At 43.5% G+C, this 144,179-nt stretch overlaps 6 protein-coding genes across 17 annotated transcripts in view; 3 read left to right on the forward strand and 3 right to left on the reverse strand.

The window, feature by feature from the left end:
• Window positions 1-4,675, reverse strand: part of LOC105005903 (glutamate dehydrogenase, mitochondrial) — a 13,027-nt gene extending 8,352 nt beyond the window's left edge. The window contains exons 1-3 of the mRNA XM_034292288.1: window positions 3,878-4,675; window positions 680-760; window positions 420-475 (exon numbers count right to left, since the gene is read on the reverse strand). Coding sequence (XP_034148179.1) covers window positions 420-475; window positions 680-760; window positions 3,878-4,265 — 525 coding nt within the window. The 5' untranslated portion in view covers window positions 4,266-4,675. The remainder of the gene's footprint in view (window positions 1-419; window positions 476-679; window positions 761-3,877) is intronic.
• A 10,577-nt stretch (window positions 4,676-15,252) lies between these two features.
• Window positions 15,253-58,607, forward strand: camk2g1 (calcium/calmodulin-dependent protein kinase (CaM kinase) II gamma 1). 7 transcript variants are annotated; one of them, XM_010864090.3, is made up of 23 exons: window positions 15,256-15,479; window positions 24,480-24,574; window positions 31,444-31,503; window positions 37,119-37,173; window positions 37,338-37,403; window positions 39,145-39,217; window positions 41,987-42,089; window positions 42,201-42,284; window positions 43,025-43,119; window positions 44,023-44,145; window positions 44,478-44,561; window positions 44,674-44,716; window positions 46,448-46,507; window positions 49,153-49,193; window positions 49,279-49,362; window positions 50,995-51,033; window positions 51,119-51,164; window positions 51,430-51,513; window positions 54,270-54,419; window positions 55,421-55,496; window positions 55,604-55,698; window positions 55,779-56,015; window positions 56,142-58,607. In XM_010864090.3, the coding sequence occupies exons 1-22, from the start codon at window positions 15,415-15,417 to the stop codon at window positions 56,009-56,011; spliced, it is 1,854 nt and encodes a 617-aa protein (XP_010862392.1). In that variant the 5' UTR covers window positions 15,256-15,414; the 3' UTR covers window positions 56,012-56,015; window positions 56,142-58,607. The 7 variants fall into 7 exon arrangements, with proteins under 7 accessions (XP_012989369.1, XP_010862392.1, XP_010862408.1 ...); XM_010864106.4 differs by lacking the exon at window positions 46,448-46,507; XM_010864111.3 differs by lacking the exon at window positions 54,270-54,419 and having other exon boundaries at window positions 15,257-15,479.
• A 5,794-nt stretch (window positions 58,608-64,401) lies between these two features.
• On the reverse strand, window positions 64,402-85,227 carry si:ch73-127m5.1 (neurotrypsin). Of its 2 annotated transcripts, none has more exons than XM_020046247.3 (15): window positions 85,121-85,227; window positions 84,776-84,873; window positions 79,515-79,557; window positions 70,965-71,207; window positions 70,662-70,800; window positions 70,312-70,490; window positions 70,077-70,224; window positions 69,791-69,969; window positions 69,536-69,677; window positions 68,790-69,013; window positions 68,427-68,568; window positions 68,077-68,337; window positions 67,751-67,873; window positions 67,337-67,608; window positions 64,402-67,218 (listed from the first exon to the last, which is right to left on the reverse strand). In XM_020046247.3, exons 2-15 carry the CDS (start codon window positions 84,845-84,847, stop codon window positions 66,629-66,631), a joined length of 2,757 nt encoding a protein of 918 aa, XP_019901806.1. In that variant the 5' UTR covers window positions 84,848-84,873; window positions 85,121-85,227; the 3' UTR covers window positions 64,402-66,628. The 2 variants fall into 2 exon arrangements, with proteins under 2 accessions (XP_019901806.1, XP_010862379.1); XM_010864077.5 differs by having other exon boundaries at window positions 85,082-85,186.
• Window positions 85,228-101,601: 16,374 nt separating this feature from the next.
• Window positions 101,602-106,029, forward strand: si:ch73-127m5.2 (uncharacterized protein LOC561202 homolog). 2 transcript variants are annotated; one of them, XM_010864058.3, is made up of 5 exons: window positions 101,602-101,842; window positions 102,519-103,047; window positions 103,925-104,125; window positions 104,372-104,501; window positions 104,702-106,029. In XM_010864058.3, exons 2-5 carry the CDS (start codon window positions 102,621-102,623, stop codon window positions 105,129-105,131), a joined length of 1,188 nt encoding a protein of 395 aa, XP_010862360.2. In that variant the 5' UTR covers window positions 101,602-101,842; window positions 102,519-102,620; the 3' UTR covers window positions 105,132-106,029. The 2 variants fall into 2 exon arrangements, with proteins under 2 accessions (XP_010862360.2, XP_010862353.2); XM_010864051.3 differs by having other exon boundaries at window positions 101,604-101,842; window positions 104,639-106,029.
• Window positions 106,030-107,310: 1,281 nt separating this feature from the next.
• Window positions 107,311-115,876, forward strand: si:dkey-21e13.3 (uncharacterized protein LOC100150043 homolog). The gene is made up of 5 exons (XM_034292433.1): window positions 107,311-107,699; window positions 108,412-108,516; window positions 111,146-111,268; window positions 112,050-112,175; window positions 114,873-115,876. The coding sequence occupies exons 1-5, from the start codon at window positions 107,642-107,644 to the stop codon at window positions 115,346-115,348; spliced, it is 888 nt and encodes a 295-aa protein (XP_034148324.1). The 5' UTR covers window positions 107,311-107,641; the 3' UTR covers window positions 115,349-115,876.
• A 24,100-nt stretch (window positions 115,877-139,976) lies between these two features.
• LOC105005835 (NACHT, LRR and PYD domains-containing protein 3-like) overlaps window positions 139,977-144,179 on the reverse strand; it is a 15,695-nt gene continuing 11,492 nt past the window's right edge. For all 4 annotated transcript variants that reach the window (XM_034292207.1, XM_034292208.1, XM_013133886.4 and 1 more), the window contains 5 exons: window positions 141,661-141,834; window positions 141,401-141,574; window positions 141,045-141,215; window positions 140,844-140,890; window positions 139,977-140,720 (listed from right to left, as the gene is read on the reverse strand). In XM_034292207.1, the coding sequence (XP_034148098.1) occupies window positions 140,149-140,720; window positions 140,844-140,890; window positions 141,045-141,215; window positions 141,401-141,574; window positions 141,661-141,834 (1,138 nt within the window). In that variant the 3' untranslated portion in view covers window positions 139,977-140,148. The remainder of the gene's footprint in view (window positions 140,721-140,843; window positions 140,891-141,044; window positions 141,216-141,400; window positions 141,575-141,660; window positions 141,835-144,179) is intronic.

Genomic DNA, 144,179 nt, shown 5'->3' on the forward strand with positions numbered 1-144,179 from the left:
TCTTTCAAACACACACATGCACTGACTCACTCACACTATTTGTAAATCAGAATATCTATATTTGACTAGAGGTATTACAACAGGTACTACAATACAGTTACAAAAAGTTAATGACACATATTTTTTATTTATGGGAGAATTGAGCAGTTTTGAAGCCGATCGTCTTGCAATTGTGTTATATGTGACAATACTATATAAAGAAATCTATTGGGATTCTCTGTCCATTTTGATAATGTTTTGGGTCTATATCCGCCCTGCAGTCCGCTTATTGAGTATAGCTGGGGTGGGGTGTCTTTTCAGAGCAGGGGAAAAGATGGGGCAAAGGAGGCTGAAAGAAAATACAGAATCCTGTCCATTCCCCTCCAGCATAAAATAAATCAGCGCTTGTGAGTGACTAGATTGCGTGGGAGGGGACTTACAGAGTAATTCTTGACATTGATCTTGACACCAGCTTTAGCCCCCCCGAATGGTACATCTGGAAATAGAGAATGCGGCTTAAAAACTGGAGATTAAGAACACACTCTCACAAGTGATTGCTTTACAAACAGCTCTCTGAAAATCCTACTGAAAGATCTCTCAGGTCATTGTGTTCAAATTCAGGCCAGGAATTCAGGAGCTTTGACGCATAAATGAGATGTGAGCGAAGACGTGTGGAGCAAGACGAGGAAGTGGTACTCACCAACAACGGCACACTTGTATGTCATCAGAGAGGCCAGAGCCTTCACTTCGTCAACAGACACCTCTTCACTGTACCGGATACCTATAAACAAACAGGGAGTTAACACATGATGGCCGATAGTAACACACACACACAGTAAAGTTGACAGAGAGACATGATCTACTTGACCAGTCACCAAATACTTCTGCTGTTACATTGTGGGGGAGGGGTTATACGCTACCCTGGAGCAGGTGGAACCTTTAGGCCAATAACTCACTAGGGAAACGTGGGTAAGTAAGTGTAAGTGAATGAATGTGTGTGCTAACTTTGGCTGAGCTATTTTAAGCAGTGTCGCTGTGACGAAGACCTACAGCGAACCAAGGGCACTGAGCACTGACAGGAGATTGTAGCCCTAATCCACAGTGTGATGTGGCATCATCTCAAAGCGACAAGGCGCATGCTGGGTACCAGTCCAAAAATCACCACTAGCTAGCCAATAGTCTCTGCGGTGTTAGAAACAGACCTTAGCTAGCCACTAGCCTCTGCGGTGTTAGTAACAGACCCTTAGCTAGCCACTAGCCTCTGCGGTGTTAGTAACAGACCCTTAGCTAGCCACTGGCTTCTGTTGCGTTAGCAGGCTGGTGTTCAGGAGGATATCAGATCTTTGTAAAACAGTTCCCCTGTTCCATCTTCTAAGCTGCAGACAACATTGACTGAGCTGGCGGTAATTTAATTCTCTCCACAAAAACAGCTTTTTTCATACCCCCTCCTTTCTCTCATTACCCCTCCCCTTTGATTCCATCCTCTCTCCCTTCTCCCATCCCCCACTACTGCAGCAGAGGAAAGAAAACATGTAATAAACTTTCCAATGAAATTAGTCTGGCTTGGCTGGCCATTGCATGCACACACACACACAAAGACCAACAAAAGGAAACACTGAAACAGGCAAACCCAATAGCCAGAGAACACACAAAGATTTCTATTCATGTCAAAGGAAGACCATAGCGGGTTAGTCATACAGCGGAAAATGACTCTTAAGATGAAAACTGTCTGGTCAGGCCTTGTCTGACTCATTTATCGCCTCTTTCACTTCTGCCAGCACAGACGTTTCAACAGACTGAACATATTTTGAGGAAGACACTCCCTAAACACTGCACGTGAACACACAGTTCTGCAGTGTTTCATCTAGGGAATGCAAGGATCTAGAGTTCCATCTAGGGAATCCAAGGTTCTGCATTGTTCTAGGGGGGCAAGGTATTCTATACTATAGTCTAATCAGCAGAAGCACCCGTCTCTCTACTTCGTTAACCCTGACCATCATAAAGTCCATCAGTCAGCAGGACCAAGGGTCTCTCCACCTGACTATCAATAATTCCATTTGTCAGGGAATATCATCCATTGGGCCTGTACAGTCAACTAGTACATCGGCCAACACAGCCAGTATCAGGCCTTCGGTACTTAGATCACCCCTACACACGATCCCTTTACCCCACCAAGGCTGGATCAGGAAGAAATATCAGGCTGGATCAGGAAGAAATATCAGGCTGGATCAGGAAGAAATAGGAAAGTGTGGAAATTAAGAGAAGTGCAGCTGAAGTCAGTGCAGTTGGGTGGATGGAATGTATGACTGTGCCTCAGAAAGAGAAAAGAGGGATTTGTTCACTTCTCTAAAATGAGCGAGAAGGGAAGCTCCATCGGCTCTCATGGTGTGTGACTCTAGATCATAACTTCAACCACCAACAAAAACAAGTCATAATAAACATGATTTTCGTCAATAAGCATGTAGACTTCACAATGCACCAATCAGAGAGTCTATAAAGAAGTAATATCAAACATTTCAGTGATCGCATACAATAAATCCATATATCCTAACTTTGAATACCATTGCTCTAATGTATTAACACACAACCAATGTCCCTACAGTGTTCAGATACATTTGTCTGTTAGTCGGTGTTCTTGGTACTTGACTAGCACCGTGGTATAGATTGTATTTTTGCAGACCAGTTAGGACCAGTTCATTCAAAAAGAAAACTCACTGGATGAGCTGAATCCAGCAAGCCATGCTTAGTGAACACTCCTCTCTTCCTGTCATGATCCTGACAAATAGGAGCGTCTGGTACATAACCACCCCTTCACCCTCCTCCACTCTTCCCTTCAAACAATTCTCTGCCTTGAACTATGAACCCCCAAACACATAGGCCCAGTTGTTGTTTTTTCATGTGAAACTCGTGGCCCTCCCCTACACAAATCCTTCCTCATCTGATCTCCTGAGCAGTGAGCCTATATTGTATGCTGCCACTCTCTGTGCTCCCTGTCATTTTACATACACACATCTACTATAGGGGAGGGCAACCACCACACTGTACTTACTTTTATTTGTGCGGGTGCGGGTGTGTGTGTGTGTGTGTGTGTGTGTGTGTGTGTGCACAGTGTCTTCTATTACTGATGCATGAATGAACGTGTATCTTCTCTTAACAGTTTATGAAAAATAGTAGCAGGCAGCAAGTATGAGGTGGGTAGATATGTTTCAGTGCATGGCTTGCCCAGTGAAATTACACATGGTGTCACCACAAATGCCACATTTTCACCATCTAAGTTCACAATCCCGCTCAATACAAACATTTAAATGTTGGTGTGTTTCCCATGTATTTTATTTTCGTATTGCAAAAAGATTGAATGCTAATTTAATTAGCTGGCTAACTTACACACTATAGCAAAAAGGTGCTTAACTATTCTACCCCAAGTAACTGCAGAATGTAGTTCAATTAATGGCTGACTACAAGTAGGTCCAACTGCGCCTATGTCGGCTAGCTCCTGTTACTGGATGACAGATACAGTACGCTAGTTTCACACATGTGTGGGAAGGTCATTGATCCAATGCAGTGTTAAAACACTTCCCTTAAGGCATTATACCATGACAACGAGCGAGAACAGTTGAGCTAACGTCAGCTAGCTTGCTACACTTTCAAAAGAGACCCATACAGTACTCCATATCAGACAACTGTTGTTGTTTTTAAGATGTGTAACTAGTAATTACATGCTTATCCAAATGTAACGAGCGAAGCAATGTTAGCTCTGTTAGACAACTAAAGAGTCAGACAATGCAGCTGTTCTCAGCTTAGAAATGTGTTATAGCCAAATCATATTGCTAGCTGAGTAACAAGCTACTGTAGCAGTCAAATAGCACAATCACTCAGTTAATCACTGTCAGTTAATTACCCCCTTTGCACGGGGTCCTGTGCTGGCTGTGCTGGGCTCGGTAGCCCTCCACTACCTCCCACTCTCCGTTGTCTCTCTTGATGGGGAAAGACACGCTGAGGACGTGGTTGCAGGGCTTGATAATGCGGAGAATCCCCTTTACTCGTTTTGCTTTCTGCTCGGGGGTCTCCCTGCTCTTCAAATCTTCCACAAGCTTGTCCTCAACTATGGCGGCTCCGCGGTCGAAGAAACCCTCCACCATACGAAAGAAGTTGGGGTCGTCTGGCTGTTCGCTGTATTGTCGGACACGCATCAGAGCTGCGGAGGCTGGGAGAGCAGAGTCCACGCACCCCGAGGCCAGTACACTGCCCGCCCCGCGGGATAACAGCTCCCCGAAGTACCGGTACATGACTGGGCTAACTGACTGACCGTAAAACGAAATAAACAGCACCTGGGATAACCAGCTATCTATCAATAGAGTTAAGGGAAAGAGATAGGAGGATAAAAAAACAACAGCAATACTCCTCTTTGTCCGGTCCTTTGACAAAATACAGTATGACTGTGTATGTGAGCCCGTTTCCTTTAAAAGGCAGCGCAAACGACCGAGGCGAGGACTCCTCCGGGATGCACGCGGAAGAGGAGGGCACTGCGCTATGAAGGAGGTGGTCGTTGTCAATGCAATTTTTATACGTCAGACACTATAGCTTCTATAGCCACAAAATCATACAACCCTCCTATTTCTAAAATGTATCTTCAAAGCTGTGGTTTTAAACCTAGACTCTACCATAATTGCCTAATATTTACTTTGCATAAATGGCATTTGTCTTCTCTATTTTTGGGGGCTGTGGAATCAGACTTCCTGGTATTGAAATCTGACTGTCCCTATCTAATGTAAACCGAATAGTACATTTCGGGGTGCGCGTACACGAATGCGGGTAAACAACATTGAAGCGCTCTCCCGTGCGTCCATTTGAATGACGTAATTTAGGCGCTTGCCTATACTTTCATGTTATTTTGTCTAACGTTTATTGTGTACATGTTATACAGAATTTATCCTACATATTCAAAGCCTGACAAGCTTCTGAATCTTCGGTTGAAAATGGTGCTGGCGCTTTGATGGGATGCTGAGTATATATTTTCCAGATATTCTGACCTCTGGCAAGTCAGATAATGAGAACATGTTCGGTTCGATTGCACGTGAAGAGTCCCACTACTTTGAAGATTTGAATAACATGCAAGGTGCCTTGAAGATATGGCCCTGTCTTTCATCGTATGTGATATTTGCACATCACTCTTTAAAGCTAATCTGTGCGTGTATCTTCCTCCCTGACTGAATCATAAGTATAGTGAGTATGACCACAAGCATCTGCATCCAGTAGAGACTGGCTGAGACTAGAATGAACTGAGACAATGCCCTCCTTGTATGTGGTTCTGAGGTGCAGATAAAGATGCCCATTAGACTTCAGGATCTGCACTTCGTCTCCTTCTCCTCTTCTCCTGCCAAAAGCCCACTTCTGTTTTAATCAGCACTTCACAGATCAGCTGATATAGGTTAAGGGAGGGAGACAGAAAGAAAAAGAGAGAGTGGAAAGACATGAAAGACTGAAAATTGTTTGTATATCATTTATTATAGTAGGAGTTTAATGATTGTATTATTTATGGCTGTCCTCAATTGCTGTTTGTCACTAATTTACTGTGTGGTCTGGCATCTGAGCCAATCATAAACCCAAGATAAGAAAGCAACCAATCAGGTTACAGCATTGTGACCAACCATTTTTTTTCTGCATTGGTCCAGGGTGCACTCTCTATTGTACCACTGCAAATGTACAAACTACAGGAGTGGGGGCAGGATCTAAGAGGAGTGGTGGTTGATGTGTAATTAAGTTACTCTACCTAGATACCCTCTCCAGAGGTCCATTTTGAGATGTGCCTCCTATCCTGTCTGTCCATTAATGGCCGGCTGACCTTGTTTAATAAGACACATGACACAGGCTTCTGGTTGAAACTGATGCCCTCTCACTTGCAGCTCACTGTCTCTCAATGCTGTGTGTGTGTCTTCAAATACAGTATATTGTACCCACCCACAAAGCTGTCCCTATGGCAGATACTCTTGTCCATTGTACACAGTACCTGTCTTCCTGGACATTCTGTGACATTATCCATTTGGGAATCAGCCAAGAACCTTCACCTGATATCACGACGGCTCCTGTCCTCCACCTGCTCTTTGAGTAGGTGGTATTAAGAAGCTACTAAACTACCAATGACTCCTAAAGTCAACAACTGGACTCCAAAAATACAAAATGGTGCATACCATGTGGTCTAATGGTGACGCTCTTGTCTTAGACACATATAGCCCCTCTTTATTTTCAGAACTGTCTAAGTAGAATGCCAAAATTATAATAATAAAATAAAATGTTACTAAGAATGTAGATTGAAACATATTGGAAAATGGAGCGCATAGCACATATCTAATCTCTGAAAGTAGACAGCCAGGTTAAGTAGATTCAACAGATTCAAGTTCATTCAGTATCAGAACTCACAGCGTACTGATTTGGGGAGTTTGGTTAATTATCTGTGGAAATCATACTGGAATCCTTCTTGCATGCATTTTGCAAATTTGTGAAAACCTTCATATAGTATTCATATTTCCAGGATGTGTAAAATTGAGTGTTTGATATCCACGGATAATGAATCAAGCTCCCCATTTGGTTGTCTCTAGTATTACGTCTAATGTATGTCCAAAAAGTCTATAGCCAATTCTGTTGAGTCTGTCTAAACAGAGGCCCTGACCCCAGCTTGCACCTGTGGACTCTGAACACAAGATAAGATTAGATCTAGTCCCCATGGTCCTGGTACAAACACATACACGCACAAATGTTGCAAAAAAACATTATTTGAGTTATGATTTGACTTAAGGTTACAGAAAAGGCCATCTGGGATCAAACACAAATGTTGCACCAACAAAGCCACGCACAAACACATTTCAACAAACACACACACAAAGAAAAAAAAAATCGTAATTATTTGATTTAAGGTGATGGAAGAGGCCACCTGGAATCACACAAAAACCAATGGGTTTATACTGGGTTTGACCCAGGTTGTCGTCATACCACAAGGTTGGGTGATCTTACAGGTTGCAAAGTGATATATTACTTAGTCTTCCGTAGCCATTCCTTTAAAATCACAGTGTCATGCCTCCCTTTAGTTCTATAAGAATGTGTCCTTGCCCCAGCCAAGAGATGCCCAAGAAAGACATTTGATGTGTTTCGGAAAGCCCCAGATTTACTGTGATTCCCATCCCTATTTAGCTATAAACTGCAGTCTTCCCCAGGGATCCCATTTTGTTTCAAGAACTCTGATTCATCAGTCATGGAGCTGTGTTTCTCATGAGTTTAACACGGTTGTTCTATTAACAGATATTATATGGTTCAGAGATGGATGTACTCTCTCTCTCTCTCTCTCTCTCTCTCTCTCTCTGTTGCTTTCTCTTTCCACAGATGCCAGGAAAGGGATTAGTGGAAGATCATTAGGCTGTTAAAAGTAATAGTAAAAATTTTTTTTTCTGATATAGTTTAGATAGTGACCTTTGCTTATGTGGCTTGTCTTTTCTCTCTTTCCTTTCATTTCTGGTATGAAAATCTTTCCTAATTTGGTCTCCACCACTTTTTTTTGTATTCTCTCCATTTTTAATCTGTCATTTCTTTCTTGTCTTCCTTCCCCTTCTTCCCTCGCCTTCTGCCCCCTCATTCCTCCACCCCCTCTAACCTCGGCCTTCCTCTTGTTGTTTGCTATATACAGACGTTATGTGATTTATCATGGTCATGTTTCAAAGGGTGATCGCTGGCCTGCCATTGGCTGATGGCCCGACAACGCCCATCGACCACTGAATGGGGCGGAGGGGTTGACGAGGAATCTCTGCTCAAGAGGGCAACAAAGTTACCAAACATTCAAATAATAACGTGAAATAGGAACAGTTGTGTCAGATCTATATGTTTCTAAAGACAATACTTGGGCTAGGAACAGAAGAGAGTAGAGGAGCCCGAGCACTGAGATGATAGGGAAACTATTGCCATTAAATGTCCATTACTAAGAAAATTATTCCATTGTTATAGCTGTAGTTCTCCTTCTTTCTTACGAGAATGTGTCACTATACAAGATCAAAATGATATCTCTTCTCTCTCTGGATTTTGAATGTGCTCTTATTAGTTTGTCTTTAATTATTAAATCCCTACCTTTAGTAAAGTCACATAGGTAAACCCCTCAGTGACTGAATTTTTTAAAATGAAATGTCCTTGTTACGACCCTGTTGACAGTCAAGGTGACCCAGTGGAGTGTTAGTGGCCTTAGGCCTAGTAGAGCACCATGACCATAGACTTCACGTGAGTAGCCTAGTCTAGCGTAGCCACAGCCACCTTCCCAGAGTCGGCTGGAAGGAGACTACAGGAATCTGGGTTATGTGTGTGTGTGTGTGTATACAGGCGGTTGTCGGAATTTGGCTTAGGTTTTCCTCAGAAGATCACAAAGGTTACTATGCTGCCACTCTCTGACGGCTATGGTGTATTAAACTGCCCTCTTTTAAAAAAAACACCATAGTAACTGCATATCTGAGGAGCATTAACACCTATTTGCCCCTAGATGGTGCCAGCAGCCTTCCAAAACATGCTGTTGCCATTTTTTTTCTTTCTACGTAACTTCAATAGGAACACATTTGTTGGACACATTCACTTTGAGCAACAACCTGGCGAGCAATTAGAGTTACCCCACTGTTAAGTGAAGAGACATTACCGTGCTGGCTAAGGAATTTGATCTAGCAACCTTTCAGCCACTGGTCTGGTCAGATGCTCTAGAAGCTCTACTGCAACACTTCTATTATTGAAATATTGGCCCAAGTAGCTAAATATTCTACAGTTCCACCCAGCCCCTTGTATTGTTACACATAGATGATTTGCAGTCTGCAGTGTGGAGATGCTGGTTGAAAAACACGAGTGAACAGTTTCTACATTTCTTCTAGGAGAGTGGACATGCAGTAACTCATTTCGGGTGTCTGTGTTTTAAAAAAATCTATGAGATATTTGGAAGACAGTGAAAGTAAACCATTGGTCAGAGTTTCAAATACGTTTGTAATGCACTGTACATGTCAAACATTTTATTTAAATGAAATATTTGGTTACACTATGTGGATAATCAAGATAAGCCTCTGTAGAAGCACTACAGGTATTCATGCTATCAACAAACTGTCACAATAAAACCAAATGCTCGCTAAGGTTAAGTTTAGGGTTACATTTAGAATAAGTGTTAGGGTTAAAGTTGGGAATTGGCTGGGATTCAAGACAGGATTCGATTTAAGATTAGGATTAGTGTTAGCAGATAGTTAATTGAATTGTTTTTGATCTGTGGAAAAGTCTGTAGAAAGTCTATAAATTAACTACAGATTGACAGTCCAAAAGAAAAAAGTACCAGTCAATTTTTTGCCAGGTAGGTAGGGGAAGAATCCCTGTTTACAAACTACTCAAACAAGGAGCAAGGTTAAGGCTTGTGTTTGGACTGGGCTGGCATAGGCTCCACGTTTTACTTACATTGATGAGGTGAAAATCTGTGGCAGTGAATAATCAAACCACTTAAGGCAGATAGTAATGGCTGTATGTTATCTTCCAACAGACATATTGCAGCTTCCTTTCATCTATTCATCACCATCTCTCATGAGGTGATCAGATCTTTCTACATGCTCACTCCCTAATATTCCTTTACCCAGCACTCCTCTCTGGAGGGCACTAAAGACACTTGCATGCACACACACACAAACACGCACACATTTGTTTTTCTATCCTTGTGCGGACCTGAAACATAATCCAGAATGTTCTCTATTCTTACATTCTTTCCTAACCCTAACCTCAATAACCTAAAAGTTATGCGTACATTTTAATGTGGGAACCTAAAAGTTACCCCAGTTCCAATAATTGCACCCTTAACTGAATCAATTTCTTCCTTCTGGGGACCTATTTTTAAGGTTTTAAACATGCACATAGATCTGGGTCTCAAACCCACACAGTGTGGGCAGATAGGTCAAAGTATTCAGGGCAGAGTGAAGAGGTATAGTAATATATAGACACAAAGTACAGTCCTGTCACTCCTCACAATCATTCACACACACACGCGCGCGCCCGCGCATACATGCACAAACACTTGCATTCACTTATACACATATTCATATGTGTTTCTGTGTGTGTGTGTGCGTGCGTGCGTGCAGGCACATGTTGGGAGTGGGATACTGCACTCCCTGAGCCCCTAGGCTCATTGATCAGCATGTCGAAAGACAAAGGCAAGAGGGACCAAGACAGGAGAGAGGACGATAGTGAACATTGTGCACACACACGCTCTGAACATTGTGTGTGTGCTCATAGAAATAGTAGGAATCTGCAGCTCTAGCACCGGCAACAGTCCTGAGGCTTAGCCCCAAACCTAGGCCAGTTGCCCCAGCTCCAGCCCCAGCCCAGCAGGTCAAGCCCCAGCCCAGAAGCCTCAGTCCTGTTCAGCAGCTGCAGCCTGTGAGGTACAGTTGCAAGTTTCATGGACAGGATTCGTAGTGACATACTGTAGCATACCATAAAGCAGGACAAGTGACACACAGTAAGAATCCCATTTGATGCATTATTGATGTGATGTTTAGCAACTGAGGTTGCATGAACTAAATCTGTAGGACACACATTCCCTCTCTCTATGTATCTCCCTTTAAGTCCCTCCCTCCCTGTATCTCCCTCTATATTACTCCCCTGTATCTCCCTCCCTCTATATTACTCCCCTGTATCTCCCTCCCTCTATATTACTCCCCTGTATCTCCCTCCCTCTATATTACTCCCCTGTATCTCCCTCCCTCTATATCACTCCCCTGTATCTCCCTCCCTCTATATTACTCCCCTGTACCTCCCTCCCTCTATATTACTCCCCTGTATCTCCCTCCCTCTATATTACTCCCCTGTATCTCCCTCCCTCTATATTACTCCCCTGTATCTCCCTCCCTCTATATTACTCCCCTGTATCTCCCTCCCTCTATATTACTCCCCTGTATCTCCTTCCCTCTATAATACTCCCCTGTATCTCCCTCCCTCTATATTACTCCCCTGTATCTCCCTCCCTCTATATTACTCCCCTGTATCTCCCTCCCTCTATATTACTCCCCTGTATCTCCCTCCCTCTATATTACTCCCCTCTATCTCCCTCCCTCTATATTACTCCCCTGTATCTCCCTCCCTCTATATTACTCCCCTGTATCTCCTTCCCTCTATATTACTCCCCTGTATCTCCCTCCCTCTATATTACTCCCCTGTATCTCCCTCCCTCTATATTACTCCCCTCTATCTCCCTCCATGTATCTTCCACCTGTATCTCCCTCCCTGTATCTCCTCCCTGTATCTCCTTCTATGTATCTCCCTCTATGTTCCTCCGTGTATCTCCCTCCCTCTATATTATTCCCCTGTATCTCCTTCCCTCTATCTAACACCTGTAACTCCCTCCCTGGATCTCCCTCCCTGTATCTCCCCCTGTATCTCCCTCTATGTTCCTCCCTCCCTGTATCTCCTTCTATGTTCCTCCCCGTTTCTCCTCCTATGGTCCTCCCTCGTATCTCCCTCTATGTTCCTCCCTACCTGTCACTCTGCGTATCTTCCTCCTTATATCGTCGCTCCATGTACCTCCCCCCCTTGACTCTCTCCCTGATGAACCCAACAAAATACAAACCTTGTACTTTTCCAGCCACTCTCTCTCTTTGTGTCTCTCTCAGAGTGTGTAGGGAGGCTGAGGTAAAGGAGTTACTATTATATAAACATTGTAGGAGGAAGAGGAGGAGGAGGAAGAGGAGGAGAGTGCAGGGTCGGAAAGTGGTTGAAGGTGGGGGAGGAAATTACCAAACGTTCAAGCTGATAAGTGCCAAAAATAAAGCCTCATGAGCTACTGGTGAACACGTAACACACTTGTGGATGCGCCAACATATTTTTTCCCCCTCTAAAGACAGAATACATTTGTTTTACATATTTTTGTTGCATATCTCTTTTACATTCGTGATTCCTTAATGTACCACAGTTATTCCCTATTCTTTTGTGGTTTGAGCATTGTTTGTGAGGAAGCATTATTTGTGAGGTAGCATTGCTTGTGAGGTAACATTTTTTGTGAGGTAGCATCGTTTGTGAGGTAGCATTCACGCAAGTAACGAGAAGGTTGCTGGTTTTAATTCCCAAACTGAAAAGTTTATATTGTTGTGCCACTGAGCAATGGGTACTTAACACTGAGTACTGTTGTAAATTGTTGAGAGCATCTTCTGAAGTCTTTCATTATTTTACAAATAACTTAACAGTTATTTTGACACATTCACACACAAACTTAACACGTTCAGTGCACGTAACATGTTCAGCACAAGCTGAGAGGCACAAGAATCGCTTAGTGGCCTGAGTAGCATGGTGAGTCTTATTCTTGGCACTTATCACCCATCTCTCTCTCTCTCTCTCACACACACACACACACACACACACAGTGTTGGCCACAGCTCTATATGATAACTGCACAACTTGTGTGGGCTTCTGAGGGAAACTGGGTCACTGTTTCAGTTTCTCTCTCTGCTTTCATTCTGTATTTTTCTGTAACCCCCAATCCTTCACAGATGAGCTCTACATTGCTGTAACTGAACTGTGACTTGTCTACTCATGGTACTGTGGTGTTTATGGTCCCTCCACAGAGACTGCTGAGAGTGCAATGCTATTCAGGAAGCACTCAACACACACTCTCACACACACCATTTCTGATGGTCTCCTGCGAATGCCACATTAAACATTAAGCAAAGCACTCTGGGCCTCTGTGACATCATCTCTTAGCGCCACTCAGCTTTAACATTACGGTAACAGTAAGAAAACCTGATAATGTTTTTCTCGCTTGCACACGTTCTCCCTCGCTCTTTGTGATTCACTGGGCCAGAATGGTCTGTCTGAGAGCAGGCCCATTGATCTATATTGATCGCTGGTTAATGTGTGTATGTCTGTCTCTCTGTCTAGATGTGTGCACATATGAATGAGGAGAAGATTGCCTGTTGCTTATTGAGCAGGTTTTGAGAACCTAATGCCATACAGCCATTGAATCTTACATTAGCATTTTAATCATTTTACCGTCGTACTTATCCAGAGCGACTTACATACCTTAGTGGATTGCATACATTTAGTAACAAGAATAACTTTTTTGGGATTAGGCTTTTGGATGAACTGTAGGAGGCAATTAAAAGGACGGGATTATTATGTTGTTGTGATGATATAAGGGGCTAGTTTGGAAATGTTGCCAGATTATCACTGCTAGCCTGACGATAACTTCCATGGGATCTTCAGTGACCACATAGACAGGACACCCATATAACCCTACAAAAGCAAATGTCCACTTTACTACCCTGAGGCACGGGTATTCGATCTATAAAACAACACCCCGTCCAGCAGAATCTGATATCCCATTCAGGGACCAACCAGAACCGACCCTGCTTAACTTCAGAGACGAACCAGCAGTGGGATGCAAGGCGCTTGTGCTGCTGGCGTTGTCATCCAAATCATTGACCAATGACTCTCGGGACACTCTGTGCAAATGTTATTGACAAGAAATAAGAAATATACACTTTATTATGCATATATAATGTTATTATGCATAATATTCACTTTCAATTAAGGAGTTTCCTCATTTTTGTATTAATTATGGTGATGAGGAGATAATGAATGAACTTCTTATTTATCAGGGGATACTCTCATCCAAAAATAAGATATGAGTGCAAAGAGAATTGGTTCCCAGTCAAATATTTTGTCCTATTTTCAGAATCATAATTCACTGACATCAAGAATAATATAATGAAAATTGAATAGTTTTTTTGTTATGAAAATTGGCCTAAATCTGTCACACTGGCCCTTAAATGCTCCACTGGTAAAGACACTGCTTTACTGTCAGCTGTGTCATTGCAAGACCAGGGTTCAAATCCTGCTCACTGATTAGACCAGAGGCCCCCCATGGAGGGTGGTGCTGGTAAAGATTTGGGGGGTTATTAATAAAAAAAAATTGCCATGTGTGATTTTGCTTCAGGGACTACTTGTGGCAGCTTGGATGCCTGTGAGCTCAATCGAGGTATAAGCCTGGAGAATGCATACCTTCCTGTGTGTAAGGATTTCATTGTAGAATCTGGCACTAATTCAAAAATGTATCTGACATGTTTAAGAATTAAGCATTGTCTCAAAGAAGATGTTGATGGCTTATTATGTCACATTCATGTGCATTTAAATGACAGACGGAATATCATTATCTACCATTATAGTATGACAAAGACTGAGCTGGAATGTGAGGCTTAATTTAATATAGTAAATTAAAGAAATACTGGGTTGATACTGTAGCATGTATACAGCTCAGATGTCATCATACAAATTCCACTGTAAATCCTTTTAAACCTAAGGAATGCACCCTCAAACTTTTCCTTGTCTCCTGCTTCATTTAAACTTAGGAGGACATGAGGGATAGGCCCACACCTCCCAAGTACTCTAAAGTCTAAAAACTCATTGCTGCCCCTGTCCAAAGTCGTCCTGGTTGTGTTGCAGATCAAGACAATACCTGACGATTCCAGCTGCCACTCTGTTGATGCACCAACATTTTCCTAGCCACTGTGCTTCAACACTGTTGTTGCTTGCTGCTTGGGGTTTCAGGCTGGGTGTTTTGTAAAATCACTCTGTGACAACTGCTGTTGTAAAAAGGGCTTTATAAATATATTTGATTGATTGACATCAACTATTATGGCACACTATTTAGCACAAACGTCCTCTCAGACATGCACAAACACACATACATACATCAAAAGATTTGATAAGATATCTAAGTCTGTCACATTATTAACTCTCATGAATATAGTATTAATATTACTTGTACTTCATAACAATGTCCCACAGCAATGAGTTACTATTTGAAATTAAGTCTCAATATCTCATATCTTCAATTAAGACTTGTAGTCAGATTTTTGTGGCTTCCATACGAATTTGATTTTACAAAGGTTTCCTCGCTAAACCTACGTCGTCACATGATATATCGCTCGTGTGCTCTCAAAATAAGCCAGTTTCCAACAGCTGGACCAGATTGTTTTATTACACAACAGAATAAAATAAAACGATATTAACTTATTGGGAAAACCTCGACGAACGAACCCTAGGCTGTGGTAAAGGCTACTATTGCAAATGTCAACTTTTGAGCAAGTAAGACCAAGACCAGAGCTTTCATCTATAAACCACTGTTTTTGCTAATTCTGCCACCCAACCCAGCTCACGACACAACTCTTGTCAAAAACCCTGCTCAAATCTCGCGTGGCTCTCTCTTCCCCCCTCTCTTTCCACCTCCTCCCTCTTCCGCTAACCCCTCCCTTCTCGCTCTGGTTCTCCCTTGTCCCTGTCTCTTTCTCCCATCCTGTCAGTGCTGTAGCTTGTATTGGAGGTTAACAATCCTCCCATAGACCGAGAGAGACCCGGCCCGCCGTACCCCTTACCGAGGCTTGGAGCTCCCTCTCAGCCATGGCTACTATCGTTACCTCCACCCGATTTACAGATGAATACCAACTCTACGAGGAGCTCGGGAAGTAAGCGACTGTCGTCGTTAGCTTGCTTAGCTACTGCACTGTGCCTTGCTGTCTGTCTTTCCTTCTCCCCACCCCCGTATATGTTAGTTACTAGCTAATTTAGCCAGCTAACGTTAGCCAGCTGGGATAGCCTGATCCTATTGTCTTTAGCTGGATGTTGACATTAGGCAAGTTACCTTGTCTGTCGTAGTTGCTTAGGGCCAGAGCTTAGAGGGTATTTATTTAGTGCACCATGTCTATATGTATTTGCGATAGCACCGCATGTTATTAGCAGTGTGTAGTGTTAACGCCTTGTCTTTTGGTCTGCTGAATGTGCCAGGCAGGAAGCGTTTGAGCGAAAGTACTCTTGACATTTGCTGGCATGGCACGTTGGCAGGCTGTTTGACAGCGCTGAATGTTAGCATGCATGCTAGCTAGCTGTCTGTTGTTAGTTTAGGCTATGTCTCTCGATTGAGGTTTTGTTAACTGTGCATCGTCCGCATCTGTTGTGTCAAACGTAGACCGACAGGCAGCCCACACCTCCCTCCAAAAGCAAAATCACGTTTGCACATTATGTAAAACCCTGCACGCTTTCATGCTGCAGCTCGTCATAAATTCCGTATGTACTGTAGCTAGCAAGCGTAATAAGCTTCCCCGCAAAGGCTGCCTACAAGTATGCTGCTGTGGCTTAAAGGTGCAGGGGTGAGCGTGATGCGGTTTATTGGAATCTAAGTAGCCTTTTTTCCCCCCCTGATGGAACTTGATCCATGTATTATTACGGGCATATGTTGGTTGCTCCATTCGTTCAATTCTAGTTCAGCAGGTAGGCAAACTTGAAATTAGCCAGTCACAACTAATCAGGCTAGTTTAGTTGGTCAGATGGCGTGCCCAGTTGGAATAAAATCCTGCAGTACCTGCGACATCCCAAGAACAGGGTTGGCTACCCCTAGTGTGTAAATGGTGGTCTTGTATTCCTAAACCCCGGTTATTCTGACTGTGTCCACTGAGCTTTCATCTGGCATTTCAGTGATCAGTTGATTGGTTGATGAGAGTTCACTCACCTGGGGCATGTTCAGTGGGGCACAACGTTGTGGAACGTTCAGAGAGTATTTTATTATATAGAACAAAGATGCTCCTCTGATCATGCTGATTATTGGACAGATTTGCTTTGCATGGCCCCTTGCTATAGGTGGATGAATGATTCACTTAAGGCCCAATGAAATGGTCTAAAATGTCCAAACTGCCTATCCGGGGCACCAGCCATGCAAAACAAACTTGCATATTATCAACATCAGGCCCAGTAACAAGAGCCACTTAGTATTAAAAGTAAGAGGGAGGCTTAAATCAGTAACCCAGGTGTTACAGGGCAAAGCACACTATCCTCTGCCAAAAAGTCCACTCCTTCTCACACAGTGTTTAGGTTGAAAACCTCAAAATACCAGAATTCCTGTCTCTATGTATAATAATGTACCTACAATATAATAATGTATCAACAAAGTAACGAGTGATTCCTCACAACAAAGAGGAAAAAACAACTACGGATTTTGTGGATTTTCATAAAATATAATCCATAGAAAATTATACTTTGGAAGCATTGTTTAAATATTTGTATCCAAAAGCATCATTGCGATATAATGTATTGAAGTTGGCATATTTATAAAATGTTAGCCTCTTCCAGGGCTTCTTTAGACACCATGTTTCATCAGTATTTGCTATAGGGCTAAGGAAACAATTGAGTCATAAATATTAGCCATTAATGTTTTTAATGTTCATATGTAAATATGTCTAAAAAGAATAGGTACTCTGCTTGTTTTATGATCAATACTATTTTATAGAACTTCTAGGCTGTAAAACAAATTAAACATTTGCAAAACCCTAGTCACTGTATCTGGTTCATTGCAAAACCAGGGTTCAAATCCTGCTTGCAGTTTACCCAGGAGTCCTACAGGGGGCAATACAATTGGCCAGCACTGTTTTGTGTTGGGAGTTGATCATCAAATATGGTCGCCCACCTGTTCTTCGCCCATATTGCGGCGGCTTGGGCATCTGTGAGCTTAATTGAGGTAAACAGCCAGACGGTGTGCTCTTTCCAGCACACAAGGATTCTGTCTAGACTATCTGCCTAAGCAAGAAGTGTGATAAAAACCAGAATGACTCTGAAGACATTATATCTTTTTCTGATGTGCTTCAGAAGACATGATATCTTGACATTGAAGGCTCAGCATGGTTAATGATTTCTCAACATTCACAATACCATCAATTTTGACCAAATTCCCTGTGCAGTTGGCAAAATTAAAAGTTGATGCCACTGCTTGTTGCTCCTTGCTTTTTGGTCTTTTGCATGGGTTCTTTACTGCAATACACCCTGCAAGACCCTTTCTTTTAAGAATTCTCTGAGTTGAAGTGTGTACTTTGGTGCCAGATGACTCTGACTGTCATTATGCAAGCATTTCACTGGATTTCCTCTTGTCACTTCAGTTCCGTTTAGTTTCGGTTCATCAGATGCAGACAGCATTTTCTTCCCTGTATTTTTTCCCCCCAGGTGATGGTTTGCATGGTGCATCCAAATTATTCTATGGATTCACTTGTGTAATATCCAACAAATTGTGTGTTTTCATTGGGCAGGGCTTCTTGAGGTGTCTCTAACTTGGCATTTGTCAGGCATGTTTCATTTTTCTTTCGTGCAGACTATGACTCACTTCTGATTCGCTGTGATAGATCAGGAGAGGTTTGGCCATCCCTGGTGTATGCTACAGTACACACACAAGTAGGCCTAACAATAGCTAGCCTTCAGTGTACAGCACAGCAAGTCTGATCCTGGCCAGGGATTAGTGGTTGTCTTTAATGAGCCTAACTTGGTGTTAATATATATATATATTTTTACTAATGTTATCACTGAACATTCTGCTTGATCACCAGGAAAGAGTACAGCAAGCAACAACATAGCACAATATTTAACATTGAGGAACAACAATTTACTGTGCTGTGGAAAAGTATTTCCCCTGTTTCACATTTTCTCATTTAATGTTTTCAGATCCTCATTCAAAACCTGACATTAAATGATTAAACCTTTATTTCAGTAAGGAACACAGACTGCCCCCAAGGTCTTTTTTACTGCTGGGCCCTGCATATACATGTTTACATATAAAGTTTAAGTTCAATGATTAAAAAGACAGACAAAACAAGACATATGATGATTAAGAAATTACATAAAACAGACAAAACAAAACAATTGCAGATGGCACAAAACAAGTAAAATATAAAGAATAAAAAGATGTATATAAAAAATACAGCAGCAGATTGTTACAATTTACACAGAAGTTATTCCCCTGATGGCCAAAGATTACAAGCAGCCTCCTGCATGACTCTACCACCCCAGTATCTCAATCATTGCACACCCAGCGCTTGGATAAACTCGTCAGTCCTTTCATGAGATAATACTGCCTTGCATCGATGTCTTAAGCAGATAGTTCAGCAGATTGTTACATCCATACAGGTTATTCCCCTGATAGCACAAACACTAGCATTACTCGAAGCCGTTTAGCAGATTGTTACATTTACAGGTTATTCCCCTGAGCATAAGAACATGCATTAAAAATATGTTTTGGTAAAAGACAGAAATAAAAATCAGTTAAGGTAAAGCAATCGGCGTTAACACAAAAATAGGAGCAGATTGTTACATTTACAGAGGTTATTCCCCTGATAGCACTGAACTTGCCTCACCCAAAGCAGTTACCAGCAACACAGAAACAAAAATCCTCCAATAAATGTTTAAAATGGGCAAGTTGGACAAGTGTCTCAAGTTTAAGTTTGGTTTTCAGACTATTCCATAAGCAAGGAGCGCACCAGGATAAGGCAGTCAAACCCACTTTTGTGGAGATTGCAGGGGCTTTAAGTGTAATCCAGGCTTGAGATATGGTTTTATGAGTTTTCTAATGTTGATAAATTATGATAAATAAGAAGGTAGTTCATTTAGAATTGCTGTATAGACAAACACAAAAGCATGTTGTTCTCGTCTCAAGGAGAGCGAAGTCCAGCCCACACACAAACTACAGTGTTGAGTTCTGTAGCTAGCAATCTTAATAAACCTAAGTGCGCAATGGTAAGTGGCCTCCCGCGGTTTATGTGTGGATGCATGTAGATAATATCCCCATAGTCTATAACTGACATAAAAGTAGCTTGCATCATTTGTTTTCTATATGTGTCGGACAAACAGTTTCTGTAGAGGAAGCCTAGCTTGACCTTTAGCCTTTTACAGAGTTCATCAACAGGTATTTTAAAAGACAGTTTCTCATCCAGCCAAATCTAAATAAGTATTTATATGCATAGAATTAATTAATTTGAGAGCCATCTAAGCATGCGAGTGCAAGTGTATTTTCAGTCAGCTTTTTGGACCTATTCCAAAATCATAACATTTATTTTCTTTGCATTTAAAACCGGTTTAAGTTGTAAAAAAGACCCTTGTAAGTATCTTAATCTGTCTCCAGCTGCAGTAATGCTTGGTCAGCCATCAAAGCAGTAGAGGGCATGACAGTGTCATCGGCGTATGCTGTAGATGAATTTTACTGTCTTATCTCATCACCAATATTGTTTTATGTAGAGTAGGGATGCAACAGTACACTGTATGTTATCGTACCTTTCGGTACGGCCCCTACGGTTCAATACTGTACGCGCACGTGAGTTACGATATGCCGGTCATTTTCCTATAATTTCCAAAACAGGCTTAGTATGCTGCTGACTTCACATGTTGTAAATTCAGATCCATAGGACTAGATGCTTAGCTTCTGAACAGACAGATCAGGCAACTGCTTGGAGCTCCAGGCCGTTAGGGGCTCCTGAGGGCGACCAACTTTACTCCACAGCAATTTCTCTATTTGGCAATCGCTGTGACCGCAACCCCTTCCCCCTTAAACCACCAATGGATGATTTGCAATGACATCTCATAGGAAACCTCCCTAATGGCACCCATGAAGAGAGGGTTAACTCGCCAATATTCTCTCCAGTGGCGAGAGAAGTAAATTTGAAGAGGCACCACCGTCTTTCAGATCCACTGTGTGGGAACATTTTGGATTCTACGTTCAGTAGTGTTAATTTTGGCAAACTTTTATTTAGTCTAGTCTTAGTCATTCTTACAAAAATATCTCAAAGTTTTTGTCCCATTTTTATCATTTGAGTAATGATTGAGTATAGTTATTGTCAAAAAGACTAAAACAGTAAGCCATTTTAGTCAACAAAATGCTCATATGTAAAATCAAAAATATTGCCTCATTAACCTATAGTAAACATGAGTTAATGCAAAAACATTCACAGTTTCTGTGAGGTGAAATGTATTTTAACAACTCTAAAACACAAACGTATGAAATCATTTACAACAGCGTTGACTGGTAATCAGAATATAACAACCCTCACAACATATTGTAGCCAGCTAGCATCATTATTAATGTTGTAGTGTGCTATACACTTTTTTAAGTAGGCATGTATATACTCTTTTTAACTCTGTCAAAATAGTTTATGGGAGCTATACACTATAAAGTAAGGCTGATGGAACATATCAGAATGTTTAGTTTACAATGTAGATATAGCCTGCCATTGTTTATTAACATTTTAAGCACAGGGTTGTGCATTGTATGGATACACATGAAATTTCGACTTTGATGGAATGCAACTGTGTCGTCTGTCGAAAGTTCCCGGCTAGAGCGGACAAATGTGGTTCTTTTTACAAAGGCACTGACAACTTTCGCAAACAGTCCCTGACCAGCCATGCAAATAGCAAACATCACCTGGTCTACATGACAGTGAAGTGGATGCCTGACAATCTATCTTCAGGGACTTGACCGTGCTGGTCAGGAATTTAAATGCAGATGCCCATAGGGTGATTGCACGACTTATAACAACCGTATACCTAGTAACTACGAAGGACCAGCCAATCGCCTTGTTCCCCCGGGGATGAATGAGTTAATGTTTTGTTGTCTTATGTTTTTATGCATTTTTGTAATTAGAAATGTGATGAAATAAAAAAAAAAGGTGTTTTGTTTTATACAGCTCTCGAAAAAATGAAGAGACCACTGCACCTTTTACTTTCCTTTCCAAAACATGTCGAAAAGGAAGGTTTAGAGTGAGGAACAGAAAGGTTAAAATTAAGATACCACTGCAAATTGAAAGCTTCAAACCCTCTGGCCCCACTGGGCCAGTGGCAAAACATTTTTATGTTGAGCCCTGTCTCATTGTTGAGTTATTGTTTTTTCTGGATCTATTTAGTCAGTTATAGTCTTGTTGACTGCAATTGAAAATTAGGTGTTTAACAAATATTTCTGTCACATTTGGTTGAGGAAATTAACACCAATTCAATACGATGATGAGAGTAAGATGACTGTAAAGAAAATTCAGTCTGCAAGCATTGCTTTGCCACTGTCGGCTTCTCTAGTGGAAACACTTCTAACATGATGATGTCATTCGTACCGAAACCTTAACATTACCATGTCCCACAAACCGCAATATGTTCTGGACTGTGGGCCCATCTATACCCTAATGTAGAGCGTGAACAATAATGGACCAAGTATAGAACCTTGTGGGACCCCTTTAACCGACTGGATGCTGTCTACTCTAACAGCCTGACTTCTATCCTTAAGATAGGCATCAAATGAATGACAGGGATCCAGTCTTAGTCCTATTGATGACAGCTTACTCAAAAGTATTACATGGTCTGCAGTGTCAAAGGCTTTAGACAAATCTTTGAACACAGCATTTGCAAATGCGGCACAGCATTTGCTATTGTCTAAGGCATTAGCAATATCATTTACAACACATACTGTGGCCGTAGTGATGCTGTGTTTTGGTCTGAAACTAGTTTGAATGCAGGAGTGAGTATTGTTAATTGTAAAAAATTATTGTAATTCCATGTTAACCAATGATTCTAGCATTTTTGCCAAACAGGCAAGCTTAGAGATGGGCCGATAATTATCCACTTCACTACAATCACCTCCATTGTGGAGTGGTAAATAGAAAGCTGTTTTCCAAGCTTTATGAATCTTTCCTAGAACTAGAGTTTGATTGGAAATGTGTGTCTCTGTACTAGCAATGACAGAAGCGGCACACTGCAGTAAATATGGATCCAGATTTTCAGCACCTACTGATTTCTTAGAATCTATTGCGGGTAATGATAATGCATGTGATTTTGGGAAATAAAAAAATTGGTAATTGTTTTCCTATATCCCAGAGGACTGAAGAGTTGAGGGAATGTACCGGTCAGGATTAAATTGGCTGTTTGTTTTTTGCCCAAAAGAAAACCAGCAGAGAGAAAGTGCTTATTAATGGCATCACATATTTCAGTTCGGTCACTGATGATCCCAGCATCCAAAATAATTTTCTTCTGTTGGGTTGTCGGGAAGTTGCTAGGTTTAAGTGAGTTAACGCTTTCCAGAATTCAGGGGGATCACCGACAGACTCCGTCATAGCATTAAGAAAGCATCTAGATTTTGCCTTTTTTATTAATCCAGGCCTTTTATTTCTCAGTTGCCTAAAATCAACCAATCAGCTGTTTTCTTCGCCAAGGCCCATTCTTGATTCTTTTATAGGAAGAGGCTTTTCAAGTCAGAGGAGAACCAAGGATTAGTTAGAATTTTTTATTTTTTTCCTAAGTGTCCTTAGCGGGGCATGTTCATCAGCCATGGAGGTAAAAATTGCATAGAATGAGAACTATAACACTGGGTCCTCTGTACAATTTCTGGATCGAATCTCTGAGTGACAAAGGATGAAGTCTTGCTCTGAGGAGTGTTAATGGTTTCTCTTTAAAATTATACAGGGGTCAGTTTTTTTTGCCTAGTTTCTATGATTTACTGTATGTGGCAGTGGTCAATGATGTCATTCGCAAATAACCCAATAACTATATATTTGTGAGGTGTATTTGTTAGAATAAGGTGTGTTCGTTGAACAAATAAGTTTGTTACAAATGTCTTTTAGTTTAAGTGATGCTGGCATCAGCCAGGCCAGATTGAGATCTCTGATAATCAGTAATTCAGAGTTTGCATAATTAGACATTACCTCAAACAATTTGCGTAGAGCCGATACCGGCGCTGAGGGTGGCCGATAAACTCCCACTAGTGTTAACAGTGCATTATGACCAAGGGCAACATTCAGAACTAAGCGTTCATACTGTTTCGGGACAGAGGTTGAGATGGACACAGTGACATCTACAGTAGGTTGCATTTAACATACAACTCTTGAAAAAATTAAGAGACCACTGCCCCTTTTTCTTTCCTTTCCAAAGAAGTTGGAAAGGAAGGTTTTGAGTGAGGAACAGAAAGGTTAAAATTAAGAGACCACTGCAAATTGAATGCTTCTGTTCCTCACTCAAAACCTTCCTTTTCAACTTTTTTGAAAGAAAAAGGTGCAGTGGTCTCTTATTTTATTCAGAGCTGTATAAGGCAAATCCTCCACCTCTACCCACTCTGTCTGCTCTGTAAATAAAGTAAACCTGGTTAAACAGTCTCAACATTTTTATACTTTATAATTGTTTAATGAACATGGCATTGGTTGTTGAAAGTTATTCAACACCCAATGCCCCTCTTGTTTTTATTTGTTCACACTGGTTCTCCTTAAAGGTTTTGTTAGGAGATGTAGTGTGAAATTATACCAGAAAATCAAAGGGGGTGCAAATTCCTTGTTTATTGAAAGTTGTCATTGGGAAGTTCACATAGTATCTAATGAGTTCAATTTGTTTCAAAACATGTTTTTGTGTGATTACTGATCTTAACCAGAGTGTTCCAGATCAACACCTGATTAGAAGGTTAGGAAGTGGACCAGCTGTGCTTTTGGATTGTATTTGAGGAAGGGACTTCTGCAATCTCTATGTCTTCCTTCAACAGTCTGTCATTGTTTTATTTCTATGGCTGAGGCTCCATGCTCTGTAACAGTGCTGTTGGCCAACGTTTGTATGCTTTCTGTGTTTGTGTGTGTTAATGTCAGTTTACTAAATGTCAAACCTGCCAACCCAGAACTGATTTTTGCTTGCCGTGTTTGCAGGGGAGCGTTTTCAGTGGTGCGGAGATGTGTGAAGAAGTCGTCAGGTCAGGAGTTCGCTGCCAAAATCATCAACACCAAGAAACTGTCTGCCAGAGGTAAATACACACATACAAATTCACAACTAAATTCAAAGAGAGACTGGTCCGGTATAGATAGGTTTGTTGTGGTGTTAATCCTCTGGCGCTGACAGTGTGCTGTTGTACAGGAACTGTATGTGTGAAGTATCAGCAGTTTTGGGTTCTGTTGAGTTGACCATAACTTTCTGAGTAGCCTCTTTGTCTATAGTCTCTTGTGATAAGTGTTATTATATGTTTTCTAATTTCAACAAAATGTGGCTAAATGCAACAGTTTCACTAGTGTCTTTATTTCTGGAAGCTTATTTGAACCTTTTTATTTTGTAATCGTAGGCATTCAGGACTACGACTCTTTTTAGCACACAGGTCTCTGAGAGGCCCACACACACACACACACACGCACACACACACACACACACACACACACACACACACACACACACACACACACACACACACACACACAGTGTCTGGGGACTGTTTTCCGCCTCTCAGCTCAGAGCTCCCCTCTGCAGTCTACACTAATTCTCTTGCTCACTCTCCCTCTTCTTCCCTTTTCTTTTCTGTTCCTTCGCTTTCTGTTGTCTTGGCTCCTCGTTGTAAACCCGTTCTCTCTCTCACTGACTCCCTCCCACTGCCAGTAGCTGGGGGGTTGGTCAGTATCCAGGCTAATCCAGTTAAACTAAATGTATCTCATCAGGGGATAAGACCCCATGGATCACACACACACCCTGCGTCTGGTTGTTAGCCCCTTTGTTATGCAAGAAACGTGACAACAATAGTATCACAGGACAGGTATTCTGGACAGAAATCTAGATTCATATGCTGTATCTGAGCTCCTCATGTTAACATTCAATGTTGAGTACAGCTTTGAAGTGTTTAACAGACTTTGTGTGCTTAACGAACTCTCCCTTTCTCTCTGTTTGCGTGCATGCGTGCGCGTGTGTGGGCAGGCGGGCGGGCAGGTCTGGAGGGGAGGGTCTGAGCCTTGCAGTGATGTTTGTCTAGAGACAGGAAAGAAAGAGAGAAGGGGGGCAGGGAGACACTGAGATGGGGAGGAGAGAGGATTTGGAGAGAGGAGGCGCAATAGGATGCCTATACATAGTGTCCTATGGGTGCAGACCTTTAAACCGAGTTGGAATAGCAAATATTAACCCATACCAACCAAGAGGTTCGTTTTGGAGAATGCGCATTGTTCTGCCTTCTCAAGTGTGTTCAGCCTTAGGTCTGTTTCGTTTAGAATATCCTTGTCTATTCACTGATAATAGGTTCTGGTGTAGTGTTGTTAAGACAAGGCAATTGCACTGTCAAGTGTTTCTATAGAGAGCTATAGCTTTAGATTACCGGTAGACGGGCCAATAGTGCAACACGCTGACTCAGTATACCTGGTGGCTGTTGGGTCTGGCCCCTCCCCTCTCCCTCTAGCTAGTTGGGTCTGGCCCCTCCCCTCTCCCTCTAGCTAGTTGGCTGTGAACGATGCGAGTATTAATGTCCTCTGAAGTGCAGCGACATATCGGTCTGGTCCTGGAACAGTGGAGACTGCTGCAGAGTCCTGTTTGGGTGGGAATACTTGGAGGGGTTCAATGGAATCTGGTGAAATGCGTGTTCAGTGGCTCTCAAATGTATTCACCCCCTTTGGCTTTTCCACTTGTTATTGTATTATACCATCAAATCGAAGCTGATTTAATTATTTTTTTTGTATAAGCATTCACCTCTTTTTTTGTCAATATTTGGTAGAGGAAATATTGGCAGCAATTACAGCTATGAGTCCATTTGGATGGATACGTTACCAGCTTGGCAAATCTGGACCTTTAGTAAACAGCAATTGTTAACTCCTTCCACTATTTCAATTGGTTTGAGGTCCAGCTTTGACTGGTCCACTCCAGGACATAGACCTTTTTGTTTTTAACCACTCCAGTGTGGCTTTGGATGTATGTTTGGGGTCATGGTCATGCTGGAAGATACGTTTTCTCCCAAGTCCTAGGTATATTCCAGACTTAAGCAGGTTTTCTTACAAGATTTCTCAGTACTTTGCTGGCTCTGTCTTCACAAGCTTTCTTAGGTAATGACACAGAGAAGCATCCCCATAGCTTAATGCTGCCACCTCCATGCTATACAGTATGGTTGGTGTTATCAGGATGATGTGCGATGTTAGATTTTAACATTGCTGAGATCTAAAAGCTAAATTCTGGTCTCATCACACCATAACATTTTTCACTTGGTTTGTGAGTCTCCCACGTGCCTTCTGGCAGACTTTAGCCGAGATGTAATGTGAGTTGTTTTCATTTTGCCACTCTCCCGAAAAGGTCACTTTTCTGAAGCACCTGGGCTATTGTTGCAGTATGAACAGTGTCTTCCTGCTTAGCTGTGGAAAACTGTAACTCCTTCAGCGTTGCCGTAGCCCTCTTGGTAGCCTCCCTGACCTATGCCCTTCTCTTCCCGGTACAGCAGTTTTGAGGATGGCCTATTCTAAACAGGCTCACTAGTGCCAGTTCTTAATAATGGTCTTTACTGTGCTTCGGGAATAGTCATTACCTTTGAAATATTCTTATCTTACCCATGATTGGTGCTTCTGAAGAACATTATTCCAGATTTGCTTTGTCTTCAAGATGCAGGCCCTTTCTCGATTCACATACTGCCCATAATATATAGTACATCAGATTAAAATGAGTGTGTCACAAACTATAGGGCGTTGGAATCCATATACAAATATTTCCTGGATGGCCTACAATTTCTAGTGAATTTTTGTAGTATGCAACCGGGCAGGTACTAAGGTACTAAGCAAAAGTTGCTACTAGCTAATGGCACTTGTTAGGTTGTTCATTAAGGTTAACATTGTATACCGTGTATTGCTCCCCTAATATAATCAACACTGTAGACAATTGCCATGAGAACTATTTCTTCTCATCCCTGAAATAAACCATTAGAAGCAAACTCATGAGGTCATTGGTACTGTCGCATGTCAAAACTATCTCTGTAGCTCGGTTCGTTGTTTAAAGTAAGCCAGTCCCAGTACTGGCTTACTTTATACCTAACAATATTTATTTTACCATCAGTGGCGCGTTACATACTATGCATGTGAATCAAGTATGTAGTAAAAGTATGTGACCCAAGACAGGGAATCTAGTTAAATAGTACAAACCAATGGTGGGATGTACCAGAGACAGGTTTATTTAACTTGAAATCACTGCACACAGGTGGACTCCATTCAACTAATTACATGACTTCTAAAGACAACTGGTTGCCTCGCAACTCATTCGGGTATAATGGCAACGGGGGTGAATACTTATGCAGGCAATTATTTTCTGATTTGTAGTTATAAGTAACTTAGATAACACTTTAGATTTGACTCTGCCGTTAGGGAATTTTCAGTTTTTTTGTTCTGTTTCAGAAACTGTAATTAAATCTCTTTTAATTTCATGTTGTAACAAAATGAAAAGTGTAGTAATCCGATGGGTTAAATACTTGTGAAATTCCACTGTGGAATCAGTGCGATGTTAGGGGTAACACAGGCGCTGAAAGAAACAAGCTGTTAATGGCGACAGGAGCATGTGGTACTATACTACAGACAGCTTCTCAGGAAAGCCTACTAGCCTGCCTGTGGCAGCAATAGAGCATTATGGTACCTGTTTTGTTTTTTGTTTTGTTTAAATGTTGTAACAAACAAAATAAATTTAGCTTCACCACCATTTGTGAGTGCATGCATATGAGTGCGTGAGAGTTGCTTAGCGCTTCTGTCTGTGTCTGTGTGTTCGTACGTTTTTCTAAACTGTTAGGACCTCTTGGGGTCAAATGTGATCCCAGGAATAAAGTATTTCCTAATGTTCCTAACCTTAAATCCAAGCCTAAAATAGCCCAGTTTCTTATTTGCCTATGGTCCTTACTTTTCCTTGTTTGCCATAGGTTAGTAAACTGATCCAGACTTCTGGTCTGTGCTTGTACTTGGTCCTAACATGTGAAGTAATATGTCTGTGTACACACACACACACACACACACGCACACACACACCCAGGTGTGTGTGGAGGCGGTGTGCCTTGTTGGATTTGAGGATTTGAGTGTCGTTTTTAGCACCATTTGGCCTGTGTGACCTAGCGCACTGTCCCATGGGTAATACGTCTCTGAAAGCTTCACTAAACAGCGTCATAATCAGTTGCATGAAGTGTCTGTGCGTACGTGTGTTTGTGGAGGTGCGTTTGTCATTCCTCTCCGCTACCTGATGTAAGATAGCTGTTGGCCCGCCCCCCGGTGAAGCAGATGGCCAATTAGAGAACAGTAGGAAGTACCAGTCGTTTATAACCCAGCAGCATTATCTGTCATCTACTTCCGCTATGCATATGCCCCACACATACGCATTGTACACGCCCAACACAAGCATGTCCCAGCCACCAGATAATTGAATGAGTCAACAAGAGTTGCAGTAAACCATGTCTCACACACTGCGCCCACAATGGGAGGAGTTGCTATCCGTTTTCTGCAAGGTGACATTTCATGTAGCTCACCCATCCCATCTCTCTAGACTGAGGTTGCTGGAGTTGGGCCATGCAGAGGTAGAGAATCTATAGTTTGCATGGGAAGGAGAAAGGAGTATGTAGGTGGATAAGATGGCAAGACAGTGGGATGGAAGAGGACCGAGGGATGTAGGGAATAGTGCGATGGAAGGAAGGAGAGCGAGAGAGCGAAGGAAGTTAGTTGGCCAGGGTTTTCAGTTTTTGATATTGTTCAGAAGATGTTTAACTTATTCAGTTATGCAATATGAAATTGAAATTGTTGTTTGTGAAGTAATATATATATTTATTTTACCTTAAATAACTGATGCTGTGATTTACTGAATGCGTATCAATACTTTGTCAGTGGGCATTCTCCCTTCCTCTGTTTTAGAGCCCTGAAGCAGTTATTCATTAGATTAATAGGAGTGATCACAGTTACACACACACACACACACACACACACACACAGGTTGACTTATTTTCTCTGCCATCGCCAGGGCTGCCCCCGATTACCTCTGACCTATGTCAGGTGTGTATGTGTGCAGGCACTAGCATGTATGTGTTTCAAGTTCATGTGTCCCCTGCTAGACAAGTGTTTGTACGTGTTCCTCAACTGAATAATAGCGTCTACTTCTACAAATGTCTCTTCCAGGTTATCTAGTAACAATGTTTCTTTAGCCTGTTATAAGTCAATAATAATGTCATTAGCTTGTTAAAACGGAATAATAAACCTGTTATGTAAACACTGTGACACTACATATTACCTTGGAAATAATGGCTGTGGAGCTAAATTAACTGTAGGAATCACAGTATATTTTCCAAGTTAAACACCTTCATTCTATACATTATCTTGCTTATACCTCTGTTGTCAACAAAGAAAATGTGCATACAATTATGTAAATAATCGCATTTGTCATCTGTCAGCCAGGGACTCCACCTAGTCGTTAAGTCTGTTTGTTCTGTATCAGTGGATGCTACCGGTTTTGTTTTCAATATATAGACGATAAACGGTATCTTCGGAAAGTATTCAGACCCCTTGACTTACTCCACATTTTTATTGTTCTGAATGTAATATTTTGGAAAAACATTCTACAAAGAACACCCCAAAATGATCATTAAAAAAGTGTTTAGATGATTAAGTAGTAGTAGCGGCAGTAGTAGTAGCGGCAGTAGTAGTAGCGGTGGTAGTAGCAGTAGCAGTAGTAGCGGTGGAAGTAGTAGTAGCAGCAGTAGTGGTGGTGATGGTGGAAGTAGTTGTAGCAGTGGTGGTAGTAGCGGCAGTAGTAGCGGCGGGAGTAGTAGTAGCGGTAGTGGTGGTGGTGATGGTGGTAGTAGTAGCAGTGGTGGTAGTAGCGGCAGCAGTTGTAGCCGTAATAGTAGCGGTGGTGGTAGCGGTGGTGGTAGCGGTAGCGGTAGTGGTGGTGATGGTGGTAGTAGCGGCAGCAGTTGTAGCGGTAGTAGTAGCGGTGGTGGTAGCGGTAGTGGTAGCGGTGGTGGTGGTACTGGCAGTAGTAATGGTAGCAGCAGTAGTAGTAGTGGCAGTAGCAGTACTAGTAGTAGTAGCAGTAGTCATCTGCAAATATGACTCTCACAGTATTAGTATTGGTCATCTCAAAGCACTGACCTCAACATAATTGAAGTTCTGAAAATGTACGTGGACTGGGAAAAAGAACAAATAGCTGCTCAAGTCAAAAGAAGAGTTATACTTTCTGCTTATTAAAAAAACTAGTAAGATTTGGAAGGGTTTGACATAACATCAGCTGAGTTATTACTAAATCAACATGGACAGGATGCTTAAATGTATCTCTTACTTATTTAGCTTGTCAGTTTACCCTTACTTGTCATGAGAGGCTTCAAAATTGCTCTGCAAAAACAAATCGGTGCAAGCCAGCTAATATCTTCACTATTGAACGTGCATTTAGATTTGTTGGTATATGATTTTTGCTTTTGTTACTTTGTAGCTGTCTATATAATGTTATAATTAGATTTCCAACTCTGTTATAGGAGAGTTTAAAACCCATTCAGTCATTCACTTCTAGCCAATCACAAACAAGTATTGTACAATTGTGTGGTGTAAAATGTATTTATGCACTGGTTGTTCTAAGCTCAACATTTTTATTGGTTGAAAGCTGCTAGCTAATAGCAACAAGGCACCTCTGGAGTTTGTAGTATATTACCAATACACCATGGCTAAGGGATATGTCCAGGCACGCTGTGTTGTTGTGAACAGCCATTGCTATTGTATTTTGGATATAAACCATACACCCTCATGCCTTATTGCTATAAGATATCTCAGCATCTTAAACCTGTGTGTAACAGATAGGGCCATAGGGTATTATTAGCCTGTTATAAGCCTGCTTATAACTGTTATATGCTTTCCTAAAATGTTTCTCTCTTTACAGATCACCAGAAGCTGGAACGAGAGGCTCGCATTTGCCGTCTTCTCAAGCACCCTAACATAGGTTGGTTTGTCTGTCTGTATGTCCATAATGAGGATTAGGAAAAGGCAACGTCTGTTTGAAGACAATGGAAATTCAGGGATTGGGGCTTCAATTTGAATAATTTTTTTAACCTTTTTTTTTTTTTTTTAAACAATGCCCAGGAGGTCCGAGCGTAGGGGAGGTAGATGGGATCTAAAATCAGACGGGAGGCTTCTGTAAACAGCCTCAGCGGCATGAAATTTTGTGCAAACGTCAATACCCAATGAATGAATTGTCATGAGAATCCATACTCATTTATGTTCTTGGTGTAGCCATTCCTCAGTGTTTAGGAACTTTCTTTTGGTCTTGTCTTTGTACCAGCTTTTAACATTTTAGCTTGCTGATTTGAGTATAAACGCAACCTGTTTAAGAACAATGTTTTGTTCATTCTAACCACATAATTCCAGACAACTGGAGTAGTCTCTTAAAATCGTAGTTAAAAAAAATTATAATTAAGTATCGATAAACTATATGCCATTGTCAAAATCATCATTGCTAGGCTGTGGTTGAGCCTATTCTGACCAATAAAAAATGTAAGTTATTTTGCTTTGGTAATTTATAAAGTTTAAATCAAGAAACTATCAATTTGGTGAAAGACTATATTCTCAGTGAGTGAAATTATAATTGTCACATTTCTGTGTTTTCGCTTAATTAACTGGAAGCCGAATCGCTATTTTAATCACTTGTAATACAGAACACCATATCAGTAGATGGTATGGGCATGCATACTAACTAGTAAAACTATTTTCTCTTTAAACACTAGTGCATAATGTTAAAGACATTGTGCTTTATTGTAAGGTAAAGAAAAGCAAGTTCTTTATCAGAATATTTAGATATTTAGTAAATTATGTTCACTGTAATTTAATCTTCAAATTAGTCGTGTTTGATCACAAGCACAATTGCACTCTTCTAACAATTTTTAAAATGTATTTTTGTTTGGGTCATTATCCAATGTCTGGTTGTATTGGTGACAGTCAGTATATGGTCATTAGCTTTGTACCTAAGACATGTTCAGTACCGTTAGTAACGGTTTAGTAATTGATGTGACAAGCTGCCAAAGAAGTTTCAGTTGATCTATTCAGCAGCCAGATGCCCTTCACTTCTGTATTGCAATTAGGGATGGGACGATAGACGATGTTAGTACTAATCGTGATGGAAAATACACACGATTATGACATTGGGGAGAAATTCCATAATGGAGATAATGGTAAATCAGGATAATCCTCACATGAGTGACTTGATAAAGCTCTGCCAGTCGCTGAAGTATCGCTGACTGCTTGTTCTGTTTTACAAGTGGAGTGCACATCTCATCTCACGTTGTACTATGCCGCTAAACTTCCTCTGCAATGTATTGTCAATGAATCTGAATGGCTCTGCTAGCCAGCACCCATATACATGTAGAGTTTTACATGTTTTTGTATTATTGCTAGAAAACCCCTTTGTAATGGATTTTTGAATGCACTGGAACAAGATTTATGACGAATGGAAGAATATCAGTAGAGATGAAAATATGTGGGGTAAGAGAATAGAAGAATTTTGTCAGTTACAATGAAAATGGAAATTTGATTCTTAAATGCAGTCATGAGTTTGGTTTGGATTGTATAGATTTTACAAAACACTTTCCCCAAACTCCATTGCAAGAATGCAATCTTAAATTATGAAAAGGCCCATTATTTCCATCAGCCTATTATCAGTCTCTCCCTGGAGGAAGCGCCAGAATAAACGGCTTTGAATAACTTGAATGTGCTTCACAGTCAGCCATAAAAGTCGCAAGGTCTTCATTGGATAAGGAAATATATATTCCAGCCGAAATATCTTTCAGACACCTAAAATATCTCCTCGATTTGATGTAAAATCAATTCCCAGTCCAACTGGGATCCTAAGTCCCCCATATCTGATCCGAAATATGCTAGAGATAACAGATAATCAGATCTTATTTTTGTCGGATAGGCCTAATTAGTCCGAAAGACAAAAAAGGCTGTATTAAGTCTGTTAAATTGTTTTTACCTTTCTGGCACATACGCATGCATTTTATATTATAGCTTGGCCAGTCTCAGATTTCTTACGATCTGCAGTTTAGTATATTCATGATGACATCCCTATTTTAAAATGTGATGCGAAGAGTCTGTGTATTGTAAACGCATCTCTCTCCCGCTAATTTGTGCTATTTAAATTAATTCAACACAAATTAGCGAACAGATCCATTTATTTATTGAATAGGATATTGCTTGGGCACAAATTACCTGACCTGTGTACATCTGTAGGGCTATAAAGGCGTGTGTGGGGTGTCTGACAGTAGGCTGGTAATTAAAATGAACTTACCTCAAGAGTTAAGGTGCTTCTAAAAGTGTTTTCATCACCACACACATGTAAAGTCAACAGTGTTGTAGGCTATTTATTGCCATTGAAAACGGTGTAATGAATAACAAAATGATTTCCAATTCCTTTACAACAGTGCTAGTCTAACCACTACACTTAGTAGCCTACAGAAAAAGCTTCTGATCACGTCTCCACTTCCCACTTGTGCAAATACCTGTCCATTCCATTACTGTGGAAAATAGCCAGTTGAAACAATGTTGAGCTCAAACTGATATGGCCATCCTATGCCTCGGTGACTGATTTGCGCACTCTTTGCTTTCGACTGCTATACAAGGACAGCGTGGATAAAGACAGCTGAGAGACACTACCTGAACATTTGGAGGGGGTTATTGAATTGGGATCTAAATGTTAGCTTTGCGTTTCAAAGTTGAGTGTTACTACTACACCGCAAGATCTGTTGGTGTCATCCATTTTTGTGAAACGTGCAAATGCAATTTTTACACTCCATAAAATGTTTGCCAAAACGCTACGTGGACAACAGATCTTTGATTTATTGAACTAACATGGATTCCCTTGAATTACAAAGAAGGCCCGTAGCCCTATGCACTATATTCGAGAGCCACCCGTTGTCATTTTTATGCTTAAGAAAGCTCTGATGGCACAGCTACGTGTTGATTTGGGATTAAATTACATTCATTTGACGAAGTGTTGGAACGTGATTAGAGATCCATCATTGGTTTTATAACGCAGAAGACAGTCCAGCAAAACACAGACAGCGACCCCCTGTGACTGATCTTCATGGACCGCTGCTGGTGATTTGAATAATTATGACGTATCTCAAAAATGTTCACTTGTTTCCCTCACCAGGGCCGCAAAGCTCATCGTATTGCTGCCTATTTGCCTTGTCAAGGCTTTTCTGTATTTGAAAATGAATGGAGCTGGCACATCTACAGCGCATCAATGCGCTAAATATGTTTTGGGCATCGTGCTGTGGCACGGTTCAGTATTTGCACTACAATTGGTTCTAAGGCTCGGGAAAAGAAAACATGCTAACTGCGATGAAATAACATACACCTTCAAATACACCGTACAGCAGCATTCCACAGAATATTGTGCATGCCTGATCTGGTTATGTGTTTGATATTAATTTACGGTTCGATCTCCTCAGCACCATCAATGCGCTTTGGTCCACCGGGAGTTAGTTAATTTCCTGTGGAATGCTGGGCTGGGCTTGCAGCGGCAGTTGCACAGCATTTGGTGTGATGCCATGCCTTGGATTTATGCAACAAATGTGTCAGCCTGTATGTGGAATCAGCGAGAAATTTGAATTTCTTTCGCACAGTTAACCAGTTGATGCATTCATAAAACTTTGTGGATTGGCGCTGTAGATGTGATTGAGGCGTACATTTTTGGTCTAGCATTGACTGTTAGTGTTATCGAAGCATTAAGCAGTAAGTACTTAAAATGTATCACATTTGTTAAATTGGTCAGCCCTATATTTTTAACTAGATATTTCACATTTCTTTCTAATTTGAGACGTACTTTCTAATTTGATACCATTGATGGCCACAATTCTGTTCTTTCCCGATGACACCCATACAATCCCACTGCAGCATGAGAGTGTGCATTATGAAAAAATAGTGCTGTCTGTTTTGGGTTAAAGTGGGTGGAAGGCGTAGAGGGGGAGGGAGTGTAGTAACGGGGCATTCACACAGTAGGTGCTATGCTCTACTCAAGCTGGAATGCAAATGCTCCAAGTCTAGGCATAACATTAAACATATGTTTATTGACATTAGCAGGCAGCTAAACTAGCCGTCATTCAATAGCTAGCGTAGCTAGGTAGAAATTATCCACAAATGGACATTGGATTGCTGCTATACACTAATACACTAGAGGCGTAGAACTCTTTATTGCATTCCGTGTAGAGGCGTAGCACTCTTTATTGCATTCCGTGTAGAGGCGTAGCACTCTTTATTGCATTCCGTGTAGAGGCGTAGCACTCTTTATTGCATTCCGTGTAGAGGCGTAGCACTCTTTATTGCATTCCGTGTAGAGGCGTAGCACTCTTTATTGCATTCCGTGTAGAGGCGTAGCACTCTTTATTGCATTCCGTGTAGAGGCGTAGCACTCTTTATTGCATTCCGTGTAGAGGCGTAGATCTCTTTATTGCATTCCGTGTAGTGGCGTAGCACTCTTTATTGCATTCCGTGTAGAGGCGTAGCACTCTTTATTGCATTCCGTGTAGAGGCGTAGCACTCTTTATTGCATTCCGTGTAGAGGCGTAGCACTCTTTATTGCATTCCGTGTAGAGGCGTAGCACTCTTTATTGCATTCCGTGTAGAGGCGTAGCACTCTTTATTGCATTCCGTGTAGAGGCGTAGATCTCTTTATTGCATTCCGTGTAGTGGCGTAGCACTCTTTATTGCATTCCGTGTAGAGGCGTAGCACTCTTTATTGCATTCCGTGTAGAGGCGTAGCACTCTTTATTGCATTCCGTGTAGAGGCGTAGCACTCTTTATTGCATTCCGTGTAGAGGCGTAGCACTCTTTATTGCATTCCGTGTAGAGGCGTAGCACTCTTTATTGCATTCCGTGTAGTGGCGTAGCACTCTTTATTGCATTCCGTGTAGAGGCGTAGCACTCTTTATTGCATTCCGTGTAGAGGCGTAGCACTCTATTGCATCCCTCTCTCACTCCCTCTACTTTCTTCCTTTTTTTTTTTTGTCCCAGATTGTTCTGACCCGCAGGCACGGTCTTCTCTTTTCCCTCTGTCATTCCCTTTCATTTTGGCCTGGACTTCCTTTAAACTTCGGACAAGGAGTGGGACAGATGGAGGGAGACAGGGAGACAGATGGACAAGAGAGTGCGCGGGTAGTGATGAGCACATGCGTACTGTACTTGCTTCAGGGCCGACCTGCTTCTTCTTTATTTATACACCAAATGGACCTTTTCCATAACTTTTAAACTCCTACCTTTAAACAGCCCATTCAGTGGGTCACATTTGCCGTGTCAAACTCCAGACAGGTGGGGTTAGGGGATGTTATCGAGGACAGGCAGGTGGGCTCCCATCCATGTTTTGGTTTATTTGTCCTTATTCCATGATGGTCTTTGCCTGGTTTTGTTTGTCCGTTTTTGTAATGGTCTTTTAGAGAACTGAATAGAAGTTTTACATTTCTTCTACAGTTATGTATTGTTGCTACGAAACAGATGTTAAACAATCATATACTGAGCCCTATGGTATGTAATACTCTATTTTTCAATTTTCACTTTTCTCTCTAGTGAGACTACATGACAGCATCTCGGAGGAAGGCTTTCACTACCTTGTCTTTGACCTGTGAGTACCCCTCATCTCAGGCTTGTTCATCTGCCTCCACGTATGAGCTTTTCCTATGCATGATAACGATCTTGTATCACTCTGTCTTTTTCTTTCTCTCCCTCTGTTCTTCTCTCTCCCTTTCTCTGTCTCTCTCTCTCTCCCTGTCTTTCTGTCTCTCCCAGGGTGACAGGAGGAGAGTTGTTTGAAGACATCGTTGCTAGGGAGTACTACAGCGAGGCGGATGCCAGGTGGGCACTCCCATTTACAGTTACCATGGTAACACCACCGCGCTGCACAGTGTGGGTCAGAACCGTGGGAGAGTGGCGTGTTTTAGCACACCCACTGGGTGATTGTGGGTTCCCTGCATTGCCATGTTAGCTCTTCCTTTCTTCTTCCTATATCCCTAGATGTTCTTAGACTCAAAAACCCATTGACTACTGTTTGCTTTCATAGATGGACTTTTAAGCATTGGGGAAATGTCACTACTATATCCACATGAATAAGACAAAATAGTAGTTTGTTTGTGGGTTCCACAAGTGGTTGTGTTTTTACATTTTGCAATGGTGCAAAAAATTGGTTTTAAATCGATGATTCAATTCAACTCAAAAGCCTGTTTTGTTTAAGGGTGTCTGTCCCTTATTAAAGTTGCCAAAGCCTCTGTCACTGAAATCACTAATTTCCACATCTACGTTGAAATACAAAGTGTGTGTCTATTGTCGATTAAAAACATCTACAAATAATTACATCACATGTTAAAATCAAATTTATTTAATGACTGTCTGTATCCTCTGCGCAACTTCAGTGTCTGTAGAACGTCTACACCCATTTCATTTTTTGCATTTTTTTCCCTTGTCAGTGTCTTGACTGTGTGGTGTTTTCCAGAAATGTCAAAATGAAAATAGTCTTATTTTGCAACACGGCTTTTTCCAATCATACAGTAAACCTGGGTCAATTGAAACCTGACTTATGTTCTGGGGTCAGATTTTCAATACTCCTCTCACTCTCACCCACTCGCTATCATTAGCGGTTGTGTCTGTCATAATTAGATCCGTGCTCTGTTTCACCATGGCTCTATTCTCTCACACACAGGGTCGACCACATAGGGTCAGCCTCATAAGGTCGACCACACAGGGTCGACCACACAGGGTCGACCACATAGGGTCGGCCTCATAAGGTCGACCACACAGGGTCGACCACACAGGGTCGGCCTCATAAGGTCGACCACACAGGGTCAGCCGCACCTCTTTCCCGCGACTGATTTGACATTTTGGAATACATAGAATGGAAGGAAGGGTTGCCATGTGTTAGACGTTTGTATGTAAAGTAATGGTTGACAAATAATAACCGATGTATGAATTATATGTGCTGAGTACCGTTGTTTAAAAGATCTTATTGAAGGGTGAAAAACAATCCGACATTATTTGTCTTGATTTCAGCTTAAGCTGCATGTTCAGTATGTGTTTAGCCTGAAAAATAAATTGTCTTATTTTGTTGATCAATAATGCTGGCTAACTATGCAATTCCGACTTGATTGCTGCCTACCCAACCTGTCCTCCTCCATTAAGCGAAACGGGGGGGGTATAGATTTCTTTGTTAAGCAAGCAGGCTGATAACAAGCAGCATGGTATTGTAGGGCGCTTTCTCCATTCATTGACTCTACTCAGCTTGTAGGTGTAGCCATGATGAGACAGGTTTGTAACTTCAGATTGGGTACCTTGAAAGTCAGATGGAAAAATGTGTGTTGTCCAATCATTAGCAGTGGAGTTTTTTTTAGTAATAGTATCAAAGCCAGTGGCACATTTTCAAAATGCCATGTGTTTTCTGGATCTAGACCAACCCATTGGTTTCTGAGACCAGTTGGAATGGGTTTGCATTTAAAATTTAGTCTGGGAGGTACTCCAAGAAGGTTTGGGTAACCTTTTGTGTTTTCAGTACATGTAGTGATGAAAGAATGACAGAGTTTTCGTTATTATTATTTTTTCTCTCCAGTCAGTGTATCAACCAGATCCTGGAGAGTGTTCAGCATATCCACCAGCATGACATCGTCCACAGGGACCTCAAGGTGAGTGGCATATGCATTTGTGTGGTCCCCTGTTGCTATGACTACCACAAACACACCTCTGCTTGTGGCCATGACAACGCACTGCTCTCTGTTGCTTTCCCTCTCTTTCCCTCCCACTACCCCTCTTTTCAGTCACTTCCCTCCCTCCTTGTCACACTCTGTTTCCCTCTCTAGCCCTCATCTTTTCTAACTGCCTCACTCTCCTTTTTACTCTGTCACTCCTAACCCTTTCCATCCCGCCCTCCCTAGTTGCACAGTCAGGTGGTGCGGCCGTCCTTGACCAGGGTTGTGTGTGTGTGTGTGTGTGTGTGTGCGTGTGTGCGATTTCTGCACTTGAGTGGGTAGGGGGAAACGTTGTCGCACTCTAATGGCAAGGAAACAAGGAGGAACTGACCACACGCAAAAGTAATGGAGATGGAGAAGGGGAGATGAACCCTGAGGTTACCATGACAACTGCCATGACATCAGAGCCGCTTGGATCTGCTGTGATGTCATCACAGCAACCTGGCTTCTCACAGCTCATTGGCTGGGTTGAAATAAGTGAATTCTTATCTAGTGTCTTCCAACGAAACACCATAAAGGCACATAATTGAATCTAACTTAGCTTTTTTGTCTGTGAATAAATAGTACAGAGTGTGAATGGCTTTGAAAGGCTCTGAAAGGCAAAGATAACGTGTGTGTTTGTTCGCTCTTCTGAGGATAGCTGTATTACCTCTTCTGCTGTCTGATTTGTTGGCCTTTTATCCTGATTGGGCTTTTACTGCAGTCCTTTATACACACACACGCGCACACACACACACACACACACTCGCACACAAACTAGCGCACAAACTTAGCATGCAGTCTGCAGTGCTGTCTAAATGACTCCCAAGTGGTTTCCATGACTACAACCCTATGTCCATATAAGGCCGCTGAGAGAATTGTAGGAGTGATGGAGACCCACACACAGTTGAAAATGTGGACAAAATCGGCATAAATGCAACAATATAGATTATTAATTTGGACTTAATAATTCAAATCTTATGACATTAACCAGTCATTGTGAAGCTGAGAATGCACACCCCAGGCTTATATTTGTAGAGTAGCCATTTACACTAGCTTATATAGGGGTTTACCATTGCATATTTAGATAAGGATAAGCGCCTACAATAAAATGCAATGTGCAGCAACATTTTCTGACATTAGGGCTCTGGGTCTGTGCTTTACAGTGCTATGTGGAGTTCTTTTCTCGGACATTCTATGTGGGTGCACCACTCACAACAAGTAACTGCCCCTGTGGGTTCTAGTAAACAGTGCTTTGATGTATTTAAAACCAACTAAACACCCACCTGTCCAAATGTACACTTCACCTTGCCTTATTATGAAATGTGTAATTCACTATCACTGTGTATGATCAACGATAACATCTCAAACCATAGGTTGTTCAGGAGATAATGAGCTTATGATAGTTGTCTTGGGAGCTAAATTATTTACAGCTATCTGAGCATATTTCATGATGTCATTGGATTGTCATGATGTACAACATTGCCAGCTTATATGGCTCAATGCACATTTGTAGTAACCTAGTTTTCCCAAGCCTTTTTCTAACAGCTCTTGATGTCGTTGATGTCGTCTTATCAGGCTTCTCTGTTCAACGCCCAGCGTTCATATCAAAACATGAGATGACTTGGTTGAACGTTTTAAAGATTGTATATACTGTTAATTCAAAACAAGTTTACAGAAAATCTAATCAAAACCAGAATACAAACCTAACTTCTTTGCTGGCATGCTTTGTAAAGAAGAGCATAATGAAAGCATTTGAGTGTTGTTGATCAGCTTGATCATACACAAAATAAAATAGGAATCAAAAATACCCATCCTCTTTTACTCCGCAAGCGGTAGGCTAACTATAACTATACTGAAGCTTGTAGCCAGCAAAGTTTTTGTCTATCCAGGACAAATCCTAAATGCATACTTTGTCCGGCAAAAACCAAGAAGATTTTTCCTAGAATGGGCTGTCCAGCCTAACCAATTCACCTGGCTAGAGTGGTCTTGGTCAGGGAGGTGATCAAAGACCCAATGGTCACTCTGACTGAACTCCAGAGGTTTTGTTTGGAGATGGGAGAATGATTAGATTCGATGAATGTGCCAGAAGGCAGCACTCCACCAATCAGGCCTTTTATGGTAGAGTGGAGAGTGATCAATAAACATAAATAGGCAAATGACAGACCTATTTGGGTTTGCCAAAAGGCACCTGACTCTCAGGCCATGAGAAACAAGATTATTTGGAATGATGAAACCACGATTGAACTCTTTGGGCTTAATGCCTAACATCATGTCTGGAGAAAACTAGTCAATGCTTGTTACCTGACCTATACCATCGCTACGGTAAGGCATGGTGGGGGCAGCGTAGTGGTGTGGGGATGTTTTTCAGGGGCAAGGACTAGAAGACTAATCACGGGTTAGCTGATGATGGACTGAGAAAAGTAGACTGGTCCTTGATTAAAACCTGCACCAGAGCACTCAAGACCTCTGACTTGGGTGGAGGTTCACTTTCAAACAGGACAACTAAGCACCATTAAGCACTCAACGCAGGAGTAGCTTTGGGATGAGGCTGAATGTTCTTGAGTGGCCCAGCCAGAGCCCGGACTTCAACTCGCTCTAACATCTCTAACATGTCATTGAAAGGAGAGACCTTTGAATGACATGCATGCTGGCGGAATATTTTGACTCACATGAGGAATTTAACAGTAACAAGCATCACTGTCCCTCTGTTTCCCCAACCCTCAGCCTGAGAACCTGCTGCTGGCCAGTAAGATGAAGGGAGCAGCAGTGAAACTGGCAGACTTTGGCCTTGCCATTGAGGTGCAGGGAGACCAACAGGCATGGTTTGGTAAGAAAACTTAGACAACAAATGCACTCTGACTTGCACACAAGAAAACATTGTTGTTAATAAAACATACATTTGGGTCTATAACCATCTTTTCATTTTATTTCCGTGTAGGTTTTGCAGGCACTCCTGGCTACCTGTCTCCTGAGGTCCTTAGGAAGGACCCCTACGGCAAGCCTGTGGACATATGGGCCTGTGGTGAGTATTTAACCTCTAACCGTACTGTAGTTGGAGATACATTATCCTCTACAAAACTATCTGGTGGTTACTGGGTTACAAGATTCACCATCACATTCCTTTAAAGGGAATGATGTCTCGTTTCAAATATCAAAGTGCATTTTTCTTGCTGAGGAAGAGTGAGGTAGAGCAAGAACTACGTCTAAAGGTTGTGCGGCTTCCCTGCCCTCACCCTCACTGCCGCACATAATAGAATACAAGCCATTGTTTCCATTTATAGTGCAGAGATCATAGCAAATTTAAACTGTCTTTCTGTCATTGTTTCTATCATTCTCTTTCTGTATTTTCTCTATCTCTAACATTGACTCTGTCTTTCTCTCTGTCTCTGTCTTTCTCTCTGTCTCTGTCTTTCTCTCTGTCTCTGTCTTTCTCTCTGTCTGTCTCTGTCTTTCTCTCTGTCTGTCTCTGTCTTTCTCTCTGTCTGTCTCTGTCTTTCTCTCTGTCTTTCTCTGTCTTTCTCTCTGTCTCCGTCTCTTTTACTCTAACTCTCTTTATCTTTGTCCCTGTCTCTCTTTGTCCCTGTCTCTCTTTGTCCCTGTCTCCCCCATTCAATGTTCCTGTCTCTCTTTCTCTCTATTTGTCCCTTTCTCTCTCTCTTTGTCCCCCCCCCTCTCTCTCTCTCATTGTCTGCATCTCACTCGTTGTCTGTCCCTGTCTCTCTCTGTGTCTTTGTCTCTCTCTTTCTCTCAATCTCTCTGTAGGTGTAATACTGTATATCTTGTTGGTTGGCTATCCTCCATTCTGGGATGAAGACCAACACAAACTCTACCAGCAGATCAAGGCTGGGGCCTATGACGTGAGTGTCTGTGGGTGTGTCTGTGTGTGTTTGGTGTGTCTGTGTGTGTTGGGTGTGTCTGTGTGTGTTGGGTGTGTCTGTGTGTGTGGGTGTCTGTTTGTGGCGCTTCCTTTTTCGTTGGCTTGTGAGTGCTCGTGCGTGCATGCGTGCCTTTCAGCACAGGGTGCAGTGCAGAGGTTGACTGGGCAGCTGGTGAATGTTTAATGGTGTCCGATTGAGAGCTGCACCCCAGCTATTGATCCTATCAGCCTCCTGACGCATTGCAGAGGGGTGTTGTGTCCGTGCACTTGGGGGGGGGGGGGGGGGGGTGTTGTGTCTGTGCACTTGGGGGGGGGGGGGGGGGGGTGTTGTGTCTGTGCGCTCGGAGGGAGTGTGTGCAGGTGAGGGGGGGTATCTGCTCCTTGTCTCTGGTATTCAGGTTACACAGTCAATGGAGACGGGTACCGAGACTTGACATGGGAGTCATTCAAATAGGCGTCGCTCACTGAGTGTCTGTAGGTTGCCGTGACGCTCCGCATTGTGTTCTGTATGAAAGATTACTGTTTCCGCTCAGTTTTCAACTAAACCTGAAGAAGGCTTGTTAGTGTGAAACATGAAGGAACGTGTTGTGTTTAACACGTTAAGCCTCTGGATGAACTCCCTGTCTGTTGGCTGTTACCAGAGCCACTGTACCAGTATATGGCCATCAAGGCTGCCTTGTATTGTACATCAGAGGCAGGGAATACTATACTATTTGTTTTGTATTTTGTCCTTTTAACTGATGTTGTACCGCCTCCACTGCTTCTTCACGTTGGCCGGGTCTTCCTTGCAAAAGAGGGTCTGTCCTGGATTAAATAAAGGTCCAATATAAATTATGCAAATTAAGTTCTCTCTCCCTCTCCCTCCATCTCCTGCGCTGACCAGTTTCCTTCACCTGAGTGGGACACAGTTACGCCAGAGGCTAAAAACCTTATTAACCAGATGTTGACTATTAACCCCTCCAAGAGAATCACTGCTGATCAGGCTCTCAAGCACCCATGGATTTGCGTAAGTCTCAAGAAAACACACACAGCAGGCATGCTGTAGTTCAGTATATTTAGTTTAAATATGAATGGTAACTTTTGAAGTGTGTGAACTACACAATTTTTTTCTAACTGTTAAGGATGTTGTTTAATTTCAACATGCCATCTAGTGGCGTCTTTGTGTGCTTCACATCATTGTCATTATCTCAGATCTTTTTAAATGACAGCTGTAAGACATGAGTCGATACAAAGCCACTACTTTAGTTATCAGTTATTGATTTGCTGTCGATAAACGTTTGTCAAGTTACCGTTTTTCCACCCTAATTGGCTAATACTGTTCTTCCTACCGTCTTCCAGCAACGCTCCACTGTGGCTTCCATGATCCACAGGCAGGAGACGGTGGAATGTCTGCGCAAGTTCAACGCTCGGAGGAAACTCAAGGTTAGATACTTCTTGTACCTCTACATGTCTCCCCCCTCATTCCTTACCCCCCCTTTCTGCCTCAATCCTGTCATTTATATATTTTCTCTCTTCACTCCTCTTTCTCTACTAGGGAGCGATCCTCACCACAATGCTGGTGTCAAGGAACTTCTCAGGTGGGTGTGTCTTCCCCCCTCGCTCCAGTTACAGAGTGGGGGGAGGAGCGAACTCTACTCCATCCTTGGCTCTCCATCTATTGTAAACACTATACTGAGAGAAGTGTTCCTAAGTACTTAAGAGACGTGTGTGAAAGGACCTTCTCTAACCAGTTATCTGTGTCATCAGATTTTTTTCATTTTAAGAGTTACTATAAGCAGGTGTCATTCTAGAATTATAGTTTCGTGTTCAAATGCAAATAGCAGTACTGTATTCTGACTCTGTGTTTTAAATGTCTCTAACGCCTTTCTTCTCTCCTGGCTGACACCATGGTCTGAGGGACGGACAGGGTGGTGGATGTCTGTGTGGTCTGAGGGACAGACAGGGTGCTGGATGTCTGTGGTCTGAGGGACGGACAGGGTGCTGGATGTCTGTGGTCTGAGGGACGGACAGGGTGCTGGATGTCTGTGGTCTGAGGGACGGACAGGGTGGTGGATGTCTGTGGTCTGAGGGACGGACAGGGTGGTGGATGTCTGTGGTCTGAGGGACGGACAGGGTGCTGGATGTCTGTGTTGTCTGAGGGACGGACAGGGTGCTGGATGTCTGTGGTCTGAGGGACGGACAGGGTGCTGGATGTCTGTGTTGTCTGAGGGACGGACAGGGTGCTGGATGTCTGTGGTCTGAGGGACGGACAGGGTGCTGGATGTCTGTGGTCTGAGGGACGGACAGGGTGCTGGATGTCTGTGGTCTGAGGGACAGACAGGGTGGTGGATGTCTGTGGTCTGAGGGACAGACAGGGTGGTGGATGTCTGTGGTCTGAGGGACAGACAGGGTGCTGGATGTCTGTGGTCTGAGGGACGGACAGGGTGCTGGATGTCTGTGGTCTGAGGGACAGACAGGGTGCTGGATGTCTGTGTTGTCTGAGGGACGGACAGGGTGCTGGATGTCTGTGTTGTCTGAGGGACGGACAGGGTGCTGGATGTCTGTGGTCTGAGGGACGGACAGGGTGCTGGATGTCTGTGTTGTCTGAGGGACGGACAGGGTGCTGGATGTCTGTGGTCTGAGGGACGGACAGGGTGCTGGATGTCTGTGGTCTGAGGGACAGACAGGGTGGTGGATGTCTGTGGTCTGAGGGACAGACAGGGTGGTGGATGTCTGTGGTCTGAGGGACAGACAGGGTGCTGGATGTCTGTGGTCTGAGGGACGGACAGGGTGCTGGATGTCTGTGGTCTGAGGGACGGACAGGGTGCTGGATGTCTGTGTTGTCTGAGGGACGGACAGGGTGCTGGATGTCTGTGTTGTCTGAGGGACGGACAGGGTGCTGGATGTCTGTGTTGTCTGAGGGACAGACAGGGTGCTGGATGTCTGTGTTGTCTGAGGGACGGACAGGGTGCTGGATGTCTGTGGTCTGAGGGACGGACAGGGTGCTGGATGTCTGTGGTCTGAGGGACGGACAGGGTGCTGGATGTCTGTGGTCTGAGGGACGGACAGTGTGCTTGAGGTCTGAGGGACAGACAGTGTGCTGGATGTCTGAGGTCTTAGGGACATTCCCCTGTCAGTAAACAGGGGTGAGGACCTGGCCTTAAAGAATTGGGTTTCTGCATCCTAAATGGCATCCTACTCTTCATATACTGCACCCATTTTGGCTACTATGTGGAGAATAGGGTGTCATTTGAGATTGACCAATGTATTGGTTTAGCCCAGCCTGGTTCTGCATAGCTCCTCCCAACTTTAGTTTTTCTGTCCAATAGTGGGCCGGCAGCATACCAACCCTGCTGCTGTGTCCTCCACTGCCGCGCTGGCACAGGAAGGTATGTCACAGAGACACGCCCTCTTACTTACTCTCCACAAAGACTTCCTGCTTCCTGCCTAAGCCCCTTCTACTCCATACTAGAAGGGTGCACCTTGGGGTTTGTTAACTTTTAAAGCCGAGCCCCAGATTATCCAGCCCGTTCCTATCCTGCATGCAGCTCACGATAGCCTCACATCCCAACACACACCATACTAATACCATGCATACACACAGTCTAAACACATAAAAAAACAACACACTCTGAACTACCACTCAGACTCATTACATCATCAGATATCATCAAATTCACCAGCATATCAACCCCCCTCCCCACTCTCCTCTTTTGGTTCCGACCACGAGAGGGGGTTGAGGCGGGGGGGTGGGCGTGTGTCTGTGGCGACTGACCGACTGGGGGATGTACAGGAGCGGGGGAGGCACGCTGCCATCGTCTGACCTGGGGACAGTGGGTGGATTAAGGTCGGCGATCCCAATGTGGACTAAGACATGGTTGCGTGGCTTCTGAAAGGATCTGGAGAAGCTGGGTAGGTGCAAACAATATGGCAAAACAATCCACCAAACTGTTTACAGGGCAAAGTGGAGCTCCCACCATATTATCTACACCTACCTAGTCTTCTCAGATCTCCAGAAGTGTCTCTAAGATTTAGCCCATTAGTAATGATGAAGCAATGACGAAGGGGGACTAATGTCTGCCCTCGGCATACGATTGGTGCTCTGTGGCTTCGCATGATGATGATTGACGGAGCTTTATGCTAGGAGCCCTCCAGTTGCAGGGCTCTCCTCTGAGAATGGACCAATCGCCTGCCAGTAAGTCCTGAAGACTGATGACAACCGTCATATAAGCCACCTGCAGCTTAGCCTCCCTGCAATGGTGCAGGTGGACTTTACTTTCTGCTTGTGGTGCTTTGTCTTACCCAGTCACATCATCTCACCGTAGCACAGAAACCTCTGGCCAACTAGTTAGTACAAGGCGGCGTGTGAACAGTCTGGATGCGTCGCCTTGCTGCATGCAGACTTTTATTCCCTATAGTTCATTTCCCCAGTGTGCCTGCAGTCACCTCCCCTCCCCCTAGATGGAAAAGGAACAGATTGAGAAAAGTTCTAAAGGAAGAAGATGGACTAAACAGGATGTCCCTCTTCTTCCTTAAGTGTCTTCTTGGAAATGGTGACTGAACAGGTTAAAATAAAAGTGCTTAGATGGCCACCTTTCAGGCTTATTGTTCTGCAGCCGCCTGCCAGATTTTGGCTTTTTGAACCAAACACATCAAGGTCCATGCTTGCCTGGCCCACAGACAGCTGAACAGAAGACATAGCAGAGGTGAAAGGGAAGCCAATCAGGGCCAAGCTGTGTCCTACTTACTTCCTGAATGAAAGCTACGCAACCTGGGGACTGTAGTTGATGTGGAGGCTTCATGCATGGCGTGTCCGTGGTGTGTTCCAGTCATTCCTCTGCATGATGTAAAGCGCATGGCGTGGAACGGCTCTGGTTCCAACCCTGAGCCGGGGCACGCTCAGTCTGCTTCGCCCGCTGCTCCACTAGGGAGCAACACTGTCCCTGTCACAGCCAGTCGCACCCCCCGCACAGTAAGACACCCCTTTCCGACACACACACACACACACACACACACACACACACACTAGAAGGGCACGAAACATCCCATGCAACGGAATGAGGCCTGCTGTCTAAAACATGGGGCCGTCACCATCCCTCTCTCTCCCTTTTTCTTTTTTCGGATTATGCACCTCTGAGACATCTCTTTCCATCTGTTTTGTTCCTTCTCTATCCCACTTGTTAATGGAAGGTAAGGAACCCTGTGAGAATGCATGCATTGTGTTTGTGTGTGTTTGTGTGTCTGCGTGTGCATATTCATGTTTTACTTTGTGAGGGCCAAGTAGATGTCCACTTCAGAAGCCCTCACCAGTATACTATCCCATTGCTAATTAGGGAAAGTCAAGCCCATTTACCAGTACTTTATATATTTTGTGCTTGGTGTAGGTTGGATTTAGGGGTTTGGAGGGAGTTAGGTTTAGGTCAAATAAGATTTGGAATGGGAATCCCTATAATCATTGTAATTTGTGTATTTCTAAATGTTATACTCTCTGGGTGGGGATCAGCACATTACATGTGGGTTAAGTTTGGAGTATTGGGTTTAGGTTTACAATTAGGGTCAGTTTTAAGATTAAAATGTATTGCGTCTGTGTGTGTGTGTGTGTCTGTGTGTGTCAGCATTACATTAAGAACAGTTGTGACAGCAGCAGTGTCAACAGCTTTAGTCTAGACCAGAGGGAGAGGAGTGACAGACTACAGCCTCCTAAAGCCAATCGATAGTTTACATGAACCTGGCTTAACATCCGCCTTTCTCTTCTATTGCACTCATGTTGTCTTCAGTTCTCTCTGACTCCGGCTTCAGTTCACTCGCTTTTGTAGATTAAGGAAAAAGATACAATACTTGGAATTTAATGGGAAATGCCCATATGTCTGTCTTGATGCCAATTCACTGCTTCAGTCCCAAGAAAGTTTGAGTGTCTGTTTTTCTTGATTTGTATATTGTAGCATGTGGGGGCCAGGATGCATGGACTGGAGATATGTTGGAAGTCCAGTGTGCCTCTATTCTTCTGCTTTATCCCTCTCCTCTCCTTTTACAGCATGCAAAAGTTTACTTAACAAGAAGCTGGATGCTGCTAAGGTAGGACCTTAAATATCTCTCTATCCCCTCTTCTCTCTCCCTCTCAAGAAAGTTTGTAATTTGTTTTTGTGTATTTGTGTCTCAGCCCACGACCAACAACAACAGTAAGAACAGCATAGTGAGTGCCATCAACGCACTGAAGGACAACAGCATGGCTGCCTCACAGATGGTACAGAACCTTAACCTCCCTTCCTCCTTCCCATTTCTGTCATCATCACCCTTTCTGAAACCCTATTATCATAGTACACCAGTCTTCCCTTAATGTCCTTCTCATATCCTAACTTCCTAGTGCTCTAAACTCCTAGTATTCTAACCTACTAGTATCCAAACCTCCTAGAACCCGAGTATCCTAACCTCCTAGAACCTTTTATCTCCTGGAACGTTAACATTGTTGCACCCAAATCCCTAGTCCCCCGACCTCCTAGAACCATCCACTTGTTGTGCCTTTGCCCTTAGTACCCTAATCTCCACTTTTCCCTGTTCCCCTCATTCCGTCTACGTTAGTGAAACCTGTTACCTCCCGGCGCCCTAACCTCAGCCAGTGTGTTACCTCCCGGCGCCCTAACCTCAGCCAGTGTGTTACCTCCCGGCGCCCTAACCTCAGCCAGTGTGTTACCTCCCGGCGCCCTAACCTCAGCCAGTGTGTTACCTCCCGGCGCCCTAACCTCAGCCAGTGTGTTACCTCCCGGCGCCCTAACCTCAGCCAGTGTGTTACCTCCCGGCGCCCTAACCTCAGCCAGTGTGTTACCTCCCGGCGCCCTAACCTCAGCCAGTGTGTTACCTCCCGGCGCCCTAACCTCAGCCAGTGTGTTACCTCCCGGCGCCCTAACCTCAGCCAGTGTGTTACCTCCCGGCGCCCTAACCTCAGCCAGTGTGTTACCTTCCGGCGCCCTAACCTCAGCCAGTGTGTTACCTCCCGGCGCCCTAACCTCAGCCAGTGTGTTACCTCCCGGCGCCCTAACCTCAGCCAGTGTGTTACCTCCCGGCGCCCTAACCTCAGCCAGTGTGTTACCTCCCGGCGCCCTAACCTCAGCCAGTGTGTTACCTCCCGGCGCCCTAACCTCAGCCAGTGTGTTACCTCCCGGCGCCCTAACCTCAGCCAGTGTGTTACCTCCCGGCGCCCTAACCTCAGCCAGTGTGTTACCTCCCGGCGCCCTAACCTCAGCCAGTGTGTTACCTCCCGGCGCCCTAACCTCAGCCAGTGTGTTACCTCCCGGCGCCCTAACCTCAGCCAGTGTGTTACCTCCCGGCGCCCTAACCTCAGCCAGTGTGTTACCTCCCGGCGCCCTAACCTCAGCCAGTGGGTTACCTCCCGGCGCCCTAACCTCAGCCAGTGGGTTACCACCCGGCGCCCTAACCTCAGCCAGTGGGTTACCTCCCGGCGCCCTAACCTCAGCCAGTGGGTTACCTCCCGGCGCCCTAACCTCAGCCAGTGGGTTACCTCCCGGCGCCCTAACCTCAGCCAGTGTGTTCGTGCCAGGATGTCTGTGTTTTTCTGTTTGACACTTCAAACGTCTAAACCACTGAGTCACCCTTGTTCCCATCAACATCCTGTCCCAACCCAAAATCCCTAGCACCTGTGCCAACGTGCATGTATGACCACAGGCTGTGTTCATTTGTTTGTGTGTAGTAGGCTTAGGATTTTAGAAATACACCCGTTAACCAGCCCCCACAAGCAGCAGCTACTTACTAATGCCTGCTGACAATGTAATAGAGAACGTGGCAAGACAAAACAGTAGGGAACACACAGGGGGACAGGTTATAACCTCTCTCCATGTACTCTATGCTCCCCTTCTCCCAGGAATCTCAAAACACAGTGGTTGCTGCTGATGGGATCAAGGTGAGGGATTGTTGTGTGGTGTGAATGTGAGTGAGTCATCTGTTCTTGGGCTGTGAGTTGATGGTCTGTCTCCGTCTCTCTCCAGGGCTCCACGGAGAGTTGCAACACAACTGAGGATGAGGATATGAAAGGTATGGACCTGTCTCCGTGAGCCTCCCCCTCCCTCCCCCTCTTTTGTCTAACCGCATTGTTTCTGATAGGGATGATCTTCCCGCGCTCTATGACTAGCAGTGTGGTGAGGGGTGTGTGTGAGACTCACCTGTGTGTGTGTGTGTGTGTGTGTGTATGTGTGTTTGTTTGTTGGTGTGTGTGTGCGCGCACGTTACTGCGCGTTTGTGTACCTGTATGTACCGGTGTCTGTGTGTCTGGGTGTGTGTGTGTCCGTTCTAAATCTAGCGGACAGCGTTGTGATGATGAGTCAGGGCAGTGCTACTGAGGAGATGCCCCCCCTACTGACTTCGTCTGACAACTCGCCCGCCAGTAAGTGTTTCCACAGCAACCACAGCCTCTGGGATCGCCCCTTGACAATGACTGAACACTTCCTGACCCCTGACCTCTGTTAGTTCCGCTTCCCCACTACGCTAACTCTGACCTGTGTGTGTGTGTCTGTCCCTCTTTTTCCCTCCCTAGAGAGCAGCATGGGGAACATCCTGTTCTCTATCCCTCTGTTCTTGCTGAATCCCAAACCAGTCTCTTCCCCTCTGCCCCGCATTCTCACATCCGCACCCGCCTCAGCCATGTACGCGGGTGCCCGAACGCTCCGGGAGTCAAAACGACCCTGGATATAGATGCTAATTGGACTCTTGAAAAGCCACTTTGACCAAGCTCGCAACACTGCTGGTGTGGTCACGCTAATGGTTTCTCTGAGCGGATGGCTTTTATGTAGTCTGCAACGAGAAGCGGCAGCTGGGCAGAATTGGGGGAAGGTTATAGAAAGTGTTGGGCTTAGCTAATACGCTGAAGTTGTATGCGTGACAAACTGGCAGCCGTGGCTTTAAAAGACATTGGTTCCAAGAAACCATCTGAATCTCCCCACCGGCTCCAAAGCACAGTGCTGCCCCGACACTCACTATACAGAGCCTTTGGGGTGTATTCAGATCCTTTCGATTTCTCCACCTTTCGTTGTGTTATAGACTGAATTTATTATTGATGAATTTTTGTACATTTATTTGCCATTAATCTACACACAATATCCCGTAATGACAAAGCAAATAAAACAAGTCTTTGACATTTTTATGACATACATACATACACATCTCCTCCTGCTTCATCCGGGTCGCGGGGGCAGCAGTCTAAGCAGAGATGCCCAGACTTCCCTCTCCCCAGACACTTCCTCTAGCTCTTCCGGGGGGACACCGAGGCATTCCCAGGCCAGCCGGGAGACATAGTCCCTCCAGCATGTCCTAGGTCTTCCCCGGGGTCTCCTCCCGGTGGGACGGGACCGGAACACCTTCCCAGGAAGGCGTTCCGGAGGCATCCGAAACAGATGCCCAAGCCACCTCAGCTGACCCCTCTCGATGTGGAGGAGCAGCGGCTCTACTCTGAGCTCCTCCCGGGTGACCGAGCTTCTCACCCTATCTCTAAGGGATCGCCCAGCCACCCTGCGGAGAAAGCTCATTTCGGCCGCCTGTATCCGGGATCTTGTCCTTTCGGTCATGACCCAAAGCTCATGACCATAGGTGAGAGTAGGAACGTAGATTGACCGGTAAATCGAGAGCTTCGCCTTGCGGCTCAGCTCTTTCTTCACCACGACAGACCGATACATCGACCGCATTACTGCAGAAGCTGCACCGATCCGTCTGTCAATCTCCCGTTCCATCCTTTCCTCACTCCTGAACAAGACCCCTAGATACTTAAACTCCTCCACTTGAGGCAGGCACTCTCCACCAACCTGAAGTGGGCAAGCCACCCTTTTCCGATTTTAATGACAATTTATTGAAAAAAGAAAATATTGAGAAAGGGAGGTGACTTAGAACCCAGTCTCTAACTGAGCTTCATAGGTTGTCTACAGAAATGGAAGGAATATCTATGGGGAGACTTGAGTTCATAGAAACTGCTCAAATCCCAGTGTACAAAGATGTTAGAGAATTGACCCTGTAATTGTTGCCAAAGGCAAAATGCTTTGTACATGAGATTCTTTGGTTTATTTTCAATAAATTGGCACAAATTACTACTAACATGAGTTTTTGTGAGTAGATTGATGGCAACAATAAAATGCATTATAAATGAAGTCTATAACACAATAGAATCCGGAGAAAATGAAGGTGTCTGAATACTTTCCAAAAGGACTGTATGTTTGTGCAATCTATACAAAAACTGCAGGGAAACATGCGTAATATGCGACATTCATCGGTTTGAAGCGTATAACAAATATCACCCAAATGAAATGTTTAACTGTTACTGAGGTTTCTAGGTGGTAAAACAACATGGGACGTTGTTAATTTAAAAGTAATATATCTTAATGTGTCCTGTTGTTGATGGGTTCATTTGGCCCTCTCTTGACCACAAAGCGCCCTTGGAGCCGGGTGATACAGCTGGTTGGGGATTCACCCAGTCTTACTGTCATTCAGTGTGTCCTGAAAAACTGGACAAGATTGCCCCCTATCCTCCTGCCGTTGTCTCTTTCCATCTCTATAGCAGGGGTTGTTCAAAGAGAGGAGTCTCCTACTCATATTCCGGTCTCATTGTCCTTTGCTGTTGAAGTCTTCTTCTTCCTCCTCTTGGCTTACAGCGCTGCCATTTTCTCTGTCTGTTTTCCTGTATTGAGAGGCTGCTCTCTTTTTCTCAATAACTGCCCTTTCTCATATCTGCTGTGATCCAGTGGTTGGCCTCGGTTCTTTAAAATGCTGATTGGCCTTTCATCGTTAGTGTGTATTGTCAGTGTTTTTTATAGAGGGAAATGTGTTTTTGCCCTGTAATGTGTAATTTAATAGAGTAAGGAGTGCAGTAAAGGGACACTTAGCATCAGGATCTAGTCGATTTCTTCCCCATCAGCTGAGCTGGTCAGAGCCCCTCCACCTCCCCGCTCAATACCCTCTGTCTGTCTGTCTCTCTGTCTGTCTGTCTCTCTGCCTGCCTGTCTGCTGGTGCTCTCATTCAAATTAATCATTACTGTTCCTTCGTTATTTGTTTGAGTGGAATGTGTCTAACTGCATGCATACAAGTGTGCGCACGTGAGTGCATGTGTCTGTCTGTCTCTGTCTGTCTGTGTGTTGACCATGCATTGTGTGTTCCAGCCATTCCTCTGCATGACGTAAAGCGCATGGCGTGGAACAGCTCTGATCAAGGTTCCAACCCTGAGCCGGGGCACGCTCAGTCTGCTTCGCCCGCTGCTCCACTAGGGAGCAACACTGTCCCTGTCACAGCCAATAGCAACACACTTCACAGTAAGAACACATCCATAGATGGTAGAATTACATTCCCATGTCTTACCCACATAGTAAGAGAACAGACCTTTCAGAACAAGACCGTCCACTTTCTCACATTCATGACCGAGTATAAGCTCACACAGTAGACTGGGAGAGTCAGGATGTGGAGAACAGGAGATTTGAAAGTTGGAAACGGGGAGAGTCAAGTAAAATGTAATTCAAGGGCTGAGGATGTAGGCTAAAGGGGTTGTCTATTTTGCTTTTGATGTGGAGACAAGTCGAGTTTTATATCCCCCGATCATAACCTTAAACTGAACTTAACCCCTATCCTTAAACCTGACCCCTATCTCCATTTGTACTGTCAACTTAAACCTAACCCCTAAGTTGAAAATAACCCTTTTCAAGGTCTGATTTTCTGTTTTTTGAAGGGAGAGCTAGGGGAGGGCTAAGAGATGGAGACACGGGGAGGGCTAAGAGATGGAGGCACGGGGAGGCCTAAGAAATGGAGACACGGGGAGGCCTAAGAGATGGAGACACGGGGAGGCCTAAGAGATGGAGCCACGGGGAGGGCTAAGAGAGGGAGACACGGGGAGGGCTAAGAGATGGAGACACGGGGAGGGCTAAGAGATGGAGACACGGGGAGGCCTAAGAGATGGAGACACGGGGAGGCCTAAGAGATGGAGACACGGGGAGGCCTAAGAGATGGAGACACGGGGAGGCCTAAGAGATGGAGACACGGGGAGGCCTAAGAGATGGAGACACGGGGAGGCCTAAGAGATGGAGACACGGGGAGGCCTAAGAGATGGAGACACGGGGAGGCCTAAGAGATGGAGACACGGGGAGGCCTAAGAGATGGAGACACGGGGAGGCCTAAGAGATGGAGACACGGGGAGGGCTAAGAGATGGAGACAGTCAGTACAGACATAGTAGAGGGGAAAATTGCTTCTATATAGCCGTATCACTAAACTTCTGTCTCAACTCTTCCCCACCCGATCTTCTCTCTGGCTTTCTCTTTCTAGCTCGTAAGCAGGAGATCATCAAGATAACTGAACAGCTGATTGAGGCTGTGAACAATGGAGACTTTGAAGCCTACACGTAAGTACCGCCGTGACACTGTGAACGGTGCTCAGCCCTACCTGGTTTCACCAGTCTGACTGAATGTCTCTGAGGCCTAACACCCTGTCTCTCTACTGCCCCAACAGGAGGATTTGTGATCCAGGGCTGACCTCCTTTGAGCCTGAAGCCCTAGGGAACCTGGTGGAGGGCATGGACTTCCACAAGTTCTATTTTGAAAACTGTGAGTCTCTCTTTCGCTTTGTCACAAGCGTGCAATGTGTGCAGAAATCCAACCGTGTTGTGTGTTTGTGTGTGTCACAGTGCTGAGTAAGAACAGTAAGCCGGTCCACACCACCCTGCTGAACCCACATGTTCACCTTATTGGAGAGGAGGCAGCCTGCATCGCCTACATTCGCCTCACGCAATTTGTTGACGCCCAGGGCCGTCCCCGCTCCAGCCAATCGGAGGAAACTAGGGTGTGGCATCGCCGCGACAGCAAGTGGCTCAATGTCCACTTTCACTGCTCCGGGGCTCCGGCCGCACCTCTGCAGTGAACTGGTGCGTTCACACATTTTAGGAATTTCGGTCCTTGTGGGGGGACAAAGTTTTACATCCCCCAATCATGAACAAGGTTAAGGGTTAAGTTTCCTGCATTCTCTCTCACAAACATCTTCTTTCCCACAGGTGTCCAAACGCTCCAGTCTGTTGGAGTGTGAGTTTTGGGGGCGTGTTTTCGGCGAGTGTGTTTTGGGGGCGTGTCCTCTTTGTGGATTGGCCAATGCCAGGAGCCCGGCCGGGCAAGACCGCAATCTTTCCACAACACCAACCAATCCTGTCTCCTTTGATCCGCTGGGGTCTGGCCGAGTGTGGACTCCGCCCCTGTGGGATGATGCATGCATCTGACGTCCAATAGGAGGGCTCGTCCTTTGACCTCTGACCCCTCCCACCCGGCCGCCATTTTGTCTCCCGTCCATGGCAGCCATTTTGAGATGAGAGGAGTGGGGAGGAAGGGGTTAATGAACTTGTGATGACAGTTATGAGAATGAGTTATGAGTATACAGTGTAATATATGAATAGTAGCAGACAACACCGTCCTAACAAGCATTTCTATATATAAAATGAGAAGGGATGAAATGAGAGAGAGCGAGTGTGTGTTGGTAGAGGTGGACGTGTTTGACAGGTTGGTTTGCTCTGTTTCTCTGGAAATGGAGAATTCCCTAGCAGAATTCTATATGAATGGACAGTCGGTTCAATCAAAAGATGTAAGAACTTGATGCGAGGAAAAACTTGATATCAAATGGTGACTCACCAAAGTGTAGAACTTTAGGCTTTTTACACGTTTCTGTGTTGTTACTGTTTTTGTTGGTTTGTTTGTTTTCAGAGAGAAGGGAAAGTTTGGGTGCATTCAAGGGAGTTGTGTTCCTGTTGTGTTTTCAGCCTTGTGAGTATGTTTCTGTGGAGTGGGTCTGACTGAGTCTGTTTCAGGCAAATTTTAGGTGTCCTGAGTTTTAAAATGGTTTTTATTGTGAAAGTGAAGCTGCAGTGTCTGTTATATCTGTCTGCAGTAGGAGAGGACATTTGGGGAAAAGGTGTTTGCATTTTGCATGTTTTCCCTCCTGTCTCCTGCTTTCTTGCCCTGTTTTCTCCTTCTCTAAGCCCCTCCCATCTCTCAACCCTCTGGCTTTGTATGTATAAATGTGTATGTAGCCTATATATACCTGTATCAATGTCTGAGACTCAGTCAGAGTGCATGACAAAGGGGTGGATTCTGTCTTGCCAGGTTTTTTGTAACTACTTCAAATGTGCGCACGCACACACACACTATTCTGAGAAAAAAAACGTCCAGAGGCCTGACCTCTGTGTGGGTGACACAATATAATGTCACGATGACGAGCAACTCCCTTGCACGAGCGCATAGTAACACACACACACACACACACCTCTCCCACATTTGTATTCCACCCCCATGTCCCAAGCTGCCAGTCTCACACATGCTGTGTAGATACATATCGTGTACACACTTGCTTACACACGTGCGCGCACACACACACACTGCAGTGTGTCAAGCTTTGTAACATATCTTCAGTGCACTGTGCCCATAGTGAAATCCTGGCAGTGTGTGTCATATTTCTATCTGTTCTTAGTGCAACGCCCCTCCATTAGTACCTATGTCTCTCTGTTACTCTGTTTGTAAAGCCGTCTGTTTCTCTGTGTATGTATATGTGTGTCTGTCTGTTTGCTGGTTTGGGTTTTAACAATGTTTTATTATTATTATTTTTTTTTTATTGGTGTGCTGTTTGGATAGTTCTGCACTCTATACGTGCGTGCGCACACACACACACACACACACACACACACAAACAAGCGCATGCGCACACACACCAAAGTTACGCATACCATTTAACTGATTAGAGTAGCTGGTTAGAATATACCAGGGAAGGGAGGGTCTTAGCAGATCAGTTGTTGATTATACAAATCTATTACGCACACAAAGGGAATAGTGGGTGAATGAGGAGACATCATTTTGATTAAGAGTAAATTGATTAATTGTATTTCATCCCCTCAGTGGTATTTTAGTCCTTATATTATTGCCCATTCAGGTGAGAGAAGAGCGTTAGAGAGAGAGAGAGAGAGAGAGAGTTAGAGTGAGTTAGAGATCAGAGAAGTATTTATGCAGTTAAACCAGAGAGAGATGTATGCATGTTTCAGTTTAAGCATCTCCACAGTGCACCTACATGAACTAGGGTGGAGGACAGGGTTTATAATAACTATATATCATATTTGCATCTTTTGAAATGAAACCAAAACCCGCCTCCATCCACAATACTGAATATTGAATAGATAATAAAAACAAAATAAAAAAAATATAAATATTTAATTAAAAGGATTGAGGAGCCTTAGCTCGGTATAAAGCTCATTGTTAGTACTCTCCCTGCGTTGTGATGTTAACCTGTCGGGCTGCGCTTTCTTTCCTCAGCCGTCGTTGGACGCTGGAGTTTTTTTGCATGATCATGATGTACGGTAAAATAAAAGCCTAAATTCAGGACCATCACGTGTTTGTCCGAATGTTAGTAGGTCCTTTATCATAGCTTTGTTATTCTTCAAAAGTTGGGTCTTCAAAGTATTTAATAAAAATACTATTTCAGCAACCGTTTAAGTCTTTTTATTTTTCCATGCCACAAACGATGGGACCAATGTTACAGAGAACTGCAAAGATGAATGTATGCAAATTATATTGCGTTATTGTTATAAGTGATATACTAGTGTGTTGTTGGATTAACATGGGGGGTTACTATGCTTGTTTAACTGCTTCCCCAAGGCTGATAGTTGATAATGTATTTATATGGTCTCTTAGTCTTCATTTTCCATTGCTGTCGATTTCTTATCTAAGGTGACACTGCCGTCTTAAATTGCCTGCTGCGCCTATTTAGGGAAGTAGCTACTGTAACTTTTAAGGTGGACTATGTTGTTGTATGTTTTCCCTAAATTAATAGGCCAAGTCTCTTAGTCCATGTATTCTTTGTTTTTAATGAGGATGACCGTGACGCTGGTTAGTTTTGACACAGTTTCTAAATGTGAACATGTTCATGTTTTGCGAGAAGAATGTATTTCCTACTCTGTTTGCCTGTCTGAATTAGGATTTAGATTACATTTCTTTCTCATTACGTTAATTACATAGTCAAGTAACTATGTTGCATTGGTATTGGAATTAGGCAATGTTCCTTAAAGTTTTCCCCCCAAAACAAGCAAAACTATATCTGGGGTTTGGGGGCTTTTGCCAATCCCCAGATATAGTATCAAATCTCATTACCAGGTGAAAATATTATATCTTATCTTGAGCCATTTTATGTCATTTGAAACGGTCATCTTGCGATGTAACGTGGGACACTTCCAACCGATTGCCCCTGCAGCTACTGAGTGGAATAAGTGAAGACCTGGGTGGTTTGGTTCTGTAAGTCCTTCCAGCTCCTTAAACAGAATCTGAAAATAAAATTGTAGCTGGGAAGCTACTAAAAGTATCCCACACCGACATTGAAGCAATTCTACTTGCACCATATTGAAAGATTTTCTGTTTTGCTGCACCTATTGAAAATGGCAGCCTTTAAGCCTTTGTTAAAAATGCGTAGCCTAGACCCTGGTGTAACCAGCAACTACATTCCCATTCCAGATTTGGCCTTCATAGGTAAAACCATGGAATTATATATATTTGAATATGACAATCCCATTTCCAAAAACATTGGGGTAATGCGTAAAATGTAAATAAAAACAATGCAATGATGTGCAAATCATTTAAACTTTATATTCAGTAGAAAATAGTACAAAGACAAATCAAATGTTGAAATGTTGTCATCATCATCAACTACCGCTTATCTGGGGCCGGGCCGCGGGGGGCAGCAGTCTAAGCAGAGATGCCCAGACTCTCCCCAGACACTTCCTCCAGCTCTTCCGGGGGGAGACCGAGGCGTTCCCAGGCCAATCGGGAGACATAGTCCCTCCAGCGTGTCCTAGGTCTTCCCCAGGGTCTCCTCTCGGTGGGACGGGCCCGGAACACCTTCCCAGGAAGGCATTCCGGAGGCATCCGAAACAGATGCCCAAGCCACCTCAGCTGACCCCTCTCGATGTGGAGGAGCAGCGGCTCTACTCTGAGCTCCTCCCCATAAATAGGGTGACCAAGCTTCTCACCCTATTTCTAAGGTATCGCCCAGCCACCCTACGGAGAAAGCTCATTTCGGCCGCCTGTATCCGGGATCTTGACCCAAAGCTCATAACCATAGGTGAGAGTAGGAACGTAGATTGACCGGTAAATCGAGAGCTTCGCCTTGTGGCTCAGCTCTTTCTTCACCACGACAGACCGATACATCGACCGCATTACTGCAGAAGCTCCACCACCGGGTTCGGGGATTGCCGCCTCGACAGGCACCGGAGACCTTACGGCCACAGCTTTGAGCGGCCGCTTCAACAATGGCGGTGGAGAACATGGTCCACTCGGACTCAATATCTCCAGCCTCCTTCGGGATCCAGTCGAAGCTCCGCCGGAGGTTAAAGATCTCTCTGACAGGAGACTCGGCCAGACATTCCCAGCAGACCCTTACAGTACGCTTGGGCCTGCTGAGTCTGTCCAGCTTCCTCCCCCGCCATCGGATCCAACTCACCACCAGGTGGTGATCAGTTGACAGCTCCACCCCTCTCTTCACCCGAGTGTCCAAGACATACAGCCGCAGGTCAGATGAAACGACAACAAAGTCGATCATCGACCTGCGGCCTAGGGTGTCCTGGTGCCACGTGCACTGATGGACACCCTTATGCTTGAACATGGTGTTCGTTATGGAAAAACTGTGACTAGCACAGAAGTCCAATAACTGAACACCACTCGGGTTCAGATCAGGGGGGCCGTTCCTCCCAATCACGCCCCTCCAGGTGTCACTGTCGTTGCCCACGTGGGCGTTGAAGTCCCCCAGTAGAACGATAGAGTCCCCAGTCGGAGCACTTTCCAGCACCGCTCCCAGAGACTCCAAGAAGGTCGGGTACTCTGCACTGCCATTCGGCCCGTAGGCACAAACAACAGTGAGAGACCTATCCCCGACCCGTAGGCGCAGGGAAACGACCCTCTCGTTCACCGGGGTAAACTCCAACACATGGCGGCAGAGCTGGGGAGCTATAAGCAAACCCACACCAGCCCGCCGCCTCTCACCATGGGCAACTCCAGAGTGGTGAAGAGTCCATCCTTTCTCAAGGAGTGTGGTTCCAGAGCCCAAGCCGTGCGTAGAGGTGATCCCGACTACCTCTAATCGGAACCTCTCAACCTCACGCACGATCTCAGGCTCCTTCCCCGCCAGCGTGGTGACGTTCCACGTCCCTAGAGCTAGTTTCCGTGTCCAGGGATCGGGTTGTCTAGGCCCCCACTGCTGCCCGATCCTCTCCGCACCGACCCCTTATGGTCCCTCCTGTGGGGGGAAAGGCCTGGCCACCAGGCACTAGCGTACAAGCCCCAACCCCGGGCCTGGCTCCAGGGTGGGGCCCCGGCTGCGCCATACCGGGTGACGTTACGGACCTCAAAATTGTTCTCATCATTAAGGGGTTTTGAACCGCTCTTAGTCTGACCCATCGCCTAGGACCTGTTTGCCTTGGGAGACCCTACCAGGGGCATATAGCCCCAGACAACATAGCTCCTAGGGTCACTCGGGTACTCAAACCCCTCCACCACGTTAAGGTGGCAGTTCATGGAGGGGTGTTGAAATGTTGTTCCTAGAAAAATGAATGTCCACTTTTATGCCAGCAATACATTTTAAAAAGTTGGCCTCGTGGCAATAAAAGACTGGAAAAGTTGTGTAATTCTAAAAATCTACACCTGGTCGGCTATCACACAACTAATTAGATTGTGTGATAGGGAGGGGTTCACTACTCTGTGAAAGACCACGTGAGCAAGTAGTGCAACAATTTAACATTTCACAATGTAAAATAGCTAAGAGTTTAGGGGTCATGATTTACGGTTCATAATATAATTAAAAGTTTCAGAGAATACAGATAAACCACTGTATGCAAGGAACAGGCCGAAAACCAGTATTGGATGGCCATGATGTTCGGGCCCTCAAGCGGCACTGCATTAAAAACAGACATGATTCGGTAGTGGAAATCATTGCATGGGTTCAGGAACACTTCCCAAAACTATTGTCTGTGAAACAAAATGTCCCGTGGTCTGACAAATCAAAATGTTTAATTATTTTTGGTAATCAAAGACGTGTCCTCCAGACTAAAGAGGAGAGGGACCATGCAGTCCCTTATTAGCACAAAGTTTAAAAGCCAGCATCTATGATGGTATGGGGGCACATTAGTTCACATTGCATGGGTGTCTTGCACATCTGTTAAAGCACAATTAATGCTGAAAAATATATACAGGTCTTGGAGCAACATATGCTGTCATCCAAACAATGTACCTTTCAAGAGTATTTTAAAAATGCCAACAACTTTAATGTCAACTACAACGTCTTTCTGTTTTTACCTCAGTTTGGGTGGGTTTTCCTGCATTGTTCCTATAGGTGGAATGTTCTACTGTGACCTTTCCACCTCTTGGTTACATAGCTAACTGGCGTCACTCAAATCCTGCTCTTAAAATATAACTCTTTTCAGCATTATCCCACCCCATAAGATCTAAAAAATAAAGTATGTGGCTTATATCGCTCAGTTAAATATATACTGTGGTTGATAATATCTTTGCTGTTTGTCTCCCATGTTGGATGATACATTTAGTATTGTCAATTAATTGACTGTTGCTTTTATTACTTTTATTAGTAAAAGTGTCTGGTACAACTCTCATGGCCACATGTTTGCGGTATCACCTGCTTTCTAAGTTAGTCATGAGATGGTTTCACCTACCACATTTAAAAGTATAAATCTCTCTTGAGAATGTTTTATCATGGCATGGTGCCTCTACATCACAAATTTCCAAGGTGGGGTTGAACCGTTAGGGGCAGAAAATAGATGTAAAAGAGACCACTCCTAATCTTTCATAGATCAGCATCTCTACATTCCATTCCAGTGTCTGTTAAATTCCAACACAGGCACACCTCATTTTACTTAATGAGGTACTGATTAGGTGATTATCTGAACCAATTCTAATTTAGACTGGCAGAAGGTGAAAACGACTGCCCACTGCCCGAGATGACCGTCATCTCATTCGAATGCCACTCAACAACCATAAGATGACATCAGGTGACCTACAAAAAGAATGGCAAACAGCAGCTGGGGTGAAGTGCACGGTGTGGACTGTTCGAAACAGGCTCCTAGGGGCAGGGCTGAAGTCGAGCAAAGCTAGAAAAAAGCCATTCCTCAATGAGAAGCAAAGAAGAGCCAAGCTGAAGTTTGCAAAAGACCATAAGGATTGGACCGTAGAGGAATGGAATAAGGTCATCTTCTCCGAAGAGTCAAATTTTCAGCTTTGCCCAACACCTGGTCGTCTAATGGTTAGACTGAGACCTGGAGAGGCCTACACACCCACTGTGAAATTTGGTGGAGGATCGGTGATGATCTGAGGATGCTTCAGCAAGGCTGAAATTGGGCAGATTTGTCTTTGTGAAGGACACATGAATCAACCCAAGTACACGGTTATCCTGGAAGAACACCTGCTTCCTTCTGCTCTGACAATGTTGCTCAACTCTGAGAATAGTTTTTTCCAGCAGGACAAAGCACCATGCCACACAGCCAGGTCAATCAAAGTGTGGATGAAGGACCACCAGATCAAGACCCTGTCATGGCCAGCCCAATCTCCAGACCTGAACCCCATTGAAAACCTCTGGAATTTGATCAAGAGGAAGATGGATGGTCACAAGCCATCAAACAAAGCCAAACTACTATTTTTGTGCCAGGGGTGGCATGAAGTCACCCAACAGCAATGTGACAGACTGTTGGAGAGCATGCCAAGACACATGAAAGCTGTGATAAAAAAAATCAGGGTTATTCCACCAAATATTGATTTCTGAACTCTTCCTAAGTTAAAACATTATTTTGTTGTTGAAAAATATGAATTTGTTTTCTTTGCATTATTTGAGGTCTGAAAACAATGCATCTTTTTTGGTTATTTTGACCAGGCAGAAAATATTTAAAAAGTAACATTTAATGTTTCTGTTTTGTATCCTATTAAATGCAATTCAAAATAAACATATGGGATACAAAACAAACATTACATGGAATTTGGGAGTAATGTTGTCAGTAGTTTATATAATAAAACAAACATTTTACTAATTTTACTCAAACACATACCTACGAATATTAAAGCCAGAGAAACTGATAAAATTGCAGTGGTCTCTTATTTTTTTCCTGAGCTGTATAACACCATTACTAACCCTAACACATTTGGTCATAGTTCCTCTTTCAACTGGGAGAGTTGGCCCTCCAGTGGACACAACGGGTAATGACCAATACAACCACATAAAGCCAGAGACAGGAATATTTCTGATTTTCAGATTTAATGAAGAAAACTTCACATAGAGACCAACACAGTCCTGTTCTTCTTTAAAGGTCTACCATGTTTCCGTACTCAGCCAGATCAGAGGAAAACACAGACGGATGCAATACAGTTTTACAGTCAGGCTTATTACAGCTTTAAACAAAGACATGATGAACTGTGAAATTCTATCAAACCCACAAAAGCAGTGCTTTTGCAGTGTCTGGGTTAACAAACTACTGCTGTCTATATACACACACACTTGATTCAGCATGCAATGTGGGTTTTTTGGAACTGAGCCCCGGCTCTCACTGTCCAGCTATGGAGATATTTACATAGATTTTGCATGATTTTCTGGACAGTGTTACTCAAAGCATTTAGCCTCAGGAAGGAGTTTCATGTGATGATTATACAGCAGATACCACTTCATTTTGCTGTATTGATAGGAGTCTGTAGAGCTCTAAAAAAGATGCATTGAAGTATTTAATATTTGAGAGAAACAATTAGTTCTAGAATACAAGATGCTTTACAACACCAAGGCACAGCACACAATTGAGCACAAGTCCATCCAGTATAAACAAAAAAAAAAACATTCAGGACAATCCATTTATGGAGATTTTCCCTAAACCATTGGTCCAAGGTCAGATCATTTTATGTTCCTAAATTGCTACGGTTAGGATTTAAAGTTGGGTAATCTGGTCTAGTAAACAGATTAGGGGCTACTTCGCCCTTCAACAAATGATAATCTATGGCTCTGAATACGCCGGTGTGACCATATTGCTGTCTACTGGTTAGATCACACACATCCGCAGAGAGAACAGACAGGAACATTCAACTACAGGAAGGCTAACCGTTTTGGCTAATGAAATAGAACATTAATTAATGCAACACACAAACAATTAGAAGTATTTACAACAAGAGCCGTTCTGGGAGGTCAGTACAAAAGATAAATATGATCGATCCCTTGGCTTCCATGGCTTTGACGAGAGAGAAAAACAGGGTACAATAGAATAGAGCAGAGTAGCATAGAAGATAACTTTTTTTGTGATGTTGCAATGCTGCTGAGAAGTACAGGGTAAACTACAGAGCAGAATCCCTGGGTTCACTTGTTCAAGCACTAAAGTGTCTCACTCAATGGCACAACTGCAGATGGTAGCTTGGGACACACACCAACAACCTCCAGTTACTGTCCAGTTCGTCCACTAATAAAAAAAACTAAGTCTATTTCATTTGCAGGAAGAGTGCATCCTCAGGAGTGCATCTGTCATATTAGATCACCAGAAACAGCTAAGCAACAGCACTTTTCTAGTTCACCACTGGTTAAAGAAGAATGTCAAAATGTTTCTACATAATGTTGTATGGTTCCCCACCCTGAATGTAGTTTATGGGCAAAGAGAAACGAGAGAAAGCCATTCATGGTTTTCTTTTCTTTAAACAGCCATTACAAACAGCTGACTAGCAACTGATACTGTAGCTAAATATCTACAGAAGTAATGGGGCTTGTGACCAGTTTTATTTCATACTGGCCACATCACCTAGATGCTACATCAAACCAATATGGAGTTGATTTTCAGAGTTGAAATATGTTTTTACTTGCTCACTTGCCATGTTTATTTCCTTTGATACTGTACAGAGCTGAAGTTTGTGTGATAAAATAAATCTGATTTACAGATTCACAGTTTCTCTCAGCCCATGGACAACTTTCAGGGTGAGGAACCATTTAACGTCTATTTGAAAACATGTTAAACTCTCCTTTAAAGAATAACAAATCAGTATGGACAGACTTTGTATTTAAATAGGGCATCACAAGACCATACATAGTTCAGTTTCTATCTAAACACTACCTAAATACTATCTAAACTCTGTTCCTGAAGACCTACTTGTTGGTTCTCTTCAACCCAGGTTGTGAATGATTTAGCTTTTCATCCAGCTAATTATTAGAATCAGCTGTGCTGGATTAGGGTTGGAGAAAAGTAGCGGGGACAGGAACAGGGTTGGTCAGCCCAGATCTAAAGCATGTTGTCTAGTTCCACATTATCACAACAGCAACCCCCTCTTCACACATTACAGGTGATACACACATGTCAACCATACTTACACGTACACACCACAGCTGGAGTAACACACACACACACACAGCCAAGCCTGAGAACAAGTCCTCTTCGCCTATTCTTCCTCCTCTTCTTTACACTCACATGGCACAGCCGGTGAGACAATGGCGTCTTCTGGATTACACCAGGCTGGCAGTGTTGGCCTCAGAGTTGTGAGTGTCTGTGTGTTTACTGTGTGAGTGTGTGTATGCATGCTTACTGTGTGCGTGTTTGAACTCGTTGCGATCGCCTGAATGTATACTGCTATGCTGTGTGTGCGTGAGCTGTTCATCGGCGTGTGTATTCTGTTCTTGGGAGGGTGTGTGTTTCAGCTCATCATGGCTGTACGTGAGCATGTTCCTGTCCTCCAGGGGCTGATCCTCTTCATGCACGTCGCTGTGTGCGCTCCGTTCGGGAATCCGCTCGTGTGTGCTTGTGACCTCCTGGATCCAGGCTTGGAACCGACTGACCCTTGTGTAGAGGGCCGGGGTTGAGGGGTCACTGCATCCATAACCTCCTGAGACCATCCCGGTCAACACCCAGCGCCCTTCCTCCCGTTGACATACCAGCCCGCCACCCCAGTTGCCCTGGCAACCGTTGTTCCCATGGAGCCGGCGTGTGTCGGGGGGGCTGCCTGCGCACAGCGTGCCGTGGGAGGAGTACCCGTCGCCATAGCGCTTCTTGCACTGCCAGGACGACAGGAGGGGTACCCAAGACTGGAGCACGGCATCTGTGGAAGGGGACAGGGGAAGGAGATGGAGGGAGAGATTGTGAGAAAACGAGGGGACATTACTAATGTGCAGGCGATGCTGAACCACAAATCAACGGTGGCAGAAAGTAATCAGTACCTGGTCCGTCCCAGCCTGCCGTAACTGCCACAACGCAGGAGGACGGGCTCCTGATCGCCGCTGTGTCCGGAGTGGAGAGGCAGGCAGCATTGGTATTGGGATCAAAGGTCAAACAGTGACCCTTGGGGCTTGGCAGCCTCAGCAGGGCCAGGTCATGACCCCCAGGGCCCTGGTCTGACCTGAACTTCCTGTGTACCACCACTTGCTCTGGGGTTAGAGTTCTGTCAGAACCCCCGACACGCAGCACATACTGAGACGGGTCAATACCAAACCTGTAGGACGCAGGAGACAAAGTGAGAGATCAGTGTGCAGTTTTGGAAAAGGGGTGGGAACAATGGGCCGAGACTAAACTGTATCTGGAAACTGGTTAGCAAACAAATGCAAGGAAAAGAATGGAGAGGAGACATGTCTGACCTGGTGAAGCAGTGAGCAGAGGCCAGTGCCCAACAGGGAGAGATCAGAGTACCGCTACAAACAGGATGACCATCTTTCCCCTCAGAACCCAACCACACTGACACCTGCCATGGCCACAACGTCCTGGAGGTGGGTGGAGAGGATTGGAGAGGGGAGGGCAAAAGTGTGGAAGGCAGGAGAGGCAGTGTAGTCTGTTAGTTATAGCGTTTGACCAGAAACCGAAAAGCTCAGACCACTGAGCCGTCAAGGCGACGACAGTGAGTATGTTTTTTAGGCTGGGTACGACCAACAAAGCCGAATAACGTGCTGTACAAAAAGCTTCTTACCGGAGTGTATTCTCTGCACCTCCTCTTTCTTCACTCTTCCTGACTCCACAGGTGAGTTGACCTGGCCGGGCTGTCTCCTCTGTTGTCTGGGAGGCGTGGTCACAAATCACACCTGCATCGTCTCTCTGGCTGCAGCCCGTGGGTCTCCGGCCCAAAGACGGACACTCCCCCAGAAAGTCCTCCTTCCCCGTACACCTCACTTGGTCAAGGTGAACAGGACCCTTCCCCTGACCGAACCCACCAGAGGCTACCGCATGCCCCCTGAGGAAAGATAAAAGAAAGGTAATCACTGAAAAGAGACGGTGAAAATCTCAGACAGTGTTTTAAAAATAAAAAAGGTGCACACGAACCTGTGGCCCAGCTGTCTGCACACCACGACGGCATTGAGATCATTCCAACCTGAGTCACAGATACTACCCCAGTCACCATGGAGGTACACCTCCACACGTCCTTCTGTATGGCTGCCACCCCCAGCCAGACGCACCAATGGACCTGTCACACACATTATACACGAGCCGGAATGAAGCATGTCCCAATTATCTTCAAAAAACCAATGCTTCTGCTAATGAACTCAACTCCAGAAGAGGCACTGATCCGCTCTGATGTTGATGAACATTATTACTGTATTGAAGCAGGCGCTACGCAGCTGCTGTGTGTTTCTTCTGAGTGTCTGACATCACTGCCTTCTGAATCAGAGTCTGAATCAGAATCACCTGTGGCAGGTGCGACCGCCGGCACCTCGTTGGTCTCTGCTTCTTTCGGTGTGGCCCTGCAATGCACGCCCACATCCTCTCTATGGGAACAGTCGCTACGGCCCCAGATGCCATGGCGACAGTCCAGCAGGGACGACTCGGTCCCCTCACAAAGCACATCGTCCAGTAGGATGATGCCGGAACCCTCGCCGAATGTTCCGTCAGTCACCACTTCTGCGTAACCCCTGGAGAAGGAACATGAACTTACACCCACTGCATCAAGACATACCACTATAGAAGAGTTTGCTGTCCCAGACACATTTTTGTGTTGTGGGGTAAAATCCTAATGAAATTAATGCCGTTACATTGGAGCTAGTGTAGTGTGAACAGATCAAAAACAACATTATTTGCCCTTCCGTCCAGGACATTACAATAATTTTCCAGAAAGTCAGTAGTATTAGTGGTAGATGTTGTAGTGTGATGGGATCTACAAGACAGTGAGCACAGGACAGCTAAAGAAAGAAAAGCACAACAACATGCTAAGTAATGAGAGCACCCATGTCTGTGTGCTCTGAATGGATGGAGTCTTTTCAGGTGTAGAAGTTGTGCAGTGTTTTCGTGCTACTGTTGGTATCCTAATATCTGCTGTGTTATGTTGACGGCATGTTACTGAGTCGGCCTGTAAATCTTAACCAGAAAATCCAGGACTGTGTGTACTGGCTCCAAATGCCTCCAAGGGAAGTACACACACACACACACACACACACCTGTATCCAAGCTGCCGACAGACCACCTGTGCGTGTTGATGAGTCCAGTTGTCATCACACACCGTACCCCAGTCCCCAGAGTGGAACACCTCCACACGACCCTCCCATGGACTGTCTCCACCCACCAACCGCACCACGCCGTCTGCAACACACACACACACACACACACACACACACACAGTGTGTGTTCAATCGTGAGTGAATGTTTTTCTGAATCTGTGTGTGAGCATGCGTGTGTGAAATATCTGTGTGTACCTGTGTAGGGACTGCAGGACACCCCGGCGTCTTCCATATGGTCACAGTTGTGTTGTTGCCAGTCTCCATGTAGACACTGGTCCAGGAAGAGTTCATTTCCGGTACACCTCACAGCATCCAATAGGATGGGACCTGAGCCCTGTCCAAAGTGGGCCCACGACCAGGCCTTCGCTACGCCCCTAAACACCAACATGGTTACACCAATACATTGTCAATATCCAGTTCCTCATCTCCACGCACACAAAAACATTCATGCACACGCGCAGGCCCACACACACGCACTCACCCGAATCCCAGATGTCGGCAAACAACCTCTGCGTCTTGGTCGTCCCATTGGTCATCGCAGACTGAGCCCCACCTACCACCATGAAACACTTCCACACGCCCCTCAAATTCTTCCTCTCCACCAACCAATCGCAGTGGAGGACCATTGCCTGGGGAGGAAACAATGACCAACCATGGATGCTTGTGTGGGGTCAAGGGGTAACATTATGTACTTGCTATCAGTTCTCTATAATGACCTTCTGGTGGTGCACACACTACTCCAGCCTCGTTTCCATGGCTACAGTCTCCAGTAACAAACGTCCGACTCCGACATTGGCTGACAGAGCTCTCGTCGCCACGGCAACCAAGCCGCTCGTAGTGGAAGAGGCCGGAACCCGAGCCAAACCGGGAGTGCTGCAACGCTGTACCAATCTCACTGAGTACACACAGTATTACAGCTGCTACAATGACCATGCCAATGAGAAGGCTTAGACACACACACACACACAGAAATACACACACACGCACGCACACACACACACACTCACAAACACGCGCACACACACACAAACACACACAAACACGCACACACACACATCTCTCTTACCCCAGCCCCAGCTGTCTGCAGATCACACTGGCATCTCTGTCTGTCCAATGAGAGTTACAAACCGCCCCCCACTGGCCATTCAGGTACACCTCCACACGTCCACTTCCAGATGATGTCTCGCCCACCAGCCGAGCCGCACCTAAGAGAGAAAGAGAAGTACGGACAGGCACATCAGCCAATTTTGCGTCTGAATGAAAGATACCTACCTCATCACATACGAACACATCCTGTGTATACAGTATTTACTTCAAAACTTCATTAGTACATTTGAAAGAATATTTCTGTTCAGTATAATAAGCCTACCCTGGTGGCAGTCGCAGTAGGCCCAGCCGATGGCCCCAGAGGTCTGTCTGAAAAAGCACCAGGGATTGGACTCTCTGTCAGGGTTACGGCAGTAGCTGTGTTCCCCCAAACCTCGACCAGGGTACTGCAGCACATAGTCTGGAAACTCTGTCCACCTCAGGCAGGGGGCGCCAGAGTCCGTCTGAGACACAGAGCCGTTATAGTAACCCAGCTCTGTAAAACCTTCTGAACAGGACAGAGGGGCTAGAGGAGAGCAGAGATAGTGTATGAGAGACCGTTAGTGATCCGTCTTAGAAATAGAGAGAGAAGCCGGACAGTTGAGAGATGTCAGTTTAAGTACATTGTTACAGTATCTGTAAACCCTTCAGTATCTGGAAACCCTGGAGAGACAGGGGGACGAGTGTAGAGGATACTGTTGTAACTTTATTAATCACCCTGAACCATACAGAAATATAAGTAGTGCACTTTGAAGCTTTATAGCAGGAATTGGCATGGTAGAAGATAAGTAGAAATTCAAGAGGGAGCAGAAGGTAAAAATTATAAATGGAAAACCGTTGTGCTCTTGCTACATTATGGACAGGCTGCTATAATGCGTATTAACCCATCCTCTGTAATACAAAGTTGTTACTAAGCTGATCCATGTTAACCTCCCAGTTACATTATCCCTTAACCTCCCACTTGCACCCTTACTCATAAGAACACTGATAGGTGAGGGAGAGGGGGGATATAGAGATAGGAGAGGGAGTGAGAGAGGGGATAGAGAGTGAGAGATGGGATAGAGAGAGGGGACAGAGAGAGGGGATAGAGAGAGGGGACAGAGAGAGGGGATAGAGAGAGAGATAGGGGATAGAGAGTGTGAGAGGGGACAGAGAGAGGGGACAGAGAGAGGGGGGACAGAGAGAGGGGATAGAGAGAGAGAGGGGGATAGAGAGAGTGAGAGGGGACAGAGAGAGGGGATAGAGAGAGAGAGGGGGGATAGAGAGAGTGAGAGGGGACAGAGAGAGGGGACAGAGAGAGGGGGGATAGAGAGAGTGAGAGGGGACAGAGAGAGGGGACAGAGAGATGGGGGACAGAGAGAGGGGATAGAGAGATAGGAGAGGGAGAGAGGGGATAGAGAGAGGGAGATAAATAGATAGAGATAGAAAAGGGAGAGAGAGAGGGAGAGAGGGGTTAGAGAGAGGGAGATACATAGATAGAGATAGAAAAGGGAGAGAGAGAGGGAGAGAGGGGATAGAGAGAGAGAGGAGAGGGAGAGAGGGGATAGAGAGAGGGAGATAAATAGATAGAGATAGAAAAGGGAGATAGAGAGGGAGAGAGGGGATAAAGAGAGAGAGGAGAGGGAGAGAGGGGATAGAGATACATAGATAGAGATAGAAAAGGGAGAGAGGGAGAGAGGGGATAGAGAGAGATAGGAGAGGGAGAGAGGGGATAGAGAGAGATAGGAGAGGGAGAGAGGGGATAGAGAGAGGGAGATAAATAGATATAGATAGAAAAGGGAGAGAGAGAGGGAGGGGTTAGAGAGATAGGAGAGGGAGAGAGGGGATAGAGAGATAAATAGATAGAGATAGAAAAGGAAGAGAGAGAGGGACAGAGGGGATAGAGAGAGATAGGAGAGGGAGAGAGGGGATAAAGAGAGATAGGAGAAGGAGAGGGGTTAAAGAGAGAGAGGAGAGGGAGAGAGGGGATAGAGAGAGAGAGGAGAGGGAGAGAGGGGATAGCGAGAGGGAGATAAATAAATAGATAGAGATAGAAAAGGAAGAGAGGGAGAGAGGGGAGAGAGAGGAGAGGGAGAGAGGGGATAGAGATACATAGATAGAGATAGAAAAGGGAGAGAGGGAGAGAGGGGATAGAGAGAGATAGGAGAGGGAGAGAGGGGATAGAGAGAGGGAGATAAATAGATAGAGATAGAAAAGGGAGAGAGAGAGGGAGAGAGGGGTTAGAGAGAGGGAGAGAGAGAGAGGGGTTAGAGAGAGGGAGATAAATAGATAGAGATAGAAAAGGGAGAGAGGGGGAGAGAGAGTGGTTAGAGAGAGGGAGAGAGAGTGGGGTTAGAGAGAGGGAGAGAGAGAGGGGTTAGAGAGAGGGAGATACATAGATAGAGATAGAAAAGGGAGAGAGGGAGAGAGGGGAGAGAGAGAGGGAGAGAGGGGATAGAGAGAGATAGGAGAGGGAGAAAGGGAATAGAGAGAGGGAGAGAGGGAATACAGAAAGAGAGGGGTTACAGAGAGGGAGCGAGATAGGAAAGTGAGAGATGGGATAGAGAGATAGAAAAGGGAGAGAGGGGACATAGAGAGATAGGAGAGGGAAATGAGAGGGAAAGGAGAGGGAGAGAGAGGATAGAGAGAGTGAGAGAGGGCATAGAGAGAGTGAGAGAGGGGATAGAGAGAGGAAGCAGACGTTCCATAGAGTAGCAGGATCAGACACTATTGTCACTGAGCTAAGTCTGCCTACAGAGGTCACACAACACACAATGAGAAAAACACATCATGCTGGACACACATCCTGCGATTAATAGTTAGCACAGAGACACAAGCTATTATAGCCAGGACCAATGTTATCTCTCTCTCTCACACACGCACACAAATGCACAGCTTGGCTGTCCTGGAACATGATCTGAAAGTGTCACACACACACACGCTCTGTCTCACCCAGAGGGTGTACCCCCTACACTTTGTACCTCATTCCATTCTGGAAGAGGAAGAGAGAAAAACAGAATGGAGGCAAAGCGGAAATGTTGGAGGGAGAACAAAGAACGGATGATGCTAAATCTGTTTGAATCAGTTTTCCAGGATAGACCAGGACTAAGTGCGTCTTAATCCACAGAACTAGGCTCAGTCTGTAACTCGAAAAATTATAAAGAAAGAAACCAATGTTCTCCTATTCCTCACAAAGGTAACATTACAGCATAGATTGCAATAACTTAAATCAAGAAATAAAGGGGCAAAACACTGTAGACAAGGTAAGAAAGACAGAGAGAGAGACACGGACAATGCAAGAGAGCGAGATAAAATGATCAGAACAGAACAGATGTACAGAAATGTACTGCTGACTCCTTTCCAGGTCATCATTTGATGTGTTGGCTCTTTTATTGTGTTCCAGGAATGATGTCCCCTGACAAATCCTGTGTTCTGTCTGACAAAATATGTTCACTGAGGCGGTCTCCATTCCATGTGGACACAACTTCTGCACAGTCTTTAAAACCAGAAAGATGTATTTTGATCACAACATGTGAGAGTTAAGGCAGTAGCTGTGGTCCCCTGCAAAACCACTGACCGGGGCCAAAATTCAGCTAAACACCATACTATGAAAAAATCAACACAGCCTTCAGAGATGTTGCAGAGAATTTGAAGGTGATGACAAGCAGAGCCAGAAACATAGATGAGTTCTGCACTGGGGCAAAGCTCTAGGCCCTGAAGTTCTGTCTGGAGTGTCTGACCATCTACTATGAAACCCACCAGAAACCTCATCAAGGTTTGTGGGCTGGAAGAGACAAGTTAATCTTCTTGGAAGACAGGTAATGTAAACAGCATAATGGACTCCTGGAGCTGTCCTGCAGGACTGTCAGTTATGTTCAGAGACAGATCAGAAGACACATCATTCCCTCTAGAGCAAGAATCTGAGAAAGATAAGCTCAGCTAGGAAAATGCAGCAGAAGAGTCCAGAGTGGATGCGGAATGTTCAGGAGATCAAACCGTCTGTAGAGCTCTACAAGAGAGATGCAGAGGAAAAACAATTCTATACAAGCCTTCAGGTCGTTACTGTTACTGCTGTGATCCACTCAGAGAAGCCTGGCTGATTTAATTGAGTTGGGTAGGATGAAGTAGCCTCGAAGGACCATTCTGATCTCCCAAGCGTTTTCTATCCAAAACAGCTTGTGAGATTAGGACTGTTCTATGTGGCTAAAGGAGGAGGAGGCACCAGCAGAAAAGCAGGCTCAAGGGTTCATTAAAGATTTAAAGCAGGAAATCACTGAGCTACATAACAGAGACACCACACTGGAACACCTGGAAAAAACTGAATATCACGTCTACCTCTTCCAGACCTCCCTATCCCTGTGCCTCCCCAAACACGCCCAAGGTCTTGTCTGAGGTAAACATTCAAATGTGTTGTTTGTTTGGGGGTGGGGGGGGGGGGCAGGGTGAGGAGAGCTGTTCCTGAGACGGAGCAGACCCTTCATGAAGAGATCGGAGAGGCAAGTGGAGAAGCTGAGCCAAAGAATATTCAGCAGCGGATGTGACTTTAAAACCTGGTACAGCACATCCAGTACTCATCTTGTCAGGAAAAAAATGAGATATGGAAGCAGAAGGCAGGGTTTCTCTGACAACACGGTTTTAGAATCACCTCTCTGTCCTGGGAAAAGAGGGCTTCAACTCTGGGAAATTCTACTATGAGGTGCATAGTAGTTGAAGGATAACATTAGTAGCTTTCAGGAGAGGCTAGAAAATACAATGAAAGGACCAATGACTGGATTAATGAGGACGGATATAAGGGGGGAGAGTATCTCCAAACGTGAAACCTCTCCCATTGGACTCATTCACCCTGAGAGAAGATGTTTGCAGATTAAGAAGGAGCATGTGTTGTATTATGATGTAGGGAGCAGGTTCCATGTGTATTCTCTCACTGGCTGCACCTTCACTCATAAACTCCATGTTTCAACCTCTGTGGTGATAAAGCTGGCCCAAACTCACCCACAAATGTAATCTGTCCAGTAAATCCTACAGACTGTGTATGAAGGTAATAAAGCAAATGGTATTATCTTCAATTAGTTTTAGTATTGTCTGTGCAATGAGAAAGGGAACAACATCTGAAGTCATATGGGGTTAGTTAAGTACAGAATATAGTCTACAGATTCTACTCTACTCTTTTAGTGACTTCGCTTTTGATGATAAAAGTTTGTTCATACTTCCCTGATACAGTATATCGAGCTTCATTGGTTATTACTCCGGTCATTTACTCAGTTGCTGTAAATGCTGCAATTCACAACACCATTTATGCAATTCACGTATGCATACAATCATGTAGTGATGAGCAGAAATAATACGGTAATGGTTTCATTGTGAAAGAGTAAACAGAAGTGGACTGTATGAAACTAAACAGAAAATGTACAGCTCTTCTCTTTAGCCTAGCTTACTACACCATCGCCTCATCATATAGCCCTCTTATCCTTTTTCCTTGTCAACCAATCTGCTTCTATACTGACACAGCGACCTTCTCCTGACTGGCTGCTCCTCTGAGTTTATCTCTCTTCTTTTGTTTATCCTTCAATCTTAGTCTCTAGAATTGATAAGAGAATATTATTTTTTGTAGGCCTATTACATGTTGGAATTTTAGAAAGATTCCATAACTCCTATTTGAATTGGAATAATAACTTTTGCTTAATAAAATCAGGTTTTAAACTCAAAGTGCCACTCACCACATACAGACATAGAAACACTGACTTTTAGGGCAACAACAGTGTATGTATGGATGTAATGCTAAGACAACCACACTGTCCTCCCATCACCATGGGAACCATCACCAAGGGAACACTCATTCTCTCAGCTTCCATAATCCATTTCCCCGCCACAATGAGTAATTGACACGGTTTTAACACACAGCTATATGGGGGGTGGGGATGTGTTGGTGTGTCTACACACATGCATGCAGTATTAACTAGTGATGGGTAAAAATGGATGCAGTTACATATCTGATGTTTTTAACAGTAATAGTATTGTAAAATTGTGACAAAATTACAGTAGCATTTTTGCACTATGTAGCTCTATTGGCAAAAAAACACCACTATGTTTTTCTCCAGAGCTTGTTCTCCATCTTTTTAAACAGGGAGCTAACAATCCTGTCAGCACATGAAAACTTGTTTTCTGAAGATTCTGTCATCTGCCTCAAACATAGGATGGAAAATGTGTTCAAAACATCGAAATGCAAAGAAATCTTTGAACCAATTAGCAATATATAGAATTGTGAAAATCACAACAAATAAATTATGAACATGAATGTTAAATGTATATTTGATCAACACCTATGTATCAAGATAAATTATTGAATTGTTAGTTCCCTGGCAATTCTCAAACCCAGTCTGTCCACTGAAATCCCTTAAACACAAAATAACAAAGCACCCTGATATACTGTACTGTATGTACTGTAAAGCCAAAGGAGGACCGGTACATATCATGTTAAAGTAATCTAAAATGAAACCTCAGATTTTTTTTATCAGAACCTTACCCATCCTATTGTCTACTGGCCAGAGGCCCATTTCTATCAGAGCCTTACCCATTCTACTGTCTACTGGCCAGAGGCCCATTTCTATCAGAACCTTACCCATCCTACTGTCTACTGGCCAGGGGCCCATTTCTATTAGAACCTTACCAGTCCTACTGTCTACTGGCCAGAGGCCCATTTCTATCAGAACCTTACCTGTCCTACTGTCTACTGGCCAGAGGCCCATTTCTATCAGAACCTTACCCATCCTACTGTCTACTGGCCAGGGGCCCATTTCTATCAGAACCTTACCCATCCTACTGTCTACTGGCCAGGGGTCCATTTCTCTCAGAACCTAACCTATCCAATGTCTACTGGCCAGAGGTCCATTTCTAACAGAACCTTACCTGTCCAACTGTCTACTGACCAGAGGCCCATTTCTCTCAGAACCTTACCTGTCCTACTGTCTACTGGCCAGAGGCCCATTTCTATCAGAACCTTACCCATCCTACTGTCTACTAGCCATGGGCCCATTTATATCAGAACCTTACCCGTCCTACTGTCTACTGGCCAGAGGCCCATTTCTATCAGAACCTTACCCGTCCTACTGTCTACTGGCCAGAGGCACATTTATATCAGAACCTTACCCATCCTACTGTCTGCTGACCAGAGGCCCATTTCTATCAGAACCTTACCCATCCTACTGTCTACTAGCCATGGGCCCATTTCTATCAGAACCTTACCCGTCCTACTGTCTACTGGCCAGAGGCCCATTTCTATCAGAACCTTACCCATCCTACTGTCTGCTGACCAGAGGCCCATTTCTATCAGAACCTTACCCATCCTACTGTCTGCTGACCAGAGGCCCATTTCTAACAGAACCTTACCTGTCCAACTGTCTACTGACCAGAGGCCCATTTCTCTCAGAACCTTACCTGTCCTACTGTCTACTGGCCAGAGGCCCATTTCTATCAGAACCTTACCCGTCCTACTGTCTACTGGCCAGAGGCACATTTCTATCAGAACCTTACCCATCCTACTGTCTGCTGACCAGAGGCCCATTTCTATCAGAACCTTACCCATCCTACTGTCTACTAGCCATGGGCCCATTTCTATCAGAACCTAACCCGTACTACTGTCTACTGGCCAGAGGCCCATTTCTATCAGAACCTTACCCATCCTACTGTCTGCTGACCAGAGGCCCATTTCTATCAGAACCTTACCCATCCTACTGTCTGCTGACCAGAGGCCCATTTCTATCAGAACCTTACCCATCCTACTGTCTACTGGCCAGGGGCTGGGTTTATGTGTCTTGATGCAGCGACATCAAAAGACCTCAATGAATCATTAACACAGTAGGGATTTGGGTGCTTGTGTGTTTTTGTGGATTTTGAACTTGGAGAGAGACCAGAAATAATGAACTGCCTGGTCTTTATCAGGGAAAGAGAACCCAACCCCATCACAATCACTAGTTAAAGAAACCAGAAAAGGAACCAGGCAAGCCTAGTTCAGCCGGCCTGCAATTAAAAGTGACAACATTTTGTTTTCTCACTGGATTCAAACCCAGGTGCCCCACATGAAAGGCTGTGTCTTTCACCACTACGCCACAAAGCCATACATTTGCCAAGGGATGGTATAACATCTTAACATTAGATCCTTTTGTTACACATTAACATCTCGCCGTGTTAGATAAAGCCTATATCACCCCAAAAAGCATGGATGGATACGTACTTCGAAAATCCACCAGAAATAGACACAAAAATTGTAAAACCGTAAACAGTTTTATTTTTGGCTTACTATAACGTAGCTACTGAAGGTAGTAGCCAGCAAAATGTTTGTAAATCCTGATCCACAAAGCACACACGGATGCGTACTTCGAAAATTCACCAGAAATAGTCGCAATATAACTGTGAACAGATTTATTTTAGGCTTACTATAACTTAGCTACTGGAGGTTGTTGCCAGATTTTTTTTGTCTATCCAGAACAAATCCTAATGCATAATTTGTTTTGTCTGTGGCGAGATTCAAATGCGGGACCTATTGTTTGCAGGGCCGCTTCCCTAACCACTTTGCTATTTAACAAGGGGTAGTCAGTCAGTCAGTGAGAGACATTCACTCTTCTTGGCCGGCTCCGCTAAGCGTTCTGGCAGAAAGTGGGGGTCAGAGACAGACAAAGTTGTAAGGGTGTAGACGGGGGCTAGAGGCTAGAATACCGTTCAGTATGAGTACAATGAAAATAATTTGAAGACGGGAGAGGAAGCAATGGGACATTATATAGAAAAGAAAGACATGGGGGAGATATAAGGAGAATAGGAGAGGGGAGAAGAGTAAGAAGGGAGGTGACTTTTAGCCTACCTGTGTTTTGCACCTCGTTTAAATAACTGTCATCAGCTACCACCTTGAAGGGGAGGAGAGAAATATGTCAGACCGCGTTTCAGATTCCCAACATAATCAGGCAACACAACCTTGCATCAACATTTCACATCATATCTGTAACAGAAAATATTCGTTATTGATCTTAAGGAGGAAAAATGAAATTTGGATACAGGTTTTAAGTTGTGAAATACAAAAAATAAAAAGATTGGAAATATGTTGCTTGGATGAGTATTTAACAACTTCAAATTAATAATTGGTCGAGCAACCATTCACTGCAATAACAGACATTTTCTTGTTGTTGCTTTTTTTTGGTAAGTATGTACCAGTTTTGCACCTATTGTCTGAGTGATTTTGGCATATTTTCTTGGCGGGATTTACTCCAGGTTATTCAGGTTTATAGGATTGCACTTATAGACTGCAAAGCAGCTTTTTACATCTCCCGAACGTTGCAAAGATTTGATAATTTTATAATCCGGTCACAGACAATGAAATGTCTTTCTTTTCCATACCCATTGTATATGGGTGTCATACCACAGCTTTCAAACAAGCAGCATTCATTGCTCGAATCATCTCATTCATAATGTAAGACTTTTGGGAAAATCTCTCCACTCTCCAGTCAAATTGGGCCTGCTCCTATACTCTGGTATAGTAAAAGTAACATGAGTCTGTAACCATTAGAACCTTGTACAGTTTTTCCACATTTACTTTCTACACTGAATTTATAATTGATTTAAATACATTTTCATCAAAGAAGATATTTTTACCAATTTATTGAAAAAAATGAAATTGCGTGTCCATAATTATTCAGACCCCTAGCCATGACAACAAATTGAGCTCAAACTCATCCTGTGTCCTCTAATCAATCTTTACATGTCTCTGGAATGTCATTGTTGTCCACCTCAAATTGAGGTGTTTGGACATGAATTTGAAAGGCATACACCTGTCTAAGCGCCCACTATTCATGTCCAAGCAAAAACCATGCCATGAAGTCCAAGAAACTCACGGTAGACCTCTGAGATATAATTGTGTCAAGGCACAGAACTAGGGTAGGTTATACAAAAATTAGGAAAGCATTGAATGTTCACTGGAGCTCGTTGGGTGCCATACTTGAGAAATGACAGAAGTTTGGAACCACCAAGACTCTACTTTAATTTTAAGAGCTGGCGTCAGGACAAACTAACCAGGCTCGGCGGTCAGGCATTTGACCAAGAACCCAATGGCCACTCTAACAGAGGTTTAAAGTTTCTCTGCAAAGATGGGAGAACCTGCCAGGATGACAACCCTCTCTTTATCACTCCATCCATCACACCTTTATGAAAGAATGGCTAGATGGAAGCCACTCCTGTGGGCATAAAGATCAAAATGATTTGGCTTGAATGCCAAGCACTACATCTGTCGAAAACTAGGTATCACTCATCACCTGGCTAATACCATATCTATGGTGAAGCATGTTGGTGGAAGTATCATGTTATGGGGATGCTACTCAGGAGCAGGGTCTAGGTGACTAGTCAAAATTGAGGAAAGGATAAACAGGGCAAAATGCCAAGAGGTCCTTGAAGAAAACCTGATTCTAAACACACAGGATATCAGACAGGGTGTAGATTAATCTCTCAGCAAAATGACCCAAAGCACACAGCCAAAACTATGCTGGAATGGCTTCGGGACAAGTCTGCAAATGTCCTTGAGTGTCCAAGCCAAAGCCTGGACTTCAGCCTCTCTGAACAACTAGGAAAACTTGAAGATCGCAGTTCACTGATGTTCCACATCCAATTTGACAGCGATTGAGAGAATCTTCAAGAAATAATGCGATAACTGCCCAAATCCAGGTGTGAATAGCTGGTGGAGGCATACCCAAGAAGACTCTGAGCTGTCGTCATTGCCAAAGACACTTCTACAAATTACTGAATAAAGGGTCTGAATATTTATGTACATGAGATACTTCAGTTTTTTATATCCAGAAAATGGTCACACAGTTTTAAAAATGTGTTTTTGTTTTGTCATTATGGGCTATCATGTGTAGGTTGATTGTTTCTTAATGAATTATAAATGATGTCTATAAAACAACAAAATGTGGTTAAAGTGAAGGGGGCTGGATACTGTCCAAAGTCACTCTTTGCACACACACTAGACCTTCACTATACAACTACACATGAACTCCAAACTCCATGAGCACACGCATACATTCATACATACACAAATTAATCACATTCATCACTGCTATTCACTACCAATCCGCTGCTACCTTTTTGTTAATGAACCTAAATTACCCATTCCCCACAAACAGACCCGGTACTGGCAATCCAAATAATTTGTATCGGGTCTAAGAAATCATTTCATTGGAAAAGAAGAAAACATGTTACAGTTAAGGTAAGCGATGAAATCCTACGTTTTATTAATTTAGCAGGCCGTCTTAATTAGAGTGACTCACAGTTAAGATTACAACCACACAACTACGGATGTAAGAAACTGTTAAATTTCTTCAACGTTTAGCAAATTTGTTTTTGTCCAATCACAACAATATCAAAGCACCACATGGCTGAATTCACTTTAGAGCCTCCTTGTGGCTCTTTTTAGGAGCTAATAATGGAAAGAAAATGACAGTTAAAATGACAAGGACATGCGAGAGCACCAGACAGGTAGGCTTGCTATTTAGTGTTGGAGGGTAGAAAATGCTCAACAAAAAGTACCTTTTCATCTAGAAACATTAGAAGCATTGTTGAAATATGTATTTATTATTTTTTGTGATGAATGGGAACTGTTAGTCATAGTTTGTGCAGCAGCACCAAAAGTAATGTTGTCTAACATTCCAACCACTAAAAATATCCCATTGACTTGGCCCTGATAGTTAAAAGAAATCTAATACAAATGCAAATATGTTTCTATAGTTGTAGGATTACTATATGACTTTGCCCTTTGGTGGTTCATCCAGCCCCATTCCAATGACCTTGCCTAAGACATGAAGACAAGCCTAATGCCTATAGGATTTTAGCTCAGTGGGCTTGTCATGTGGCGTGCAGATGATGTAGGTTAAATCCCTTCCTGTCACACAGATAAACATTACAGAACACAGATACCTGGTATTAGACAGTTTCAGATACCATCTGACAGAATGCTGTGTAGTACAGTTTTCCAAAGTAACATAAACCAGGTCAGAGAGAGGAGAGGAGATGAGAGAACGTTCTGACTGTGAATACTGTTCTGATACCGAAAAAATGAGGCCTCAGATTTCAGATCTATAAACGTTTCACCCTCTTCACCTTGACTTTGACAGTTAATTACTGCTCTCAAGGGAGAAAGCTAGTGCAGGCGGTTCCACACACACGCCACCTCCCTGTGGCATTGCCGTGGCTAATCATATTACGCAGTGAACAGGAGCCTCTGATGGAAGCGTAACATGCTGAGACTCCACTCATATCAATCTCACGGTGATTATGCTGTTACAGCAACAATTAGATGTTACCACATGAACAGCCGAGACCAGCGTATCTGGACAGAGATAGAGGCTCAATTTGTTTGCATATTCAGACTACTACACCACTAAAAACTAATCAGTGTATTGGGCCTGCATTCTAAATGGTGAAATCGTGTTGGCATTGGAACATATTGCTAGGCTAGAATTTGCACCGCAATGTGTGCTCGGTTCCACGCTTTGTAAATTGTCGAATAGGGCTGGTATTAAATCACACCAGCAGACAGGGCCAGACACACACACACACACACAAACACACACAGATATTCATCAGTACATGACTGTCAGCCCAGATAGGTAAGCCCAAGCCTAAGCAATTGTGCAAAGAGCTAACAAGCATTTTATTCTCCGGGAAGGTCTTATCACAACTAAATGCTTACATGAATCACAACTTATCAAACCACCTCTGTTATTAACACCCAGCATGAAAACTCACATTTCCAGATGGTTTCATAAATGTTCCATTACAAACCTTCACATTTATTTAGAGAAAACTTTTGAAATAGATGAATTCCCTGATTACTTGATGGATTTTTAAATTGATAATATGCCAATTGAGTTTTAGGAACCTGAGGGGAAAATCGAGAGATAACTGCTTTACAGTTGAAACTAAACAGTGTTATGAAACATTCAAACTATGACACAGTTCATCAGGCCATGCATGATCTTTTTCTGGATGGTAGGTCTGGATGGTACGTGGTATCATCCTGACGTGGATCAGATGATACATGGTCTCTGACCCTCCCACAAAAAGCATGGCCTGTGCATACAACCTCACTTCTCAATTTCCAACCCATCTAGAAAAACTGATAAAATACTGGTTAAATATCCCTTATAAGACAATATTATAAGCTCTGATTGATCAGCAGGAAAGGATAGCCTTGAATATGGACCACGGATATAGGCGTCCAGTGAAATAATTTGCATACACATGCTTCGGCAATAGTCAGTAGTGCTAGCCTACGTTGTCTGAACTGTACATTTCGATTATAATATGAAAAGGCATCACAACATCATAAATATTACAGATGGATGGGCTGCTGCTGCTGGAGGGCTAAGGGATGTTGATTGAATTGCTGCGACAAAGGGCAATAGCGCGTGGTGTTACCGTTCATCCATGCACCACTAGGGGCGAACCTGCAGGGGCTGGTGTGCTGGTTCCTCTCATGATAGTGTAGCGCGCGATGGAGTGATGCGGGTACGCCCGGGCGTGTGTTTGTGTGTGTGTGTGTGTGTATGTGTGTTGCGGGGGGGGGGGGGGGGGTGCGCGCGCGTGTGCTCTGGGTTTAACTTGCTTTACAGAACAATTATAAAAAAAACTAAAACAGACGCGTGGTGTCTAACACTGATGGAGAACAATACATGTCGGGTGCATATTACACTTCGGCTACTGATGAAGCCCCCAAACTGCTTTGTCCAGAACAAAAGGTTAAAATGAAGTGTTAAAAAAGCAACATAACGTGTTTTCGTAGATTTGTTCCATTTTAGATATGACTCTGATTACGTCTATTATTAAATGTAGCCTATAGAACCCTTCGTCTATAATGATCTATGTCACTGTCTAGAAATGGGCGCACCTTTAAAAGAAAAGGAGCACTGTTTCTCAGCCTCAATTTAATTGCGATAAAATCGTATTCTTATTCAATTAAAATAATAAATTATCCTAAATCAGCAGGAGTAGGCTACAAACTAGCTGACAGTGTGAGAAATCAGGGCGCACCTTGAAAGAACACAGACTAGACACAGAGGCACTACATTGCCAATAGCTTACCTCTGAAAGCACTTCCAACAAGAGACAGCTGAAGCCGATCAGAAGCATAATTTTCCGGGTGATTAGATCCATTCTGGCTGCTCTATCAGCGTCATAGCCTGGTAAAGAAAAGACACACCGCTTCCATCTCTGTCAACAAACTCGCTGCTTAGGTAAACCACCACTCTCCACCGTGTGCGGACTCAATAGAGGATGCCAAAAGAGCGCGCGAAGGTGTCGGTCGCGTGCTACGCTTCACCACGAAAAACCCCGGATGGGGCATTGATTGTAAATGAATGACAAACCAAAAAACTGACTTCTCTTTACCTCTTGATGAGATGAAGGTTTGGATGAACACACACACACCTATGGAACCGAAATACCACCACAACGAGAGATTCAGCACGCTTGCTTGTGTCCCGTCAGCTGCCGCAAAGCCCTTTAAAGCACGCTGAACTGTGTAATAGCCTAGAATTGACACACTATATGGCCAAAAGTATGTGGACATCTGACCATCTCACCTATATGCCTATGAGCTTGTTGGACATCCTATTCCAAAATCATGGGCCTATTCCAAAACCATATGGAGTTGCCTCCCCTTTGATGCTATAACACCTGCCACTCTCCTGGGAAGGTTTTACATTGGTGTCATTTTGTCGAGAGAAAAACTATTTTCTTTTCAATCAAATTTTTTTTTTCTGAAAGCGAAAACTAGGCTTCAAATAAAAAATGTTAGTGCAATCACATATTTTGTAATAGAGCGCAATAAAAATTGTTAGAAAACAAAAACATTATTTGAAAACGAATATCCAATTCAGTTTCGCTATTAACCACCCTCCATTTGGCTAGACTGCCCCCTTTGCAGTGATTCTTTTTTTGCTTTTGAAACTTTTTGGATTGAAACACTAGGGCTGAATCTCAAATCGCATACTTCATACCTACTACGTACTACAAGTACACTGCTCAAAAAAAATTAAGGGAACATGTAATCATCACAGTATAACACCAAGTAAATTTAACTTCAGGGAATCAATCTGTCCAGTTAGGAAGCCTGAGCGTGAATCAATGAAAGTGACAACAGGTGCAGTGGAGAGGCAACAGCAAGACAACCTCCAAAAAGGGAATGGTTTTACAGGTGGTGGCCACAGACAATTGCTCTCTCCTTATCCTTCCTTACTGATTCTTCTCTAGTTTTGCATTTTGCTAGTGTCCTTGTCACCACTGTTAGTATGAGGCGATACCTGCAGCCCATTCAGGTTGCACAGGCAGTCCAGCTCCTCCAGGATGACACATCCATGTGTGCGGTCACAAGATGTCTCCCAGTACAGTCTGAAGAGCATGGAGGAGATACCAGGAGATGGGCTGTTATATTAGGAGAGCTGTACAGGACTGTAAAAGGGATCAACCCAGCAGTATGACCGGTATCTGTTCCTTAGTGTTATACTGTAATGTTTACATGTTCCCTTAATTTCTTTTAATAGCAGTGTATTTAACTGCTTAGAACCTAGGTCTGGATGTCTAGCAATTATCTCTTCTAATTTAGCATCAGAAGTGATATACATATACACTCACCTAAAGGATTATTAGGAACACCATACTAATATTGTGTTTGACCCCCTTTCGTCTTCAGAACTGCCTTAATTCTACGTGGCATTGATTCAACAAGGTGCTGAAAGCATTCTTTAGAAATGTTGGCCCATATTGATAGGATAGCATCTTGCAGTTGATGGAGATTTGTGGGATGCACATCCAGGGCACGAAGCTCCCGTTCCACCACATCCCAAAGATGCTCTATTGGGTTGAGATCTGGTGACTGTGGGGGCCATTTCAGTACAGTGAACTCATTGTCATGTTCAAGAAACCAATTTGAAATGATTTGAGCTTTGTGACATGGTGCATTATCCTGCTGGAAGTAGCCATCAGAGGATGGGTACATGGTGGTCATAAAGAGATGGACATGGTCAGAAACAATGCTCAGGTAGGCCGTGGCATTTAAACGATGCCCAATTGGCACTAGGGGCCTAAAGTGTGCCAAGAAAACATCCCCCACACCATTACACCACCGCCACCACCAGCCTGCACAGTGGTAACAAGGCATGATGGATCCATGTTCTCATTCTGTTTACGCCAAATTCGGACTCTACCATCTGAAGGTCTCAACATCTGAAGGTCTTCAACTGTCCAATTTTGGTGAGCTCGTGCAAATTGAAGCCTCTTTTTCCTATTTGTAGTGGAGATGAGTGGTACCTGGTGGGGTCTTCTACTGTTGTAGCCCATCCGCCTCAAGGTTGTGCGTGTGGTGGCTTCACAAATGCTTTGCTGCATACCTCGGTTGTAACGAGTGGTTATTTCAGTCAAAGTTGCTCTTCTATCAGCTCTTCTAATCAGTCGGCCCATTGTCCTCTGACCTCTAGCATTAACAAGGCATTTTCGCCCACAGGACTGCCGCATACTGGATATTTTTCCCTTTTCACAACATTCTTTGTAAACCCTAGAAATGGTTGTGCGTGAAAATCCCAGTAACTGAGCAGATTGTGAAATACTCAGACTGGCTCGTCTGGCACCAACAACCATGTCACGCTCAAAATTGCTTAAATCCCCTTTATTTCCCATTCTGACATTCAGTTTGGAGTTCAGGAGATTGTCTTGACCAGGACCACACCCCTAAATGCATTGAAGCAACTGCCATATGATTGGTTGATTAGATAATTGCATTAATGAGAAATTGAGCAGGTGTTCCTAATAATCCTTCAGGTGAGTGTATATTGTATATATATAATTCCTTTTGCCTGAATTACTGCAGCAATGCGGCGTGGCATGGAGTCGATCAGTCTGTGGCACTGCTCAGGTGTTAGGAGGGCCTAGGTTTATCTGATAGAGGCCTTCAGCTCTTCTGCATTGTTGGGTCTGGCGTATCGCATCTTCCTCTTCACAATACCCCATAGACTTTCTACAGGGTTAAGGTCAGGCGAGTTTGCTGGCCAATTAAGAACAGGGATACCATAGTCCTTAAACCAGGTACTGGTAACTTTGGCACTGTGTGCAGGTGCCAAGTCCTGTTGGAAAATGAAATCTGCATCTCTATAAAGTTGGTCAGCAGCAGGAAGCATGAAGTGCTCTAAAACCTCCTGGTAGACGGCTGCGTTGACCTTGGACCTCAGAAAACACAGTGGACCAACACCAGCAGATGACATGGCACCCCAAACCATCACTGACTGTGGAAACCTTACATTGGACTTCAAGCAACATGGATTCTGTGCCTCTCCTCTCTTCCTCCAGACTCTGGGACCTTGATTTCCAAAGGAAATGCAAAATGTACTTTAATCAGAGAACATAACTCAGCAGCAGTCGAGTCCTTTTTGTCTTTAGCCCAGACGAGACGCTTCTGACGCTGTGTCTTGTTTGTGGCTTGACACAAGGAATGCGACAGCTGAAACCAATTTCTTGCATATGTCTGTGCGTGGTGGTCCTTAAGCACTGACTCCAGCTGCAGTCCACTCTTTGTGAATCTCCCCCACATTTTTCAATGGGTTTTGTTTAATAATCCTCTCCAGGGTGTGGTTATCCCTATTGCTGGTACACTTTTTTCTACCACATCTTTTCCTTCCCTTTGCCTCTCTATTAATGTGCTTGGACACAGCTCTGTGAACAGCCAGCCTCTTTAGCTATGACCTTTTGTGTCTTGCCCTCCTTGTGCAAGGTGTCAATGGTCGTCTTTTGGACAACTGTCAAGTCAGCAGTCTTCCCCATGATTGTGTTGCCTACAGAACTAGACTGAGAGACCATTTAAAGGCCTTTGCAGGTGTTTTGGGTTAATTAGCTGATTAGAGTGTGGCACCAGGTGTCTTCAATATTGAACCTTTTCACAATATTCTAATTTTCTGAGATACGGAATTTGGGGTTTTCATTAGATGTCAGTTATAATCATCAAAATTAAAAGAAATAAACACTTGATATATATCAGTCTGTGTGGAATGAATGTATACATTATACAAGTTTGACTTTTTGAATAGAATTACTGAAATAAATCAACTTTTTGATGATATTCTAATTTTATGACCAGCACCTGTATATATATACAGTATCTCACAAAAGTGAGTACACCCCTCAAATTTCTGTAAATATTTGATTATATCTTTTCATGTGACAACACTGAAGAAATAACACTTTGCTACAATGTGAAGTAGTGAGTGTACAGCTTGTATAACAGTATACATTTGCTGTCCCCTCAAAATAACTTTACACACAGCCATTAATATCTAAACCGCTGGCAACAAAAGCGAGTACACCCCTAAGTGAAAATGTCCAAATTGGGCCCAATTAGCCATTTGTGACTCGTTAGTGGTAAAAGGTCTCAGGTGTGAATGGGGAGCTTGTTTGTTAAATTTGATGTAATCTCTCTCACACTCCCTCATACTGGTCACTGGAAGTTCAACATGGCACCTCATGGCAAAGAACTCTCTGAAAATCTGAAAAAAAGAATTGTTGCTCTACATAAAGTTGGCCTAGACTGTAAGAAGATTGCCGAGACCCTGAAACTGAGCTGCAGCATGGTGGCCAAGACCATACAACGGTTTAACATGACAGGTTCCACTCAGAACCTTGCCATGGTCGACCAAAGAAGTTGGGTCCACGTGCTCAGCATCATATCCAGAGATTGTCTTTGGGAAATAGACGTATGACTGCTGCCAGCATTGCTGCAGAGGTTGAAGGGGTGGGGGGTCAGCCTGTCAGCTGACCCCCCCACTGCATCAAATTGGTCTGAGAATTAAACCTTTTCTAAAGATGATGCACAAGAAAGCCCGCAAGCAGTTTGCTGAAGACAAGCAGACTAAGGACATGGATTACTGCAACCATGTCCTGTGGTCTGATGAGACCAAAATTAACGTATTTGGTTCAGATGGTGTCAAGTGTGTGTGGCGGCAACCAGGTGAGGAGTACAAAGACAAGTCTGTGTTGCCTACAGTAAGCATGGTGGTGGGATTGTCATGGTCTGGGGCTGCATGAGTGCTGCCGGCACTGGGGAGCTACAGTTCATTGAGGGAACCATGAATGCCAACATATACGGTGACATACTGAAGCAGAGCATGATCCCCTCCCTTCGGAGACTGGGCCACAGGGCAATATTCCAACATGATAACGACCCCAAACACACCTCCAACATGACCACTGCCTCAGCAGAAGCTGAGGGTAAAGTTGATGGACTGGCCAAGCATGTCTCCAGACCTAAACCCTATTGAGCATCTGTGGGGCATCCTCAAATGGAAGGTGGAGGAGCACAAGGTCTCTAACATCCACCAGCTCCGTGATGTCATCATGGTGAACTCCAGGCCCAATAGGGTTAAGGCAGTGCTAGGAAAATAATGGTGGCCACACTAAATATTAACACTTTGAGCCCAATTTGGACATTTTCACTTAGGGGTGTACTCACTTTTGTTGCCAGCAGTTTAGACATTAATGGCTCTGTGTTGTGTTATTTTGAGGGGACAGCAAATTTACACTGTTATACAAGCTGTACACTCCCTACTTTACATTGTAGCAAAGTGTCATTTCTTCAGTGATATAATCAAATATTTACAAAAATGTGAGGGGTGTACTCACATTTGTGAGATACTGTAAGTGTGTATATATATATATATATATATATATATATATACCATACCATACCATACCATCTTCTTCCGCTTATCCGGGGCCGGGTCGCGGGGGCAGCAGTCTAAGCAGGGATGCCCAGACTTCCCTCTCCCCAGACACTTCCTCTAGCTCTTCCGGGGGGACACCGAGGCGTTCCCAGGCCAGCCGGGAGACATAGTCCCTCCAGCGAGTCCTAGGTCTTCCCCGGGGTCTCCTCCCGGTGGGACGGGACCGGAACACCTTCCCAGGAAGGCGTTCCGGAGGCATCCGAAAAAGATGCCCAAGCCACCTCAGCTGACCCCTCTCGATGTGGAGGAGCAGGGGCTCTACTCTGAGCTCCTCCCGGGTGACCGAGCTTCTCACCCTATCTCTAAGGGATCGCCCGGCCACCCTGCGGAGAAAGCTCATTTCGGCCGCCTGTATCCGGGATCTTGTCCTTTCGGTCATGACCCAAAGCTCATGACCATAGGTGAGAGTAGGAACGTAGATTGACTGGTAAATCGAGAGCTTCGCCTTGCGGCTCAGCTCTTTCTTCACCACGACAGACCGATACATCGACTGCATTACTGCAGAAGCTGCACCGATCCGTCTGTCAATCTCCCGTTCCATCCTTCCCTCACTCGTGAACAAGACCCCTAGATACTTAAACTCCTCCACTTGAGGCAGGCACTCTCCACCAACCTGAAGCGGGCAAGCCACCCTTTTCCGACTGAGGACCATGGCCTCGGATTTGGAGGTACTGATTTTCATCCCCACCGCTTCACACTCGGCTGCAAACCGTCCCAGCGCATGCTGAAGGTCCTGGTTAGAAGGGGCCAACACGACAACATCATCTGCAAAAAGCAGAGACGAAATTGTGTGGTCCCCAAACCTGACACCCTCCGGCCCCTGGCTGCGCCTAGAAATTCTGTCCATAAAAATTACGAACAGAACCGGTGACAAAGGGCAGCCCTGCCGGAGTCCAACATGCACTGGGAACAAGTCTGACTTACTGCCGGCAATGCGGACCAAGCTCCTGCTTCGGTTGTACAGGGACCTGACAGCCCTTAGCAAAGGACCCAGGACCCCATATTCCCCAAGCACCCTCCACAAGATGCCGCGAGGGACACAGTCGAATGCCTTCTCCAAATCCACAAAACACATGTGGATTGGTTGGGCAAACTCCCATGAACCCTCCAACACCCCGTAGAGGGTATAGAGCTGGTCCAGTGTTCCACGGCCCGGACGAAAACCACACTGTTCCTCCTGAATCCGAGGTTCTACTATCGGCCGTATTCTCCTCTCCAGTACCCTGGCATAGACTTTCCCGGGGAGGCTGAGAAGTGTGATCCCCCTATAGTTGGAACACACCCTCCGGTCCCCCTTCTTAAAAAGAGGGACCACCACCCCGGTCTGCCATCCCAGAGGCACTGTCCCCGACCGCCACGCGATGTTGCACAGGCGTGTCAACCAAGACAGCCCCACAACATCCAGAGACTTGAGGTACTCAGGGCGGATCTCATCCACCCCCGGTGCCTTGCCACCGAGGAGTTTCTTGACCACCTCAGTGACTTCAGCCCGGGTGATGGACGAGTCCACCTCTGAGCCCTCATCCTCTGCTTCCTCAATGGAAGAAGTGACAGCGGGATTGAGGAGATCCTCGAAGTATTCCTTCCACCGCCCGACGACATCCTCAGTTGAGGTCAACAGCTGCCCACCTCTACTGTAAACAGCGTTGGTAGGGCACTGTTTCCCTCTCCTGAGGCGCCGGATGGTTTGCCAGAATCTCTTCGAGGCCAGCCGATAGTCCTTCTCCATGGCCTCACCGAACTCCTCCCAGGCCCGAGTTTTTGCCTCCACAACCACCCGGGCTGCAGCCCGCTTGGCCTGTCGGTACCCGTCAGCTGCGTCAGGAGTCCCACAAGCCAACCAGGCCTGATAGGACTCCTTCTTCAGCTTGACGGCATCCCTTACTTCCGGTGTCCACCACCGGGTTCGGGGATTGCCGCCTCGACAGGCACCGGAGACCTTACGGCCACAGCTCCGAGCGGCCGCTTCGACAATGGCGGTGGAGAACATGGTCCACTCGGACTCAATATCTCCAACCTCCCTCGGGATCCAGTCGAAGCTCTGCCGGAGGTGGGAGTTAAAGATCTCTCTGACAGGAGACTCGGCCAGACGTTCCCAGCAGACCCTTACAGTTCGCTTGGGCCTGCCGAGTCTGTCCAGCTTTCTCCCCCGCCATCGGATCCAACTCACCACCAGGTGGTGATCAGTTGACAGCTCCGCCCCTCTCTTCACCCGAGTGTCCAAGACATACGGCCGCAGGTCAGATGAGACGACAACAAAGTCGATCATCGACCTGCGGCCTAGGGTGTCCTGGTGCCACGTGCACTGATGGACACCCTTATGCTTGAACATGGTGTTCGTTATGGACAAACTGTGACTAGCACAGAAGTCCAATAACTGAACACCACTCGAGTTCAGATCAGGGGGGCCGTTCCTCCCAATCACACCCCTCCAGGTGTCACTGTCGTTGCCCACGTGGGCGTTGAAGTCCCCCAGTAGAACGATAGAGTCCCCAGTCGGAGCACTTTCCAGCACCCCTCCCAGAGACTCCAAGAAGGTCGGGTACTCTGCACTGCCGTTCGGCCCGTAGGCACAAACAACAGTGAGAGACCTATCCCCGACCCGTAGGCGCAGGGAAACGACCCTCTCGTTCACCGGGGTAAACTCCAACACATGGCGGCAGAGCTGGGGAGCTATAAGCAAACCCACACCAGCCCGCCGCCTCTCACCATGGGCAACTCCAGAGTGGTGAAGAGTCCATCCTCTCTCAAGGAGTGTGGTTCCAGAGCCCAAGCCGTGCGTAGAGGTGATCCCGACTACCTCTAATCGGAACCTCTCAACCTCACGCACTAGCTCAGGCTCCTTCCCCGCCAGCGAGGTGACATTCCACGTCCCTAGAGCTAGTTTCTGTGTCCAGAGATCGGGTTGTCTAGGCCCCTGCCTTCGACTGCCGCCCGATCCTCTTCGCACCGGCCCCTTATGGTCCCTCCTGTGAGTGGTGAGCCCACGGGAGGGCGGCCCCACGTCACCCGTTCGGGCTGAGCCCGGCCGGGCCCCATGGGGGAAGGCCCGGCCACCAGGCGCTCGCATACGAGCCCCAACCCCGGGCCTGGCTCCAGGGTGGGGCCCCGGCTGCGCCATACCGGGCGACGTCACGGTACTCATAATGTTGTTCTTCATTAAGGGGGGTTTGAACCGCTCTTAGTCTGACCCGTCGCCTAAGACCTGTTTGCCTTGGGAGACCCTACCAGGGGCATATAGCCCCAGACAACATAGCTCCTAGGGTCACTCGGGTACTCAAACCCCTCCACCACGTTAAGGTGGCAGTTCTTGGAGGGGTATATATATATATACACATAAATTCCTTTTTTATTTTTTTTTATAAATTGGGAGTATATTTCATGTGTTAATGCTATTCTCACTTATGCATTTTTTATCCTGAGCACCTTCAATAGAGGAAGGAGGTTTGCAAGCATAGGTTGGTTTCAGGGTTTTATGAAGCGCAAGCTAAAACTGTCCATCCAAATTTCACAAGCAATCAATCTAGCTCAAGACTAAATTCTATAATTTGTTTTGTGTGCATCATTTCTGGAGGAGGAGTAGGTCCTGAAGAAATGATGATGGCCCCACAAGGCTGTTAAAATATAATAAGCTTGTCGTATTAAAAACAAATTAAAACCATATGATGTGTCTAAAGACTATTGGTATTTAAAATCCTGTGTTATTCAACTGACAATGAGTTTTCTTCAACTGTATGTAAGGGTAAGGAAAGAGTCAAAGAAAAAAATTATTTTACATGCATGTGACGTAAAAAGACAAAAGGGACACTTCTGCACTACGAACCTGAAACTCAACACTAGATCTTGAAGCCAGTTCCACACATTCTTTCATTGCATCCCTCGGGGACTTATTTAGACCTGAGAAATGAAAAAAACAGCAAGCTCAGGACTTTGTATGCACTATGGTATAATCGTCTACTGGAATGAAAAGGGGAGTGCTTGCTGTCTGAACAAAATGCCACTTTCCTACAAAAACTAATTTTATTAAATAACAAAAATAAGTGTGCCTTTTATTTTCCTTTATAGTTTGTTACCACTAAGCATGGCTATCTCCACATACACAATTATTTCCAAATTTGCTTTAATGTGTCAGCAATTAGACATTGATCCTATGTACTGAGGATTGTGTGTTATCATGATGGCAACCTTTGGGAGGATTCTTATGTTGAATAACATATAATATTAGCCTTTAATTGGAATGGCCTCTGTATTTTGATAAAGAAAACAATTTAACAGTAGAAATCTCAGAATCAATAGCAAAAAAGTCCAGAATCTCAGACATTTGTTAAGAGTGTTCAGTGGATAGTAATTAGTAAAACCATTCACCTAATTTACACATTTGGTTTTACCCTGACTTCAGGGTATATAATTCCACAATTGCTTTAGGCTTTTATCAGTCTTTGAAGTTTGCTGTTCAATGGTAACTGTTCGTTTTCTCTAACCCAGTTCTCTGCTATGCCTCCGGTGTGTCTGTGTGTGTGTTTGTGTACATGTGTTATACTTTAAGCTCTTTCGTAAACTGTGGAAGCAAAGGTTATACAACAATGGCTATCTTTCTTTCCTTCCTTCTCTCTCCCTCTGTTGCACACTTTTTCTTTCTGTGTCTATAATTAGGGATGCAACCGTATCTTCCCATATCTCTGTTGCTCCTCTTGCAAAAGAAGAGGCCTGATTTAAATCTTGTTTACACCAAGCCATTACTCCTTATGATGGAGGCAAGTAATGAATTTGACCTAGTCTGAATCACACCTCTCTCTGTTATAGAGAGGAATGCTAGTAGTTATGACCAGGAACTGAAAGGTTGCTAGATCAAATCCCCAAGATGAAAGATGTGTTGATATGACCTTGTTCAAGACAGTCAGCATTGTACTAGAAATTATGTGCCTGTTCTACTTCAACAATTTGCATTCAGCTTCTTGAGTAATCCCAACAAGAGGTGTTTTTTAAGTTAAATTAAATAAATTACGTATCTGATCCTGATTAATGTTTGTGGATAAACATCTCTGGCTACCTTGCATACCTTATGCCTTTTCCAATTTAAGTAATCAACCTTTATGGCATTTGGAAATAATTTAATAAAGACACGTATTTGGCTGTGGCCAAACACCTATCAAAAAGCAGCATAGTTCGCAGGCCCTGACCTGAATCCCCTTCTAACCACATAGCCTAATAATCAAAGTACAATACCTTGAAAAGCATAGGTGTGATTCAGTGTTGGATAACATGCCTGCAGTTTTCCAGATAGAGGGGCTGATGGGTGTCTTAAACAGAATCCTAACATAATTGTTACTATACTTGATGCCTTGATCTACAATGGTAGAAGATGGTATAACTACTGGATCATAGACCAGCAACTTTCTTTTTAGATTCACAGGGTAAATGGATTCTGCCAGTCATTGTGATAATTTGAGAGGAAACATTTAATGGACATGACATACCCTGTTCAAATGGATCAACCAGGAGAAAGAAAGCCCTGTAGTTATTTAATTTAAAATCAAGCAATTTCCATAATTTACAATAAAACATATGCCTTTAACATAATACACTGCTTTATAAACAGAAAAACCCACATGTAACCTGGTCGAGTTGCCAGAAAGAAGCCTTTATTGCATCAATGCCACAAAAAAGCCTGGTTACAATATGCCTGACAACACCATGACACGCCTCACAGTCTCTGGCAAAATGTAATTTGGAGTGATGAGACCCAAATAGAGCGTTATGGTCACAACCTTAAGCACTATGTTTGGAGAAGGGTCAACAAGGCCTATAGTGAACAGAATACCACCCCCACTGTGAAGCATGGTGGTGGCTCACTGATGTTTTGGGGGTGTGTGAGCTCTAAAGGCACAAAATACTTGCAGAGAATTTGCATTCTTCTGCATGAAAGCTGTGCATGGGATGCTCTTGGACTTTCCAGCACAACTATGACCCTAAGCACAAGGCCAAGTTGATCCTCCAGTGGTTACAGCAGAAAAAGGTGAAGGTTCTGGAGTGGACATCACAGTCTCCTGAACTTAATATCATCGAGCCACTCTGGGGAGATCTCAAACATGCGGTTCATGTAAGACAACCAAAGAATTTGCATAACCTGGAGGCATTTTGCCAAGACGAATGGGCGTCTATACCACCAGCAAGAATTTGGAGCCCCATAGACAACTATTACAAAAGACTGCTCACTGTCATTGATGCTAAAGGGACAATACACAGTATTAAGAACTAAGGGTATGCAGACTTTTGAACAGGGGTCAGTTCATGTTTTGCTTTGTTGCAATGTTTTGTTTTATGATTGGGCCTTTCTGTTATGACCTACAGTTGAATGTGAATCCCATAAGAAATAAAAGACAAGTGTTTTGTCTACTCACTCATGTTGTTCTTTACAAATGGTGCATTTATTATCAATTCTCTAAGTGTATGCAAACATTTGAGCACAACTGCGATGCACTGGGGGATAGGAATCTCCTGCCGATTGCTATTTCTATGTCACCTGGCAGGTAATTTGCCAATTTTGCAGAAATCACAAACCTTCCATGTCATAGATATTTATGGAATATACATGTATGTCTGAGAGATTTTGATAATTTAATAGATCATTTTGCATGTGATGGCTCACACGATGAAGGAATGTTTAGAATTGTGAGGGAGTATGACAATTTCACTGAAATACAATAGGTATTGTGCCTATTTTAGACAGTTGTACTTAGTCTTTTGCACAATTTGCTTAAATTAATAGGAAATTCTAATCTGGCATGAGCAAAAAACTAATTGTTCAAAAATTTGAACTTACTGTTTTGAAATAAATAATCTTCATTCGAGAATTGAATCAAATTTATTGAGAAAAACTGTAAATGATGATGTCCACACAGATTTGTAGAAAATGTAGCATGTAATTCTAACATAATGTTTTTGTTATTGGTTATATTCACAAATACTTTCAGATTGTAGATTTGTTTAATTTATTTTTTTACTAATATAATTTAACTAATGAGTTCAAATATTTTAATGCATCGAGAAACCAGATTGTTTTAATGTGTTTTTGGGGCATAATATTTACCAAGGCCATTAATCATTTTTTGAGGGTGGGTGCTTACTGTGACAACTCACTGCAACTCTAATTCAGAGGTGCTGGGTTAGATGAGGAAATGGTGTGCACATTTTCAAAGATCAGCTTATGCTTTTGCTTGTTCCTATAACCTTAGTCTTTACCTTGGCGCAACAAAAGACGCTAACAAACACTTTGTTTGTGTAATTTTATTCCGGTTTTTACATATCCATAACTTGCCTGCTACACAAGAGTCACAAAGTGCCATACTGATTAACAAAGCATGGTTGTCATGGCAACACAGGGGCTCTACTAAATATCTGGGTGGTAAAAAGAGCTTTTCCCTGTTCCTATTGTTCATCTGAAAACCTATAATAGTATAGTAGCACATCAACTAAGAGCCTGGGAAAGATGTAACCAGGTTTATTCACTGTAGAATACATTATAATTTAGAATTAAATTGTAGAATTAGAGTCAGGAATCAGGCCATGTGTAGGTTTCTGCCATATTCTGATGGACACAGACACTGGGTGATAATCGGAATGGCTTTGAAGATTAACTTCACATAACACAATCTGAGTGAGAACAGCGTATACTTACTGTACACAAACGCACATCTGAAGCTTTTATTTGATTTGGTGGTGTCACTGGAGGGTGTGTACGTGTATGCTACAGTTCTTCCCAGGGTCTCTGTATCTCCTCGTCTCTCCCTGGCCTCCATCCCCTCCCCCCACTCCCCATCCCAAAACCATCACATCAAAACGAACCAATCCCCATGGCTAAGAGAGTTGGTATGGAAACCGATCAGTAAAGCTCCAAATCTCTTTTAAATAACCCATTATTTTTGCACATCCGCGTTTGCATGCAAACCTACCGCTAATGGTTGCTGCCTGCCATAATATCACTGCTTCTCTTTGAGGCAGCCAAACATAGAATAACACAGAGCTACTACTACCCTGTGATAATTGTAAGATTGGGGCAAAATAGCTTGATCACTGATGTTAGTTCTTAGTTCCCTTTTAAAGATGCATTCTAGGATTTTTAGGTCACGGAAGATTTTGCACTATGCCATGTATGTGCCCAATGTCATCAAAATCACTCCATTTTAAACCTGTCTATTTCATGTCCATGATAGTGATATTGCACCAGCTCAAAATCAGAGGAATTCATTATCTGCTTGGTAGCATCCAAAAACTGAAGCTGTGCCCTGGGCGCTTTCCATTTCCCCTGAAATTAGGAACCTCCACTTTTTGAGGTCCCTGCAAATGGTGTTCATAAATGTATTATAGCAATAAGTCGCCTCAGAGGTTTGTGGTAAATGACAAGCGCTATAGCTAAGGACTGAAACCAGATAGCACTAAGCTACCACAGCGCTGGAAAGAATTAAGAGACCACTGCAACTCTTTCATTCCTTTCCAAAAAAGTTTAAAAGGAAAGTTTTGAGTGAGGAACAGAAGCGTTCAATTTGCAGTGGTCTCTTAATTTTAACCCTTCTGTTCCTCACTCAAAACCTTCCTTTTTGACTTTTTTGGAAAGGAAAGAAAAGGGTGCAGTGGTCTCTTAATCTTTTCTGGAGCTGTATATAACACACCCCATATTGCTTAAATGTAGTGAACTGGTAATTAGTAAGATGGAGAAAGAGAGTGTAAAGGGACAGACCGACACATAGTAATACAAACTAGTAGCCAATTACAGTTTTTCTCAATTGCTTTGGCATTTTTTTTTAAACAGTCCTAACATTTTTGAAACTGTAAGTGCAATGATCCGAACTATTTTATGGGACATTCTCTCATTCGAGAATTGAGCCAAAGTGACTGAGAAAAACTGTAAGACAAACAGAGCAATGCAGGGGTCTGTGTCTTCAGCACATTCCTCCTAATAGTTATTGGCTTGGCCCAAAGCTGTCTATAATGCAATAACAGCGCTTCTAATTTCCGAGGAACAGTTTTTCTTTTTAAACTGAGGCTTTCTAGATCATACCACCAACTCAGTTGGTTTAAAAAATGCATACTGGCTCTTCCATAAAACAAGTAACCAGCCAAGATTCACATACAGCAGCAAAAAAGGTAGATCAAAGTGTAATGAAGGTGGTATCTGCAATATATAGCAATGGAGAGTGTCCAGGAATGTAATAATTGCACTAGGTCTGTGAATTTGGTGCACATGTAAATGTTTTCTTGTTAGTTGATTTTTTAACTAGCCTAAGCAAATACAATAGTGAAGTTGGCTGTCTCAAGGAAGAGACACGTGTGACATTATTTTAAAGTTCTTTGTGTGTTTGTGGCTACAAACATACTTTATTTTACTGTGTCTATCTGACTCTTGTGAATCAATCTATTTGAGGCATTAATGTTCTGCCCCACAAGAATGCAATAATGTGCTATGTTTTGTCAGAATTTCAAGAAATTAGGAACACTTGTTAGCGTAGTTTGTTTAAGACAGGGTTTCTCTGGGCGCCGCCTTGCCCTGTATGTTTTAGATCTCTCCCTGCTCTGTCAGACCTGAATCAAATGTTCAGCTCATTATCAAGTCCTTCATGGGCTACATCAGGTATGTTAGGACAGGGAGAGATCTAAAACATGCAGGGCAGGGTGGTGTCCCAGAGCAGGGTTGAGAAACACTAGTTTAAGGGATTTTAGAACTTTATAATTAATTCAGAGACAAATATTAACTTTGGTATTAATGTGAATAATGTTTTCTAGCAATCTAGCCACTAAGCTAAACATACACCAAGATAGTTGTCTTCAGAAAGCCAATCTGTCTTCAGAAAGCATTGTAGTGTGGATTATGTAGTCGACAAGATTGTTGTCATATTCCCATAGCTGCTATTCATATAGTCTGCTTGTGACAATATCAAAATTATTAGTGCAAAAACACTTTAGCTAAGTTCAAAATGGCATGACTAAGAATTGCTCATCAAAGAATTCAACATCATTTACAGATTAGTTTAAGTTTGTGGTTATTTCAGTCTGACCAAGCGAGAGACGCGTTGAAACAGAACCAGATATTAAGCAGGGTTATTTTACCTAAGCATAAAAGCTTTTTCTTTCCTTGAAATACCTCCAGTGAGGTGAAATAACTCTATAAAAAAGAATTCCGCTTGGAAGTTCTACTTAATAAAGTAGTGAGATTAGATTTATAGATTAGATTTATAGTGAGGTTAGATTTTAATAGGGCTTCAACTCCACGTGGAAGATAAATATTATTTAATTGTCGTTTTGCATTAGAGTCTTAGGACATAGGAACAGATATCCATTACAGTTCAGATTTGCTAACCTACAACAAGCTAGACACAATAGTGGATTCCTGGCGTCTCCTAATTTTGAATTCAAAATAAAAGTCCAAACATTAAAGTAATAAAAATGACAGATACTGTAGGTCTCTAAATCAAACAATAGCTAGCCACAATAAGAAGGTGGCCCATTAGGAGTATTGAAATACCCCTAACCATTTCATGGGTGCACAATCTTTACCTTTGTCTTTATTATACAATATGTATGTTCAATACTCAATGTGCATAATCCTAATTGTGGCTAGCTATAAATTGCTAGGATGGTAACCTTTGTTCAAACTCTTCACAGTTGCATTATGTAAGTGTTACTGAGTAAGTTAATACCCCCCTTCATGTGTTCACAATCTTCAGCTTTGGCTGTACAGTCCAATATGTAATATATATTCAGTACTCGGTAAATATTAGAATGCTGTCAATGCAAGTAAGCTATTTAATACATCCAGAGTGGAATTATATTTTATTTCTCAAAAAATATAATCCATAAATCATTAACATAATTCCAACAATCATTGTGTTATCTAAAATAAATGTGTAACGTTTAAAACATTCCAGTTTCATTGCTTTAGATTATGGACATTTGTTTTGAAAGTGAAACGAGGGTACACTAGGAATCCACTATTGTGTACGGATTGTATATCACGACAATTGTAGCAAGGTTCTCACCATTCTACCGTAAAACAATTTAGGATGATGAAAAATACCACACTGAGTTTGCGCGGATTTATCGTTGACTTACGGTAGTCTGCTGGGCGGAGCGTAAAACGTTTCTTCATTCATACCTCCTTTTCTAAAATATCTGTGGAAACTGGGCCACATCGAATGAGAAGGAAAAAAATACGTGATTGATGGGTAATGCGGCCAATAGGCGTAGGGATAAAGCCGCTTTAGAGTCTGTAGATGTAGAGCTGATTTGCAACCCGCCGAAGCAGATCTGGGGAAGAAGGAAAATGTCTCCTGTCTTACCACGCACCGTTCTAGGATCAGCTTGCTGTTAGAAAAACGCAAACAGCGAAGTGGTGAGTCGGAAATCCACTATGCACTGCTAGGTGGCCAAATGTTGTGCAACCTGTTCGTTATTTCTTGTTTTATATTTGACAGTCACGTCGATACGACCTTGTTTTAACAGGCGCAACCTTCCCCCAATGAGGCCTAGCCAGCCATGTGTTTAGGTTTTAGACAAAGACAGCGAATATTGGCCGTTTACTTTGAGTGAGGTTCCTAAAATACAGTAATGGTAGTTTTTACTATCAAGTTGTAACAAACTAAATTGGTCCCAAACATCTGCTAAGCTGGCAAGATGAAAAAATATACATGGGTGGGGGGGGGGGGGGGGGGCTTGCCATTTCGAATATAACTAGCTGTTTTGACTGGAGCACCTTGGGTGTGTAGCCAATTGCGCCGACTAACCAAAAGCGGGCAATAGAATGTGACGTGACAAACTACTACCGTTGTCATTTGAATGATGTAAAAAAGTTCTGTTGTCCTCTCCATTATGTAATATATGTAATACACAGGAATTTACCAGATTAGAATATTTTGTCATAAACATTGCTTAGTTGGCGAGGATAGATAGGATAGATAGCTACTAACAGTGGCAATTATGCAAGATCTTAATATTATGTTTCATGTTGATTTGAAAGGTTTTGTATTTCAAAATTGATTATTTAATTACTGTCTTGTTTCCTCTCTCAGTCCTATAGACTTTACTTCAAAACTGTGTCCAACGCATAAGCTCAACCTCATCCTACTCTTGACGCTGAGACATACAGAAAGGTTTAGAAGAAACTTTCCTTCATGTTCCAAAACAGTTCTCCTGTGAGCAAGGAGGAAGTGACATCAGGACAGATGGAACCAAATCCTAGCCTGGCAGGGGTGGACTCACAGGGCAACATGGTTTTCAGAGTGGTTAAGCCAGTTATGGGCATCTTCCAAGTCTCCTCAGAACAGACCAACTCTGTGGAACACGGAGTGTTGCAGCAGACGATGGTCGGGGGTTTGACCGGGTTAACAGAGTTGTCTACTCCCTCCTCAGTTGTGCTAGGGAATGGACAAGGGCAGGGCCAGCCGGGAATCGGGGACATGATGCAAGCCCAGATTCAGACCCCAGCCGGAGACATGTCCCAGACCCAAACTGCCTCTCTGAATTCCAACCACATCCCCTATGTTCCATTTGCTGAAGTGTCATCTCTTCTGGACCCTAATATGAAGAGCTCCAAGGCCCGTCAGTACCACATGCACTGCTTGTGTTTGCTTTCAAAAGTCTGCGTTTCAAAACTGTGACCATACAAATATCTGTGTTTAAAACACAATGCATATTGTGATATTGTCTTTGATGATATATTCTTTGCATCGCTTGGACAATATCATAATATTATTTTAGAGCAGTTTGTTGGATCAGCATCAAAATTGAAGTGTTTTTTATGTTACCATGTGTTTGTATTTTTTTACAATTTCTGGTATGAATCTCAGAGCTCACAAGCAAATTCATCTTTTGTAGTCCCTTTTTAGGACATTTTGAACTTATCCAGGCCTAATTAATTATATGTGCTACAGAGCAAAAAACTGTCACATGCACATGCAAGTTTACCCCTTGCTCTGTAATATTAGTATTATGATTTAAATAATTTGTCTTAAGTAATGTGGGACTCTAGAAAAATTTAATGTTGCATAAAGAAAATATAATGTCTTTGATTTGACATTTTATTTTAAATATATTGTTGGCAATTACTCTAGGGGAATAAAGTTCTAGAACATCTTTTTAGAGCTCTGTAATATACCCAACAGTGTATGTGAAAATGTATTTGAAATGGTCGCCATCTGCTGGTGAGTTGTAGGATGTGCCTCAATTCAATTAAGTGGAGGGCTGTAATAGGCTGCATGCCTCCCATGCCAAAACATCGGGCCAAAGATCAAAGATGTTATATTATCACAGTGTTCTTTTATTGTCTGTAATCCTAAACTGATTTATTCAAGTAAAGATGCTTTTTCTGGTCCAAGTTTTGAATAGAATCACTATTCAAAACCTGGACCAATTTTGAAGAACAGAGTAAGTGATTCAACACAACTGAATGATTTGTCTGTTGTTCCTTTGGTTTTAGGTAAGTACCTGATTCCTTATGATGAGATCAAGCGTCGTCTTGAGGCTCCAGAAAAGATGTCTCTGCGTTCGCTAGCAGCCTACACGAGGGTCAGCCGGGGACCAGCAAGCAAGAAAACGCTGCAGGAGTCCCTTAATATACTGGGCCTCACCCCTAGCACAACAACCGCCGTGTCCTCCTCCTTCTCCAAGCTCACAGAGGGTGTGTGTTGGTTTATTTGCATGTGGGTATATGTACACTAACGTTCAAAAGTTTGGGGTAACTTAGAAATATCCTTGTTTTTGAAAGATGGACAGTTTTCATGCTAACATAATTGCAAAAGTGTTTTTCTAATGATCAATTAGCCTTTTAGTGAACACAAAGTGAACACAAACCTTTGAACGGTCGTGTATGCATGCACATCTCTGCAAAGTAATGGATTTTTCAATTGTTAGTTATGTTTTCCAGGTGACACTAAAGCCCTGTGTAACGACATGAAGGACTTTGCCCATGATTACATAAACTTTGGTAACATTGCCAAGCAGCTTATTCCAGAGACCAACACCGTTCAACACTGGTCCAAGGTTATCGAAACCAGGTACGATCAAACCCTCACCCGTAAAACCTCACCTAGTTAATGGTTCCTGCACATTCACAATCCGCTTTTCTAGTAGCTTAAATGTGTTGTCTATGAATATACTATGTTAATTTCTGTTACTGTTATCTTTTTCCTAGAGGTCACCTGGAAGCAATGAGGAAGTGTTTTCACGATCCTGTTAACAGTGCTTCTTTCGACAGTGTGACTCATGGCCTCGGCCTCGGGATGCTTGATGCCGCCTTAGACATGATCACCATGGTGATTGATAAACAGATCCGTATTCTGTCTGGTGCCGCTGCAACTGATCCTGTCGACACAGGCCCTCCAATGAGACGCATCCGCCGTCGCCACCGCAAGCCCAGAGACAACGACAGCGAGAAACAGCACCGGTTGGCAGGTGGGGTTAAAGGTCAAGGGAAAGGTTTGGGGAAAGGCAAAGGAAGAGGAAGAGGTAGGAAGAAGGTGCCTCCGCAGGAGTCAGGAACCCCAGTTGATGTTGCGATGGATACAACCCAGCAACAGGATCAAGAGCACTGTCATTCTGAGGATGTAGAGAGCAGCGTTCTCACACTCGTCTCAGTTGGTTACGAGACAATATCCAGCGGTCTCAATGCGACGGGACAGATCTGAAGATGCTTTATGGACAAAGCCTGGTGGGATTCTACTTTTGTTGAACATTTTCTCAGCAGGTTTTCAGGGATTGTAGCGATCTTAGTAACGCTATGGAACATTGTGATTGTTAGACACAACTCAGATCTGACTGACCGAACCCGAAACACTCAGGAGACTTGTAGAGGACACTCACAGGCCTGCATTCAATTACATGAAAGCATTTTGTTTTAGTATTTGTTTTATTCTGTGAGCGTGGGACAAATGGTATAAAATTTTTGGGTGGCATGGAGATGGACGTTGTGTGCTGGAAACAAATGTTCAGTTGCCTACTGGTTATTGGTGAGCACATAGGTAATGAATGCAGGTTTGTTAAAGTGGAAATCAAGTCAATCAACAGAACTTTTTATATTGAAAAACAATGGTGAAATTAGTAATTCATAACTTTGTTTGACCTACTTGCATGACATTTGATTCTCCTGATAATTTCTTTTGTGAGTAGACCTGTTATAGCTCTCTTTCATCAATGTAATATGGGGAATGCATCCTGCTAGTATTTAACTCCTTGATTGTTTGTTTATTTTGAAACCTGGATTGCAGAAACATGAATGAAAACTTTTTTTTTTCTTGACCTGTGAGGAATTCTTTATTTCTGACAAAATCCTCTCACCCGCATTTACATTATGTATAATCTATATTCAAACGTCTGTGATGACATTTCAAACACTGGCCTCAATTACACCTGGTATTCAAATGCGTGCACTCCTGCCGCATTGTCTTTATTGTTTGGATCTCACTTTTTCCTCCCATTTATGCAGATTAAGCTAGTTTATGGTCACAATTCAAAGAGCCTTGTAAGTACATCATAGTTTTGGAATGCTAGTTAAATAAAATACCAGAGGTCTATTGTTTTAACACCTTTAAAGACAACCACGTGACTTCCCTGACAGAGCTTCAGATATACCTTAAGCTTGCACTGTCTTCACTAGCTAGCATACAGTATAGCTTTTATATGTTCTGGAGTTGGTTAGCATATCTAGCAAGCTGATATTTTTATGTTAAATCATAGTTATACCAAGATAGACCTATATATATATAACAAGAATGTAGTGACCATTGTCTGGAATGCGTTTAATGAAACACTTGCTTCCAACATTGTTTAAATGTTGTAAATTTCATCTTGTCGTGTTACCATGGAGTAGACACCAACTGCCACACCAACCAAATCCTCTTTAGTTACACGAGGCTACAGTATGTACTAAAATGATTCTGTTTACACTTCAAAGTCAATCTTAATAACAGTATATGTCTTGGATGTCATTCCAATGATTTTAAATAATTTTTAGGAAAATTAAGGAAGGAACATTTAAGTTTTCTGGATAGGAAGGGACACATTAAATTCAATGGTTGGTAAGTAGAATCCATCGAGATTGCACATCCCTTTGTTGACAGGAAACATTTTTGCCAAGCCTGGATAATTTTTTGTAGATTATTGTGTATTTTCAGTGGGTAGAATACACCATATATTTTACCTATTGTGTTGCACACAAGGCAAGGGAGAGGGCAGTGATTCTTTTCCTAATATACATTTGCCATTAAACAAATGTTACTACAATTCTGACAACTTTACCCTAAGTCTAGTTACTTGTATAGGGTGCATTCGTGCTAGTTATATTGTTTTCTCAGTGAGAAAAGGAGAAAGCCAGTCCACATCAACTTCCATGAAAGCTTACTTCGGTACATTTTTGGCTCCCACAAAATTGCTCCCTTGATCAGATTTAGTTCCAAAAGGCTAAAATTGGAATATATCAATTGGATTTTTCATATGATTTTATGGAGTTGCATGTTTTGAAATAAAATCATTATTTTTATTTTCTTTCAAGGAGTGTACATTCATATGATATTTGTGTGCGAGATCAAGTTGATGAACAACAATTAAATATTTTCACTGGATTTTATTGTTCATATTTATTTAGGGTGCCAATAATTCTTCCGGGCACTATAAAACCCTGAAATAACTACCAGTTAAGAAATCCTCACGTTCAAGGATTAGCAGATTTCCAAAACCTTCGTCAGTCATTCTGATCCACTCAATGTAATTGAGTCAAACAAGCCAAGGGTCAGCTGCCTGCCAACACAATGGGTGAGAGAGAGCAAGGCAGAGCAGCTTTGTAGAGAATTAGGATTTACTATATTGGTGTAGAGTTGGAGGGAGTGAACAGGTAAGAGAGAGAAAGAAAAATGCTGGACAGAGTGGGAATATGGACTACATAACATAAAACATGGTTTCCGGGCTTGTTGAACATATTTTACAGCAAGAGAGATAGAAGAGAATGGAAGAAAAAATTATCACCATTTGTAATAAAACCTTATATGGAAAGCTGGTGATGACGGTGAAGAGCAATGAAGAAGAAAAATCGAAAGAATAACGGTTAAGGAGGATAGTCGCAATACATACGTGTGCATAGAAGATTGCAAGCTGCTACGATAGAGCCAGATAGGAGTCTGCTGACTCACAAACATACACACACATGGACAGACTCCGAGCGACTAGTGACTCTGGTCGACTACTTCCTGTAGTACCCAAAGGTGAGTGGTTGATGTTGGTATGAGCTGGCGTTGAATTGCATCATGTTGTTTGGTTTTCAAGTTTCTTGTGGGGAAGACACTAAGCTCTGTTGGCCGCAACCACATTCAGTTACACAAATAGCCTAGAGTGTCAGAACACACACACACACACACCAAATAGTACTCTCAGTACACACTTCACTGCCAACATCTGAATTTGATATAAACATAGTAACATGGCCCCCATCTGTGCAGCTTAACGTCGGAGGGGAGATTATTACAGTAACAATAATAACTGTAATAATTAATTTATGTAGCACTTTCCGTTAGAATCTCAATGTGACAGAAATACCTATGACCAGAAGTGTAGCACCCATCTGTGTGAGGGTTAAGTGGCTGTAAATACTCCAGTAAGACCACCACTCCTCAGCAGTAGTCTGGAAATGCCCCAACCCCAGACAGTAGCCTACTTTACATTAAATAACAAGTGATATTTCCTTGGGACAGAAAAAAGCACTATGGTGTAGGAATGCCTCCAGGATAACATTCAAAGCAACAAAAACTATACCAGGATTATCAATAAACACAATAAACGCAGGCAGCACAAGATCCAGGTAAGGATTATTTTTTTTAACCGTTGCGGAAAGAGTTACCCATTTGAGAGAGATTGTATAAAGGGTAAAATGTGTTATTGCTGGTATAATAGGGGCTCATAATCATTTCTCTATTTCAGACTCTCTCACTAATGCATTAAATGCCATTGTGTTCAGCACTGAACTCAGTGAGGATGAACTATTGTCACACCTGGACACTGTGCTTACCGTCATACAAGAAAAACGTGAGTTGGGCACACTCTTCTGACAAGAACAGTGACATCACTACCTGTTAACAACAAGTGAAAGACAACTCATGATCATAATTTCACTTCTGTAGCTCTTTACATATAGGGCGTGTTTACAATATAGCACATTTTCCAAGAAGTATCAAAGAAAATCTGACACGCTAGGTTATTTTCTTGTGTAAACTTGCAGATATCGATGGCTCGATACACCACCTTCCGAGGTAGTGTGCACCACATTTTTTCAAAGACAATTTGGTTAGGACTGTGTCAAGTAGAGCTGCAGTGCGCACACATATTTGCTCATTTTCTCACGATTGACAGACATAATCCTGCGTGTCGCATCTTAAACATGCCAGTGTAAATTCAGCTGATGTGGAATTTATTATGCAAACTGAGATTAATTCTATCAACACTTGAATGTAAACAAGCCCATAGTAAAGGGTAAAAGATCATCTTATCCACCACCAATGTTATGATTCAGGGCACACATTTAACGTCCCATCTGGAAGATGGCACCCTACGCAGAGCAATTGTCCCTTCACTACACTAGAGCATTTGATCATTGGACCAGTAGGAAGAATACCCCCTACTGGGCCTCCAAAACCATTTCCAACAGCATGTGGTCTTTAATCAGCCACAACTCTGATTAGCTTCAGAGTTAATCCCACCAGCAGTGGGATGCAGGGTGCAATATTTGTCCTTTCAACAGTATATTACATACAGTTGCCAAGACATAGTAGTGGTGTAAGAAGATGAAACAGAAGAAAGTAATGAAGGGATTGAGAGAGTTGGATGCGTGACCACTTGGATAAACATTGAGTCGTTAAGCCCTATGTGTGTCTGAGGGAGAGAGGGAGCTAAAGGAAAACTAATGGAGAGATGAAAGGCTGATTAACCCACTTTGTATAAACTGACACACATTAACACACCACACCATTTGCTTGGGCCATTCTACAGAATTGGTGTTAAATGCACATTTTATTATATTTTCCCCTAATACAGTTAGGTCCGGAAAGTAATGGACACTGACACAAGTTTTGTGAAAATATATTCAAGTTACAGTTATATAATGAATATGAGCTTAAAGTGCAATCAATCAGCTTTAATTTGAGGGTTTTCACATCCAAATTGGAAGAAGGGTTTTGGAATTACAGCTCTTTAAGATGTAGACCCTCTTTTTTAAGTGACCAAAAGTAATTGGACAAGCTGTTTCATGGACAGGTGTGGGCTATTCCTTCATTATTTCTTCATCAATTAAGCAGGTAAAAGGTCTGAAGTTTATTCCAGGTATGGCATTCACATTTGGAAGCTGTTGTTGTGAACCCACAACATGCGTTGAAATGAGCTCTCAATGCAAGTGAAACAGGCAATCCTTAGGCTGCAAAAAAAGGAGTGCAAATACAGAGCGTTCACCAAAAGGTGAAACTATTCAGAAGCCTCAAGAATAGAAAGGCCAGATCAGACAAAAAACATCTAAAAAAGCAAGCCAGCCCATTCTTTGGACACACGAAAATAAGATCAACCTGTTCCAGAATGATGGGAAGAAAAAAGTACGGAGAAGGCTCATGATCCGAAGCATCATCTGTAAAACACGGTGGAGGTAGTGTGATGAGCATGGGCATGCATGTCTTCCAGTGACACTGGGTCACTGGTGTTTATTGATGATGTGACAGAAGACAGAAGCAGCCGGATGAATTCTGAAGTGTATAGGGATATATTGTCTGCTCAGATTCAGCCAAATTCAACAAAGATAATTGGTCTGCGCTTCACTTTACAGATAGACAATTACCTAAAACATACTGTGAAAACAACCCAGGAGTTTTTTAAGGCATAGAATTTGAATATTCTGCAATGGCAGAGTCAATCACCTGATCTCAACTTGTTCGAGCATGCATTTCACTTGCTGAAGACAAAATCTAAGGCAGAAAGACCCACGAACAAACAACATATGAAGACAGCTGCAGTAAAGGCCTGGCAAAGCATCACAAAGGAGGAAATCCAACGTTTGGTGATGCATTCCAGACTTCAAACAGTCATTGCCTTCAAAGGATTCTGGACAAAGTATTAAAAATGAACATTTTGTTTAATTTAAAATCCATTATGGTGGCGTACAGAGCCAAAATTATAATCGGTTAGGCTCTGTTAGGCTTTATGTTCTAGTATTACTAGTCAGTAATATCCCACACACAGTGGTGCTACAATGAACACAGGTTATAACTTGGATATTTGGTAAACATGCTCAGGGAAATTAGTCTAGTTAAGTAATCAGATAACTCAGACAGCACTGACGGAATGTTGAATGAACTTTGGTGACTGATATGTCTTGCCATGGAGATCCGGTATTAACAAAAGTACACTTCCTAGGGGTATTCAACTACATGTATATTAGTCATGTGAGAAATAAGAAAGAAAATAATACTCATTTTAAAGTAAACTAGGTGAATGATTCATCTTGCTCATGAAATACTGTTTGGCCAAAATGGGGCACTGCATATTGTGATATTAAGATGTATTTTCCTAAGTTTGGAGACTTAACATACATACAATGGTGTGAAAAGTAAATATAGTACTTAGTAACATAATGCTATACAAGTTGATCTCTCTCTCTCTTTGTGTTTGTGTGTAGAACGTGGGGCTGCAGAACAGGTGGCAGTGAGTGGTGTGTTACCTACTCTGGCTCAAGCTCTTAGGAGAAGAGGGCCACTTACTCTACTTACCACAAAACTGGTGTCAGAACTGGCTAGGGAAAGTAAGTAAACACACTTGTGGCCAGAAATATTCATACCCTTGTTTTTGTTTTCAATTCCTTCCCCATTTCATACATGCCCTTACTGCAGTGAAGTTTTGTGGTTGTAGCATTAGGCTGTGGGATCTTGTTATATTTATCTTGTCTTCAGGTTAAATTCAATCCTTAAAACAAGGTACATTTTGCTTAACAAGCTAAAGTTGTATTACATTACACCGCTTGGTTTTAGAAAATATGCAGCATGTTATGGAAACATTTGTCTTGTTCCATTATTTCACTTATTTCAACCAAATGACTCCCACACCATGAGAAACAAAACTGATTAAACCAAGCTTTTTGGCCTGAATGCCAAGCATCACATCGGGAGGAAAACCACACAACGCTCAGCACCATCCCCAACACCATCATGTGACGGTTGCTCCGCATGGCACTGCGTGCCCACTCCCTCCCCGGTGCTCCACCTCGCCAGCGTACTAATCACCGGCAGGAGATGATGGCTGCAGCGCACCTCACCCACACACCTGCTCCTCATCATAAATGATTTTGTCAATTTCAGTTCCTTGCTTTCACCCGTACCTCACAGGTTATTGTGTCCTCGTTTTGAGGCCGTGCGGTCCGTTCTCTGATCGCTATTAAAAGTAGTTGATTCTCCGTTTTGCTGTTATCATTTCTTGCCTCTCCTTTTTTGCGCACTCGCTAACCTCGCACCTCACATATCCTCTTGGTGAAGCATGATGGCTTTGCCCACACACACACACTTATAAACTACTTCTCTCTCCATCAGGGGTGATCAAGGAGAGATGTGGTGAGACGGGGGTGTCATCAGCTCTGATGTCTGTGCTAGTCTGCATGGATCAGGAGCTGCTGATACACGCTGGCCATGCTATCGCTCGTCTTTCCTATGACTGCCGTGAGTTACCTCTTAACTCAAACCCTACCTAACTCAAACCCTACCTTTATTACTAATGCGACATTAGTAATAAATATAGAATACTCCGTTTCTATATTTCAACGCTTTTTATACACAGTGCCTTTGTTTTATGGTACCGAAGGTAGGTGTTGATGTGTGCAGTACATAGAAAATGCCTGACCCATGTTGCTGTTTTTAATGCATTTTTGTGCCTCAAAGCTAACCATAGTCAGTTCTTGACTTTAATGGGAGTTTTTTGGAGCACAGTACCGATACCTTTACTGGCGTTTGACGTGTTAATCCGCCCAAACGGTGTGGGAAACCTCCCCATCTGGCAATATTAAGAGAATAGGGTCATCATCGACAAGTAGTCATATCAGAATGAGAGTTTTATTGCCAAATAAGTTTCTCAACAAATAATGAATTTCTTCTGGCCGCTGGTGCAACAATTTATACAAAAGGAATAAAGTAAAAACCAAGAAGAAAAGTAGACTGAGCATTACCATAGTATATTGTGCATTAATGAATTACAAAAATAACTACAAAGTATGTAAGCTGCAATACTTTGTCCAGTTGAGGGTTGCTTATGTATGTGGGGAGGGGTAATACATTTGTCCAGTTGAGAATTTTTTTTTGTATGTGGGAGAAGGTTATAGATTTGTCCGTTGAGAGTTGTGTGTGTATGTTGCGATTAGGCTTTATTCAATTTGGTTCCAGGAGCATGTCCATGGGGCCTGCTGCTGTATGAAAGAATATGTTCTTGTGGTGGGAGGTTTTGGTCCTGATAGACCTCAGCCTTCTGCCAGAGGGGACAGCATTGAATAGTACATTTTCAGGGTGAGAGGGATCAGCCCTAATCTTTGCTGCTTGCCTCCTTGCCCTGGAGGTGGGTTGGTCATGTAGAGATGGCAGATTGCAGCCAATCGCCTTCTCTGCAGAGCAGATGATGCGTTGCAGCCTGCCATTGTCCTTCACAGTGGCTGCAGCGTACCAGACGGTGATGTAGGAGGTCAGAATGGACTCTGATGGCAGTGTAGAAATGCACCATCATAGTTGGCAGGTGGAGCATTTTCAGCTGTTGCAGGAAGTACATCCTCTGCTGTGCTTTCTTTGTAAGAGAGGTGATGTTCAGCTCCCACTTGAGGTCCTGGGCGATGGTGGTGCCCAGAAAGCGAAAGGACTCCACAGAGTTCACAGAGTCCACGTTGGATGGGAAAGGCAGCTGGGCTTCTCAACAGTCTTTAGGGCATTGAGCTTCAAGTTGTTCTAACTTCACCAGGTCACCAGAGGGTCAATTTTCCTCCTATCAGGTGAGGGTGGTATCATCCGCACACTTTAGGAACTTGACAGGCCGGTGACTGAAGTGGCATCTGTTGTGTACAGGGTGTACAAGAGTAGGAGGGACAGGATACAGCCTTGAGGGGAGCTGGTGCTGATGGTCATGGGGTTGGACATGTGCTTCCCCTGCTACACAGGTTGCTTCCTGTTGGACAGGAAGGCTGTGATTGTCAGGGTTGCCCCTTTGTACTTAAAATCTGCAGTAGAACTCATTGATGTTGTTGGCAAGTTGCAGGTCATTAATGGAGTGGGCAGATTTAAGCTTGTAGTTGGTAATCGGTTGGAGGCCTCTTTAAACAGAAGCAGAGTTGACGGTCGAAAACTACTGTTTAAGTTTCTCTCCATACAGGCGCTTGGCTTCTTTCAATGCCTTACCAAAGCTGTATTTAGCCTCTGTGTACCTGTGTCTGTCCCTGCTCTTGAACGCCTCCTCCTTTTCCAAATGCAGCCATCTGTGTTTAGTTGTGAACCAGGGTTTATTGTTGTAACTCACCCTGGTCCATGTTGGTATGCAGCTGTCCTCGCAGAAGCTGATGTATGGAGTCACTGCATCCATGTACTCATCCAGACCATTAGTGACAGACCTAAAAATGTCCTAATCAGTGCATTCCAGACATGCACACGATATTGTTGCTTCACTGCTCCACATCTTTGACCGTCGCAGGCGTAGAAAGTTTCTGTGTCAAACAAAAAATAACGCTGACATTGCTGCCTGAGTCAATAGCCAGAAGCTGTCAGTGTGACAAAAACAATGATTTTTCAATATATATTTATTATTAAAGAATATTATTAAAACAATTGTTTATTGCATTGTTTAAATACAAAATTATTTTGCAAGCTTTTAACTGTTAATAGTATTATTCAATTGATTGTATTAGGAAATATTTACTAAATACAGCATACTAAAGGAACTAAGCAGTAGTTGCCACCCTGGAGTATTGCACTCTCTTAAACATGTTTTTATTGCAAATAAAGGAAGAAATGAATGTACTGAGATATATAGTGTCACCTTCTAAAATTTGAAATATATGCAGCTTAATATGATTTTCCAGCCATATTGCCCAGCCCTACTACCAAAAACGAATCATTAGTGTTTAAACTCTCCCAAAAAATGTTGTGCCCTGAAATAGTTGGACTGTATACCACATTGTCATTTGTAAATTGAGGAAAGCAATATTTACAAAAGTTTTCTTAAATAATAAACTGATCATCGAAAGATATAGAGTTATAGTAATTGTTTGAATTTGAATCTAAATGTTTAGAGTATATTTATATATTTATAAATAGCTTACAGTCCCAATATTTACTGGAGGGCACTGGGCATTGTATCTCACTCTCTCTTTCCTTTTTCTCTCTTAGGGTTTCAGCAGGAGCAGTTGTTGCGTTTGGGTGTGGTTCCTCAATTGGTCAGAATCCTTCGGCGTTTCAAAGACGACAAGGCTCTGGAGGAGGTGTGTCTCTTGGCTCTATGTAACATAGGTGACATAGGGGAAGGTGGTGAAGATGGAGGTATATCATGGGAGAGAGGCTTGTCGCTGTGTCCAGAGGAGTCGGTTTTCCGTGGTGTGAATTGTCACTCCTGTGGCTTCGGGTCTATGGTTACAGTTGTCAGGCTAACCCAGTGGTCACCCGAGCAACATACTGTCAGCATCGAGGTTCTCCCCCGTTACTCCTTTGGGTTCTGGACTGTGCACAACAATCAGCGGACAGTACGACGTTCACCACTCTCTCACCTGGGAGCATGTCCCAAGTTCTACAATGTCATTAAATACTCGGTTCAGAACATTCCCAACAGTAGAAGCTTCAAATCACGAGTCTTCCACATCTTCCTTTGATAGTAGAATGGACTATAAACTTGGCTGCATATTATGAACTACAAACATGGCAGCGTATTATGAACTAAAAAACGTGGCAGCAGATTGCAAAAATAGCAGCATGTTATGGAATAAAAATAAGGTGTTTCATGGAATACAAACCAGGCAGCATATAATGAACTACAAAACATGGCAGCATCTTATATGTTAACTCTTATAGCCATGGCAGATATATCAGGATGTCTGGAAGAAACAGAGAGGAACGGTTCAACAAAAGGGTTTGAATCTCTTTCATTGTCTGAATGAATGACTGAAATGTAGAATAACATATTCTGTTAGTGCACTGAAGAAGATAAAAAGTATACACCAAATTGTAAATGTATTTAGTACATTTAGTTAACTACCTCTTGCCTTGAAGAAAAACACAAATGATTGCCTAATAATCATATTGGATAGGCTGGGTTGCAATGACATCTGCAATTTTACATTCATTTTTCTAAATGTCTGCTTTGTGCCATGGGCATTATTTGACAACAGTGGACCATTGTTTTGTGGAATTTATTAAAATAAGAACTTCTCTGACGCTCGTATAACAGTTGATTATTTCAGGTTTAATTACGTGGCACCACGGGAACAAGCATCATGTCACTGACACAGAATGAGTACACAGACCTGCAGAGTAACATCATGACAGATTGTTCTGCTTGTGCATTTCAAGTTTCAAGCTTATATTCTCTTCCAACAGTACAGATGATGGAATTAGTATTTGCTGAATGTACATACAAGGAATAGTAGTCACTATGAGGTAGTCTAAAATGCAAAGTTACCCTAATAGCCCGATCAAAGGCTGAGATATATCAATCTGGACAGTTACTATATGGGGACTTAAGTTGACTATGCTCTTCCCAATAAGGAATAGAGCTCAGTTCACCTGTAGGATGTAAGTGATAATAACCCCCTGCTGTTCTAGAGCTTCCTCCTAGAGAACAGTTTCTTATGGCGGTTTTATGGCACAGACAGAGGCCTGCTCAGCCAACATTCCATTCATCCCTGCCCCTGAACACAAGACCCTGGCCTTATTAGTACCAGAGAGAGAGAGAGAAGTCTTTCAGTATATGTGTAATTGATCAAGCATACAGAGTACAAAACCCTTCTATAAAATAATGAATAAATAAGGATGACAATACATTTTCTACAGTATCCTCAAATAAAACATTGAGCCCAATGGGTATTCAAATTTGTGGCCATTACATCTTGCTGTCAGAAAGCATAAATCCTTATTAGATCATAGTGCCAGCAGCAAGGGATAAATTGCAGCTTATTTATAGGATCTTGTTCATGTTCCATTACTGTGCTTTATTTGTATTCATATGTAGTATACTTCAACAATAAGGTGTGGGTTGGTGTGGTATATGGGCAGTGTACCATAGCAAACTTTAGCTTGATTCAAAATGAAATCTTTTGTGGCACTATTGTCTGCTACATATTTCAATGCAAGACTCCTTCAGTTGCTGTCATTTAAGTGACAATGAGATGTGTTGTGACAAAGAATGCCTTCGAAAATCAGGCGTGCCTAAATGTGAGGCCTTGGGATGTCTACAGTAGTAAACAATAAGGGATGAAATCTGCTCTAAACCTGTAACAGGTGCAACAGTGACAATGTCTGGGAAATCACAGATTAAAATCAGTGTCAGTGTCAATATAACAAACACAAAATCCTATCTAGTCTTTCTGTAATGTTGCCAACTAACATATCACAAACTTTCTGGTGTCCTAACCAATCTGAAACAGTGACAGAAGATAAAGTCTGAAATCCCTGTAGCACCAATTGACGTAAAGGGGGAGGGTTCTTGAAATCTAACATTCACTACAATCTTTGCACTTGATTTTTGGAGTGCCATGTGTACAATTAAAAATCCATAAAAAATCTGCCGTTCCCAGCTATAATAGTCACAACATTAACAATATTTACACTGTATTTCTGATCAATTTGATGTTATTTTAATGGACAAACAAGGACATTTCTAAGTGATCCCAAACTTTTGAATGGTAGTGTAAGTATTTAACAAAAAGTTTACCCCACAAAGCATTTGATGTCTCCAGATAAATCATATTTGGTAACTGTAGCACATCTATACTGCATATATACTAATGGTAATAGCTTTCTAGTCTGATCTTGACCTTAGCCTTTCTGGTTCGTTGGAGGGTGTGGTCTAGACAACCACTAATGCTAAAGTATATTTTATGAGTTTTACTTACTTTTCAATTGATTGAAGAGCATAAACATATTGTCTGTCTTTTTGTGTTTGCCACATACACAACCAAAATGGTTTTACAGATGATGGATGAGGAAGACGTTGGTGCCTCTGACTCGGAGGTATCCATTTCCGATGACAGACTGTGGTTCAGGTTGGAGTTGCAGGTGCTCCTGGTAGTCTTGTTGTCCTAGATGAGCCTACAGATGGGGAGGACCCCTTAGAGGAGGAGAATGAAAACCAGTCCAATAGACAGAGTGAGCAGTGGATTTACTAGAGTGAACACTAAAGGCAGCACCAGAAGACAAAACATTCTGAGAGCTGAAGACATAACATCCTGAGGAGCTGAAGACATAACATCCTAAGGAGCTGACCAGGGCCTGTGCCAGGGTCAACAGTTGTGTCACCAAAAGATGCCTGGGAGCTGTTCATTAGTGCCAACATCATTGAACAATAAAGTGTACAAATTTAGAAGGAAAAGCAAAAGGGTAAAAAAGGAGAATGGTCAACAAAGAAGAACTAAAGTATTTTATTACAGTCGGTAAAGAAAAGAATCACCCCCCTTTAAAATAATCACATTTTGTTGCTTTGCAGCCTGAAATGAAAACGGACAAAAACTATTTGTTTTATTCAGCAGTATTTCCAACTTCTAACATCCAAGTGAAAGATATAATACCAACTTGTCAGATTTCTTTTTTTTTACAAATTTAAAAACAGACTCACTAAGTTGGAAAAAGAATCACACCCCTCCTAAAAATGACTTGTAAACCCAACCAGGTATAGTTAATCACCTTCTCAATAGCATAAAAAGCCAATTGACTTTCAACTGTGATCAGCTGTGGTCATTTTGATTAGCTCAGCATGAAACAAGCTTTTCCTGAAGCATTTCAGTCCTTGGTAGTGCAACTGAAGAAAACAATCAACTATGGGTGGCAAGGCATTGTCAAAAGATCTCCGGGATAAAGTTGTGGACAGGCACAAGTCAGGAGATGGATACAAAAACCTTCAAAGGCTTTATCAGTCCCTAGAAGCACAGTGAAGTCTATTATTAAGAAGTGGAAGGTATTTGGGTCAGGGTGTCTCTCCAAACTGGATGAAAGAGCCAGGTGGAAACTGGTCAGAGAGGTTATCAAGAGGCCTACAGCAACTATGAAGCAGTTGCAGGAATTCATGACAAAGAGTGGTCATAGTGTGCATGTGACAACAATAAAATTCACAAATTCTCCACAAATGTGGCTTGTATGGGAGGGTTGCAAGAAAAAAGCCACTCCTCAAGAAAGGCCACATGCAGTTATGACTGAGCTTTGCCAAAACACACCTTGAAGATTCTAAGGCCACGTGGAAAAAGGTGTTATGGTCAGATGAGACTAAAATTTTATTATTTGGCCTCAACGCCAAACGATATGTCTGGTGAAAATCCAATCCAGCTCACCATCCAAATAACACCATTCCTACAGTAAAGCATGGAGGTGGAAATGTCATGTTATGGGGTTGTTTCTCTGCAGCAGGGACTGGAGCACAGGATAGAAGAAAAAATGGACGGGGCAAAATACTGTCAGATTCTTGAGGAAAATCTGCTGTTCTCTGCCAGAAAGTTGTCAATGGGAAGAAGATTTACCTTCCAACATGACAATGACCCAAAGCACACAGCAAAACTGACCACACAGTGGTTGAAGGAGAAAAAGGTGAATGTCCTTGCATGGCCTAGTCATAGCCCGGACTTAAACTATATTGGAAATCTGTGGAATGACTTGAAGACAGCAGTCCACAAACAGTCACCATCAAATTTAACTGAACTTGAGCAGTTCTGCAAAGAAGAGTGGTCAAATATTGCAACGTCTAGATGTGCAAAGTTAGTAGAGGCATATCCCAACAGACTAAAGGCTGTAATTAAAGCAAAAGGTGGTTCAACAAAATACTGACACAAGGGGGTGATCCTTTTTCCAACTCAGTGATTGTTTCTTTATTTTTGTCTGACATGTTGGTGTTATATCTCTCACTTGGATGTTATAATTTGCACTGAGCAAATACAGCTGAATGAAACATAAACTGTGTCTGTCTTCATTTCAGGCTGCAAAGCAACAAAATGTGATTATTTTAAAGGGGGGTGATTCTTTTCTATACCCACTGTATACATTACTTGTGTAATTTCACATGCAAACGCCGGACAAGGGGGTGGCCAATGGTGCTGTGGTACAATCTGCCGGATGTTGCCACCCTCAATGCTTACACCATATGCCACAGAACCCCAACTTCATGGATGGTGTGAACAAAACCTGACAGCTGTTCATCAAGTGGGATCACTAGCTCTGGTCAAAGAGCTTGTGATCCCACACATGCAGAAACACATAGAAAGCTGTTTCCACCTACCAATGGTAATCACTGAGGCAAAGATGTGGGGTGGCAAAAGAGAAAGGTCACCCACACTTAGAGCAAGCAGGGCCAAAAGAGAAAGAGGAACCAGTTCTGCGCAAAGGATGGGAAAGTCATTTGCTGGTGTTCTCATTGCTGCATAGAGACCAGTCACACGCTTGTGCTTTGTAACAAATGCTTGGACTAAGAATGCATAAGCATTACACACACCCACACACACTTTGTTTTATAATTTCACAATTGAAAGTATATCATTTTTATTGATAAAAATAAATGTTTTGAAATATGTAAACATATTTAAGGTGGTTCTATTTTGTTATTCACACTCAAAGGTTGAATAAGAAACCTTTATTGTAAGATGGGCTGTAAGAAAAATATGCTAATATGTTCAATAGCTGTTATGAGTTTTCATAATTTTATCAGTGAAATGCATATCCAACGGTTGAAAAGCGACAAAAAAAACTTTTCAGGTCCAAACCACCACTCAAAATTTTCATCTTCCACAAAATGGATAATATTTTAGACACATATAAATAAAACACATGACATTATTGGGGTCATTATACATGTTAAATTTGGTTGCGTCTGGCTACAATGCCTTTCTTTTTGCTGGACCATGTAAGCTGAGCCGGCCAAGAAGACCAAATGTCTCTTACTGACTGACTGACTACCCCATGTTAAATAGTGTAGTGGTATGAGACGCGGACTGCCATGCAGACGATATATAAGTTTTCCTAAAAATGTATGTAGTCTCACACTTTACACATTTCAAGGATGTATAATCAATATTATTGAATATATAATGAAGTTAAAATGAATGAATAATCAATGTCTTCAGAATATTCTAAAGGTTGGAACAAATATTAAACTCTAGAAAAAATTAAGACACCACTTCAAATTTTTCTTAAATCAGCATCTGTACATGTATGGCAGCCATTCCTTTCCAGTGTCCTTTCCAACACAGGCACACCTCATTAGGTGATTACCTGAACCAAATCTAATTTAACAAGGAAAAGTATAAAAACCACTGCTGTGGTCATCACTATCCTCTTGCAATAGGACCAGCTGGATGGCAAAAACAGTGCAAGTAGTACCTCAAAGGTCATTTGAATAAAAAAAAAGCATGACAAAAGAGTTGAAAAGAAAAGCCTTGAGTGAGGAACAGAAGGGTTCAATTCTGGCCTTACGGATAGAGGGATACAATGAGTGTCAGATTGCTTCCATCCTGAAAATGTCAACAAAGCTACAGACTGGCAGAGGGCGAAAACGGCTGTCCACTAAGTGAAATGACCATCAACTCATTCGAATGTCACTCAACAACCGTAGGATGACATCAAGTGATCGACAAAATGAATGGCAAACAATAGGTGGGGTGAAGTGCACGGCGAGGACGGTTTGAAACAGGCTCCTAGGGGCAGGGCTAAAGTCGTTCAAAGCTAGAAAAAAGCCCTTCATCAATGAGAAGCATAGAAGAGCCAAGCTGAAGTTTACAAAAGACCATAAGGATTGGACTGTAGAGGAATGGAGTGAGGTCATCTTCTCTGACGAGTCAAATTGTCAGCTTTGCCCAACACCTGGTCGTCTATTGGTTAGACGGAGATCTGGAGAGGCCTACAAGCCACAGTGTCTCGCACACACTGTGAGAGTTGGTGGAGGATTGGTGATGATCTGGGGATGCTTCAGCAAGGCTGGAATTGGGCATATTTGTCTTTGTGAAGAACGCATGAATCAAGCCAATTACAAGGTAATCCAGGAAGAGCAATGTTCCCCAACTCTGACAATTGTTTTTTCTAGCAGGACAATCCTCCATGCCACACAGCCAGGTCAATCCAGGTGTGGATGGAGGACCACCAGATCAAGACCCTGTCATGGCCAGCCCAATCTCCAGACCTGAAACCCATTGAAAACCTCTGAAATTTGATCATGAGGAAGATGGATGGTCACAAGCCATCAATCAACGTGGAGCTACTTGAATTTTTGTGCCAGGGGTGGCATAAAGTCACCCAACAGCAATGTGACAGACTGATGGAGAGCATGCGAAGACGCATGAAAGCTGTGATAAAAAATCAAGGTATTTCCACCCAATATATATTTCTTTCTAAGTTAAAACATTATTATTTCTGTTGTTAAAAAATTTATATTAATTCGTTTTCTTTGCATTATTTGTGGTCTGAAAACAATTCATATTTTTTGGTTATTTAGACCAGTTGTTATTTTCTACAAATAAATACTCTAAATTACAATATTTTATTTGGAATATGGGTGTAACATTAAGTAGTTTATAGAATACATTTTGTATTTTATTTTACTCTAACACATACTAGTAAAACCAGAGAAACTAATAATTTTGCAGTGGTCTCTTCATTTTTTCCACAGCTATATATATATATGTATATTTTCATTAAAGTCCACAACATAATCGGAGGCACTGCTGAGATTGGACAAGGGACACCCGGTGTATGACGGGAATTCTGTTCGATTTGAACAAATAATGGCCACATTGAGAGGTAAACATTTTTGCTTTCATTTACATACATTTGTGTAAATTGAACCAGATGACATAGCAGGAATACACCAAATTTAACAAACAATATTTTGGTAACAGTGAAGTTTTTGAATTCAGTATAATGCATGTATAACTAAAACAATATAAATAACACCTGTAAATTATCCCTGCAAATAAGATGGTTGCAACCAAATAAGGCCTGTGGATATCGCCCTGCAGGTCAAAGGTGAAGCCCCAGGGTTCTGACATGGACAAGCGCCCCCACGGATTCCGCTCCAAAGAGATTGGAGGTCTGAATGGGTGGGGTTTAGTGTGTTGATCTGTATGGTAACGCTCTTTGTGTGTCAAAGACAGCTGGACCTACAGATATGAGTGACACCTTGTAAGATAACGTCTCCCTGCGAAGAGTGTGTGTGCTGTGATGGTAATTTCATCGATCAGAACTCTTAAAGGATGAAGTTAAGAGGCAAAATTTCTCTTGGCATAATTAACAGTTTATTTGCAAATAGAGAGACGCGTCAAACGCTTACAAAACAATCATCCGAGGAGTCTCTAAAGTAGATACATGAACTGTCCGTATTTATTACAGTTAAAAGGGGTGTGGTAAGATGCTGCCCAGCTGTCGTGTCAATGAAACACATTCCCTTTGTTCTATCAATACCTAGGCTTCACACAAAGGGCAGGCTATCCTCCCCCACACGGGTAACTTCTTCAACTCTAGGAGAAGACTCACAGCATCTGGACAAACAATAGAAAGACTCTGATAGGTTTTATGGATAGGCAGATTTATGAGTAACCCTATAATCTGTTGATACCAGTCAATGATGCCCCCCAGGCAAATACCAGATCCCCCTTTCCTACATTCCTAAGGAGCAAAGGGCTGATGCCCTTCTTGGTTTACGCAGAGGAACATGGTCAGAGTACTTAATAATCCTCTGATTACTATAAAACTGGAATAAACTACCAGAAGATCTTAGATGTGCCCCAAACGTATCAATTTTCAAATCCAGGTTAAAAACACTTCTCTTCTCACGTGGATATGACTGAGAACTTAAACCTAACCACACTATTTAGCCTTATAGCTTCCCACTTTTAATCTTTATATGTTTTTTATTGTATTTTTTATTTATTATTATGATGTATTCATTTGCTTTGATGTTTTCATTTGAGTATTTGTTTTATGTTTGTCACAGGTGTGTCAAGGTGCGTGAATAAGGGAGCCAAACGCAGGGAGGTAGTTACTCTTCATTCTTTCTTATTAGAAAAATATGGCACGCGTAAAACAAACAAGAGCGCAAAAAGCGTGCAACAGCTTCGCAATACAAACACCAAACACCAAACATAGAACAATACCACACAAAGACAGCCGGAAACACAGGAACTATATATGCGATCTAATGAGGGAATGGACACCAGGTGTGTGCAATAACAAGACAGGACAGTGCCGTGGGAGGAGGAGCGGCGTGGCTAGAAGGCCGGCGATGACGTGCGCCGAACACCACGTCGGGGGGGGTGGCGCGCGTCCACCACGCGCGTCCTCGTTACAATGTTATTGTTTTCATATACTGTGGGGAGAACAAGTATTTGATACACTGCCGATTTTGCAGGTTTTCCTACTTACAAAGCAGGTAGAAGTCACGTCTGTCACGGCAGTATCACAACGAGCACAGTCCTCCGGTTCCCAACGCACCAGGCCCCTTACCGCAGTTTCCCAGTTGCCACGATCGTCATCTCCTGTTTATTGAGTGCACCTGTTATGTTTGATTTCCTACACTATTTTAGGTACACCTCTGTCACAGATTCATTGTTGAGTATTGTTTTGGTCAGAACCCATGTCACTCTCTGTCATAATTGTTTCTATCCGTTACGTTATATAATTCTAAGGAGTGTTTTGTGTTTCGCTGCAGTGTTTGTTCATTAAAACCTTTTCTTTGCGCACTTGCATCCGGAGCCTGCAGCGTTATTCGTTACAGAAGAGGTCTGTCATTTTTATCATAGGTACACTTCAACTGTGAGAGGCGGAATCAAAAACAAAAATCCCGAAAATCACATTGTATGATTTTTAAATAATTAATTAGCATTTTATTGCATGACATAAGTATTTGATCACCTACCAACCAGTAAGAATTTTGGCTCTCACAGACCTGTTAGTTTTTCTTTAAGAAGCCCTCCTGTTCTCCACTCATTACCTGTATTAACTGCACCTGTTTGAACTCATTGCCTGTATAAAAGACACCTGTCCACACCCTCAATCAAACAGAATCCAACCTCTCCACAATGGCCAAGACCAGAGAGCTGTGTGAGGACATCAGGGATAAAATTGTAGACCTGCACAAGGCTGGGATGATCTACAGAACAATAGGCAAGCAGCTTGGTGAAAAGGCAACAACTGTTGGCGCAATTATTAGAAAATGGAAGAAGTTCAAGACGACGATCAATCACCCTCGGTCTGGGGCTCCATGCAAGATCTCACCTCATGGGGCATCAATGATCATGATAAAGGTGAGTGATCAGCCCAGAACTACACGGCAGGACCTGGTCAATGACCTGAAGAGAGCTGGGACCACAGTCTCAAAGAAAACCATTAGTAACACTATGCCGTCATGGAATAAAATCCTGCAGCGCAAGCAAGATCCCCCTGCTCAAGCCAGCGCATGTCCAGGCCCGTCTGAAGTTTGCCAATGACCATCTGGATGATCCAAAGGAGGAATGGAAGAAGGTCATGTGGTCTGATGAGACAAAAATAGAGCCTTTTGGTCTAAACTCCACTCGCCGTGTTTGGAGGAAGAAGAAGGATGAGTACAACCCTAAGAACACCATCCCAACCATGAAGCATGGAGGTGGAAACATCATTCTTTGGGGATGCTTTTCTGCAAAGAGGACAGGACGAGGGAAGAATGGATGGGGCCATGTATCGCGAGTTTTTGGCCAACAACCTCCTTCCCTCAGTAAGAGCATTGAAGATGCACACAGCCAGGGCAACTAAGGAGTGGCTTCTGTAAGAAGCATCTCAAGGTCCTGGAGTGGCCTAGCCAATTTCCAGACCTGAACCCAATAGAAAATATTTGGGGGGAGCTGAAAGTCCGTATTGCCCAGCAACAGCCCCGAAACCTGAAGGATCTGTATGGAGGAGTGGGCCAAAATCCTTGCTGCAGTGTGTGCAAACCTGGTCAAGAACTACAGGAAACGTATGATCTCTGTAAATGCAAACAAAGGTTTCTGTACCAAATATTAAGTTTTGCTTTTCTGATGTATCAAATACTTATGTCATGCAATAAAATGCAAATTAATTACTTAAAAATCATACATTGTGATTTTCTGGATTTTTGTTTTAGATTCCGTCACTTACAGTTGAAGAGTACTTATGATAAAAATTACAGACTTCTACATGCTTTGTAAGTGGGAAAACATGCAAAATCGACAGTGTATCAAATACTTGTTCCCCTCACTGTATTTTTCTTTGTAAAGCACATTGAATTGCTTTGATGTATGAAATGTGCTAGATAAATAAACCTGCTTGCTTGCTTGATATTATACAGACATGTGTGTCACAATCAAAGAAAATAGTTACATGCCAGGCAATAGAAAAGCAGACATTTCTCAAATGCACCTTATTTCAAAATGTCCATAACAGTGTGTGTGCGTGTGACACCTTTTATGATAACGTCTTCCATTGAAAAGCATTTTGGAGATGCTGGATCTACAGGCGTGTGTGTGTGTTTGTGGCACCTTGTAAGATAACGTCTTCCTACGAAAAATGATAGGAGGAGGCTGGATCCATAAGGGTCGAAGTGTGTGTTAAGACATGTATGTTAACATCCTTCTGTGGATCTGAAAGGAGGTGGGGACCAGCAGGCTGTGAGTGCACATGTGGGTGCAAAAGAGAAAGTGTGAGTGGGACGTCGATTCCTGTATATTTGCCAGAAAATGTGGGTGTACATTTATGCTCCTATGCTTCATTTCCACTGGTGCCAAACACTGGTGTTTTACCCTTAAGTCCAGAATTTTTTCTGTTTCCGTTGACACAGGCCAGCGCCAGTCAGCCACTAGGTAGATTCCATTGAAAAACAAAGCGCTTTGGCCCGAGACATAGTCTACAGAACCTATAACAACACAAAATGATCTCAAAATTCTCCCAAATCCTTCTATTAAAGGTAGATAGTTTTGACAAAATACTTAAACTAAATAAGTACCACATTCCAAACAAAAGTAAGGAAGGAAAAGGAAAGAATGAGTTGTTATATAGACACATGGGAAATAATAGCAACTTATAAGGTTATAACATGAGAAGATAAATGGGATGAAGGGAAAAAGAGGAAAAATAGCCAGATAGAAGATTATGTGGTAGATGTGTCACAAGAAAGTATACAATGGCGGACAAAGGATTTGGTCAAGTAGACCAGATTAGACAGAGAGAATCCAGAAGTGTTTGTGGTTTTAACTGAGACAAAACAGAAAATAAATAAATTGTGAAGTTAATTTACACTGGAATAGAAAGAATGTAATAACATTTATTCCAGTTTATTGTGTTTTCAAACGATTAGCCATACGCATATATAGATTTGCCCCATCTGAACTGTTCATTGTATTGTTTATGCATATTATTCAAGCCAGTGGCAAGATTTTTTGAGAAATAACACTAGTTGGAAGAACTAAGATTGATAGGATGGCTATTGGCTGCCGTCCCAGTTTGGTAGATAAGACAGCAATTGGCTGCCGTCCCAGAAAAGGGAGAAAACATGCTAGGAGGAAAGGAGAGGGTAGCACCTACAGTAGCATTTTAATCTGGAAAAATACTGAAGGACTGACAAAAAAAGATGGCAGGCACGCCCTTTAATCACAGGATGAGGATGTGTTGGAAGAAATAGCAATAACACCCACATTTGTGACAAAGTTCTAATAACTGAAGATTTTACTCTTATTACATAGGAGATTGAATAAAATAGCAGTTGTTTTCCCATTCCAGTTGGAGAACTCCATGTACACAAAATTGCAGGAGAATTGAGCCAATCTAAATTATTAAACACCACCAAGACATGTCAAGTTAGAATCAACTGGCCAGTGTTGAATGTGTTGGTCATGTTGTGTATTTGTGTTGCAAACTGCCTGCTTAACCAAACTAAAAACAAATACCATGTTTGCTTTTTGTCTAATTTATTCCATGTGTCTGGATGAATCATGATAAAACAGAGAAAGAAAGTGTGTGCTATGTTTGTGGAACATTTGTAAAAAGGTCATTATCAATTTAGGCTAGATGTTTTCTACAAAAAAATATGATTAGATTTATGTGTAGCAGTAACAATTTCTTTCTCCCCTCAGTGTTGACAGAGTGTTGTTGAATAGGGTGAGGAAAGTGGGAGAAGAATGTTGTTGGCTGAAACAAAAAATAAGAAAGAGAGCATGATTAGGGTAGGAGAAAGAGAGCATGATTAGGGTATTCATTTAATAATTTAATTTAGACAGGTTTGTTTTTCTTTATTTTAATTGATCCTAAATGACTTGACCTTGGTCAGATTTCGGTTCCACATGGAGATAGCCCCTAACAGAAAACACTTGCTTAGAGTAAGAGGTAGGTGAGTTCCAAAAACATTTTCATCAACAGGGTTTATGGCCTAAAATGACCAAATGGCATTTGTGGCGTTAGACATGACTATTAGCATTTTCAACACATATACTTTCAAATCAAATCTCAGATTAGAGGAAGGGAGTTTCCAGTGAAATGGTTGTCACGTCCTGGCTATGCCCCTAGCCATCTCTGCACTGGGCTGGGGTCATAGTCAGGACAGAACAGAAGGTGGTGCCTCTAGCCACCTCCAACCTTTTTGGTCTCCCCAATTGGAGACCCTATTTATTTTCCCTGTGTGGCCACACCCTTGTGGTTCATTTTGGTTTTGTCATTGCATTGGATACACTGTGTCACTGGTTGCTGCTTTTGTTTTGTCTTGTCTTCCCGTTTTCTTTGGAAAACGGGATTACACCCTCTATTTCGACTCTCCCACGGTTAATTATTATAAGAAGGTTTATCAAAACATTAAACCTGTTTCCTCAATTAAAGATTTTACCATTTGGTTATGATTCTTTGTCCTTTTATTAGTCATGCTTTTGAATCATGATATTATTCTGTTTTAACTGAGGTAGCCTATGTAGCATTGATTACATAACATTTATTTAACTCAAACCTTTAAAGTCAGTGAGTTAATGCTAAAATCTCTAAATCCTGCAACACTCTTGCAACAATCTTGTCCAATGAAGGGGTACCTTGTTTCTGTGGCCCAGATAATTCCAGGGCCAAACCAAGCCTAGACCTGTGAAGGACTGCCTTGGGGTCAGGATAAGAATATTGGACAAGGGCGATTCCAGGTACCACAGCAAGAAGAGTTTGAAGGAATTAAGAGAGGCACACAGAACAATGAGGCTCCTTCAGCCATGACTGCAACAGCCAGGTGCCATTTGACTGGACATGGGGAAATCAAAGAGGAGAGGACAGTCATATTTTCATTTTAATTTTATAAAGTTTTGTATTTTGTATTTTACCCATTTTGAGACTTCTGTGATCACCAGTTTTTACTGATCTTGTGATTTGGAACCTACTGACCGATGAACACTCACATGGGTGGAAACCAACCTGGACACTTAGCATTATTATCTGTGTCTAATTAAAAACTTGTCTAAGTCTCCACAGATCTATGGAGATAAGACACTTCTAACTGTAAGTTCAGTTGAATAAAGAAAACAATAGATTGGTTTAAAACGTAATTTGCATAGTGTTAGTTACCCTTTAAAATACCTTTTCAACCAGTTACACTAGAGAGACAAAAATATATTTTTTATATGTATTTATCTGACTATGATTATAATTATCTGCCAAGATTTGCACCATTAGAATGAATTGATCAGTAAATATTGTCCCTCGAACTGTCTTAAATTACTTAATTTACTATCAAACACTTATATTTTTCTTTTAATTATTTGTGATAATTTTACCGAACTAAAACAGTTGTTTATCCATTTTTCTGACATTTAAGTAATTGTCCCACCATCTCTTTAATAGTTGAATATTATTTTTAGTATGGCAGTAGCCCAGATATTAGGACCTAGGAGAATAGTTAAACTGATGCAATGTTTTGCTTTCTGAGTTCTAGAACCTGATTTGTAGCAAATGAAGAACATTTCATTGGGGAGAAGGCAGAAGGCACGACATCCTTGTTGTGTCTGGAACACATCTCCAATCAACGGTGAGACGGAACAGCACAGCTTGAAAATGAACGTTGAACTTTGTGCCCGACAGCAACCGATCTGAGGCCCAGGTCGCTCACTAGAAAAGGAGATGAGACTGTGTTTCTGTCAAAGTATTTACAGCATCATGTCCGAGGCAGAGGCCTTTGGGTGGATACGTCAACGGACTAGAACAGCAAAAGGACAATGTGCCAGGCGGAGGGACTAGGGAGTAACTTCCCAGTTAAATGTAGACTTGTATTGGGATAGTGATTGCGATACATGGAGCTAGGTCAAAACGGAGCGGGAAGTGTTGAAGTCAACACTTCCCCGAGTTGGTTTGTTGGAAAGGAGAATAAAACACCAGGAGTCAGGTCAATTATCGTACCGTATATTCCGTTTATTACAAAAGCTTTTGGAGACAAGGTGTCGCCGCACAATGTCTAAGGATCAACAAAACATCATTTTATACTTCTACTTCGCCCAAAAGATAGAGGCGTTAAGTTACAAAGCAAGTGTGCCATTGGCCCAATCTCAGTTCTATTCCTTATAAGGATAACTGCAAGTATCCCCTTGCCCCCCTTGTGGTTTCTGTGTTGTCTGTCCGACTATGTGTGTGTGTCTTTAACCTGTGCCCTGTTTCTCAAAAGACAGACAAACTAAATCTTTCTCTCCCCGGCAATCGCTTGAACAGGGTTTCCTATTCTCCTACTTGCACCTTCAGTTTCAACACAGTTACAAACAATTAATATTTTGCTTCATTGGTTACAACAGCTTACAACAGTTCACTAACTTATACAATCAATACATCTACATTTCCCCCTTTTGATCTCTCCCCAGAGAGATCACCCCTATTCGCCAAGCTCCAGTTCCAGTTCTCCCGGGTCATGCTGCTCCAGTAGAGGCATCAACATCCCTGGTGGCGGTCCTGGAGCCTTCTCAATGGCTGTAGAGATCACTCTCATGGCAGGCCCTCTTATGCATGGGATACAACAACACCCACAAGTAACCATTATAGCACCAAATGTAGCAAGCGATAAAAGAACAGACATTATCAAACCTTTCCACTGGCCGAACATCGAGGTCATCCATTCCTCCAGCGGATTATCTATCCCAGAATGTTCGTGCATAGTTCGCGAGAGAGTCCTAAGGCCCTGCAGCGCTTTAGCAACCGACCAGTCCGGAGCTGTATTGTTAGGAATAAAAGTACAATACATGTCCCCAAACATCGCACAAACCCGCCCTCCATCCATCCATCATCTTCCGCTTATCCGGGGCCGGGTCACGGGGGCAGCAGTCTAAGCAGGGATGCCCAGACTTCCCTCTCCCCAGACATTTCCTCTAGCTCTTCCGGGGGGACACCGAGGCATTCCCAGGCCAGCCGGGAGACATAGTCCCTCCAGCGTGTCCTAGGTCTTCCCCGGGGTCTCCTCCCGGTGGGACGGACCCGGAACACCTTCCCGGGAAGGCGTTCCGGAGGCATCCGAAACAGATGCCCAAGCCACCTCAGCTGACCCCTCTCGATGTGGAGGAGCAGCGGCTCTACTCTGAGTTCCTCCCGGGTGACCGAGATCTCTAAGGGATCGCCCGGCCACCCTGCGGAGAAAGCTCATTTCGGCCACCTGTATCCGGGATCTTGTCCTTTCGGTCATGACCCAAAGCTCATGACCATAGGTGAGAGTAAGAACATAGATTGACTGGTAAATCGAGAGCTTCGCCTTGCGGCTCAGCTCTTTCTTCACCACGACAGACTGATACATCGACCGCATTACTGCAGAAGCTGCACCGATCGGTCTGTCAATCTCCCGTTCCATCCTTCCCTCACTCGTGAACAAGATCCCTAGATACTTAAACTCCTCCACTTGAGGCAAGCACTCTCCACCAACCTGAAGTGGGCAAGCCACCCTTTTCCGACTGAGGACCATGGCCTCGGATTTGAAGGTACTGATTCTTATCCCCACCGCTTCACACTCAGCTGCAAACCGTCCCAGTGCATGCTGAAGGTCCTGGTTAGAAGGGGCCAACACGACAACATCATCTGCAAAGAGCAGAGACGAAATTGTGTGGTCCCCAAACCTGACACCCTCCGGCCCCTGGCTGCGCCTAGAAATTCTGTCCATATAAATTACGAACAGAACCGGTGACAAAGGGCAGCCCTGCCAGAGTCCAACATGCACTGGGAACAAGTCTGACTTACTGCCGGCAATGCTGACCAAGCTCCTGCTTCGGTTGTACAGGGACCTGACAGCCCTTAGCAAAGGACACAGGACCCCATATTCCCGAAGCACTCTCCACAAGATGCAGCGAGGGACACAGTCGAATGCCTTCTCCAAATCCACAAAACACATGTGGATTGGTTGGGCAAACTCCCATGAACCCTCCAGCACCCCGTAGAGGGTATAGAGCTGGTCCAGTGTTCCACGGCCCGGACGAAAACCACACTGTTCCTCCTGAATCCGAGGTTCTACTATCGGCCGTATTCTCCTCTCCAGAACCCTGGCATAGACTTTCCCGAGGGGGCTGAGAAGTGTGATCCCCCTATAGTTGGAACACACCCTCCAGTCCCCCTTCTTAAAAAGAGGGACCACCACCTCGGTCTGCCATCCCAGAGGCACTGTCCCTGACCGCCACGCGATGTTGCACAGGCGTGTCAACCAAGACAGCCCCACAACATCCAGAGACTTGAGGTACTCAGGGCAGATCTCATCCACCCCCGGTGCCTTGCCACCGAGGAGTTTCTTGACCACCTCTGTGACTTCAGCCCGGGTGATGGACGAGTCCACCTCTGAGCCCTCATCCTCTGCTTCCTCAATGGAAGACATGACAGCGGGATTGAGGAGATCCTCGAAGTACTCCTTCCACCGATATCCTCAGTTGAGGTCAACAGCTGCCCACCTCTACTGTAAACAGCATTGGTAGGGCACTGTTTCCCTCTCCTGAGGTGCCGGATGGTTTGCCAGAATCTCTTCGAGGCCAGCCGATAGTCTTTCTCCATGGCCTCACCGAACTCCTCCCAGGCCCAAGTTTTTGCTTCCACAACCACCCGGGCTGCAGCCCGCTTGGCCTGTCGGTACTTGTCAGCTGCCTCAGGAGTCCTACAAGCCAACCAGGCCTGATAGGACTCCTTCTTCAGCTTGACGGCATCCCTTACTTCTGGTGTCCACCACCGGGTTTGGGGATTGCTGCCTCGACAGGCACCGGAGACCTTACAGCCACAGCTCCAAGCGGCCGCTTCGACAATGGCGGTGGAGAACATGGTCCACTCGGACTCAATATCTCCAGCCTCCCTCGGGATCCAGTCGAAGCTCTGCCGGAGGTGGGAGTTAAAGATCTCTCAGACAGGAGACTCGGCCAGACATTCCCAGCAGACCCTTACAGTACGCTTGGGCCTGCCGAGTCTGTCCAGCTACCTCCCCCGCCATCGGATCCAACTCACCACCAGGTGGTGATCAGTTGACAGCTCCGCCCCTCTCTTCACCCGAGTGTCCAAGACATACGGCCGCAGGTCAGATGAGATGAAAACAAAGTCGATCATCGACCTGCGGCCTAGGGTGTCCTGGTGCCACGTGCACTGATGGACACCATTATGCATGAACATGGTGTTCGTTATGGACAAACTGTGACTAGCACAGAAGTCCAAGAACTGAACACCACTCGGGTTCAGATCAGGGGGGCCGTTCCTCCCAATCACGCCCCTCCAGGTGTCACTGTCATTGCCCACGTGGGCGTTGAAGTCGCCCAGTAGAACGATAGAGTCCCCAGTCGGAGCACTTTCCAGCACCCCTCCCAGAGACTCCAAGAAGGTCGGGTACTCTGCACTGCCGTTCGGCCCGTAGGCACAAACAACAGTGAGAGACCTATCCCAGACCCGTAGGCGCAGGGAAACGACCCTCTCGTTCACCGGGGTAAACTCCAACACATGGCGGCAGAGCTGGGGAGCTATAAGCAAACCCACACCAGCCCGCCGCCTCTCACCATGGGCAACTCCAGAGTGGTGAAGAGTCCATCCGTTCTCAAGGAGTGTGGTTCCAGAGCCCAAGCCGTGCGTAGAGGTGATCCCGACTACCTCTAATCGGAACCTCTCAACCTCACGCACGATCTCAGGCTCCTTCCCCACCAGCGAGGTGACATTCCACGTCCCTAGAGCTAGTTTCCGTGTCCAGAGATCGGGTTGTCTAGGCCCCTGCCTTCGACTGTCGCCCGATCCTCTTCGCACCGGCCCCTTATGGTCCCTCCTGTGGGTGGTGAGCCCACGGGAAGGCGGCCCCACGTCGCCGGTTCCCCCATGGGGGAAGTCCCGGCCACCAGGCGCTTGCATACGAGCCCCAACCCCGGGCCTGGCTCCAGGGTGGGGCCCCGGCTGCGCCATACGGGGCGACGACACGGTACTCTAACTCTTCTGCATCATTAAGGGGTTTTGAACCGCTCTTAGTCTGACCCATCGCCTAAGACCTGTTTGCCTTGGGAGACCCTACCAGGGGCATATAGCCCCAGACAACATAGCTCCTAGGGTCACTCGGGTACTCAAACCCCTCCACCACGTTAAGGTGGCAGTTCTTCTCTGCCAATAACATATTGAGGGCTATGCGATTCTGCACCGCCATCAACGAGGTAGGGCCCAACTGTTCTGACAGGCCCTCAACCGCATCACGGGTCAAATTAGAGAGACGTAAGACATTATAATGTACATAGTTAATGCAGTCTACATTCATGTTTGGAGTGACAGGGAACAAAGCGGACAGAAGAGGAATATTTTCAAATCCTGCCGCGACTTGGTCTGCGAGTTTGAATTCTTTGGGGACCCCTCTAGGGACCCCTATCGCATCTATATAGGTTGGGGAGTCCACAGTGAGGTCGAATGTATCCCGTGAGCGACGGCCTATTACATGTCTATGCCGGCGCCAGGTAAGAGCGTCGCTCCTTTTTGCCTGGAGTGCTTTAACTCGGTCACCTATCAGCACTAAGGGTGCTGCTAACCGTACCATCGCACATACCCCCTGGGTGCCTTTTGGGATTCTTACCAAGAGTCGGGTTCCCCCACAATAGTAATACAGGCCAGACCGGGCCCAGGGTCCGATAATAGATCTGCTCTGGATCGTAACATTACACCACTGTGAGGGGATTTCTCCAACGTTCACCACGGGTTTCTGACTGGTGAAGTGGAAACAGGTATATCCCCCTCCCCCTTTATGGGGAGTGAACGGCTCCGTCCTGGTGTCGTTAGCTATCGGAGGAAACACACTTGCCAGGGTGATGCAGTTCACAGGGGAAGCGCTATGTGTAAGAGCTAACATGCACTGATATCCCCAAGGGTCCTCTGAATACAAAGGAGCCGGCTCAGTGTAAAGTTGAGGTCGGGCGGCGGCAAATGCCACACAGTCCCCTAAATCTTGTTCTTTGGCATTTTGCAACATCCAATCAAGCCAGATATTACTCTCGTGATACCCCGTGGCTTTCTCGATCACCTCTAACGGTTTCAATTTGGTATAGTCAACCCCTACCACTTCCCCAGGTTGCACCTTACCTGCTGAGGTGTCCACAGTCCCCGTGACTGCCACAACTGGAGAGCTAGTGGTCGGCACCCTACTGTTAATCTTAATAAACGCTTTGGTGTCAGTTCCTGCATGCTCCACTCCGAGAACCAAATATGTTTTGTCCGCGCCTCTGTATGGAGAGGTGTCCCAACCTCTGACAGACAAGGTAAGTTGATTCTGGGAGGAGCTGAAATCTCGTTGGAACTTAAACAAGCTCCACATAGTGGCATTTGGTCCCCAAGGGAGTCCGGGGTGCCACTGTCCCGTATACGCTCGGACCTCGTCCCATCCCGGGCACCACCTCTCACCTGGCAGACGTCCCATCAGGCCACACATCATATCTACATATGGAGTGTGACACACATACAGGTTGTAATCCCTCCACGAGCCATTATATCTCCCGCAAGCTATGACCGAGCATAAGTCAAACGTGAAGCAGTATGTGACCCTTTGATATAATCCAATTCAATACCCCCTCCCTGCTTCAGGCAGGCGTCCTTGTTTTGTGTCACCTGCCTTCTCGCTGTGGAAATGGAGACTCAACGCCAACCAGGGAAACCTGTAGCAACACACAACACACATATCATTATTCCACCAATTCCCATATACCATTTAATTCTACTATTATCTCCCCAGACCTTTCTCTGTAACCCTGTCATCTTGGTACGGTGGTAGGAGCCACTCGGTGTCCTATACCCCCTTTTGTTACAGTATTCTTCGGTTCTTTCCCCTAAGAGTCTATTCCCCTGACGCCGTCCTTTATCTCCTTCACTCGCTCATAGTCCCGCCGTGTCCTGGGGTCCGCTCCTGGCACCGGTCCGGCAGGTGTTGGTCCTCCTTCCGTCCACACTGGGGAAAGCTCCTCCTTCCCGGTTTGGAAGAGGTCCGTCAGCGACCTCCCTGGCTCCTGCGCTGGTGTACACTGGCTCCAATGGTACCACGTCTCTCCTTTGTCCCTCAGGCGGACCGCATGGCTCGTTCTCTCCACCACCTGATGAGGACCCATCCACCTTGGCTCCGACCACTTTTGCTTGATGACCTTCAGCAAAACCCACTCCGCCTGGGGCAGGTTCTGGTTCAGCGGGTGCATGTTCCTCCGTTCTCCGACTCTATTGGAGAATTCTTAAACGAGAGCTCGCAATTCATCAAAATACACTCTGTGATCTTTGGGCCACTTTTCCCCTTCCGGGATCTCAGGCCCTGCAGCCCCCCTGGAAACTGTCTCCCCGTCAGCAGCTCGTATGGGGTGAACCCAGTGGTCTGATTTAACAAGCATTGAATCGTCATGAGTGCCAGTGGCAGTGCATCCACCCAGTTCAATTTAGTCTGTGCACATATCTTAGCCAACTAGTTTTTTAAGTTTTGGTTAATCCTTTCTACCTTTCCCTGGGACTGTGGATGGTATACAGTGCCAAAGGCATGTTTTAGGCCCAATAAGCTCTCTACCTTCTGTAAATCACTGTTCTTAAAGTGAGTCCCATTGTCTGACCTAATTTTCTCCGGGAAGCCGTGTCTGGGAATGTACTGGTTCACTAAACACTTGATCACTGTCTGACTGTCCTCCCTTCTTGCCGGCCAGGCTTCTGGCCACCCTGTGAACATGTCCACACACACTAACATGTAGAGGCACACCCATACAGTTTCCCCCTTGTCCATGTAGTCTATCACTATCTCTTGTCCAGGTCTCGTCGTCATGGGGAACGTCCCCATCTCAGGTTTGATCGTCGGTTTTGGGTTGTGGTGAGGGCAGATGGTGAAAGTCCTAGTGTAGTTACGTACCATGTCTACCATAAACGGGTGCCACCAATGGCACAAGTTCCTCAACATCTGTGCGGGCCCTACTTGGCCCAACCCATGGGATTCTGCAAATGTAATACTTCCACCATGGCTGGTGGAAGTATTACTCTACCGTCTGGCCCTATCCAGAGCCCGCTCGTCTCTGTTGCTCCTCTCTGTTGCCAAATTGTTTTCTCTTGTGGGGAAGCCCCCTTTTGATGTCTCACTAGCCCATCTATCTCAGAGCCTTCTCCCCCTTTTTTCTGAAACAGGACCCCGTTCATGACTTGACCTGTTTCAGAAACATCTAGAAAAAAGGGTTTGTGTGTTGTCGGGTATGGCCAGATCAGCTGTGGTGGCTAGCGGTTGTTTCAGCAAAATGAAGGCCTGGTCGGCCGGGTAAGACCAATTGAGAGTGGCTTTACGTTTACGCATTCCCTGCTCTTTAACCAGTGCTCTAAGTGGCTCTGTGAGCCCTGAATAGTTCGGGATGTAATTGCGGCTGTACCCCGTGAGCCCCAGGAATGATAGCATTTCCTGAACAGTAGTGGGTTTAGGATGGTGGAGGATGGTTGTGCGGTGAGCTGGGGAAAGCCCCGCTCCCTTCTGCGAGATTACTCTGCCCAGAAAGGAGACCTGCGTCCTTTCCAGCTGTAGCTTTTCTTTTGACACCATGAACCCTTTCTCAGCCAGTCTGGTGAGGACTGTCATTGTAGCTTGGATGCAGGCGGCCACCGTCGGGGCCGCCAGCAGCAGGTCGTCTACATACTGGACCAAAGTTACCCCTGTCGGCAGGCTGCATCACTGCAGCACTTCTCTCAGTACCTGGTTGAATATGCCAGGGGAAAGCGCGAACCCCTGTGGTAGTCTCGTATATCGCCATTGTCGACCCTTATGTGTGAAAGAAAAAATATCACAAAGTTCCTCTGCTAGTGGGAGACAGAAAAAAGCGTTAGCCAGGTCAATGCAGGTGAACAATTTTTACGTCTTACAGCTGTGTGAGTACGCCTGAGTGAGTGTCCAATCAGTACATTCGGCCGCCCTTTTAACCATGGGCCCCAGGTCTTTTGCTTGGTGTTTAGGATGCAGGGCCAGTGACACATGCAGGACGGACTCCTCCGCCATCATGTACCACTGATCCTGCTCCTCTGTCAACTGTACATCTGCAGCTACCCCTTCAGGGCCTACATATATGAATTTAGACCCGACCTGCCACATGTCCCCACACACTACATCCCCAAACCCCTCTCTATACACCTCATCGCCCTGCCGATCATAAAATAAGGTTACATGTGGGGGGTCTGGCGGAGGAAAGTACGGCTCGAGGAGGGAGATCCACGGCCTCCACTTGAAGTAGTGGGACAAAATACCCTGTTTGACCGGCTTTTCCGGTATCAATAGTCCCCAGTATATCTCCGCTATTTCACCCTTCACCGGTTGTACCAAGTACTGCCCTTTGCGTGTGGTTTCAGGTCTGCACACCGTCGACATCCCGTCTGGTAACGTGACAGTTAGTCCATCTGGAGAACATAAGATATTAGCCCCCAGTTTTATCAACAAGTCTTTCCCCAATAGGTTCACTGGTGTGTTTGCCGACACCACATACGGATGGCTGAGAGCCTGTTTACCCAGTATCGTTTTAAGAGGAAATGTCACTGGCAAAGTCTGTCCCACTCCTTCAAACCCCACAACTTCCACTGTCTTGGAGGATAGTAGTCCTGTGACGGGAGGGGCGGTGATGGTGGAAAAAGTGAAAATGTAATGGCTGAGGTAAAAGTTGCATTCCCATTGTTTAAATTGCGTAATGGTTAAAGACACAGTCTGCCACATAGAAAACCGTGGATCGAAATCAGCCAGGGTCAACAAAATTCATCCCTTCTAATCACGGGCCAGCTGGACTAGGCTTGTCTGGTTCCTTTTCTGCTTTTAACCTTGCCTTTTCCGCTTTTCCTTTTCTCTTCAGACGATATCGGTTACCCAGTCTCTCCAATGTGATGATAACAGTCTCTCCAATGCGAATTTGTCAGTTCAGGTCAGTTCGCAGCACTTGTGTGCGTGCTTGTGAGTGTAAGAGAGCGAGAAAATGTGAGGTACGAAAGGCGTTTGGAGAGTGGGCCGCACTACCGCAAATCAGCAGACCTCGTCACCGGCCCAATAACCAGTGGCCCAGTGGGAATGGTCCCGATTCTTGTGACTACTCACTCTGGCATTGTCTCTCACTGTCCCCTTTCTGCCCGGCCAACTCCTGCTCTGTGGCTCAATGCAAGGTCCCAGAACAGGGCTGCAGGCAGCAGAGTGAATATTGAGAAAAATAAATCTTCCAGATTACCTCATTTCATCCTTGCTATCTTCTAATCCTCTTTATCTACTGCTAAAGCCACTTCCTATCAATGTCAAGGTAATGCTTCTTCCTCTAGCCCCAGAAAACGTTGCTAGATTTTCCTCAATCCTATACCTAAACCCCTCACTCTTTACTCTGACCTAGCTGACTTTGAAAATAAGGTTGATCACTCAGGCTAATTCCCTGTGCCCTCCAGATGGAACCCTGGAACTGGTGATGTTCAGTTGTCGCCCCTCTTTTGTTAGTCTACGATGAGCTCCTTTGGATTATTTCAGTCAAATCCTTCTGTATTCTGTAGGGCGTAGGCGTCGAAGTGTCTTCGGTCACACACACTGATGGGCCTGCGATGTTCCTTTTTACGTGTGTCTCTCCCTCTGATGGGCAACGCATCAACAGTCTTTTTATGCACATAACGCAGTCTGACAACTCTGCCCATTTATTATGAGTTTCAACACATGCCTCTCGAAATGCCTATGAACGATACTGCACTGGACTGATTTGGTCAATACACCCAATGAATTGGCCAAGAGTGGCATGGACTTGGAAGACACACAAACACAAACACACACACTTGTAGCACAATTAAAAGCCATTTAATTGTTACATTTTTTTTTTACAAAATTCATTCAATGAACATCAATTATCTGGTTTTTGTCATTTTAATTGAGAACTCACAGGATATTAATATTATAACTATTTCATTAACTACAAAAAGAAGCTAAAATACGTATTATATTATTTACAAAACAGAATTTCACACAATTGTAGTTGAATATGTGGTTGAGTATGACTCCCACCTGTTCTCATCAGAATATAAGGCGTTATTCTACCTGACTCAGAAGCACAGAGGAATTAACAGAAATTCCACCCAACTTAGCCTTGTCAATTTTAAACCCAGGGTAAAGAGGCTCAACAAATGTCTTCTGGAAGAATGTATGCAGGTGCGTCAGTGTGTTAGAGGAGACGCTGTAGAAGGACAGAATACCGGCCGGCCAATCCAAATATACTCCTACTCTGTGTGAGAGAGATGGGATGGTTATGACTGTGCTCTTGTTGTTGTGCCAGGCAGTGTAGGAACATTTGTTGGAACACTCAAGACACCAGGACATGTCGTTGAGGCCAAACACACAGTCATCCCCATCCCCCTTCCTGCCAATACTTTTGTAAGCAACTCCTATAGAAGCTCCTAAGCCACTCCATTCTGCCTCCCAGTAGGACCGCCCAGACAGACCCTCTGCACACAGCACCTGAGGCGTTTTGTCAAACCTCTCAGGGTGATCGTCCACCCTTTCCCCCAATACTGACATTGGTTTTCGTGACACCTTTCTGTTGCTCCGGCTGAATGAGAAGTGTTTGTGTGCTGTGTTTGGGTCCAAAGTAAGGTCACAGGCATCTGATGGAGAAGTGAATAGAATATTCCATACATTTTCATTAAAAGGGTATGTGATGCAATGCTTCTTGTATTGTTGCATTTTTATTTGTAATTTACTATCTTGATATTGCATCTAGTACTTACATTTCTTCAGCCCAGGTTTTATCCAGTTCTCTCCTTTAGGTTCCATGCTACAATGAGACCAGACAAGCTACCATTACAATCTACATACATACATCTACAAACACATCCAAGAAATACTAATATGTGTTATACTTTTTACAGCGTCCTTAAATTGACCACTTTGAGTATGGTGATATACACTTGAGAAAAGTGCATCTTTACATGATTTTCTGAAGTTTGCTTTTGTTCTTCAGTGCTTTGGAGAAAAGCTTTACTCCTATGTCTCCTGGGTGATTGTAGCTCAGATCTAGCTCTCTCAGGTGTGAGTGGTTAGACGCCACCACTAAATTCAGAGAAGTAAACCCATCCACTGTGACAAGACAGCCAGACAACCTGTAGATATTTACACATTTGTTTATAATTCCATCCGTGACCAAGAGAATTGTCTCAGTCCATGCATAAAAATCTATGTGTGACAGGGAAGTATCATACATATTAACCTAAGGTTTTCTGTTTCTATTTGCATATCCATGATATTTTAGAAACTGTGCGAATATTACACTGACATCTGCACTGACCTTAGGATCTCCAGTTTGCACTCTGGTTTTGCTAATCCAACAGAGAGCAGCTTCACTCCTGAATCCTTCAGGTCGTTGTCACTCAGGTCCAAGTTTGTTAGGTGTGACGAGTTTGAGCTGAGAACTGAGGCCAGAACCTCACAGCATCTCTCAGTGAGGTTGCATCGATTCAGCCTGATAATGGAAAACCAACAGATGGTTAAAAAATACATAAAGAAAAATGACAAGGCTGTAATGATAATATACATTTTTTTAAATACCTCAGTATCTCCAGTTTACTGTGTATACTTGTCAATCCAGAGGAGAGACATTTTACTCCTGAATCCTCTAGGTCATTGATGTTCAGCTCCAATTCTTTCAGGAGAGAAACATTTGAGGAAAGGACTGAGACCAATGCTCTGCAGCTTCTCTCTGAGAGGTTGCATTGATTCAACCTAGATAGAAAGCAACATACACAGCATAACATGCATCTCTTTCCTATGAAATTTGGCATTAAGCAGTTTTGGTTTAAAAATCTTTGTCAGATACCTGAAAGTGTTGCATAAACAATGCCCTCCAGTAAAGTGAAGCCTTATGATTTTTTTAATCATTCAGTCTATATGGGGCTAAAATATAGATTCCCACCATTTATTTAAATAGTACTTGAAAGCATATTGAACATACCATTTAGAACTGATAACATGTATTTTTTTTCTAAAGAAATTAGGGCAAATTAGTATTTTGTAAATACTAAATAATTATGTTCAGTATATGCATATTCTTTGCATGCAATACCTGACTGAAGACTAATTGAAAAACACTATGCTTCTCTACTGGTGTTCTGCCAGGTTTGATATTGGCTGATTTGAGGTATTTTGTCTCATCTTCAAAACATGAAAGTCATGTTCAATTACATTTGGAAAAATACGAACAAAAAAAAAACATGTTGCTGCAGCATTACGTTCGGGTCACTAAAGTCACTAGTGTCAGCTTAATTTCTAAAATGGAACATTGTCTTTCTTCAAGATGAAGCATTCAATATTTCTAAGTTACTGGACACATTAGAATGCACTGTGCTGTTCCTGTCAGTCATTACATTATCAATGAACAAGTCAGAGGTTTTTTTTTTACAGATGAGGGGGAATGCTTTAGATCCTGGGCAATACTCTGGCACATATTAATCTGTCTGATCTGTCTTTAATAACTTTTTCCGATTTATTTTGGTACTTTGTAGAAAACTATAACCTGGCAATTCTGTTTAAAAAGGGATGCAGCCTTAAAATGTGTGACTGAAGTTAGTGTTCAGCTTGTGCATGCGCAAGAGCACATTTCCTTTTGTGTACAGAGTGAACATCTGAAAAGACAACCCTCAGCTTTCTGGCCTGACCAGCTCTGTCACAAAACAATGTTTGCTGAAAATGTCAGCGTTGCTTCAGTTTTTATTTGTGGTTGTAATAATTATTTGTTGGTATGTTTTGATGAGAGTGGAGGCAGTGGCCACCCAGAATTTGCAGAGGCCTTGAAGCCAAACCCCTGGATGTATCTCCATCTATCTGCCTTTACTACTGCCTCCTATGTCAATTGACTGATGGCGGTCAACATTTAACTATACATATTCAGTAAAGCAAAATAGAGAAATAAAAAAAAAGTTTCAACTACAAAAGCACAATTGCATCAGCTCAATTAACGGACAGTGCTATATAGCCAATTGATCATTGTTGAAAACCCAAGGACAACCGGCACCCTGGCAGTGTCACGACTGTTAACTTTGGATTCTGTTTGTTGATTTCATTCAATTTTAGTCATTTTGACTTGAATATCTTTCAGTTTTATCATTTTAATAATGATTTCGTCTAGTTATTGTCAAAACTTTAAAAACCAGTGAGCCATTTACAGTCAGCAAAAAGCCCTTATACTTTAGTCACATTTTAGTCTGATCACAATTATTGCCACATGTGCTTGACTTGGGCCGTAATGGGCAGAACTAGCCTTAAAAGATATCAGTTTATTTACTCAAAAGCCATTTGTCTGTGGAACTTACCTATTTGGAGTTACTTTTACATGTACCTTTTGATAACAAGTCTATTTAATGGCTAAAAAAGTTAACTGAAATGTTTTCAGTTACTGATCTGAAACTTAAAATGGTAATTCTTGTCACTTAATGAAATTAAGTCAAAATGGCAGAACAATTTTCTCTAACAATTTAATTTTGGGTACAACTCAGCGTGTATGTGTCCATCATACTTAGAGTTTAATTAAAAAGGAAATTAAATAATTGACGTAATGACAACAAATATGAAATAAAAAAAGTTATGATTTTAAGTTACCTAAACTTAAAAGTTTTGTGGCAACTGATTGCCTCAAAACAAATGAGTACTATACACTTACTGTAAACCTCAATGAGTTCCCAGAACAAAAAAAATGAAAAATTAAACTTTAACAGGGTTTCAAATATCAATTGTGTTTGCTTAAAGGAATTGAGTAATATACAGTTCTGCTCAAAAATGTGCATACCCTGGCAGAAATTTTGGCATAGATTTTTTAAATATGACTGATCATGCAAAGAAATGTATTTTATGTAAGGAAAGTGATCATATGAAGCCATTTATTATCACAGTTGTTCGGCTGCTTTTTAAATCATGATGAAAACCTGGAAACTTCACCAGAGGTTTGCTAAGCTACTCACAAGGCATTGGCTTGCAAAAAGGAACGCACAATTCCCACTGGAGTTTTGACAGGAAGATTTTTTATGTAATTGTTACGATCTTTTCAGTGGTGGGTGCAAAATATTTGTTTTACT

This window comes from Esox lucius, chromosome 5 (genome assembly GCF_011004845.1).
Source record: "Esox lucius isolate fEsoLuc1 chromosome 5, fEsoLuc1.pri, whole genome shotgun sequence".
Taxonomy (NCBI): Eukaryota; Metazoa; Chordata; class Actinopteri; order Esociformes; family Esocidae; genus Esox; species Esox lucius.

What these genes read in the sequence shown, in the direction of transcription:
- camk2g1 (XM_010864090.3), top strand. Translation starts at nt 15,415, where the DNA reads ATGGCTACTATCGTTACCTCCACCCGATTTACAGATGAATACCAACTC. An exon ending in AGACCAACAGGCATGGTTTG is followed by an intron (nt 42,090 to 42,200) that starts GTAAGAAAACTT and finishes ATTTCCGTGTAG; the next exon opens with GTTTTGCAGGCACTCCTGGC. An exon ending in GTCTGACAACTCGCCCGCCA is followed by an intron (nt 51,514 to 54,269) that starts GTAAGTGTTTCC and finishes TGTGTGTTCCAG; the next exon opens with CCATTCCTCTGCATGACGTA.
- si:dkey-21e13.3 (XM_034292433.1), top strand. Translation starts at nt 107,642, where the DNA reads ATGGACAGACTCCGAGCGACTAGTGACTCTGGTCGACTACTTCCTGTA. An exon ending in ACTTCCTGTAGTACCCAAAG is followed by an intron (nt 107,700 to 108,411) that starts GTGAGTGGTTGA and finishes TCTCTATTTCAG; the next exon opens with ACTCTCTCACTAATGCATTA. An exon ending in GTCAGAACTGGCTAGGGAAA is followed by an intron (nt 111,269 to 112,049) that starts GTAAGTAAACAC and finishes TCTCTCCATCAG; the next exon opens with GGGTGATCAAGGAGAGATGT.
- si:ch73-127m5.2 (XM_010864051.3), top strand. Translation starts at nt 102,621, where the DNA reads ATGTTCCAAAACAGTTCTCCTGTGAGCAAGGAGGAAGTGACATCAGGA. An exon ending in TATGAAGAGCTCCAAGGCCC is followed by an intron (nt 103,048 to 103,924) that starts GTCAGTACCACA and finishes CTTTGGTTTTAG; the next exon opens with GTAAGTACCTGATTCCTTAT. An exon ending in CTTCTCCAAGCTCACAGAGG is followed by an intron (nt 104,126 to 104,371) that starts GTGTGTGTTGGT and finishes TATGTTTTCCAG; the next exon opens with GTGACACTAAAGCCCTGTGT.
- si:ch73-127m5.1 (XM_020046247.3), bottom strand. Translation starts at nt 84,847, where the DNA reads ATGGATCTAATCACCCGGAAAATTATGCTTCTGATCGGCTTCAGCTGT. An exon ending in TGTTGGAAGTGCTTTCAGAG is followed by an intron (nt 79,558 to 84,775) that starts GTAAGCTATTGG and finishes CTCCCCTTCAAG; the next exon opens with GTGGTAGCTGATGACAGTTA. An exon ending in TGCAGACAGCTGGGGCTGGG is followed by an intron (nt 70,491 to 70,661) that starts GTAAGAGAGATG and finishes GTGTGTACTCAG; the next exon opens with TGAGATTGGTACAGCGTTGC.